Source organism: Glandiceps talaboti, chromosome 14 (genome assembly GCF_964340395.1).
Source record: "Glandiceps talaboti chromosome 14, keGlaTala1.1, whole genome shotgun sequence".
NCBI classification, from domain to species: domain Eukaryota; kingdom Metazoa; phylum Hemichordata; class Enteropneusta; family Spengelidae; genus Glandiceps; species Glandiceps talaboti.
The window spans coordinates 5001-127500 of NC_135562.1; the positions used below are offsets into that span (position 1 = coordinate 5001).

General features: G+C 35.8%; 5 protein-coding genes across 12 annotated transcripts; 2 read left to right on the forward strand and 3 right to left on the reverse strand.

Moving 5' to 3' along the window:
- Positions 1-2740: 2740 nt before the first annotated feature.
- LOC144445765 (arylsulfatase B-like) lies at positions 2741-12147 on the reverse strand (the record flags this gene model as incomplete). Its single annotated transcript, XM_078135405.1, has 7 exons — positions 11896-12147; positions 11238-11421; positions 9760-9926; positions 8545-8755; positions 8002-8251; positions 4815-4978; positions 2741-3009 (listed from the first exon to the last, which is right to left on the reverse strand). Coding segments are annotated over exons 1-7 (1497 nt in total), but the record flags the coding sequence as incomplete, so codon positions are not given.
- Positions 12148-19276: 7129 nt separating this feature from the next.
- LOC144445978 (protein CMSS1-like) lies at positions 19277-27989 on the reverse strand. Its single transcript, XM_078135634.1, has 5 exons — positions 27907-27989; positions 22625-22752; positions 21851-21977; positions 20310-20539; positions 19277-19856 (listed from the first exon to the last, which is right to left on the reverse strand). Exons 1-5 carry the CDS (start codon positions 27980-27982, stop codon positions 19596-19598), a joined length of 822 nt encoding a protein of 273 aa, XP_077991760.1. The 5' UTR covers positions 27983-27989; the 3' UTR covers positions 19277-19595.
- A 435-nt stretch (positions 27990-28424) lies between these two features.
- LOC144445985 (C2 domain-containing protein 5-like) lies at positions 28425-71288 on the forward strand. Of its 6 annotated transcripts, none has more exons than XM_078135643.1 (32): positions 28425-28514; positions 29113-29199; positions 29890-29976; positions 31549-31729; positions 33400-33485; positions 36225-36294; positions 37179-37239; positions 41389-41526; positions 43329-43352; positions 45225-45373; positions 46204-46301; positions 46568-46676; positions 48261-48278; positions 49705-49819; positions 50100-50179; positions 50824-50920; positions 51439-51549; positions 51997-52144; positions 52458-52511; positions 54345-54419; positions 55693-55755; positions 56054-56152; positions 57513-57696; positions 58763-58824; positions 59515-59604; positions 63191-63280; positions 64066-64132; positions 65649-65735; positions 66873-66913; positions 67868-67996; positions 69444-69590; positions 70648-71288. In XM_078135643.1, the coding sequence occupies exons 1-32, from the start codon at positions 28425-28427 to the stop codon at positions 70783-70785; spliced, it is 3075 nt and encodes a 1024-aa protein (XP_077991769.1). In that variant the 3' UTR covers positions 70786-71288. The 6 variants fall into 6 exon arrangements, with proteins under 6 accessions (XP_077991769.1, XP_077991772.1, XP_077991771.1 ...); XM_078135646.1 differs by having other exon boundaries at positions 65649-65723; XM_078135645.1 differs by having other exon boundaries at positions 64066-64126.
- A 4181-nt stretch (positions 71289-75469) lies between these two features.
- On the reverse strand, positions 75470-96569 carry LOC144445564 (nucleolar protein 10-like). The gene is made up of 18 exons (XM_078135169.1): positions 96429-96569; positions 95147-95192; positions 93732-93830; positions 92744-92821; positions 91181-91218; positions 90499-90635; positions 88409-88474; positions 87922-88068; positions 85660-85738; positions 84793-84942; positions 83972-84091; positions 83036-83162; positions 81857-82035; positions 80502-80585; positions 79459-79641; positions 76557-76795; positions 76257-76356; positions 75470-75601 (listed from the first exon to the last, which is right to left on the reverse strand). Exons 1-18 carry the CDS (start codon positions 96492-96494, stop codon positions 75470-75472), a joined length of 2070 nt encoding a protein of 689 aa, XP_077991295.1. The 5' UTR covers positions 96495-96569.
- Positions 96570-96640: 71 nt separating this feature from the next.
- Positions 96641-105805, forward strand: LOC144445931 (serotonin N-acetyltransferase-like). 3 transcript variants are annotated; one of them, XM_078135574.1, is made up of 6 exons: positions 96769-96801; positions 98040-98189; positions 100614-100717; positions 103038-103160; positions 104474-104627; positions 105336-105805. In XM_078135574.1, the coding sequence occupies exons 2-6, from the start codon at positions 98084-98086 to the stop codon at positions 105383-105385; spliced, it is 537 nt and encodes a 178-aa protein (XP_077991700.1). In that variant the 5' UTR covers positions 96769-96801; positions 98040-98083; the 3' UTR covers positions 105386-105805. The 3 variants fall into 3 exon arrangements, with proteins under 3 accessions (XP_077991701.1, XP_077991702.1, XP_077991700.1); XM_078135575.1 differs by lacking the exon at positions 98040-98189 and having other exon boundaries at positions 96641-96801; XM_078135576.1 differs by lacking the exon at positions 98040-98189 and having other exon boundaries at positions 96651-96885.
- The last annotated feature ends 16695 nt before the right edge of the window (positions 105806-122500 follow it).

Here is a 122500-nt window from a genome sequence, read left to right on the forward strand (position 1 = left end):
TAGCACATGACATACACTCTTTCCAATGGAGGCCATTTAATAAACAAACAAAAACAATTTTGGAGTGGTCAAAATGAGTGCATGTATTAAGTCCTTGCTCCTTCAACCATACATACATACATACATACATACATACATACATACATACATACATACATACATACATACATACATACACAGACAGACAGACAGACGCAGGAAGGAAGGCAGGCAGACAGGCAGACAGACAGACGGACGGACGGAAGGACAGACGGACGGACGGATGGACAGACTGACACCACACCATGCCTATAGTATTACTGAACTTCATTAGTCAGTTGTGCTAAAAAGATGTTCCATTGTCACCACAAAGGAAATATCTATGACCAAGTTATTAAAGTTAAAACAAATCAAACAATTTAGATGGTGAAGGTTTATTCTACTAGTATCATGTATGGTCAAATTTTCCTTACTTTCACATTTTATGCTAGTTTCTTTCAGACAATCAATACAGGAAAAGAGCACTATATGTACATACACATGCGAGTGTCTGGAATTTATTAGGAGAACTGGTGCATTATAAATACACATTGTTATTGTTATTATACTCGCCTGTTCTAGTACAATAGCATTTAATAAGTATGCCTTCTACAATACAGTAAGCCACATGATAAGGGTATAGTCGTCTACGTCCTATTTCTAGGAGGAGTCACTCATTATGAGATTTGATTGACTTCTCAATAATTTATGATTTCACAAACGAAATATGATCTCTATCTCATAACCGCAAATTATGGACCTTATGTTTCATAAAACAAAATCTAATACCTAGCTTGATTACATATAATAACACTTTACATATTGAGTGTAGTTTTCACCCTAACCCTAACCCGAACCCGAACCCTAACCCCATGGCCAACCATAACCCTTACACTAATATAAGTATAACCGAACCCGAACCCTCCCACTAACCCTTACAAGCCTTCCCCACCCCTTCAAATGGCAACTTTAATTCAAATTATCAGGAGAATTCCACCCTTTTTCTCCTATTTCTTCCACACTCCATAACCCACATTCATTTTGTCACTTCCCGATCTTTCAGATCGTAATGTTCCCCATGCATTTACACACCTCAGTTTGAAGCCCGCCAACTACCCATATTTCATGAGTCCACATAGATGTGTGCCCATATCGTACACTACTTCTGATAATAGCCTGGAAATCCCAACAATCCATTTGCTACACATTCGATTGTGTAAACCTTGTATAAACTGTGACTTTAGCATATCCATTCTCGCCATGCATTTACCTTCGACCATGTCATTCTGTGTCAGTCTCTCCATGTATGAGTCAGTTCATCCCCTTTACCTACCTATACCCTGACAATACACAATTAGCATTGTTACTTTTACATCTACCACCTTAGTACTCTACTACAGATGTAAGGTTTTATACCATCACCCACCACATACAAGCATTTACTGTAAGGACATCGGACCCCGATACTCTTCACGGATACGAAACCCTCAAGCTGTTGCTGTATTTGAACACCAGTCACCTTTCTGATATACCTTCAAGATGACGTATAGCTACATGATGAACCTGTTCCTTGAGATGTTTGTATACCCATCACTATGGAGCTGGAACTCTCAACAGCCCAACGTCCTTTATGGACATCAAATCCAGGCACTCTACACTGATGCAAACCCTCGCAGAAGATCACTAAACGTGAATAAACACCCAAATTTTACTACATAATCTGTCGCTCTACAAATGTGTCCACCCTTTATAACCCGCCCTTACCAATAGCTTGTCAAATTCTTTGCCACCTTGTTTTTCCCGCCAATTCTGCATTTTTTAACTTTAACCAAGTCCTAGCTAACCCCCACCCTTATCACTATTAACCCTTACAGACCTTCCCCCACCCCTTCAACTTGAACTGGAAACTTTATAAATTCAAATTATCAAGAGAATTTCACCTTTTTACGTCTATCCCCCCCCCCCACTCCATAACCCACATTCATTTTGTCACTTCCCAATTTTTCAGATCGTAATGTTCCTCGTACATTTTCACACAGCAGTTTGAAGCCCGCCAACTACCCATATTTCACAAGTCCACATAACTGTGTGCACATATCGCACACTACGTCCGGTAATTAGCCAGAAAACCCCGACAATCAATCAATTTGATACACATTCGATTGTGTAAACCATGTATAAACTCCTACCTACACAGAACACACTCTTTTGAACATACATCATATTACTTTCCCATGTGCAACAGTTCATGGTACCATTGACACGTTTCTTGTTTACCTAACCCTAACCCTATCCTAACCATAACCCCTACCAAGTTCTACTGTTTGTATACTTTACCCATGAAATCTGTTTCATGTGTTTAATTACGTATTCTTCTGCGATATAAAGTACCACGCACCCTTTGCATGCATTGAGAGTATTCAATACATGACTTCGTAAGACTAGTAAAACAGCAAATTATGAAGTTAACAGGAACAAGTTCAAAGCTTGAGCAGTAAGTTAAATATAACTTACAATTAAATAAATTATTAATTTATACCAAACACATGCAATGACGTGTAACATACTCTAATAATTAAAAATGAAATGATTCAGATCAAGGCAAAGTATAACTTAGAAATATACTAATAAAATTTACATTACATAATAGGTTTATGGTACTACAGTTGTTTGTTTCGTTTTATTTTCGTTATTACCGAGATACATATATCATTTACTTTACCCAAGGGCCAAGTAGATTACCCATTTTATCATAATTGATCTTTGGTTTAATTGTTACATTTGGCGCAATAGCTCCTTTGAGGTATTTGCCAAGTAGTTGTAGTATCTTCTTCACTACATCTGTCTTACGTGATGCAAGGTTGATCCTCTCCTCTGGGTCATTCTCGATATCGTAAAGATACACTGAACTGTAGGGAACAGGGCCATTGTCTGGTACATTTTTTTTATTCATTTCCATAGGCGGACTCCAAATATGTTCACCAGGCCCACCTTGACATACAAGAAATAAATCAAAATGTTTAAAACACATCGGAAATACAGAGAGTTCTGTGGTATTATTCTGTAGTATTGATCTCGAATAGCTAACGATAAATCATGATATAAACCAAGCAAAAAGGTAGCAGAATAACAAACACTTAGAGCTGATATAAGCCAGAAATTGACAAAAAATCTTTAATATATTTCATGACCCAATACCATTATTGTCTAATGAGCAAATATTTTATAAATATAAAACACAACTCCAAGGGTTTTCAAACATTCTGGTCAGCTTTCCCATGGATGCATACACATAAAATCATTACTTTCCTTAGTTTTTATATCTGTTAAAGGGATATGGGAACTAGTCAAGTAGCCACAATTCTATTGAGTATCATTCTCTGCATAAATGCTGTTTTGTCGTAAATGTTAAAACTAGTTATACCGGATGGATCATAGTTCAAGCATCTAGATCAGATATAACAATCTCTGAATGAATGACATAACCTATTCCCGAGGATAGAAATTCGTGATGGTTTCTAAATACACAAGGCTAGCACAAATGATTGTCTCATACAGTGTATATCATGTAAATATCAATGTCAATGAATATATCGATGCTATTTGTGAAAACCATTGATGTGGTTACTTCTTTTGTAAAATGTGATCATATGTGCTTCAAACTTCAAATCTCCCTAAGAGTTTAAATGAGGTGTGATGTGTGAAGTGGACTGGATATTTCAACAACCAACATGAATTTCATTTTTACCTCGTTAAAAATAATTGTAAGTGAATGGTATTTATATTTCCGGGGAAAATCTAGTTTGGTCTGTGGCATAAAATGTGATTGACACTCCCTCAATTTCCATTCTCTAATATATGAGTCTCCCCATGTTCATGTTCAAATATTTCAAGGAAATTCTTTTAATATCGTCTTTCTGTGGAGTAGTTGTTAGAGCTCAGTAGTAGTCAGGAGGTCCTGGGTTAGAATTCCATCAGAGACAAACATTTTTTCTGTAGTAAGATCCACCACATTTATAGTTTTAAAGGCACTTGTTGTTTCCTACTATTACTATGTGAATGTACGCCTATCTTTGGATCTAATTAGCTGAGCTGGAGTCCAGAACTCCTAAAGACCAGATGAGTGCACAACTGGAAACCTCAAGACTGAGGTCATTATCTCCACCTCAATCATTATCCCCAAAATCTTGCCATGCTGTTTCCCCTTTATTAATGTGAGACCCACTCCTCTCCTCACACCACAACTAGCTGTTAACTCACTGCATTTAACTGATATGTTATTATATTACTTTACAATGGTGGCAGTGGTGGGATGTGGTAGCAGTGACATTCGAAACCGTAGGCAGCAGTTGGATCTTGCCAAAACCACAAGTTAATGCGAAGTTTGATTTTTTAAAAAGGAGAAAAGTAAATGGCCTTCCCCTAATTTCCATTTCCTAAAATATGACCCTCCACGAGGGCCGATTTGTAAAAAGTGACCCACCCCATAATTCCCCTGGCCCTCGACCCCTCTCTCCTGTAAATAATGAGGGTGCCATAATTGTATTTTATATTGGATGAAAATATATCACGAAAGTGAAAACCCAACCAAGGTTGTCACAAAGAGAATATACAAAACAGATCTTACTTTCATATATGTGACCAAGTATACTTGTAATATACCAAACGTGGGTTTTTTCGATACTACAAATAACGTTTGTTTGTTTGTTTGTTTGTTTTGTTTGTTTGTTTGTTTGTTTGTTTGTTTGTTTGTTTGTTTTAAATATTTGTATACATCTTAAATAAGACCTACATACCTGTCAACAGTTTCCATTTACCAGCTCTTATTGCAGCATGCATTCCAATATCAAAAGATGTGTTTTTGGAGTCAAATTCTTCAGTTTTATGAGTTGGATACATGCGAAGTTGGTTCATTGCAATCAATGCGTCCTTTCTGATCGTTCTTTTACTCTTATATTCACTGTAATGCAATATATATGATATTTCGTTAGACAGTTTGCAACATCTTATTGCGCACGATGAACCATGTACTGTTCGTTATTGCACTTTCACTGTAATGCAATATAATATGATATTTCGTTAGACGGTTTACAACACCTTATTGCGCACAATGAACCATGTACTGTTCGTCCTTGCACTTTCACTGTAATGCAATATAATGTACATGTGATATTTCATTAGACGATTTGCAACACCTTATTGCACATAATGAACCATATCCTTTTATTTGATTCTTTCATGTACTATAATTATGCTACAAGCAAACACCTTTCATTAGGGTCACACGATATATCTTGGGAGATTAGTTAGGCTCAACTAGTTGATTACTGAATGTCTGTTAAATCTTTATAGATCAAAGGCGATGGTTGGTAATAGTGTAGCAAAACACACTGAACAGGGAAATAATTGCAACAGAAATAATGTTTGATACTCTTGCACAGAATGTTATGCTGGACAACGTAAGCCTTAGAAAAAATCTACAGGGGGGATCTAAATGGTGGAACATGGCAGAACATGAGGTTTCATTTATTCGCATAAATAAAGAGAAAATATGATATTCATGAAATACAGTTTGTTCAAAACTCCATGGAAGTAACAGGTCTTATGATAGGTCTGAAGTTCGAAAATGATTTTTTTTTAGAACCACCCTTTGATCATAAAACTTATTCAATATAAACAGAATTGATGTGTGTATGTTCAAATACAAACTGAATAATATACACTGACTATAGGTATACATTTTAAAAAAACACTACCACGTGTACATCTAGTATATCTATCATTAGGAACTGAAGTGGATTATAGTACTTGACTACCTTCCTTTATTGTTCCATGAACATACATAGTAAGCAAGTGTTAATTGATTAGTATAATTAACATGGGAAAAACCTTTATATACAGCATGCATGATAATAGAGATATTGAAGACCATATCCAAGTATTCTATGCCTATAAATCATGTGTATGGTTTGATCATTTATGCCTTCTAAATGGCCTCCGACTTCGTGTTATTGAATACAGTGTGGGAGGGAAACATTCCCTCTCATCTACTCCTTACCACAGTCCTAAGTATATCTTAGTGGTCAATTGAGATTTCTCCTTGCGAATCCCACTTTTAAATTGTTAAGAACTCTATAGGGGATTCAGGAAGTGATTGTCCCTGCTACTTTAATGTAGGATATGTTTGTAGAATATATGTATCGTACAAATGAACATATAAAAATAAAAATCCCTGGATATTGTTTGGCGGGGAGGGGGGGTGTTTTGAAGAGCACAATGGAATGGGGTGTGGTGCGGTGCGGTGTGGAAACAATTTTGATCAAAATATTTTCTCGATACTGATACTGCTCGTTCGCGTTCCCTTAAACCTTAACATTTACACTACAGGTAAACCACAATGCATACAATGAGGTTTTGTCAGTAAATCTATCTTCAGAAAATATACCCGGGGAGAAGCTGAACTAGTATAGACCAATTATCAGAATATGATATTCGGTTTAGACTTGCTCCCCGTTTCTGCCGCTCGACAACAAAGCCCTAACATTTATGCATGCAGTTTGTAAAATTGAGATCATATGTTTATGATTGTCTGTGTACATGACCAGGTGCAGCACGATGACACTTCTTTCACATATCATGTATCTACATCTTTGCCTAGACATAGGTATAGTCTATGTCATGTTGTAGAGGCAACATGACATGTTTACCTCCCGTAAGGATACGGAAGGTATTAAAAGGGGTATATCTGTCTGTGTGAACTGTCATATGTCCGTCTGTGTGTGTGTGTGTGTGTGTGTGTGTGTGTCTGTCTGTCTGTCTGTCTGTCTGTCTGTCTGTCTGTCTGTCTGTCTGTCTGTGTCATCATTTTCTTAAGAACGACTGGCTCAATTATACTGAAATTAGGTACACACAATGTTTGGGGCAATGGCTAGACATGATTAGGTTTTGAGCGATATCAGTTCATGTTAATTAGATAAATTTGCATATCAATGAAATCAACTAATTATGCAATATCTCAAGACTGCATACTTCAATTTCAATATAATTTAGTATATTCGTTAAACATAAGAAAGTGCATTTGTCCTATTAATGATGTACCTTTGATGTACCTAACAGTGTTAATGAATAATTTGTATAATTAATGATTTTCGGTAATTAGGCTATATCTTACGAATGTACACTTCAATTTCAATACAATTTACTCCATATATTAAGCATAACAAAGTCCACACACCTTATAAAGTTTGTTGATGTACCTTACAGTGTTAATGACTAATTTGCATAATTAATTATTTTCAGTAATTAGGATGTATCTTAAGAATACATACTTGAATTTCAATATCATTTAGTACATAATGTTAACCATAACAAAGTGGGTACATCCTGTAAAATTTGTTGATATAGCTTACAGTTTTAATCAAACATTTGCATAATTAACGATTTTAGGTAACTAGGCTGTATCTTAAAATTTCAAGCTTCAAATTTCATATAATATTATAATATGGTACATATATCAACCATAATAATACGCACCTGTCCTATGAACTTTGTTGATACAACTTTTACCTTTAATGAGTAATTTTCATAATTAGTGATTCCTTTACGAGAGGCATTCAGTTTAAATCTGGTTTCATTTGACATAGTACACTATGAACAGTATCTTATCACTTGTGCATGGAGCACAAAGTACGTTATATTCCGTAATTCATGATAGGCCTATTTTAATATCCAATATTCATGAATAACTACTTTATTCCCCGTGATTTGTGACCCAGACCCCCCTCTTTCACCCTCTCTTTAATCTGTGCCTGGACTCTGCTGCTCAGGAGAGCTTCGATTTTAAAGCCAAAATCTACAGTTAAAAATAACTACCAAATTCAAAACTGCACTCTAGCAATGGCTGTACGCGTCCTGTAATATAGCTAGTGTAACCTTTGTGTATGATGCGTTTTATAACCAGTAAGAAAGATGAAAATTCTACACCTTATTGTTTCCCATTGATTAAAGCCATCTAACGGCTTTGTTCCATCTAGGTTACCCCCTGCAAGGTGAACAAGTGTTGGAAACCAATCAGTAACATGGAAAAGCTTATTGCATACTGTCCCTCGCACTTCTTGTTTTAGCAAAGGGCTGGTCACAAAAGCAGGCACACGAACCCCGCCTTCCCACAAGGTTGCTTTAGAACCTTTCAGTGGCCAGTTGTTGCCACCATACATAATATCACCTCCATTGTCTGCAAAAGAAATCCAAACATTTTTACTGGGTTACTCAATAGTGGTAACGATTTCACTGACATTTAATCTAGATTCGTATTCGTGAGTAGGCACAAGCTAGAATATACAATATGTACATTACATTAGGTGAAGTATTCTTTGGGTCTGTCCATCTTAACTACAATTACACGTGCAGCTTAAAACACATAAAGTCAAAATCATTAGAACTTTAACGAAAGCAAAGTTGCCCATAGATGAGACAAAAGCCAACTATCTATACTGACATACAACAATACAATTCAGATTAACTCACCGGATATGAACACTATTACACTGTTATCATAGAGACCCTTTGATTTCAATGTACCGATCACACTTCCAATACCATCATCCAGACAATACGACATGGCTGCCAATGTCAATCTTTTCTTGTCCTTTATCTTAGATCTAAATGGATTTTTGTAATGGGGAGGAACTTCCAGTGGTTCATGGTTGGACGTGTATGCTAAATAAAGAAACAGTGGCTGTGTGAAAGTAAGTATAAATACAGTTGATTAAAATTCAAAATAATACCAAGCTGTGCTAAGTACGGCGATTAGTAGCTAAGCATAAAAGAGCCAGGTACACGATGAAATATTTCTAGCAGCAGTTTTAACAATCATAAAAAGAAAGAGCATTTGTAATGCACTGTTGTCGAGAGATGTCCAGGCGCTAACAAAAAAGGGAGACATGGAATGACATTTGGAATAATGGCAACAGCACAGAAAGACAGATTGAGAAGAATGAAGCTATAATTACATGGGATGAGTTTTAAAAGCACAACAGCTAGGAAGATGGCTTAGCGTGCAGATGACGAAGATGGAGAAGTTTGCCCTGATTGAAGGAGCAGTGACCTGTGTAAGAGAAGGGTCGTTTAGTAAACCTTTTAGTGAGATATTTTATTTTCAGAAGACGCATATCTGAAGAGAGTCGAAGTTGTCAAGGGTAAGCATACAGCTGAAGAAGACGAAAAAGATAATGAGGAGTGGTCGCATCCAACAAGTTATACCAGACAATATATATTTGATTATGTACGAGAGCTAATTGGCAACTTATTTAATGAGTTTAGAAATGGCTGAACGTGGCTTGACTAGTTGCCTCTTCATACAAGGTATGTGGCTACATTCTGAAAGTGCTGTTACAGTAGCTTTTTAGCTCCGCTGTCAGCGACAGCTGAGTGGAGCTTAAGGGTTAGGTTGATTCTCCGTCGTCATCCGTTTGTTTACCTAACCCTGGTCATAAAGGTTAACGCTGTAAAAGAAATTAAAACTATCACAAAGTACGTTTTGCAGTTACAGATTGGTAGATGTTAAATATGATCATAACACTCGCAATTGCGTGTTAAAGTATATTTATAGTTTCAATACTGATGATTTCTACTACTTTGTTTACAAGTTTGATCAAGTGATATATAAGAGAATGTACACAAAAATGGTGGTAATGTTGAACTTGATAGATAGAATATATGTGTTGTAAATGGGATGTCTACCTTATCAGAGTCATGTTGTTTTATCAATCGTTCAGCCTCCCTGGTGAATAAATGTGTTGAATAACTTCCGTTATATCGTGGTCCTTCATTGGCTGTAATATTTCTTAAGTCCCATATGCGATCATTGTACTTGTGTGTAAAGTGGTCCACTGCCGCTGATACATAACCTAGAAAAAATAGTTTTAATGACATGTATTACCTGAATCTCTTTTGATAATATTCAAAGGCATCTTATGATATTCTGGACAAAATAAATGAACTATAAACGGATATGTTAAACAAAAGCTGTAACTAAGTACACTGCCTGTTGCATTATTTATTCATCATGTTGCCTTGACAAAAAGCACGATGTGGCACTTAAAGTGGTCACCATTTGTAATTTAATGAAACTCAACCCAGACAAAACAGAGGTCATTTTCTTTGAATCACCTAAGACTTTCTACTTTGGAGCTACATTGGACTGAAAATGAGCATCTGCAAACTACCACATTAGAAATATTGGAATGAAGTATTTGACACAGGAAGCGACTACACATCTTATTCATGCATTTGTAATATCAACATTTGATTTTGGAAATGATTTCCTGTTTGGCATAAACATAGCAATGAACGGGAAATATCATAACAATGATTAGTTTGAAATTTCCCGATATGATATTCGGTAAGATAAAAGCAATAAATAATTCAATCTTAATCAGTTCGATAACTGATAATCTGTACACTTGAAAGTCCTTAATACAGTTCAATAACTGATACTCTGTACGCTTGAAAGTCCTTAATACAGTTCGATAACTGATAATCTGTACACTTGAAAGTCCTTAATACAGTTCGATAACTGATAATCGTTACGCTTGAAAGTCCTTAATACAGTTCGATAACTGATAATCTTTACGCTTGAAAGTCCTTAACACAGTTCGATAACTGATAATCTTTACGCTTGAAAGTCCTTAATACAGTTCGATAACTGATAATCTTTATGGTTGAAAGTCCTTAATGCAGTTCAATAACTGATAATCTTTACGCTTGAAAGTCCTTAATGCAGTTCGATAACTGATAATCTGTACGCATGAAAGTCCTTAATACAGTTCGATAACTGATAATCTGTACGCTTGAAAGTCCTTAATACAGTTTGATAACTGATAATCTGTACGCTTGAAAGTCCTTAATACAGTTCGATAACTGATAATCTTTACGCTTGGAAGTCCTTAATACAGTTCGATAACTAATAATCTGTACGCTTGAAAGTCCTTAATACAGTTTGATAAATCACATTTCCACCTGCAAAGAAGTTTCCAATATTAAATATTGGACGTTCAAGTTTGCTTTGGCTGTAGCTATTGCTCCACTAGCTCGTAACGAATTTATCCTGGCCTTCCGCACGGACTTCCTTTAACCTTTAAAATTAACTCTCTTGCTCTAGTATAGCTAACGGGTTTACACGCTTTAATCAAATAGCATTTGGTTTTCTGAAAACTTACCAAAGAATGTATCGAATCCTCTATTATAAGGTAGACATTCGTCTTTGTAGAATCCACAGTGCCACTTCCCTACAAGATGGGTTGAATATCCACTTTCTTTGAGTTTCTCTGCTATAGTTACTTCTTCCAAAGGTAAAGACCGAGGATGTACAGCTATTTCATTATTCTGTAACCCTAAACGAATCTGAAAACAATTAAGATAAAATTTATAAAGAAAATCCTATATATTTGTAGGGTTTTAACTAAATAAATGCATACAAGACAGTTATATCAATTAGTTACCTGTGTATGTCAATTAGTACTCTGCTTATTGATCTGTCTGTGAAGACAACCTAAGAATCAGTAACTCAGTTATTACCAAACCAGAAAGACTATAGAGTTTCAATTAGGCGGCAGGATGATTTTTACATCTCACCCAACGTTTTGTTTTGTTACGAATTTCACAAACAATATACACATGATATAGACACTGAAAGCGCGCGTGCGCATGATATGTTTGCTTCTATCTCACTATGAACACACATAAACAGTTTTGTTTGTATCTTCCTTGTTTCATCAGACAGTAAACGTTCGAATGACATTCAGTTTGATGGAATAGATATACTTATTTGATTCTAAATTCAACAGGTCTAAAAGGAAGGATAAATATGCTACTCACAGCATATCTCCCGGACATCAACATATTCCTGGATGGTACGCATACTTCACCTGTGTAGTAGTTGTTGAGTTTAACACCACTCTTGGCTAATGAATCGATATGTGGTGTTTTGAATACTGGATTGTGATACCCAACATCATTCCAGCCAATGTCGTCACCAACAATAAAAATGATGTGCGGTGGTTTCTTATTTTTACATAAAACAATCGAAATAAATGCAAAAACGATGCCAGCTCGAAGTCTACAAACCATGACTGAGCCCGATCTGATGAAAATCCGATGTATTGTACACTTCGCGATTTCTTTTTGACTAGCTGTTACGTTTACTGTCACTTGTTCTTTTGTGAGCGCTTTTAATCAGATTGGACTGAGCCTTGCCTATTGATATTCTTAAAAATTTATTTTTTTATTGAGAAATGAATCGCAATACAAAAGATATTTAAAAAATTGATTGACGTGGATTAGAACTGCGACATACGGCAGTTCTTTTTCAAATTCTGAACAAACCAAGCTATAGTCAATCTACGGAAGTAACAAACACAAAGGAGTGACTGGGAATTCTCAGTACCTGCAATAGCATTTCATCTCATGTTAGAGGGTCAAAAAAGAATGTCGACTTATATTAGGCCTAGTAAAAAATATTGTGTGCTTCCGATTATGCTCAATTTTAGAATAGTTGGGGTAGGTAGATTTTTATTTTATTTTATTTTATTTTTTTCATATGATATGATATGTGAGTGCCTGTTTAATTTGTCAGTTTCCGCATCCACTATTTCAGGCGAGGCTTCACAATTTTCGCGGTTTTATTATTTTTTCTCCTATTTGTAAAAAAAAAGTTTAGGGTCAGCAGTGAAAAACTAGGTGGGGGTCGGGTAACCGGAACCAAACAAATCTTTTAGTCCTTGTTTTCCACTATAAGTGGTTGTAACCCATATTGAGTTTATACACATTGTGCTTAATCCTCAAATCGAGTTTCACATGCGTTGAGTTTAAATGTAGACAAATCCTGTAGTCTACACCTTTATTATCGACATTTTGACTACACATGGCACGTCTGCTCGTCTTCGTCAGGAATAAATCAAGTGATTGACATTGCAATAATTTTTTTATTGAAGTTATTCTAAAACAAGATGGTGACACAACAAAAGCTGACAGCAGTCTGAGTATATAGTTATGCCAAACTATAAGAAATATGATTTCGTGTGTATACTTAAGATATTGGCTAACTACCGGAAATTATTAATTATGCAAATGAATAATCTAGCTTTATAATAGGACACATGACATTTGTTATGATCAAAGTGTGCACCAAATTATTTGGCATTTGAAGCTTGTATTCCGAAATAATTATTAATTATATACAAATGAATGATTACAATTAAAAACTACATCAGTAAATTATATCAATGCATGTACCAAATTGTAGATATTTTGAAGTCTGCATTCTTTAAAATATAGCCTAATTACTTGCCATAATTAATTATGCATGTGAAATATTACAACTAACAGTTACATAAACAAACCATTTCGAACACGTGCGCATTGTTATGGTTGGTGTATTTTACAAATCATATTGAATTTGAAGCTTGCATACCTAAGATATCTTAATTCCTCAAAATAATTAATTATGCATATGACCATTACAACTAAATGCTACATCAACAACCTTTTATGAACTCGTTCACTTTGTTACAACTAAAACAATTTACTTTATCGAACCTTTTATGGGACACACACACTCATCAATATATGCAGGGACCAAATTATGTTGAATTTAAAGCGTATTTTCTTAAGAATGCATCGTCTAATCACCGCAAATCATTGGTATGTTTATAAATACCTAATCAGTTCTAGCTATAACCCCAAAACTTGTGTGCACCAAAGTTCGTTTGCATTGAGCTAGCCGTTTTTGAGATGACAGACAGATAGTAACACACACACACACATACACACACACACACACACACACACACAGACACACACACACGCACGCGCACACACATACATCAAATCCCTAAATAGTACCTACCCTAACGGAAGATAAAAGTGGTGTTGTGACCAATTGAAGGAGAATGCCCACGTGGGGTCGAAACGTCAGTAAGAAAGCTTCAACGTAGACTTAGACTAAAGGACTTTTCAACTTTTTTTTATCAAACCTAATTTTACCAATGTGCATGTCATTCTCATTGAATTGACTGCAGTTCTCACGATAAGCTCATGAATATAACTAAGTTTAATATGGCCCATACCCGTCGAATGAGAATCAAAATTGGCCTTAAAATCTAAAGATTTGGTTTTTCTATAAGTCACAACATAATCAGGTAATTCATTCCTGGTGGTTTACAACAGGTCGGCTGAAAAAGTTCAGTCTCGTCAGTTTCAATCTTGACCTAGTTTTATAAAGCCTCAAAACATTTATTTCCCCTAAGTGCTATATAGTTTGCTAATTAAGTAAAAACCCGTGCATAGTCAACATTCTCTTTGCCAGTGAGTAACTCATACGGCATTTAACTTTAAACGACGCTGCTTCAGTGACAACAAATTCAAGTCACAGTCTGTCTTGAATAAGACAAAAATATAATGCCGAATACCATTGCAGTAGCTTCTTTGTACTTTTTCTACGTGAACAATATTATTGATCAGTCACGTATTCTAGACTTGAATACAATTTTTCAGATTTGGCCTATAAAATGTCTTGTACATGATCCCAATATTTTCGATGTCCAGGTAACTGAATCTTCCTGTGATACACCGGCGTAGTCCGCCTACAGCCTTTATTGCTGTACGGCAACTGAGAAGGCTCATGATATCACAAATCAATTTAGATTTTTTTAAAGAAAAGAAAAAGGTTTATTTCATATCAACTGTAGTTTTAAAATAGAGAAAAAAAGTTTGTTTTATATCAGTTTGCATTTGCAAATCAATTTCCAAGTTAAATTGATTTCATTTTCATTTTCACTTGCATTTTCAAATTTCTCCGATGTAAAGTCATTTTAATTTTCACTTGCAAAGGAAAGCGTGACCATGACAACATTGGGGTATACACTTTAATGGTCTTTATGTGTTAACGTTTTAGTTATGTAGTAAATAATGATCGTTCACTACAAATATGGTCGCCATTCAATAACAAGTTACATGAGCACTAAAAGTATGCTTATATAAGTTGTTCTGTTTTACCTTTAGACATGATTTAAACGAAATGGGCGAGTCATATGCTACAAAATATATGCGATAAGCTAGAAATAGCTTAATTTAGATGGTCTACCCTAACTATAAAGGTCAGGGTCAAAGGTCACTGTCTTACAAGAAAGCTTGCGTGTGTGATTAAGCACTTGAATAAAGTTCTGTATATCAAAGTTTGCAGTATAGCAATATATTGATTTCTGCTACAAATATGGCCACCAGTTACTATAATAGGCTCCAGGGGACTGGTGTCAGTCACCAATTGCACCTGAAATGTGGCCACTAAACAGCGAACAAAGAGATAATGATAGACATGTGCACAGATAATTACTTTAGCCAATCAGACGTGAAGGTACTAAGACATACCGTGGCGACATGCATGCGTCAGACTCGTGGAATTCAACAGTACTGTTTCATGAGAGGCAATTAAGATAATGACTACAAAGAACAAAAATATGGAATTTTGAATGCCAAAATGATAAAAGTAAGTCCTCCTACTCTTTTCTTCGTGTGGGCGGAGTCTAGTATGGCGTATTAAACTCTCGTATGTTCGTTGGTAATGTGTTGATGATCAATGTGAATTTGTCCATTTCTTTGATAATTAAACCATATATCATATATGAAGGTTGTAGACCATACAACAGATGACTTATAAAGAAAGCTTTCTATTAAGCTATATAAATCACCACACATTCCGAAAATTATGTATGTTCTGAAACCTATTGTTTGTGATAGTATGGATAATTGTTCTTTTGACTTCCTGGTCCCTGAAATAGTTACACTAATGGCATATGTTCGTTTGTTATTTCTCTTCAAAACAGTTATTTGTATCCTAACAATAATTCTACCGTCATTTGTAAGTTCATCGTCTGCTCTCATGATTAAATTTCGCGAAGTATCCTTTCTCCACTACAATTTGTAGGGAGCTTGTAAAGATATAAGGTCCTTGATGATGAATGGTCTTCTCTCGTTATCTCTGAGAAGTGCAATTCTCACGAGAAAGTCACGGCAAATCAGAGTCTTGTGGTCCTGTCATGGAAAAACCAGAGATCCGGTGATATCCTGAATTTATCGTATTGTGGATAGTATAACTTGCGGTGTGTGATGAAAGCAAATATTCTCTATGTGATGGCACAACAGAAGCAGCTTGCACTTCACAAAAATAATATTTACAGATATGTAAAACATTGCCTTCACCTAGAAATAGTAAATCACTTCAGTACAAGCTGTTGATAAATCATTTAAAAAGAATATGATGCAGGCTATCCTTTTAAATAGCAGTTCAGATAAAATAAGGACAATTCAACCAGATGTTACCTGCCAAGCCGTTTATCTCCATAGAAATCTATCAATACATATTTTGTGATGGAAAGAATAATCATATTTTGGTAGGATTAGCATGAGGAAATTACAAAAAGGTACATTGAAGAGATTAATGATTCTCTGAGGTCCCGCAATCCAATATGGTGAAGACCTCGACGATTCAATATTGTGGCAACCATGGCTCACATGAGTGACATAGATAGTTATATACATTTGCATATTCTTTCTCTAGTCAGTAAAGTATAAGACTTTATTTATATTACAAAGACTGTTGGGTCAAAGGCTCTTCGTGCTCACTGTCAAGATACAAATATATACATTAACCAGATGTAAATCAAACTAATGGCTTTCATAAAAGACTTTAGATTTTTGCTCCTACATCCAATAATTGTTAGCCTCGGAATGCGAAAATCTGAGCAGCTATCATACATGATACCCCTTAATTGACAAATTAATAACGCCAAACTATATGAAATTTGAGGTTTGGATATTGCCTTATTACCGAAAATCATTATGTAAATCACACATTACAACTAACACTTGCATCAACAAGCTATTTAGTACCCCCCTTGCTTCATCAACAAGCCCTTCATGTATGTGCTTTGTTATGGCTCATGTATGTGTCAAATTGTTAATATTTGTTAATATGGAATTTGAATTATACATTCTTAAGTATAGCTTAATTACTGAAAATCATTAAAGATACAAATTACTCATTAGAATTAAAAGCTACATCAACAAGCTTTACAAAACACATGTGCCCTATTAACATCAACCTGCCTTAACCTTTCTGTATGTATCAAATTTCGTTTGAACTGAGGACAGGTCACAGACAGACAGACATCATTAAAACATAACCTTCCCTTACTGAATGTAAAAATATCAAAATGAGCATCGGTAGTTCAGTTCTGAAATTCTTGCCAGCCACATGGGAGGCCAAGGTTCAATTCCTCGTCGATAGAGACAAATTTTGCTTTCAGTAACAAGAAACCAGTGGAAAAAGGCCATATGAGAGAAAAGTTTTTCTAAAAAAAATTCTTAAAAGTTGATAGAATAGTGTATGCAGAAATTGGACAAATGTACCTTTGCTGAAAAATATTTTGTGAGTAGGGGTGTATGTCTATACAAAATCAGCTCGAATTATTAGTTGGCTTTGTTTTTCTATGTTTGATTCTTCTTTCCTGGTTGGTTGGTTGTATTGGATATTCCTCCTTCAATGTAGGAAAGCCCTCTCCAAGAGGAAATAGTCACAGAGTTAAAAGTTGAAACAGAATAAACACAATTTAGAAATCCAGCGAGAATGCATACATTAAAACTCCTGAACTTAAATTAGGAGGAATTAACAATAGCACACTGGAGGTATGAAAAAGGGACGAGAACAACGCTTACATAACATTACATGTACATAACTCTAATATGTTCAGTGTAAATTTGATGATTTTTCACAATTTCTTTTTTTGAAGGGCTGACTTTATTTAACGAGCTATTGCATGGATCATGTTCAAAATCTAATCAGTTCTTCCTCTTATCGTAAGGAAGATGTGCACAAAATTTCATTTGAATTGATCCAAATGGTGACACAGACAGATAGACAGACAGACAACCAGACATCCCTTCCCTGAAATGTAACCTTCCCTTATGGAAGGTAAAATAAATAGAAGTAAATGTACAAACATACAAAGCTATGGATTGTTTTTAAATGAATGTAAAAAAAAGAAGAGGATAAAATTTCAACCAGGAAACTGTTTTCTAAAAATTTGCACCAGTGGCATTGTAGCACAACTGTACAGTTTGTAAAAATGTTTATCCACATGCAGATCCATGCTAGGAATACATGTAGGTGTTAATTTGCTGAATGAGTATCCAGTTTCCTATCCAGCCCTATTGTTATCTTTGCAATATACAGGATCATTTGGCTGTTGCTATGGGCTTGGTCATGTTGTTAGACATATTTTCATACATTTTTTGAATGTTCGTTCACTTGCCTATGAATCCCTGATGTTGTCTTGTAATATACATGATCATTTGGCTGTTGTTATGGGCGTGGTCATGTTGCTAGGCATGCTTGAATACTGTTTGAATGTTTGTCTAAGAATCCCTGTTATCTATGTGAAATACACTGTTTGCTTGTTGCTATGGATGTGGTCATGGTTGCTAGGGATATTCGCATACATTTTTGAATGTTTACTCACTTTCCTACCAGATGATGTTATTATTTTAGTTTATACTGGTATTTGGTGGTTGCTACAGGCATGGGCATGATTGCTAGGGCCAATTGTGTCAAAATGTTTTGAACAAAATCTGCAGAATAACACTTCCAGAAACATCTCACCAAATTTCAGTCCCATTGACCAAGTACTTTGAGATATGTTTTTGACATTTTTACACCTAATTTGCACATTGTTGATATCATTATATGCTTAATATTTCTTCATCTCAGTATACTAGTACATGTATATAAGATCAAAACATGTGGCATCCAGTGAACTGTATACACACGTTCTGTGGGCGAAGTATCTCATGGAACAATTCTTTGACTGTCTGGGTTAGTGAGAATTTTGATTCACCAGCATGGCAAAAGACTTCGGAAATAGTTTTGCCATTTCACATTTAGGAGTGTTTTGAATCATATATGAATGGGTGGCTAGAGTACATAAATGTAAATCGATCGTGCTCATTTTCCAGGGTTTTCCAAGGAGGGTTTGGAATTCCAGGACCGTGTGAACCTTGACATAACACTAGAATATCTACATGCGGAATGAATATATCACATTTAAAATCCTTTATTTGTTTTTCTTATTTTCTGTAAGAAGGGAGTTATTTGTGGAAAAAGTGAAATTCCAGTGTGAAGTGTGACTGTTGGCTGAAGCTCCTGAGCACGCATGCAAAAATAATGCTGATTGACCAAAGCATAGTTGTAGTGAGTTTATTTGTGTAGTGTAGTTGCAGTACTTATACACTGTATAGTGGCCACTTGTTGTGGATTATGAAATTATGGTTCAGGTTACAGAGTTTGAACCTATCCTATGTGTTACCTGCGGTTCCAAACTGACTCCTTACCTTGAATACAAATGTGTGCATATCGTGTAGCCAGTCCACTGTTCTAATTCTAGTCTTGTAGTTCAAAAGTAATCCCATTATAAAACTAAAACTAAACAATAGACTTCTTTACTTTGAAAACCTTGCCATCTATTTCAAAATAAACCAAACTTTGCTTTACTTGTCTGCACATGAGGGATCAAAGATTTCAATAAAAGTTCTAAAAACACTTTTTTAATATCAGGAATGTCTATTAGTCTCTTGCTTTTTATGTCTCTCCAATTCCAGTCCAGTATAATATACTTTAAATATCTAAGATGTAGCGATTTACTTTCCAGAAGTGTTGTGATTCTGTGTGGTGTCCCAACACCAAAATGTACTTTGTGTTCGTTTAAGTATTTCTCTTGTTCTTCAACCTGAAATAAAAGCACAAATGTGGAATTATACTTAGAGAAAGATATGCTATTAATTACACTGATTATGTTGATTTGAGTTTTGACAGGTAAAAGTGTGGGAATAGTAGACACTAGCTGATCAGTAATGATAGAAAGTGTCATTCAAATTGTTTAGATTCTAATTGTGAGGTTACCATTCAATTCAAATTTAAATAACAATCAGTTGGGTGTAGTCTGCTGGTGACATTGTTTACAATTGATTACATATAGAGCAACTATGCACTGGGTTCATGATAATTAAACAGTTATTTTACACCTATGAACATTCTAAATGAATGAGGTATATAGCTGAAACGCTTTAGTTATCTGTTACACATTGTAAACATGCACACACATAACATCCTGTTTAGCAAATAAATTGACAATTGTGTTATATTGAGAATATCATTTTAGTAAATATATAAACACACATACCTTCATATGTTTAGCAAATAACTTGACAGTTTTACATTTGCCTTTGAATTCAACTGCTTCTCTATTCAGCTCCACTGCTCTCTTGGCAGAGCTGGTGATAACTAGTATAATAGGTGAATTTGTCCTTTTGTATTTTTCAGATGACACTAACTTGGTCCAATTTGGAATAACTTCTTTGAGATAGCTTGAAAGATTATCAACGTTCTTATTACTCAGAAGGAATTGTTCATCTGTAAAAGATATAAATTTTTATGGAAACTATCTGAAAGAATAATCAAATGTACCAGAAGTGTGTACATTTACAGACTTCATTTGGCTCTATTGACTCAAACACTAGATGTATCACGAACAATGTACATGTACTATCATGAAATAATGCCAGCAGTGAGGCTCGAACCAAGAATGTCAGATTCTAAACTGGCCACCCAAGCCATTCCATCACTATCATGACTGTCAAAATAAAAAGCTTAAATGATCAGTTTTACAAATCAAAGATCAAATGCATATTACAAATGTAGCTTAGAATGGTTAAATCCTGCCAAGGTGTGAATTTTATGTGGAACCTACATGTATATCCAGATTTGGACAATATCACATTTTTGAATATATTATACAGCTTGAAAAACTGACACAAACTTTTATATTGTGTCGTCTACGCATAATTATGGACTTGGGACCCCGATATAAATTACCACTGTGTCCTCTGGGATGCATGAATTTCGTCGTAGTTAATACCCCCTCCGTTTTACCGTGCTCACATCTGATTTCTAACTGCATCGGAAGCCCCTGATTTAAAATGGAACACTCCGGAATCTCATCATTTATTCATAAGGACATCACTGTTTACACCAATAAGAAGATATATACTGCGTAGCCACTTTGTTAACATACTTTTGCAAACTGTTAACTTGTTTGTAATTGGGTTAAATTTTTACCATTATTCTCAACTTTAAATATGGCCACTGCTCCAAAATGAAAGGCCGATCTCCGCCATTCCCAATATGTCGAGAAGCTCAGTTGAGGTGTAGCAAACAAGCAAATGGGGAGGGGGGGGGGGGTAGACTGACTCATCTAAGACTTAACAGCAGGTTAATTTATTATACTGGTTGACCCTGTCATAGATGAGTTGTATTTCCTGGATCACAGCCAAGACGTTTGTGCCAGGAACTGCAGGTAGAATGTAAACTACAAACTACATGAACATGTTGAACATAAGAGAATTGTTGTTTCTAATCATGACAAAGACTGGACTTCAAGTAATATTTATTTGTTTGTTTTTTTCATTGCCAAATCAATTCAATTAATTTTAAATTCAATTCAATTTTGTTCTTGCTTATTTTGATATGTCCATTGTCATATTACCTCATTTATCAGACATCAATTTCTTGATTTTGTGAATGACTCCCAGATTTGCAGTTGGGACCCCAAAATTTTCAGACCTTGGGTCCCAAGGACCCCATAATCCAAAAGTGATGTACATGTAAAACCCTGAATACTGGTATAGTCTTGCTAAAACTTAGCAAATATCTGTAACCCTGTACCTTTCATATTCAAATCTTGTCTTTCTACAACAGATAACTTCTTTTCACATTCTGTATTTATGAAAGCATTGAAGCTGTGGTAAGTTGCTGCCACTGTTGTCTTGTTTGATAATTCTTCTGTAATTTTCTGAAGGACGGAAAGATAGAAAAGTACACATTTGAATGTCATCTCTAGGAATAAACCTTCCAAACTTTTTGAAGAATTTGCTACTTGACCTTGAACATGAAGGTCAAGATCAAAGCTTAGTGCCCTGCTTGAAAGTTTACCTTGTATAAATAATAAATAATTTAATTGGTTGCAATGGACATCATATGTCTAAATGATCTGATTGGTTGAAATTGACTAAATGATCTGATTGGTTAAATTGACATCATATGACTTTATGATCTGATTGGTTAAAATTGACATCATATGACTTTATGATCTGATTGGTTAAAATTGACATCATATGACTTTATGATCTGATTGGTTAAAATTGACATCATATGACTTTATGATCTGATTGGTTAAAATTGACATCATATGACTTTATCATATAATCTGATTGGTTAAAATTGACATCATATGACTTTATCATATAATCTGATTGGTTAAAGTTGACACATAGTACCCAAGATGGTAATAAATTACTTGGGTTTGTAATCTCAAAATTGCTCCAGCCATACACTATAATGATATGAAAATTATGTCTAAAATGTCACAGGTTTAAAAGGAGATTTCTAATTGGTCAATACATTTGCAGCATTACAATCAAGTACACATCAACAACTTACTCGTCTTTTTCTTTGTTTCCCATCACTGCTTTTTTTATTGCCGTTTTCCTTGTATTCTTCTTTGACCTTTCTCTTTAACTTTGTTTTCTTTGTTTTTATTTTTTGGGGATCTTCAGTTTCATCTTTCTCTGTTGATGTAAATAAACATGTGTCCCATCATTTAACCAGCTTCATATATCTTTAATTGTCAAAACTTATCATAATAAATTTATCATATTGATTTCAAATTCTCTTCACAAGGAGCGTTGCAGTAACACGTCAGTGAATGGTTAACCCTATGTGGTCGATGAGGGCACACAGTACAAAGATATGTTATGCCTATGGTACATGTATTCGAGCCTGTTGTACATGTATAGCTTTCTGGACGTTCCGGCCCCAAGACGTTCCGGCACTACCGGGAAGACGTTCCGACACTACCGAGAAGACGTTCCGGCCCCGATTCGGACGTTCCGGCCCCACCACGTAAAAGTTTCTGACTGAATTGGACGTAGTAAAGACTGGACGTTCCGGCCCCACAAATAAAATAACCGTCGTAGAACATGCATTCCAAAGGGGCAGTCCACCGGCACAACACACGACAACATACACATACTATGCAACATGTACTCATTCATACTGTACACAAATAAAGGTAAACAAACCACGTTTCCAAATAAAAAAAACGACAACTAGTTTTATTTATATTACAACTTAAAAGAATATTAATTTTGTTATAAATGTTCATGTTGAAATCAAATTGACAAATTGTTGTTTTTTTTAAAATCAAATCAAATCAAATGAAATGGCCAAATCATTAAATTAATATTAAAAGAATATTTTTATTGTTATAAATGTTCGTGTTGAAATCAAATTGACAAATTTTTTTTTTTCCAGATCAAATAAAATCAAATCAAATCAAATCAAACTGGACTGGACTGGACTGGAGAGAATGACAATGGAGGCGACATATACGCAGTACGGACTGACAGTGGGGACGACATACGAACATTAACGTCAGTACGGACTGACAAGGGGATGACATACGAACACTAGTACGGACTGACAAGGGGACGACATACGGACGTTATATGGCCACACATTTGCTTGTCAATTTAAGCAGCTAGCTTGGATGTTGATATCTCCTGTCTGCTATACTTGTCCCATAAATCAAAAAGTCTAGCTTGCAGACACCGATATACCTTGCGTTGGTATCTTTGTAATTTTCCGTCTTTTACAAGTCGGACTTGTAAATGCGTTAGCAAGGCTTCCTTGTGAAGGAGAGGTACCAATAAGTACAGCTGTAAATTACAGCGACCGGCTTTCCCATTAATATTTTTGACTTCAACTACTGTCTTAATTCTCCGGGCATTGCCAGGCTGGGCTGGATGAGTGTGGTCATGTTTGCCCTTTAGAAATATGTTCCCTTTTTGTAACACTGTTGAAGTGCATGTCAAACGTTTACTTCGAACACTACATCGCCATGTAGTTTTATTAGAATCTCGTTGCCCGGTACTCTTCGCAGTGTACGAGTAACCGTGGCTGTCTACTAGCATTGGTCAGCCCATTTTAGTTCCACCTAAGACTACTTCATACGTAATTGTGTCTTGTCCTGCCGCACGCAAACGGTCAGGTAATGCATCATCAGGCAACGTATCTTCCATAGGATTTTGTGTTACGTGCCCAGTACCGTTCATTATAGTAAATGAATCCGCTGATTCATTTTGTTCAACCTCATTGGATTCTCTAGTACCATTGACAGAATCCGCTGATTCGTCGTTGACACTACTCTTGGACCGGGTCGAGCATACAGTACTACAATGCCAAACAGGTAAATCGTATTCACCTCTACTAATGGTGCGATACGTTTTCCTGTCGATGCCAGTATTGCATGTACGATGCTGCCATCGTGTACAGTTGTCACACTGAAAGGCCTCCTGCCTCTGCCTGACATCAGCTAAGCATACGACACAGGGGTGCTCTGGAATAGTGGACAACTGTGACATGATGAAGTTAATGTGGGACGTAATATGTTATCAGTAGGGACTGATATTGCAGACGATAGGCACAATGTGGGACGTAATATATTATCAGTACGGACTGACGACAGGCAACAGATTATCAGTAGGGACTGATATTCAAGACGATAGGCACAATATGGGACGTAATATCTTATCAGTATGGACTGACGACAGGCAACAGATTATCAGTAGGGACTGATATTCAAGACGACAGGCAACAGTATATCAGCAGGGTATGGTATTGAAATAATCGTATGTAATAATCGCAAATATATTGCTTCGTGTGGGAATGGTGATTCTAAGCAGTATGCTATATGATTGCTGAATCAGAATGACGGCTGTGCAATAGAGCGACGGCTTTTTAAGCACATGGAATATGTCGCCCTCTGTAGTTAGCCATTAACATATTTTCACCCGGTGAAACTCACAGAGAGAACACCTTCCCTGCCCATTTAACACCCTGATGTTTTCATAAAAAGTGTTAATATGCATTCAATGCTCGGCGATTACAATAGAGATCAAACATTTCATTGTCTATTGATACCATGTATTATCACACGGCTACACTCCATCCACCAATCAGGGTACAGGATTGCCGTAGATTATAAGCCATAACCCACTCTTCACTAGTGCATTATGACCATAATCCACGGCACAAGTCTTGCCTCTGATTGGTTGACAGGATATAGCCACCTGATATATGGTATGCAACAATATATTCATCAACATGAACATCAACATCAACAAATACACTTCTAGTCATGACAAACAATCAGTTTTATTCAGGAGGATGCGTGACTGCAATTTGAAAACGCATTCATTGCTAGAAAGCATTAGAAGTCAAACGTAATTGTCATTTTTTTCCCGGATCGTTCCAAACAAACTGAGTCAACTCCGTCAGGAACAACGATGTGTAACACGTTACTCTGAGTACTAGACGTACGTTCTGCTGTCTTTGGACAACATTCAGCGGTCGGTTCTCTCGTTGGAGAGATCTTTAACTCCTTAGGTTTAGGAGGCTGGAGGGTGTTTGAAATATTTTGCAATAAATCCTCCGATGGGCGTTTGTAGCTTCTCACGGCTGTCGAACGATGACCACTTCTTCCGGTTATTGACTGTTCATCGAACCCTTTTTCGTACAGTCTTGTGCAACAGGTAACTTTACCACTGTGGTTTGTAATGTTCCGATTTTGAGATTCGTAGTCGATTCCGGCTTCTTTGTACATGGCCTTCAGATATTTTCTGAGCGTATTAATGCCTATAGCTTGCTGTGAAAAGACTATTTGACATGAACTGTCTGTTTGTCTATTTGGCATAGGTCGCCGATAAAAGCGTCCCGCTGAACCTATCAGTCGTAGATATTGCTCAAAAATGGGAACAACGCATCGTTGATTAGATGGGTCAGAATACTGTCTAATTACCTTAGGGCTTGATTTGCAATCAATGTTACCAGTGCAAGTCTTTGATAAACGACCTTCGTACTGCAAAAACTTTCGTCCCTTGTCATCGAATCCGACATGAAACTGACTGGCATCCAGATTTACATGCTCATCCATGGCTCTGAACCCAAACATTTTACAGTTATAAAAGTAGACGATATATGACAGCCCTCGCGCTGTCTTTGTATCGAAAACGCCACTTTCCCATAGAACCTTCTCGTCATTTTCCGTCACAGGATCGGCTTTTCTCACAACAACCCCTACACCTTCAGACATTAACTCTTTCTTGCGCTTTTCCAATGCATTCCGAAATGTTTTGAATGTCCCATCGGTCTTTTTAAACAAATGGACATCCCTACGATCACAGACGTCGACTAAGTGACGTTGCAATCCGGCAGCTACATTCGTCAATGTATTAGGGGGATACGGCTTACCATCTTTTCGCTTTATTTCGTATATAAACCTTGCTAACCAGTAATCAAGGGATTCTAGTGAACCGGATTCCAAAGTGGGTATCGGCCAATGATGGTCTACAACGCTGTAAATCTGAACTTTTCTCCAAGTTGCCCATTCATTGTAGAGACACAAAGCCAAACTGTTGGCATGCCTAGTTCGCACTGGTATTCTTTCACTCAAACTTTGTTGAAATTGAGACTCCGTTAAGGGTTTGGCAAATCGGTTTTCATTAATCGGTCCACTCACAGGACAGAGCTCTTGTGTTGGAATTGAATCGAGTTGAGTTAAAGTCACTTCGTCCCACTGAACCCTGAGATTGAAGGACGTTTCGAGATCCATACTTTGGCCCTTAATCACTGCATTTGCTCAACTGAACAAAGTGCGGGAAGAGTCAGTAGCAAAAACAAAAACAATGTAAAACTAGTTCTAGCTTGCCACCTGACAGACTTGGAATACATGCAAATTCTATTGTTATCGCCGTGGTGATAAGTAAGATAATGAACTCGTTTGGTTGATTATGCGTCAAACACTCGGGGCTACGCCCCCTCGTGTTATAACGCATAATCAACCAAACTCGTTCATTATCTATCACTTGTGTGCATGTGCATGTGTATGTGTGTGTGTGGTTAGTGTTCTATTGATAGAGGTCATTGCTGCGACAGTTCTTTGAAGTGACGTGTTAAAAGTTTCCCTTCTTTCAGTGGGGCCGGTTCATCCATTGTAGAATTATTCAACTTTTCATAAAGTACAGTATGTGCAAATACTCATAACGAATATGAGGCGATTTATAAGATAGATGATAGATGTGTGTATGTGTAAGGTTAGCGACATGATTTTATTTTACTATAATAATCGATCGTTTGTATGAATGACGATTTCATAGTTCGACACCTAGACCTATTTTGCTCCGTATGTTTTGCACGTACATTTTGTGGGGCCGGAACGTCCAATCTAGTAAAATTACGTATATAAATCACAGATGTATGTACACAAACACTGCTACGGTAATTTATTAGAGTCTACGTGGTACATGTATGTCCCGCGGTAAGGGCCGGAACGTCCGAATCGGGGCCGGAACGTCTTGGGTCGGAACGTCCTGTATGCTGTTGTATATATCGGTACATACAAAACAACCCTTTTAGCAATGCGAAGCTTCGAGGACTGTAAGAGAGTCTACACCGGTGTCTGCCCATCATATCATGACCAACCTTGAATAGAATGGTAGTTCACAAGTGACTGTCCGTGAGTGACATGACGCGTGGTGTGCATGTGACTGGTGGTGCGGTGCGTGCACTGCGGTCACCATTATGAGTATAAACGCGTAAGAGTGATTTAATTTTCACCCTTTTCTGCTGATCATATCATGTATATCAACTGCATCTTCACTAACCTTCATTCTCATGTTGTTCTTCCTCTGTAACAGTACTGTCCTCTTGCCACCACTCATCATCAAGATTGTCGGCCATGGCGATTCCAGCAATGTATTATTTACAAACTGTTTGTTCTACTCGTTCGTGAAATCTTTTTAAACCGTCTACTTGCAGGAGAAAAAAAGGATTAACACAATAGTTTACACCATTACAAAGCTAGAACGTATTTAGTTTTTAAAAAAACAATATTCATTAAAAAAATAGATTTTAAGACCAATTTATGAATCTAAGTACTGAAAATAACAACCGGAAGTGAGAGCTATTTCGCTACATCGGGTCGTCGATTTATTGTGCCTTGAAAATTGTGAAAATATTCTCATATTTCTGAAAAACCACAGCAGCTTTTATTTTCTGAAAATCGTTGATAAAGTTGCCAAATAGAAATGTGATTTGTGGACATGTGACATACGGAACGCTGAACGTAGTAAGCTGTTGAACTTTGCCTTGGACAATCAAATAAATAATTAAAATAACAATCATGCCGGGGAAACTGAAAGTCCGTGTGATCGCGGGTAGGGATTTGCCCGTAATGGACAGGGCAAGTGAACGAGCTGATGCTTTCGTCGAGGTAAGATTTATCACATGTAGATCTCCGTATTATGTATTTAAATTACTGTTATTTTTTCGCGAAGGGGTTCTTTGTGTGTGTGGGTAGACTAGTGACTAAATGTACACTTCTCTTCCAATTTATATAATGTATCATTTCCAATTCTTATATATTATACGTGAGTTGATAACGTTACCATTTACCTGTGTCCATGCTTATACAAATTAATTCGAAAAGTTGATAGATCAATCATGGGTAGTTCTTGAAAACATAGTCCAATATTGTACGATCCTCAGTGACATCTGTAAAAATGAATATAGATAATATGGATATTTTAACTTCGATAACGCCAACACATTTCTGTTTTTTCACTATGGTCCTCCAATGAGGAAAATGTGAGACTGTGCACAGATTTCATGCATGGAAATTTAGGGTATAAAAACCACTCACACCCTTGCTAAGGACGATAAAAAAAATACAGAAAAAAACTTTCAAATCACAGTTTATGGCACAGTTTGAGCTGGTATATTACTTTGTATTAATGTTATAAATAATATATCATATAAAGTGTTTAATGATTTAATTTTGTTACTTTTGTATCTTCTCAACCTTCTTTCAGCTCAAATTTGTGAACTCAACATACAAAACTGATGTGTACCGTAAATCACTGAACCCACAGTGGAATTCTGAGTGGTTTAAGTTTGAGGTAAAGTGTGTAAGCTTAATCTCCATACACTCTTACAGATATTTTTTACGCCACTGTAATTCGAGATGGTTTGGGAACCTTAGTGACAAATACATTGTAGGTGTGTGTGTGTGTGTGTGTGTGTGTGTGTGTGTGTGTGTGTGTGTGTGTGTGATGGTGGTGGTGGTGGTGGTGGGGGGGTTAGAGAGTAATGATGAAACATCCACATGTATTATTTCAAGTATCAAGTATCAAATCTTTCTTTATTCCAGTAACAGAACATACATGTCCCTCCGTTATATACCTGGAGGAGGGTTACAGAAATACATACAAGTAGAATAAATAAAGGAAATTATGTGACCCAAAGCACAGAACAGTTTACATCACTATAAAGAGAAAAAAATAAAAAAAACAAGAAGAAAGTCAAGTATTGTCCACAATCTGTTCTGAATTTTACAGTTATCACTACAATCTACACCTGACATAATTACAATGAACCTTTTGTCTCACCATCTATATCCATAAAGTCAGGATAAATAGTTTGGAAGAAACTCTTGCTTTTGTTGGTTGTACCTAGAGCACTTACATGTAAGCCGAAAAAGATCTTCTGACTCCACTTCATTAGAATCACACACAACATACATGTACATGTATTCTGTTTTCTACATATGTATAGTTATTTTTATTTCTTGTATGGACCACCTGTTTCAGGTTGATGATGAAGAGTTACAAGATGAACCATTACAGATACGGATTATGGACTATGATACGTATAGTGCTCATGATGCTATTGGCAAGGTGAGTTTTGAATTATGGGCTATACAATACATATAGCACTCATGATGCTATTGGCAAGGTGAGTTTTGAATTATGGGCTATACAATACATATAGCGCTCATGATGCTATTTGAAAGGTAAGTTTTGAATTATGGCCTATACAATACATATAGCACTCATGATGCTATTTGAAAGGTAAGTTTTGAATTATGGGCTATACAATACATATAGCACTCATGATGCTATTTGAAAGGTAAGTTTTGAATTATGGGCTATACAATACATATAGCACTCATGCTATTTGAAAGGTAAGTTTTGAATTATGGCCTATACAATACATATAGCACTCATGATGCTATTTGAAAGGTAAGTTTTGAATTATGGGCTATACAATACATATAGCACTCATGATGCTATTTGAAAGGTAAGTTTTGAATTATGGGCTATACAATACATATAGCACTCATGCTATTTGAAAGGTAAGTTTTGAATTATGGCCTATACAATACATATAGCACTCATGATGCTATTTGAAAGGTAAGTTTTGAATTATGGGCTATACAATACATATAGCACTCATGATGCTATTTGAAAGGTAAGTTTTGAATTATGGGCTATACAATACATACAGCACTCATGATGCTATTTGAAAAGTAAGTTCTGAATTATGATACTATGATTCGTATAGTGCTCATGATGCTACATGTATTTGAAAGGTAAGTTCTGAATTATATGGCCCATGATTCGTATAGAAATGTAGTGCTCATGATGCCATTAGAAAGATAAGTTGTGAATTATGGACCATGATTCATATAGCACTCATGATGCTGTTTGAAAAGTAAGTTCTGAATTATAGACTATAATACATATAGCCCTTATGATGCTATTTGAAAGGTAAGTTCTGAAGATCTAGAATCAGTTGCTAACTTGCTATAGAGTACATGTACATATAATTATTGAGGTATTCTATGCTATAGCTGTACATAGATTTGAATCAGTTGCTTTGGAGTATGTTGTAATTAATGTGTTATTCTATGCTATAGCTATACATAGATTTGAATCCTTTGCTTTGGAGTATGTTGTAATTAATGTGTTATTCTATGCTATAGCTATACATAGATTTGAATCAGTTGCTTTGGAGTACGTTGTTACTTGTAATTAATATGTTATTCTATGCTATAGCTATACGTAGATTTGAATCCTTTGCTTTGGAGTATGTTGTAATTAATGTGTTATTCTATGCTATACACATGTAGCTATACATAGATTTGAATCAGTTGCTTTGGAGTACGTTGTAATTAATATGTTATTCTATGCTATAGCTATACGTAGATTTGAATCCTTTGCTTTGGAGTATGTTGTAATTAATGTGTTATTCTATGCTATAGCTATACATAGATTTGAATCAGTTGATTTGGAGTACGTTGTAACTTGTAATTAATATGTTATTCTATGCTATAGCTATACATAGATTTGAATTCTTTGCTTTGGAGTACGTTGTAATTAATGTGTTATTCTATGCTATAGCTATACATAGATTTGAATCAGTTGCTTTGAAGTATGTTGTAATTAATGTGTTATTCTATGCTATAGCTATACATAGATTTGAATCCTTTGCTTTGGAAAGATGGAGTAGTGGGTATCTCTGGATGGTTTCCTATCTATGATACAATGCATGGAATACGAGGTGAAATCAACGTAGCAATCAGAGTGGAACTGTTTACTGATGCTAACAGGTTTAGAGAATCATCATGTGGAGTCAAATTTTTCTGTAGTAAGTTCCATTTTTATAATATTGATTTAGCATAAACTTCATGTACTTCATTTTCTTCCATCAGGCAGACATATTTATACATCTTTGCAGGACTGGGGACAGAATGGATTTATTCCATCTGCTATGTGGCTTTTAAGTTAATGCAATAGATTTTTATCACAACTGATTCAGAAGTAGGTCAGTAGGGCTACAGCCATCAGAAAACAGCCATCAGAAAACATATATATATATGTGTGTGTGTGTGTGTGTGTGTGTGTGTGTGTGTGTGTGTGTGACTTAAAGTCAAAAACCTCCAGCTCGATTGCCTTGGTATTTGGTGGGGACATTACCTTTGGTGTCTAGTTGGAAAATTGTTCAAAGTAACATGATTGCATCACAGGTGTGTGATGGGTCAAAAAATGCCATTTTTGGTTTAAAAAAAACAAAAAAAAACTTAAAACTACTGGGCAGATTGGTTTGAAATTTGGTGGGGATTCGTAGGTGTGTTTAGATTAAGAATTGTTTATGACATGATTCCAACACTATTGCACAGATTGGGCTGATGGGGATACATTTGGCTGTGTGTAGATGAATAAATGATGATCTCATCATTAGCTATATGCAAATTAGGTGTAAAAATGTGAATTTAGGTGTAAAGCTTATATCTCAAAAAGTACTCTGTTGATAGGGCTGATATTTGGTAAGATATTTCTAGAACTTAGTGTTATTCTGCACATCAATGTTCAAAACATTTTGACACAATTTTCCCTAGCAACTATTGCCATGCCCTTAGCAACAACCAAATGCCCAACTGTATTTTGCTAAAATAACATCATCATCAGGTACAGGTAGGCATGTGAGTAAATGTTCAGAGAATGTATGTATATATGCAAGTATCCCTAACACTTAGTAACAGTAAGACCACGTCCATAGCAATCCCTTCAAGGACAATTATCAAAGTCGGGCCATTTCTTACCCATCACTGACACTTTGTAGTATTTATTTGTTGCTAAATTAAATCATATTTACAGATGATATAGAAGAAAAGAAGTATACACTTATCACTCATGTAACTTTTTTCTGAATGGCATTCAAGTGTCTAACCCCATACATGTATAATCACATACAAGCTTTCTTGTCAGACAGTGGCCTTGACCTTGACATTTATGGGCAATAATCAAAATCAAGCTATTTCCTGCATGATGCAGACAGTCTAGCATATTTGTGTGGTAAATTTCTTTCTAAATGGTGTCTAAAGGTAATGCAGAACAAGAGAAATACATGTATACACATCTTCGTTTTGTTGTTCATGACTTTTTACTGAATGGTGTCTATATTTGTAGTGAACAATCATGCTTTATTGCACAGCTCAAAAACTTTAATAATTGAGAGTCCATTCGAGTATCTATCACCATTTTATTAGGTGTAAACTTTCTTTTTAGACCTTTACCTATGATCTTGACTCTCATGGTCAATCATCGAAATCCAGCCATTTCATGCACATCACAGACATTTTTGTTGCAACTAATTTCTTATAAATCATATCACCATTGAGTCGCATAGAAGTAATTTAAGTATTTAAAAGGGGAGTTTTAATGTGTTTTTAGTAAACATATGGAATTAATAAAGTATCCCTTCCCTTTAAGCTGTATTTATTTATTATAATAATTTTTATCTGTGTGTTTCTGTAGGTAGTTGTGTACCTTTCAACTACACTGCTGTGGCTATCTATGGATTTGTAGAAGAACTTGTTGTTAATGACGATCCTGAATATCAGGTATGGTGTCAAACATGCACTATCGTTTGAACAGAGCCAAATCACATAGAACCAGGTATAACATGGTGTTGGGGAGGGGGAGGGGGGACAACAGCATTCAAAATTTGAAGGATGTTCTTGTTCTTGTTGTTGAGTTTGATGTTAACAGTCACAACAGTTATCAATTTTATTGGTTTATTTTCAGTATATATTATTGTAATTGGTACATTTACAAATATATGCCACCACAACAAACTAAGCTATCAACAGACATGCTAGACTACATTTATAGGTTTACCAATTACATTGAGATTAGTTTAACCCATCAGAAATTACCGTATCACCTAACTGGAAAGTGGGAGGTGCATTTATTGGTTTACCAGTTACATTGAGATTAGTGTAAATGTGCCTAACAACAAGACCACACCCATAGCAACAGCCAAATGATCACTTATATTTAAAAGATAACAACAGATATTAATAGACAAATAAATAAACATTCAAAAAATGTATGCAATTATTCAATCAATTATACAATTGTGCTACAATGCCATTGGTGCTAAATTTCATACAATCTAATACATCACATTATCATGACTGGTGGCAATTATCTGTAAACATCCATTGCTGGAGCTGAGTCATCTCTGATGACTGCTTGTTTGAATCACATACATGTACCATAGTGGGTTAACAAGATCAGTACATTTGTTTTCTACAGTCTTATTTAAATCACATAGTGGATTGACAAGATCAGTACATTTATTTTCTGTCATACTTAAATGACATAGTGGATTGACAAGATCAATTAGTAAATATTTCATTTTCTGTCATATTTAAATCACATAGTGGATTGACAAGATCAATTAGTAAATATTTCATTTTCTGTCTTATTTAAATCACATAGTGGATTGACAAGATGAATTAGTAAATATTTCATTTTCTGTCTTATTTAAATCACATAGTGGATTGACAAGATCAATTAGTAGATATTTCATTTTCTGTCTTATTTAAATCACATAGTGGATTGACAAGATGAATTAGTAAATATTTCATTTTCTGTCTTATTTAAATGACATAGTGGATTGACAAGATGAATTAGTAAATATTTCATTTTCTGTCTTATTTAAATCACATAGTGGATTAACAAGATGAATTAGTAAATATTTCATTTTCTGTCATATTTAAATCACATAGTGGATTGACAAGATCAATTAGTAAATATTTCATTTTCTGTCTTATTTAAATCACATAGTGGATTGACAAGATGAATTAGTAAATATTTCATTTTCTGTCTTATTTAAATCACATAGTGGATTGACAAGATCAATTAGTAGATATTTCATTTTCTGTCATATTTAAATCACATAGTGGATTGACAAGATCAATTAGTAGATATTTCATTTTCTGTCTTATTTAAATCACATAGTGGATTGACAAGATGAATTAGTAGATATTTCATTTTCTGTCTTATTTAAATCACATAGTGGATTGACAAGATGAATTAGTAGATATTTCATTTTCTGTCTTATTTAAATCACATAGTGGATTGACAAGATCAATTAGTAGATATTTCATTTTCTGTCATATTTAAATCACATAGTGGATTGACAAGATCAATTAGTAGATATTTCATTTTCTGTCTTATTTAAATCACATAGTGGATTGACAAGATCAATTAGTAAATATTTCATTTTCTGTCTTATTTAAATCACATAGTGGATTGACAAGATCAATTAGTAGATATTTCATTTTCTGTCATATTTAAATCACATAGTGGATTGACAAGATCAATTAGTAAATATTTCATTTTCTGTCTTATTTAAATCACATAGTGGATTAACAAGATGAATTAGTAAATATTTCATTTTCTGTCTTATTTAAATCACATAGTGGATTGACAAGATCAATTAGTAAATATTTCATTTTCTGTCATATTTAAATCACATAGTGGATTGACAAGATCAATTAGTAAATATTTCATTTTCTGTCTTATTTAAATCACATAGTGGATTAACAAGATGAATTAGTAAATATTTCATTTTCTGTCTTATTTAAATCACATAGTGGATTGACAAGATCAATTAGTAAATATTTCATTTTCTGTCTTATTTAAATCACATAGTGGATTGACAAGATCAATTAGTAAATATTTCATTTTCTGTGATATTTAAATCACATAGTGGATTGACAAGATGAATTAGTAAATATTTCATTTTCTGTCATATTTAAATCACATAGTGGATTGACAAGATCAATTAGTAAATATTTCATTTTCTGTCTTATTTAAATCACATAGTGGATTGACAAGATGAATTAGTAAATATTTCATTTTCTGTCTTATCTAAATCACATAGTGGATTGACAAGATGAATTAGTAAATATTTCATTTTCTGTCTTATTTAAATCACATAGTGGATTGACAAGATCAATTAGTAAATATTTCATTTTCTGTCTTATTTAAATCACATAGTGGATTAACAAGATGAATTAGTAAATATTTCATTTTCTGTCTTATTTAAATCACATAGTGGATTGACAAGATCAATTAGTAAATATTTCATTTTCTGTCTTATCTAAATCACATAGTGGATTGACAAGATGAATTAGTAAATATTTCATTTTCTGTCTTATTTAAATCACATAGTGGATTGACAAGATCAATTAGTAAATATTTCATTTTCTGTCTTATTTAAATCACATAGTGGATTGACAAGATGAATTAGTAAATATTTCATTTTCTGTCTTATTTAAATCACATAGTGGATTGACAAGATAAGGACACCAAGGTCATCCAATGAAGCAAGGCAAAGGTTGTTTTCACAGCTCTCAGGTATGATCTATCATTAACACACAGTCTAATGAATTTGGAAATTATATTTTAAAGTGAAATATACCATATTCTGATTACTCAGTTTACAGACATTTTTTGGAAGAAGTATCGTGTGCTACACCTAATTTGGGAAAATAATGACAATAAGTGTGCTAGTGTAGATGCTTATCACATGGCAGTACATGAAGAAGTCTACAAAATGCATTTAAAACGACTTTAGTGTACATGTATGAGTACCTTAAAGTTACTTCATCCTACATATCACACACACACACACAAATACAAAAATGTAGGACCATACAATGTAGTCAGTTGCTGCCAATAGAATTACCTTTGATGTGGAACACTTTGAAATGATAATCTTCCCAGATTGCCTATTTAAGTATCATGGTCTTCACTTCCTACACAAACCCTTCTTCCAAACAGCACTCCTAGTGGCCAAACTTGTACAATCTTTTTTTCTATATGTACCCTGTATTGATGCTTACATCTCTTTGCCCCATTAGCTACTCCTTTTTATAAATGAATTTACAGAAAGAATGAAAATGCCAAGGACATGCCACATTATACTTTATATATTATAGTCCTATATCAGACATATCACAAAGCAAATCACAAGTTGTCTACCTATGGTGTAATATTTCAGACATATCACAAAACAAATCACAAGTTGTCTACCCACTGTGTAAGAAGAACCTCAGATGCATCAACAATTTATAAAGTTTAAATAAAGTAATTCAATATACAATAATTTTTTTACATATTGGTAATCTTGATGTATGTATGCAAAGCCTACAGAAATAGCCTTAAGTTAAAAGTGTTTATCAATGTGGGTGTATTGATGATGACATACGGCTTTTTTGTTTTTATTGTATTGCTTACAGGTGAATTACAAAGAAAAATAGGATTAAAAGTTTTGGAGATGGGAGGTAACGCAGTGATAGGGTAAGTGATACAATTTGTATACCTAAGATGGGAGGTAACGCAGTGATAGGGTAAGTGATACAATTTGTATATCTGAGATGGGAGGTAACACAGTGATAGGGTAAGTGATACAATTTGTATATCTGAGATGGGAGGTAATGCAGTGATAGGGTAAGTGATACAATTTGTATATCTGAGATGGGAGGTAACGCAGTGATAGGGTAAGTGATACAATTTGTATATCTGAGATGGGAGGTAATGCAGTGATAGGGTAAGTGATACAATTTGTATATCTGAGATGGGAGGTAATGCAGTAATAGGGTAAGTGATACAATTTGTATATCTGAGATGGGAGGTAACACAGTGATAGGGTAAGTGATACAATTTGTATATCTAAGATGGGAGGTAACACAGTGATAGGGTAAGTGATACAATTTGTACATCTGAGATGGGAGGTAATGCAGTGATAGGGTAAGTGATACAATTTGTATATCTAAGATGGGAGGTAACACAGTGATAGGGTAAGTGATACAATCTGTATATCTGAGATGGGAGGTAATGCAGTAATAGGGTAAGTGATACAATTTGTATATCTGAGATGGGAGGTAACGCAGTGATAGGGTAAGTGATACAATTTGTATATCTGAGATGGGAGGTAACACAGTGATAGGGTAAGTGATACAACTTGTATATCTAAGATGGGAGGTAATGCAGTAATAGGGTAAGTGATACAATTTGTATATCTGAGATGGGAGGTAATGCAGTGATAGGGTAAGTGATACAATTTGTACATCTGAGATGGGAGGTAACGCAGTGATAGGGTAAGTGATACAATTTGTATATCTGAGATGGGAGGTCATTTGGTAAGTGATACAATTTGCAGTGATAGGGTAAGTGATACAATTTGTATATCTGAGATGGGAGGTAACGCAGTGATAGGGTAAGTGATACAATTTGTATATCTGAGATGGGAGGTAATGCAGTGATAGGGTAAGTGATACAATTTGTATATCTGAGATGGGAGGTAATGCAGTAATAGGGTAAGTGATACAATTTGTATATCTGAGATGGGAGGTAACACAGTGATAGGGTAAGTGATACAATTTGTATATCTAAGATGGGAGGTAACACAGTGATAGGGTAAGTGATACAATTTGTACATCTGAGATGGGAGGTAATGCAGTGATAGGGTAAGTGATACAATTTGTATATCTAAGATGGGAGGTAACACAGTGATAGGGTAAGTGATACAATCTGTATATCTGAGATGGGAGGTAATGCAGTAATAGGGTAAGTGATACAATTTGTATATCTGAGATGGGAGGTAACGCAGTGATAGGGTAAGTGATACAATTTGTATATCTGAGATGGGAGGTAACACAGTGATAGGGTAAGTGATACAACTTGTATATCTAAGATGGGAGGTAATGCAGTAATAGGGTAAGTGATACAATTTGTATATCTGAGATGGGAGGTAATGCAGTGATAGGGTAAGTGATACAATCTGTACATCTGAGATGGGAGGTAACGCAGTGATAGGGTAAGTGATACAATTTGTATATCTGAGATGGGAGGTCATTTGGTAAGTGATACAATTTGTACATCTGAGATGGGAGGTAATGCAGTAATAGGGTAAGTGATACAATTTGTATATCTAAGATGGGAGGTAACACAGTGATAGGGTAAGTGATACAATTTGTATATCTGAGATGGGAGGTAATGCAGTAATAGGGTAAGTGATACAGTAACTATGAGTATACAATTTTTAAGTTGAAATCACAGTGAAGGTAAGACTACTAAACTTGTCATTGATTCATACTAAATACATAAAGTACTGCAAGAACCTGTCATTGATTCACGAGTCTTTACTAAATACATAGAGTACTGCAAGAACCTGTCATTGATTCACGAGTCTTTACTAAATACATAAAGTACTGCAAGAACCTGTCATTGATTCACGAGTCTTTACTAAATACATAAAGTACTGCAAGAACCTGTCATTGATTCATGAGGCTTGACTACATACATAAAGTACTGCAAGAACCTGTCATTGATTCATGAATCTTTACTAAATACATAAAGTACTGCAAGAACCTGTCATTGATTCATGAATCTTTACTACATGTATAAAGTACTGCAAGAACCTGTCATTGATTCATGAATCTTTACTACATACACAGGGTTCGCACGGTCCTGGAAAACCCTGGAAAACCCTGGAATTTCAAACCCTCCCTGGAAAGCCCTGGAAAACCCTGGAAAAATGCGCCCTACCCCTGGAAAACCCTGGAAAATGATCATGTATAATCGATCAATTAAAATTGACGATCGTCATGTCTGTGCTCGAGCCACCCATTCATATGATTCTGAATCTCGTAAATGTGAAATTGCGAAAATATTTTCAAAGTCTTTCGCCACGCCGATTGAACCCAGACAGTCAAGCGATCGTTCCACGAGACACTTCGCCCCACAGACCGTGCCTATTAGTTGAATGGGCGCCGCAGTGTTTCTTTTGATCTTGCATATATTGCTACTCCATACATCTCCCCGTCGTCATTTCAGGGACATGATATTGTAACAGTCCCGGCCGCGCCGGGGTAACATGTACAGTAGGTCTGTTAACAAGATTATCGTAACACTGTAGCGAGTATCAACGCATCATCAACCTCGATTAGAAATTGTTACAAGTTCGGCGCACGAGTCGACTGATACTACAAGATAGGGCTAGGGCCTAGAGAAGTGCAGTTGAATTTCCGGGTTGTGGAAGTACAGTTGTGACTTTTATTTCGTCGATAAATGGGTATTTGTGTTACATGTTCTAAAAGAATAAACTACTGTTTTATGTTGTCGGTACAGTAACATTCGTCAATGGTCAAGTTGAGTTGAAATCGCGATGTTCCGCAACTCATGGCATCCGTACATAAACATCGAGACGCAAGCGATGAATGTATTCAGTTATTCATAGCTCGACATTTCGTTACGTAAATGACGTTTTTATTCAAAATTTTGAAGAAAAAAATTATTTTAGGTGGCTTATAAATCTAGTAACATCAAACCATACAATAACGAGGACAAACTTTAGTTTTTGATTTATTTTTCTGGATATGTCTGAATTAGACTGACGAATGCTGCGACTCAATCTTACACGATCAATGCACCAGCTTGACGAAACGGCTGCTTAGGGGGTAGGACAGAGGTTTCTCCGTTAATCTTAGCGTGTAAACGTGGTTTTGAAACCAATATCTTGCATAGTGTCGATTGTCTTTAAAATGTTTTGTGACATATGGAAACTGTTGTTGATTTTTCTTGTCCACATCAGACAATTAGATGTCATTCAAAAAATATACTTTAGTGTCAACACCCCTGGAAAATGTCCAAAATCAATATGAATACCCCTGGAAAACTGACGAAAAAACCCTGGAAAGTCCTGGAATTTTGTTTTGCTTTAAGTGTACGAACCCTGATACATAAAGTACTGCAAGAACCTGTCATTGATTCATGAGGCTTTACTACATGCATAAAGTACTGCAAGAACCTGTCATTGATTCATGAATCTTTACTACATCATACATGTATAAAGTACTGCAAGAACCTGTCATTGATTCATGAATCTTTACTACATAGATTAAGTACTGCAAGAACCTGTCATTGATTCATGAATCTTTACTACATACATAAAGTACTGCAAGAACCTGTCATTGATTCATGAGGCTTTACTACATGCATAAAGTACTGCAAGAACCTGTCATTGATTCATGAGTCTTTACTAAATACATAAAGTACTGCAAGAACCTGTCATTGATTCATGAGTCTTTACTAAATACATAAAGTACTGCAAGAACCTGTCATTGATTCATGAATCTTTACTACATACATAAAGTACTGCAAGAACCTGTCATTGATTCATGAGGCTTTACTAAATACATAAAGTACTGCAAGAACCTGTCATTGATTCATGAATCTTTACTAAATACATAAAGTACTGCAAGAACCTGTCATTGATTCATGAGGCTTTACTAAATACATAAAGTACTGCAAGAACCTGTCATTGATTCATGAATCTTTACTAAATACATAAAGTACTGCAAGAACCTGTCATTGATTCATGAGGCTTTATATATGGAAGCATAACTAATTTAAAAGGAATTTTTCTATTTTCTTGATTGGTTGTAGATACAACCAGTGCTTTGATTTGGAAGGAGAGTCTGGTATTGTCGTACGTGGTATTGGTACAGCTGTTTATCTTGTTAGAACAAGTCTCATTGTAGCTTCACCATCATCCACCAGTCCCTCTAGAGATCCCCTTAGAGAGTAAGTCCTGATTTACCTTGTATTTGTTACAGCTTTTTTGAAAATATACTCAGTTTTGTTTCTTTTGTACCAACAACTTCATTTTATTTTAATCGTTCGAGATATATTTTGCCCACGTGTTACATGTAACAGTGTTTTGTGAAGGTTTGGGAACCTTGATACAGGGTGGTGAAGTTTAGAAAAAAAATTGTAGATTTCCATACCTTGTACCATAAATGTAGTCAGAATCCTTAGAGGGGAAATCTGTTAAAATTTGCATAGATTTTCATACCTTGTACCATAAATGTAGTTGGAATCCTTAGAGGGGAAATCTGTTAAAACTTACAAAGATTTCTATACCTTGTACCATAAATGTAGTTGGAATCATTAGAGGGGGAAATCTGTTAAAACTTACATAGATTTCTATACCTTGTACCATAAATATGGTTGGAATCCTTAAAGGGGAATCTCCCTGAGAAGATATAATTATGTTATTCCCAATATTGTTCTTTATTCAGCAGGAAAATACTCATGACCTAGTACCCAGGGTTTGTCACTATATGAGTCACAAAATTTGTCATGACTAGGTTAATTTTTATTTCCTTAGCCGAAGGAAGAAAATATTTGGGATTATATTATACCTGTCCAGTATATTGATGGTGCAAATCGAGAGATCTGATTGTTCAAGACATCAAACTAACACATCTAAAATAGTTATGCACAGTTAGTGCAACTCTAAGTGGCCCTAAATGAGAATAGTATACTCATTTTTTGATCACTGTCGTCTGCATCCATCATGGCTGCCACATCCATACTGTCAATCGCCTGCACAACACTTATATTAGTCATCCATGCCGAATGATAATATTTTCCCTAACTTGGGGAAATGAATAAGATGTCTAAAAGCCCTAGAACTGTCCTATATTTAGTCAAAACAAACTAAGTTAGAGTGGCTCAGCTTAAGCCTACAGCATTGTTCTTGGCCCCATAAAATGCCGACATTGTGAGGCAGATAATGTATGTAAATCCGTCACAAAACAAATCTAACTTCAGACCATTCACAAATGAACTAGCCACTGTACAAACTAAGCAAAACTACTTATATATATGCTGCACAGTATTAAACTTTTCATAATTTGAATATGAATTTAATGTTGTCCCTGACTTCATATCGTGAGATCATACCCATAATGGAAGGAATCACAATCAACAGATATTCAGGTTTTTGGGCCAATGTATACCTACACTTCATTTCTATTCCAAAGCATAGTTTGTTTTACCGCTTTTTAAAGTTTTGTTTTTGCAAATTTCAATACTGGTATAATAGAATGGCAATAAACCTTCCCCCTGGGGGTGGTATACCCCTTGATTTTTACCAATTGACTCCACATGCACATTCGCTGATGCTCCTGCGTATATGTTGTCAACTGGTCGAAACCTTGGAGTATGCCATCCCCAGGGGTGGTTTATTGCTTAAATAATAACTAATGATATATACATACATGATATAAAAATGGTTTAACATCTTTTAGTACCATAACCTTTGAGAAAAACATAAGTCGTAACTTACTAAATCTGTTAATAGATATTTCACCATCTCTATCAAAACCAGTGTGTCAACTCAGATTTGTTGTTGTTAGTTTCATGTACATGTACATGTACATGTGTCTGATTGGTACACTGACTTTAGCCAGTAAATTGGGGTCTTATTTAGACATAGATGTTCATATACTACCACTTTTAAGTATAAATCAACTTGACAAGTATTCTCATCAGTAACTGATACTTTTAGATGTTTTTGTCCATTTTCTTGCTACTCAAAGATTGTGGGAATTCAACCGAAGAAAGTGAGTATCTTCACTTCCACCCCTAATTTATTTGTGAATTGGTCTGTCAGAGATTCTGTTGTTTTTGGTAGCCAATCAGAATTGGTCTGTCAGGGATTCAGTTGTTCTGGTAGCCAATCAGAATTGGTGTGTTAGAGATTCTATTGCTTTTGGAAGCCAATCAGTCCAATCTGTTATAATTTGTAGGGTTATCACTTTATATGAATTCACTATTCATATTTCATCTTCACCTTTTTATGTGCTTTTTGCCACAGTAGAAAGGTATACTGCTAATAAATACCTTTTTTTTTGCAATTTTGTATCTTACTTTGATTTTTTTTTTTAGCTATTTAGTATTAATAGTATCTGTGACTTCAAGTATATACATGTAGTTGCATATTACAATGAATTTGTGCAACTGTAATGCTAAAACCTTCATTTTGTATACTGCTAATGAAATAGTACTAAGTGTGCATGATGCATTTGTGTTTTATTCTTGTTTCTAAAATCTGATTTTAGTTAAATTCGCAAATGTTACTTTTAAAGTTTAAAACTGTTATTCATATTAGACTGAGCTTATTAAAACCAACCTCCTACATACAAAAAATACATATAGAATAGAGTAGAATAGAATATAACTTTATTGTCCTTTTTATGAAAATTTTCCTTTTGCTTCGCCAAAATATAAAAGGCACATTAAAATACATATACACACAAACATAATTAGAGTAACACAAACACAGTTACAATCTTACAATAATATACATATACACACTAAAATAATTACAGTAACAAACACAGTGCATATAAACAAACAAACAGACAGACAGGCAGACATGCATGGCTAAATACATACATGTACATATATATGTACGTACACACATGTACGTATGTACGTGTGAGCTAGTATGTGTGTATGCGTGCATGCATACATACATACATACATACATACATACATACATACATACACACACATACACACGTACGTATGTACATACGTACGTACGTACGTACGTACGTACATGCATACATACATACATACATACATATATACATACATATATTCATACATATACATGCACACACACAAACAAATGTTCTTAGACTAGTAACTATAATATTACAAACATTTGTTTATATTTACAGTTACTAGCTACCACAAATCTAATTTTTCTATTTCTTAATGTGCTTACACACAAAGTTGGAGCATACATGTAGGATATTACAACATTATACCATGCACAAGCCAAGTTGAACAAAATATGGGATATATACATTGGTCATTCTACGTCATGACAACACATGTCTACGTCACTGGTTCTGCTGTGTTTGAAAATCTAGTCAGAAAACAGTTTTCTTCTGTCAGCCAGAAAATATTGGTGACCGAAGGGTTGTCACTACTCGTCTGGTGACTCATAGTGATAAAGGCCCCTTAGGTCACTCATTTTTCTTGGCTGAAAATTTTGGGAATAACATTGAATTACTTGGCTAAGTTTCTTAAAAGTATTCTAATATGGAAATATTTCTCAAGAGTCCAATGTCCTTTCCATGAGAAAATCAGTATCATAAATGACTGCATATGGATACTACATGCATGTTTTGTTCTTTGATAGAATTTTATTTAAGAATTCAGAAAAATGTTACTCAAGTTTGTGTTGTCAGATTGTCAATCTTTCCTCCAGATTGTTGGTTTGTGAGATTGTCAATCTTTCCTCCAAACTGTCGGCTTTTAAAGAGTGGCATTATGTCCTAGGTAATGTTTGTTTGTTACTCTCCCTTCCAAAACATTAGTTTTCAAGAATTGTAATTTTCTCCTCAAAATTGTTAGTTTGCCAATCTCCCTTCCAAGCTGTTCTAAAAGTACATTTCTTATTTTTTGCGTGTTACTGTCAGGTTTCCATTAGCAGAGGACACAGAAACTGGCTCACCAAGTTCTCCTACAACTCTAACACCAGCTCGGTTATCACATTCACCTACTAAAGCTGTACCCTGTGTTACAAGAAGGTCCTCAGACTCAGACATTGGTGGAACACCAACTAAAGGTCTGGCTTTACTTCTAACTTTCAAATTGGTCTTTTTTTTCAAATTATCTTTTTCATCTAATCAAGTGTGAAAACTATGTGATGCCACCAATGTGAATGACATGCTTGTCAATGACATATTGTTCTGAAAAATCCACCAACATGGTAAGAGTGACAAGCTCAAAAAGCCAATGTAGCTTACACTATAACAGGATATCTCTGTGTGCATGTTTTCCCAAACTGAAGGTGTGACTTCTTTTAAGGCATCTACACTCAGTGTTTTAAAGAGATGTTTTATATCAGATGAACAGAGAGGAGAAAATGTTGACAATTTAGACACATAACTGTAAATTACATGTAAGGATAATTACAGAAGGGAATAACTTGAGTCATTTCTGGTGACAACTCTCCAAGTTACATGTAAGGATAATTACAGAATGGAGTAACTTGGGTCATTTCTGGTGACAACTCTCCAAGTTACATGTAAGGATAATTACAGAAGGGAATAACTTGAGTCATTTCTGGTGACAACTCTCCAAGTTACGTGTCAGGATAATTACAGAAGGGAATAACTTGAGTCATTTCTGGTGACAACTCTCCAAGTTGCTCTTTAATACTGACAAAAGACAATATTCAAACAAAGCTACAGTACTCTACCAGTACTACAATGTATACTAATTGTGTCATTCACTTTTTACAAGAAAGCTCCTTGTAAATAGGGCTCCTCATAGCCTAACTAATACAATTTTCTATAAACCAAAACACCCAGAAATATGGCACATTTGGCATTAACGGTAAATGTAGCAGATATGCATTTAAAAAAAATATATCTTTTCTCTCCACATGTATAGTTGGTAGTCAACCTAGCAGTGGTAGTGGTAGTGGTGGTGTTACAAAGTCTTTAGTTCCTATAAAACCTGTTATTCAACAGAGCAGTATAGATATGCTGGTAGGTTTTGTATCAGAGAATTTTTATGAATGATTGGGAAAAGTATGCATATGTGATCATACATTCTTTTGTATTATATTTATATTTATATTTATATTTGTAATTTTTTGGCTCTTTGTTTTACCATGTCATAATCTCTATGCTTCAAGAAAGATGGTCCAAATTATTCCCACTTTAATGAGACCTTATGAATATTGAACAAGCAAACAAAAAAGTCTGTAGTCTTGTCATATATAAATATCATGATTGATTTCATTTTTTTCCAGGAATATCCCTTCTTCAGTATAAATCACTTTCCACCTACTTTCCTGGTCCATCTTGGTGGTATGGTAACTGCAAGGTCTGTCAAGTTACTGGATAGAATACATAACCCAGGTATAGCTGATATGTCATTGGTTACTTATATGTCATTGGTTAGCTGATATGTCATTGGTTTCTTTACTGTACTACCTATCTCTAGATGCTAAATAAGGGATAACGTTGTCTTATAATTTAGTACACAATTCTGCTGCTGTCACAGTAGACTGTCGACAGTCGCTCGAGCCTTTTTTTCCTACGTCTTATCTAAACTCCGATCCGGTGCAACACTACTATAATCGCATACGGATATCGAGGGCCAAAGGCCCAAGTGATCGAGGGCCAAGGGCCTTCGGCCTTCGATATCAGTATGCGATTATGGTAGTATTGCGCCGGATCGGAGTGTGGCAACGACTTAAGTTTAGATAAAACATAGTGAAAAAAGTCACAAGCGACTGTCGACAGTCTACTGTCACAGTACTAGATAAGAGATGACATTGTCTAATGATATAGTACACAGATAAGGGATGGAATTGGAATATATGCAAATTTGACCAAATGTCTAGTATTTGAGGATAGCTGTGTGTTGTATGAAAACTTGTTGGAAGTTGAAATGGTCTTCCTTTTATGTGTTTCAATGCTGTACTAAATGTATTTATTAACTCATAATTTAAAAGCTCCTTTATATACTACGGTAGTATCTTGTAAGTTTTCTTGTACTGATTTTTCTTTCTTATCTTAATTCATAAAGTTCCTTTATATACTAGTATCTTGTAAGTTTTCTCATACTAATTTTTCTTTCTTCATAAAGGTCTTTTTTTCTCTGTATGTTGTTGACTGTTTCTTGTAGTGTAATTGTTTGACTTCCATGGTGAAGATTTTAATTCATGTGTTCCCTTATCAACATAACTTTATTTTGGTGGGGTGGGGGTGGGGGTGAGGGTAGGTTCCAAAGTGGATATTGCATATTGAGCTTGCTTTCAAGTGTATGGTAGTTTTTACCCATAAAGCAATGCTGTCTTAATAGTAAACAATCTCATAGTCATACTGCTACATATTATTGACAACTGTAATGAACAATGTCTAAACATGCATGTAATAAAACAATGACCAAACAAACATCACAAACAAAGATATGAGTCACCCATGTGTTTATCGTTTACATTATACTCTATTATTAATTATATTTTATTGCCAGATGTAACAAACAAAACCTATTTTATATGTTTAAATATACCAACCATGCACTGTTCATGTAAACCAACCCTAAAAACTTGTCAGTTTTAGATTAACTGAACCATGGTTTGATATATAGGCAAGTGACACAAGCCAAAACCCTGAATAACACAAAACCTTGCATACCCCCCACACACGCACACACATCACACTCACTCCTACACATACCCCTCCCTCACCACACACACACACACACACACACACACACACACACACACATCACTCACACAATACTGCCTTGTGTACATCATAAGTGATGGTGATACATGATTGTGTAATCATCTTGGTTATTTTGTTGACCCTGTTTTAACCAAAAGGTATAAATCTACAATGAAACGCTTTCTAAAATATTTGCATGCTAAAAACAACAATTTGGTTTTAAGGTGTATGTGTAGTCTGCTGTTTAACATCCTTAATTTTTTACAGGCAGATTATTTATCAGTGGTAAGTTGAAAACACTTACAGAATGATAGCATGATAGCACAACACGTTGCATGACATTGCTCATGGCATTGTTACATTTTGTGATCAAAGTATAATTCAATGTTATTACATCTGGTCTTCATTTCTTTTGTATGTTTGTGGTCTCTCATAATTATCACTCATCCTAATTTTTGGCAATGTACATGTTACAAGAGGTAGCCAGAAATTTAGATATCTACATCCAGAAGACATGAAAATTCCTATTTCATAGATTTAAAACTTTTTCATTCTAATGCCCAAGTGCTTACAACTTGAAGGATATTTTTCTTTGAATTTTCCAAGTTGGAGAATGCACCAAGCCATACATGTACATAGGAACAGTTCTGTTCTTCTAAACTATCTGACTATTATTAAGAGTTGTTGGTAGAATGTACCCTAAAATGAATTTGGTTCTTTTGGACTAAATTATCTGAGTGTGTTTTAAGAGTTGATGGTAGTACATGTATGTACCCTAAAATGAATTATGTTCTTATGGACTAAATTACCTGAGTGTGTATTAAGAGTTGATGGTAGTGCATGTATGTACCCTAAAATGAATTATGTTTTTATGGGCTAAATTACCTGAGTGTGTATTAAGAGTTGATGGTAGTGCATGTATGTACCCTAAAATGAATTATGTTCTTATGGACTAAATTACCTGTGACAGTATGTACCCTAAAATGAATTATGTTCTTATGGGCTAAATTAACTGTGACAGTATGTACCCTAAAATGAATTTAGTTCTCATCATATGTGTGTCAACAAGTACAACACCATTAACAAGTTGAAATAATTATTTCTAGCAAACAGTATGAAAAATGTTATTATCCTGGACCAGTTACTATTACTTGGATTTCAAAATAGGGATATTGCACAATGTAATCCATATTATGAAAGTCTTTCATTGTAATATATGGGTCAGAAGAAGACAAAAGAAAACAAAACTTTGAAATTTAATTAAAACAATTGAGTGGATTTTATTTGCTGCTTTTTCATTGCCTCAATAATCTTAGTCTTCAGGCTGATCTTGTTTTGTACAAGAAATGTATTATACACATAATAGTTTTCATTATCTGATTATTACATACATGATTTTATTCTGCAAACTTAACATGCTTGAACAGTTTCATTCTGACTTTTGATTTTTCACTCTATGGTAATGTTTAGAAATTTACTTCCTTAATTTTAAATTTTATGACAATTCATTGGCATGTTGAAAAGCATACAGTTATAGATAATTATAATAATTTTATTGTGATATCATTTTTGACCAGATTTAGATAATCAAAACAATCAAACACAAAAAACTTCATAGAAGCAAAGGATAACTAATGGGTTTGATTGGTAGAAAAAAAGGTGTTAATAATTAATTTTGTTTAATACTTTCTTTTTCTCTGTGGATATATAGATGAACCAGAGACACGTGATGCATGGTGGACAGAGATACGTACTGAGATCCGATCACATGCTTATGCCATGGGTTGCCATGCAGTGATAGGATACAGAGAGACAACTTCTATTTGGTAGGTGCAGTGATATATATTTGGTAGGTTAGGGGATATATATTTGGTAGGTGCAGTGCTATCTATTGGGTAGGTGCAGTGATATCTATTTGGTAGGTGCGGGGATATCTATTTGGTAGGTTAGGGGATATCTATTTGGTAGGTGCAATGATATCTATTTGGTAGGTGCAGTGATATCTATTTGGTAGGTGCAGTGATATCTATTTGGTAGGTGCGGGGATATCTATTTGGTAGGTGCAGTAATGAAATCTGTATTTTGATATTAATATGTTTATTGCAGTGATGAGATCTGTGTTTTATCAGCTAGTGGTACAGCAGCCATCATCAATCTCCAAAGTGATATCGTGCAGCAAGCTGCCAGTAAGTCATTAACACATTCACATTCTTGTGAAAGTTTCAAACATTAAATAGTCTTTGGGACTTTTTTATTCATGAGATATCAGAGTTGTGTTAACAATTACTTGTTTGTTTTACATTCAAACAAACAAATAACTATGTAAACACTTTTAAGTGTTACATTCAAACTAGAAACCATGAACACATACAGTTGTTTTACATTTCGATTTTCAAAAAAAAAATCAGAAGTAAAGACTACTTATGTTCCTTTAATCTGCTTGCTATATGTTGCAGAGTAATGACAGTGTACATTATCATGATGAAATACAAATGTAAGGTTATGTAAGGTTTTCAGTGACTAAACACAACACTGGCATGTGTCAATTTTAATTTCGCAATATCCTGGCTCTCACCTGTAATTGAAAATTTGCTGCAGGACAGTGCCCCTATAGTGGACAAAATACATGTGTGCGATCATTATCTCTCTGATAAAGCAGAATAGAAGATATAGCTCATAATCCTTATAATGTAGGAATAAATTTGACTAAATCTCAATGAATCAAAATGGATGGTTGATGAAAATGAATTTGTTAGTTTTAACTTATCATTTATAATAAGTTATTGTTCAAAGGAAAGCAAAATATGTCTTTATTTTTAACTTCTTTTAGCAGATCAAAAGAGTTTATTAACAATGTCATTAGACAGGAAAGAATTCGAGAAGGAGAGAACACAGTTGAAGGACTCACAGTCTACACAACAAGATGGGTATGTATTATATGACTGTAAAGATTTAAGTCCAGCTTTTAACAGTTACAGTTTAATAATACTCAACAAACTGTGTGCACTGTTTACTATTGCAAAGGTAGTTAAAAAAATGACTTTTAATGTTTCATTTTAGCTACTGTTAACAAAATGACTTTTAATGTTTCATTTTAGCTACTGTTAACAAAATGACTTTTAATGTTTCATTTTAGCTACTGTTAAATAAATGACTTCTAATGTTTCATTTTAGCTACTGTTAAAAAAATGACTTCTAATGATTAGTTTAACTACTGTCATTCAAAAAAGATGATTTCTAATGTTTAATTTTAGCTACTGTTAAAAAATGACTTCTAATGTTTCATTTTAGCTACTGTTGTTCAATAAAGATGATTTCTAATGGATGATTTTATCTACATGTACTGTTATTCAAAAAAGATGGTTTCTAATGGTTTAATTTTTAAGAGCAACTGTCATTAAAAAGAGACATAAAACTTATCTTACAATCTTCTTCCATTTTGCAGTGTTGAAGATATTGAGCGTGTTTTTAAGTTCAAGTGTAGTCTATGTCACATTCCATATAAAGAGAATTCATTACCATTCCCTGTTAATATGGTCAAATGTTTGCAGTGCAGGTAAGCTGAAATATGGTTTCTAGTATGTGAAATTGGTAATTTGGTAAGGTTTATGCAGTTTAGTTGCTGTAGTTTTTGTAAATATTTTCAAACGTATTATATGCAATTTAACTATTATAGATCATATATCTTTAATTTGGAAACAAGCCAAACTGATAAAAACAGACAATCCCAAAAATACAGACAATACATGCACATCCAACTATCTCAACCTTGATAAGATAAAAAGGTTTCAATCCAAAATAATATTATGCACAATGATAGGTTAATAAGAGTAGTTGGTTGAAACTTTACTTTTGCTAGTAATGACAACCAGAGATAGCTTTAATCTGAGTATTATGACTAGTATTTATCCTCAAGTAAAAATGAGACCATTTTATTATTAGGTCTATGACAGTTCAGTTATTGTCATATCTCATGTCATGTATATTGTTTTGATTCTTGCAGACAACATGCTGTTCCTGATATTCTGTTCACCACTATTCAACCACCACAAGATTTAGAGATTACAGGCAGGGGATGTCTCCTTCAAGCCAGGATTTGTAGAACTAAGAAGAAAGCACAGGGTGAAGCTAATGCTTCTCTTGTCAGTGATGTAAGCAATTATTAATGCAAATGAAACTTGTCATAGAATTAATTTAAAACCATTTTGTACTTGATTACTACAAAATTGACAAGATTCAAAGCTGTCATGAGACTTTGACATTTGGTTTGTTGGTACATGTTGGTAAAAATTGAACTTTTGGGCCAGAAAGTTTATTGGTTGATATATTTAACGTACTGGCTAGTACTGCCTAACTAGTATATTTTAAGTTCCTGTATACAAAATGATTTAATTCCTAATGTACATAAACAGGTGACTTTTTAGACCACAGAAAATGATGATAAAGTCTTTGGTAATTTTGCAGGCTCTACCATTTATGGAGTATGAACTTCACAGGCAACTGATGAGTAAGCTCAAAGTAAGTGAGGCACAATGTTACTGTACTATGTAGAAAATATATTATTTTGTTATAACCAGAATATTGATTTAATTTCCATTGATCAATTTGACCCTGAAATGAGGCATTAAAGGGGTACAGTATGTAATTTACTACTGTAACATCATTTTTTATCTTTAGCACAACTGAACTAGTTTCAGTAGTGCTATACACATGGAAAAGTGTGGATGTGTGTGTGTCTGTGGGTGTGTCTAAACAACTTAAAGTCAAAAACAGCTGGACTGATTGTCATGATATTTGGTGGATGTATTACCTTTGGTGCCTAGTTGGGAAATTTGTCCAATCAAAATGATCTTACCAGCAGTGTGTGAATATCGGTCAAGAAATATGATTTTTGGTCAAAGAGCTTAACCTCAAATTTCAAAATCTAATGTGCAGATTAGTGGGAATATTCTCAGGGCTCTTTAGATTATGAATTGTTGACATTATGATCCCATTAGTAATATGCAAATTAGGTCTAAAAATGTGTCTTTTTGGTCAAAAATCCTTAATCTCAAAACTACTAAGCAGATTGGGCTGAAATTTAATGGGGATGCAGCTGGGGATGTATAGATGAAGAAATATTAATCATATAATGATATCTTCAGTGATATGCATTTTAGGTGTAAAAGTGTGAATTTTGATCAAAAACTTAAATCTCAAGAAGTACTTGGTCAATGAGACTGAACTTAGGTAGGGTGTTTCCAGAAATGATATTCTGCAGATTTTGTTCGAGACATTTTGACACAATTGGCCCTAGCAAACATGAACACGCCCTTAGCAACAACCAAATGTCAGTATATTTTGCTAGAATAACAACATCATCTGGTAGGCAAGTGAGTAAACATGCAAAGTGTGTATGCAAATATCCCAAGCAACCATGACCACGCCCATAGTATTAGCCAAATGATGGTGTTTTTTACAAAGATAACGAATTAATAGACAAGTGAACAATCATTCAAAAAGTGTATGCAAATATACCTAGCAACAAGACCATGCCCATAGCAACAACCATATGATGATGTATATTGCAAAGATAACATCAGGGATTCATAGCCCAGTGAACAAACATTCAAAAAATTAATGCAAATTCATATGTCTAGCAGCATGCCCATGCCCATAGCAACAGCCAAATGATTGTGTACATTATACATGTATATTGCAAAGATAACAGTAGGGCTGGATTGCCAACTGGATAATCATTCAACAAATGAACACATATACCTAGCATCAATCAGCATGTGGATAAAAAAATTTTTAAACTGTACAGTTGTGATACCACCCCATTGGTGCTATTTTTTGGAATATTGGTGGGGCCCACTTTTTTGAAATATACTCCATGTGTAAGACATAATATACCAGCTTGTACTTGCCCATATATGAGTTCAGTAATATGTTATTTACTAAGTAGTTCATGTGTGCTAAACTGATGTAAGATATGGTATACCAGCTCAGATTTGCCCATATATAAGTTAAGTTATGTAATTAGCGGCTAAACTGACTTAAGATATGGTATACCAGCTCAGATTTGCCCATATATAAGTTAAGTTATGTAATTAGTTCATGTGTGTTAAACTGACTTAAGATATGGTATACCAGCTCAGATTTGCCCATATATAAGTTAAGTTATGTAATTAGTTCATGTGTGCTAAACTGACTTAAGATATGGTATACCAGCTCAGATTTGCCCATTTATAAAATGTTATGCAGTAACAGACTGTGTAATTAGAAGTGTAAATAGTCCAATTGAAAATAAAGTATAGTGATTCGATGGAATTTAAATTTTACATATTGTTGATTTTGTATCTGTTGTAGTTGAAAGGCATGAATGCAATATTTGACCTAAGAGTTCAAGTTAATGTTGGTGAAACATTACTGGTTGGTGTTGCTGTAAGTATAGTATCAAACTTCCACTTCAATGCTTATATTCAATAAAGATTCTTGATTATCTCCAGATGTTTCTGTTCTACCCAATGTTGTCATTTGTCATTGATTAGCAGAAAATTGCTAATTTGTTGACAGTCAATAATTTGTTGCATGTAAACCTTTCTTCCAATTGGTTTAAAAGTCATTGGTTTGTTGCATGTTGTAAACCTTTCTTCCAATTGGTTTAAAAGTCATTGGTTTGTTGCATGTAAACCTTTCTTCCAATTGGTTTAAAAGTCATTGGTTTGTTGCATGTAAACCTTTCTTCCAATTGGTTTAAAAGTCATTGGTTTGTTGCATGTAAACCTTTCTTCCAATTGGTTTAAAAGTCATTGGTTTGTTGCATGTAAACCTTTCTTCCAATTGGTTTAAAAGTCATTGGTTTGTTGCATGTAAACCTTTCTTCCAATTGGTTTAAAAGTCATTGGTTTGTTGCATGTAAACCTTTCTTCCAATTGGTTTAAAAGTCATTGGTTTGTTGCGTGTAAACCTTTCTTCCAATTGGTTTAAAAGTCATTGGTTTGTTGCATGTAAACCTTTCTTCCAATTGGTTTAAAAGTCATTAATTTGTTGCATGTAAACCTTTCTTCCAATTGGTTTAAACGTCATTGGTTTGTTGCGTGTAAACCTTTCTTCCAATTGGTTTAAAAGTCATTGGTTTGTTGCATGTAAACCTTTCTTCTAATTGGTTTAAAAGTCATTGGTTTGTTGCATGTTGTAAACCTTTCTTCCAATTGGTTTAAAAGTCATTGGTTTGTTGCATGTAAACCTTTCTTCCAATTGGTTTAAAAGTCATTGGTTTGTTGCATGTAAACCTTTCTTCCAATTGGTTTAAAAGTCATTGGTTTGTTGCATGTAAACCTTTCTTCCAATTGGTTTAAAAGTCATTGGTTTGTTGCGTGTAAACCTTTCTTCCAATTGGTTTAAAAGTCATTGGTTTGTTGCATGTAAACCTTTCTTCCAATTGGTTTAAAAGTCATTGGTTTGTTGCATGTAAACCTTTCTTCCAATTGGTTTAAAAGTCATTGGTTTGTTGCATGTAAACCTTTCTTCCGATTGGTTTATAAGTCATTGGTTTGTTGCATGTAAACCTTTCTTCTAATTGGTTTAAAAGTCATTGGTTTGTTGCATGTAAACCTTTCTTCTAATTGGTTTAAAAGTCATTGGTTTGTTGCATGTTGTAAACCTTTCTTCTAATTGGTATTGAAGTCATTGGTTTGATGTGAATCTTTTTCAGACTGGTACAGCAGTTTATTTAGCAGCACTGCCAGCACCCTCTGTTCTAAGAGTGACAAGTAAGGTAAGCAAATGTCGTGATAACCAAACCCTAAATGGATTTGCACAAGGCATTTGAATGACAGTAACTTGAAAGTATAATGTATGTAATACAAAGTGTGTGTGTAAGAAAAGTAAATTAATTATCATTGACTTTGATTACCCAAGCCCTATATGAAAGTGATGAGATGTGCCCTAAAGATTGGCCAGAGAGAAAATGTTGTCAAACATGAATCTTTCAAGTTGATGAGTTCTTGTATAAGTCATTTTAACTGCTGATCAAGCTATGTTGCAGCAGTAGAACTTTTTGACTTCAATTTCAGAGTGTTTTAGAAAATACTAACAAGCAACTACCTGAAGTTCGAAAGAAGATATTAGATGCAACTGCCAAGAACAAAGAAAACTATGGTGTGCAAGTAACTGTAAGTACTTCCACACTTTTATTTCAAGCAACAGAACAAAATATTTATTCAAGAGTTAAATGCATTGTTGTGCACATTGTATCTTTTATAAGTTGTAGAGAGAATTATTTTATATTACACCTCCTTGTGGTATGTATATATTCTTGATATGACTCTAATTATGGTTCACTTAGATAATATATCGGTTACAGAAAATTTGCATAGATTTCCATATGCCAGTCCTTTCAATATAACTTTGCTAGAGAACCTTAGTATTAAAAGAATATGTTGAACTCATGCAGTTAGATTTTACCTACCCTAAGAAAAATGTTGGTTCATTAGTCCCCCATAGGGTGACTATTACAATGGGCTATGTCCATCAGTTTGTACGTCCACTAGACTGTCGACAGTCGCTCGCGCCTTTTTTTCCTACGTTTTATCTAAACTTCGATCCGGCGCAACACTAGTATAATTGATATCGAGGGCTGAAGGGCCGAGTGGTCGAGGGCCGAAGGCCCGAGCTCGGGCCTTCGGGCCTCGATATCAGTTTGCGATTAGACTAGTGTTGCGCCGGATCGGAGTTTAGATAAAACGTAGGAAAAAAAGGCGCGAGCGACTGTCAACAGTCTATACGTCCACCTGCAGTACATCATTTCTCTGGGATGCAATGTCCGATTTCTTTCAAACCAAGGACAACCTAGGTGACATGTCATACAGGACATATGCACATCACTTTGTTTCAATATATTACTGCATAACTCAGAAACTTTAATACATACTAGAAACTCCATTCAAATGTTTAACCCCATGTAAGCGTTCTTGTAAGACTGAACTTTGACCTTGAACTTCAGGGTAGACTATCAATATTAAGGTATTTCTTTGCAAATTGCAGATACATTGTTACAATAGCATTTATATGTGGCCAATTTCTTTTCAATCATATTTAAAGGTAATAAAGGACAAAGAAATACATAGCACATGAATTACTTTTGGTGCTTATGTCACTTTTTACTGAGTGGCTGCCATAGTTGTAGTGAACAATCATTATTTTTCATGTTACTAAAAACGTTAATACATACTGAGACTTCATTCAAGTGTTTACCCCATTTTTGGAGAGATTTACCTTTGATCTTCAGGGTCAGTTATCAAAATCCAGGCATTTCCTGCATTGTCACAAACACTTTGTGCATTGTAGTGTTTATTTGTTGCCACCAATTTCTTTTAATTCATGTCTCCATTCAGTCAGACACATAGAAATAAAGTTGTTGAATAAAGTAGTTTATAAAAAAAATTATGAGCAAAACATTGTAGTAAAACATTGTACATGTGATAACTATATAATACATTTGAATAATGAAAATTGCCATTCTTATATTGACAGCAACAGGCTTTTGGAGATAGTCCAGAAAGTCCTAAACTCCCACTAAATGGAGATGCAGAAACTATTGATGATGTCAGTGAAATTAACTTATCGTCAGGAACCAAAGAAACGTTTGTTTTAGAAATCGATGATGCTGAAGATGAAGATATTGTGTCTGTAATTTTAGATCCAGAAATTCCCAAAGGTTAGTGTGATAAACTTTTCTGTTCCACAGCCCTGTAGCCCTTCTTGACAAATATTGTCCTCTAGACCCAGAAACTCTCAAGGTTGGTGTAACAGCTTTATGTTACATTGCACTCTAGACCCAGAAATAACAAGTGTGTCACAGTGTAATACCTGTAGACCTTCTTGACAAATATTGCTCTCTAGACCCAGAAAACTCCCAAAGTTAGAATGTAGTGTAGTACATGTAATAGAGCTTTCTGACATATACTGCCCTCGAGACCCAGAAAAAATGCCAAGGTTACAATTATCACAGTAATAGGTCTTTCTGACATATACTGCCCTCTAGACCCAGAAAAAATGCCAAGGTTACAATTATTACAGTAATAGGTCTTTCTGACATATACTGCCCTCTAGACCCAGAAAAAATGCCAAGGTTACAATTATTACAATAATAGGTCTTTCTGACATATACTGCCCTCTAGACCCAGAAAAAAATGCCAAGGTTACAATTATCACAGTAATAGGTCTTTCTGACATATACTGCCCTCTAGACCCAGAAAAAATGCCAAGGTTACAATTATTACAATAATAGGTCTTTCTGACATATACTGCCCTAGAGACCCAGAAAAAATGCCAAGGTTACAATTATTACAATAATAGGTCTTTCTGACATATACTGCCCTAGAGACCCAGAAAAAATGCCAAGGTTACAATTATTACAGTAATAGGTCTTTCTGACATATACTGCCCTCTAAACCCAGAAAAAAATGACAAGGTTACAATTATCACAATAATAGGTCTTTCTGACATATACTGCCCTAGAGACCCAGAAAACCCCTAAGGTTAGTGTGATAGAGCTTTCTGGTGAATATCCTACTATAGTTAAAAAAAAATAACAAGTACCTGGCAGTGATTATTAAACTAGCCCTTCCTGTTTAATTATTTGCTTTCTAGATCAAGACATACCCAATAGTTATTATGGTAGACTACTTCCTTCTAGGCTGAAAAATAACAAGTTGTGAGTGTAACAGAACTTTGTTAATATTGCCCTTTGCTCAACCCCATACTGTTTCGATATATTTCAGGGTTTGATTTATGCAGTACTGAAGTATTTCCTGGCAATAAGGCTCTGACTAAACAGTTACAGGTATGTAATATATATATACGACCCTGACCAAACAGTTACAGGTAGGTAATATGTATATAATTATAAGGCCCTGACCAAACAGTTACAGGTATGTAATACTGTATGTATATAATTATAAGGCACTGACCATTGAACAGTTACAGGTATGTATATAAGGCCCTGACCAAACAGTTACAGGTGTGTAATACAGTTACAGGTATGTTATACGTATATAAGGCTCTGACCAAACAGTTAGATGTATGTGATACATATATAAGGCTCTGACAAAATGGATACAGGCATGTGATACATACATGTATATAAGGCTCTGACTAAACAGTTACAGGTATATGATACATACATAAGGCTCTGACTAACAGCCTGATATCTGTGTAACTGAGTGAGGGGTTATAATACATACTGGTGTAATAGCCTGATATCTGTGTAACTGAGTGAGGGGTTATTATACATACCGGTATAACAGCCTGATATCTGTGTAACTTAGTGAGGGGTTATAATACTGGTATAACAGCCTGAAATCTGTGGATTAAACTTAGTGAGGGGTTATAATACATACTGGTATAACAGCCTGATATCTGTGTAACTTAGTGAGGGGTTATAATATCTTGAAACAGCTCACAGAAAACTGTTTCATTCAATGCTTATATTATCTTTCCAAGAAATGCCATGATTTCTTTTCTTTTATGACAGATGTTTAGTGTTGTATATCGACAAACATTCAATTTGATGGAAACTCCAACCAACAAAAAGTTAGCAGAAGTCTTTGATAAACTTATCAAGGTAAGTAATGCTACTAATAGAAAGAAAGTGTTACTTAGTAGAATTGAATCTGATATGTTTTACCTTCTGTAAAAGAAGGTTATATTTTAGGGATGGCTGTCTGTCTGTGTCACTGTTTACTTTACAGCTGTTTTCTGTAGAGCGAGTCAGTTGTATTGAATAAATCAAGATACTAAGTGAGCCTAATCACAAGGTTTCATGTTGAGATAGACACCATAAAAGATAACACACACACATCACTTACAAGGTGTGGGCTCTTTATTTAGTTAGTGATATAAACACTAACGGCATGCACACTACTACACAAGGTATAATCAGTTGAAGTTCAAACAAAATCCATTGTCATTGCAAGCCGGACTACCCTGACACCAACTTTAGTCTGTTGTAGATGAACATAAACTTCAGTAGTTCAGGAAGATTCTCTCCCAAAAAGTACTCTTACAGATAAAATACAACTGTACATAATGTCAGGACAACGGTAGTGTCATATAGAAGTAAACGTCTGTTAATATTAAATAGTCCAAAAACAGTCCACACTATGAGAGTTTATTTTAGAATATGACAGATATAATATACAAAGTCATAAAAGTGTCCCATCACCCTACATCAGAGGCACCCGCTGTTGTTTTGTGTCAGCTATCTTGTTGTCTTTATCTAAATTGTCTCTGTTTGAAAAACAACATGTGTCTGTGCATTTAGCATGCTGTGCCAAATGCTACTAAACCAATTTATTTGTGTACTTTTCCTGTCTGTAACGGGTAAGGTTTGTACACCCTTTGCTGACGGAGGTTGTATTATCTCAATGCCATCCATGATACACATGCACCAACAATAAGAATAAAGTCCCAACAGATAGGAAAACCACCTCCTTGTACAAAGCAATACAGAATGAACTCAGATCTGCCAAACAAAAACAACATTGAGCTGAAAGACAGAAGAAAACAGGACTTGAAATTCACAAACAGATGTACAATCAGACTAAGAATTTTGTTATTAAACTTGTCCATAATGCAAAAAATCAATCATTTCAATCAAAGAATCCTGGAAAGCCAAACCTGCAAGCAATTGTTCAGTGTGTCGTGCCAGTTATTACATGTACAAATGTAGGTAATAAACCCTCTGTGTTACTGACATTATTTTCCTCTCCTGAACTACCACTGTGACAGCACTTCCCTCTGTGTTACTGACATTATTTTCCTCTCCTGAACTACCACTGTGACAGCACTTCCCTCTGTGTTACTGACATTATTTTCCTCTCCTGAACTACCACTGTGACAGCACTTCCCTCTGTGTTACTGACATTATTTTCCTCTCCTGAACTACCACTGTGACAGCACTTCCCTCTGTGTTACTGACATTATTTTCCTCTCCTGAACTACCACTGTGACAGCACTTCCCTCTGTGTTACTGACATTATTTTCCTCTCCTGAAGTACCACTGTGACAGCACTTCCCTCTGTGTTACTGACATTATTTTCCTCTCCTGAAGTACCACTGTGACTGCACTTCCCTCTGTGTTACTGACATTATTTTCCTCTTCTGAAGTACCACTGTGACAGCACTTCCCTCTGTGTTACTGACATTATTTTCCTCTCCTGAAGTACCACTGTGACAGCACTTCCCTCTGTGTTACTGACATTATTTTCCTCTCCTGAAGTACCACTGTGACAGCACTTCCCTCTGTGTTACTGACATTATTTTCCTCTCCTGAACTACCACTGTGACAGCACTTCCCTCAATTTCTTTAACAAGAAAGTCCATTGTATCAGCAACAGTCTTGATTCACAATTGTCTCCCACTCCCTCTTACACTGAGCCGTGCTTGCAGGGTCGTTTTTTTTAGCACAGCTGAACTGATAAGGTTCAGTTCTGCTATAGGCATGGCAAAGTGTCTGTCTGTCTGTCTGTCCATCTGTGTGTGTGTGTGTGTGTGTACAATTTAAAGTAAAAAAAAAACGCTGGACCAGTTGCCATGATATTTGGTGGGTGTATTACTTTGGGTGTCTAGTTGGGAAATTGTTCAAATCAAAATGATCTTACCACCAGTGTGTGATTTGGGTGTAAAAATGTTATTTTTGGTCAAAAAACTCAAAAACTAATTGGCACATCCATCTGAAATCTGGTGGGAATATTCTTAGGGAAAGGGAGGGGTTTAGATTAAGAATTGTTCATGACATGATGATCCTTTCAGTTATATGCAAATTAGGTATAAAAATGTGTCTTTGGTCAAAAACATTAATTCAAAAACTACTGAACAGATTAGGCTGAAATTTGGTTGGAACAGTCTTCGGGGTTTTTATTTTAAGAATATGTTTGTACTATGCAAGTAAACCATTGTAAATGATTGTACTATGCAAGTAAACCTTTGTAAATGATTGCATTATGTAAGTAAACCTTTGTAAATGATTGTACTATGCAAGTAAACCATTGTAAATGATTGTACTATGCAAGTAAACCTTTGTAAATGATTGTACTATGCAAGTAGACCTTTGTAAATGATTGCACTATGTAAGTAAACCTTTGTAAATGATTGCACTATGCAAGTAGACCTTTGTAAATAATTGTACTATGCAAGTAAACCTGTGTAAATGATTGCACTATGCAAGTAAACCTTTGTAAATGATTGCACTATGTAAGTAAACCTTTGTAAATGATTGCACTATGCAAGTAGACCTTTGTAAATAATTGTACTATGCAAGTAAACCTTTGTCAATGATTGCACTATGCAAGTAGACCTTTGTAAATAATTGCACTATGTAAGTAAACCTTTGTAAATGATTACACTATGCAAGTAAACCTTTGTAAATAATTGTACCACGTAAGTAAACCTTTGTAAATGATTGCACTATGCAAGTAGACCTTTGTAAATGATTGCACTATGCAAGTAAACCTTTGTAAATGATTGCACTATGCAAGTAGACCTTTGTAAATAATTGTACTATGCAAGTAAACCTTTGTAAATGATTGCACTATGCAAGTAGACCTTTGTAAATAATTGTACCACGTAAGTAAACCTTTGTAAATGATTGCACTATGCAAGTAGACCTTAAGTAAATAATTGTACTATGCAAGTAAACCTTTGTAAATGATTACACTATGCAAGTAGACCTTTGTAAATAATTGTACTATGCAAGTAAACCTTTGTAAATGATTGCACTATGCAAGTAGACCTTTGTAAATAATTGTACCACGTAAGTAAACCTTTGTAAATGATTGCACTATGCAAGTAGACCTTTGTAAATAATTGTACTATGCAAGTAAACCTTTGTAAATGATTGCACTATGCAAGTAGACCTTTGTAAATAATTGTACCACGTAAGTAAACCTTTGTAAATGATTGCACTATGCAAGTAGACCTTAAGTAAATAATTGTACTATGCAAGTAAACCTTTGTCAAAGGTTGTCGTGCTGTGTGGAGTATCTGTAATATGTTAAACTTAGCATGGTGTTCAATGCTGGTTGGACTTTTTCCTGATTATTTTATATTATTGTAGATGAAGAAAATTTCCTAGATACAGTCACTGACTCTTCTTAAAATTATCTATTCTACAAATCATAGGTTTTCACGATTTTTTTTTGATTGCATAGATGGCTTGTTTTAAACTACGTACAATGGTTCCATGTTGTGTCTGTGATCTCCATTTTGATGTCAGGATCCCAGAAGATGACCAGTTACAAGTATGTTACCTCTTAGTGACAATAGAATAGAAATAAGTATTATCATATACAGTGACAATTAGAATGATAAATAGCACATTTAGTGACAATGAGGTAGACATTAAAGATAGCCACTTATTATAGTGATAAGTATGTGGACATTTAGTCTATCTGCTAGACCTTGGATGTTCTTCCGATAGAATACGACACACGACCGAGCATCGCTATCGAGGATGGAACATCCAAGGTCTAGCAAATGTCATCAGGATATAAATAACTGCCAATCAGAGAACTGTATTAGCGACAAGCACAAACAGAGGACAATAGCTCATTTTTCATGCATATTCATCTTAAGGAGGGGCTTGTAAAAATAACCACAAATGCGTTAACTAAATGTGTGAATGACAACGTCTACACACTCATCAAACACAATTACCATAAACTGATAAGACATAGTAATGATGTAAATGTGTTTGTCAACACCTGCATGCAAGTATATATATGTATACATGGCCCAACCCACTAATCTCAATGGAATGTCCGGTCTGAAAATGACATTTGCTAGACTGTTCGGGCGAGCCCTCACTGCGAACTTCGTTCGCTTATAGTATCGAAAGAAAGCCAGAACGTCTAGCAGCAAGACTAGTGGACATTAGGATAGCAATATATAGTGACAGTAACTGCATACAGTGACAGTTAAATAGACATAAAGAGATCAATTTAAATGTATACTGAATGTTAGATAGGCACAAGTATATTTTATAAAATATATGTAATAACTAGTCAGTATGCATTTGTTTTTGTAGGTTTGGTTAACTGCTGCAGCTGCATTAGTGGAGGAAAGAGGTTATGGACAGCCATCCATTGGTAAAGGTAAAACTTGTGCTTATTTGGTTTGCATAGATTTCCATACTAGGATCACAAAGTCAACCATTATCTCTGGTTTGACACAGAGTGAGCTTTAATATATGATACCTGCATAGAAACGTATTGTGTATTATATTATACCACTATATTGATGGCGCAAATCGAGAGATCAGATTGGTCTGGACATCGAACTAGCGAATCTAAAATGAGCGATAATGCACAGTTTGCATATTTTCAATATACTGGTATACTATAATAGTGATAAACTACCCCTGGGAATGGTATACCACTCGGTTTTGACCAGTGAACTCCCTATTTCATTCACTGGTCAAAACCGAGTGGTATACCATTCCCAGGGGTGGTTTATTGCTTAAGTATACTCAACTTAGGGGACATGGAAAATGAATACCTCCACTTCTTTTAATCTGTCCAGTATATGATCAACTTAGAAACTTATACATTATAGAGAACCAACCACCAATTACAATAAGTTTAAAATGTTAATGAGTACTACTAACACGGATGTCTTGCTTAATTTGTGTAAATATGTATATAAAGCTATGGAACTCAGAACTTCCAATGTAAATACAATGTACATGTAATGTATTTTTCTCTCTGTATGAAAGAAATGTACTTTTCGCAATTTGTAAACTTTTGTATATGGCCTAGGAACACAATAAACATATTATTATTAGTCCCCAGTAGGTGAAGCTCAAGGGGGACTACTGCATTGGTGTATGTCTGTCCATCCCTCCATCTGTGCATCTGTGTGTCTGTGCCTACCTGTATCTCTGAAATTTATGAGTCAATTTCAACCAAACCTGGCACAAATGTCAGATGCTGTATTAGGCATACACACATTACTTTGTTTCATGACCTTTGCGATCATGGCATATGTACACATCTCACATGCAAAGGTCAATTTCAAGCAAACCTGGCACAAATGTGTCAGATACAGTAAGCCACATATGGACATTACTTTGTTTCAGATCATTTACGGCAATGATAGAATGGTAACCATATTTGTTGTAAAAATTCACATTTTGCCCACAAATTTTAAAAGCTAAGGGCCTCATTGAGTGTCAATACCCATTTTATCTATGAGCTTTCTAACGAGACATTGACTATAGTGTACATGTGTGTGTCATTCGATTTTGTGACCTTAACCTTTATCGTGACTAAATGACAGCCATATTTGTCCTAAAAATACACAACGCTCAATGTATACCCCATATTATCAATAGTAAGCTTTCTAATAAGACATTGAACTTTGACCTCAATCAACATTTCCAAGGTCAAATGCCCAAAATTTCTCTTTCTACCACAACTTGAGAAGTCGAATGCACAAAGACACCATTCAAGTTTCTACCCGGTACATCCACATGTTTTGAACTTGCCAATGAATTGAATAGCCATATTTCACACATCACATTGTGTTGGGGTGGGTGGATGGGAACTGTGTCTTCACATAGAAGACTTGTTTAAGTTAATAATTGAATGTTTTCACCTGTTTTCTCTGTAGGCACTAGTGACTCTGATTTACAATTCACAATGGAAGAATTGTCTGAACAACAATGTAGTCAGTTACCCATGACAGGTAAATCTAAAGGTCTGTATAGTTGTTACTAACAATTATCATTTTATTTTGTTGTATTTCCCCAAAATAACAATGACCCTGGTTTTCATTATTGTTTTTACTAATCTCTTAGGCTTAATTGTGTAATCAATGTTACTACAGTATCATAAATGTGTGTATTTTGCAATACATTTGTACATTTTAGCCCCCAACAGGCACTGCCTGGAAGGGGCTATTAGATTGAGTTTCATCCATCCATCTGTCCATGCATTCCTGCTCATATCTCTGGCATGCAACAACCGAATGATATTGTATTATTTGTAGGTTATTACAGAAGGAAGGGTCACCCTAGTCTTGCTGCTAGACGTTCAGGCTTTCTTTCGATGCTATAACTATAAGCGAACCAAGTTCGCATGTGAGGGCCTGCCCGAACAGTCTAGCGAATGTCATTTTCAGACCGGACATTCCATTGAGATTACATTGAGCAGTGGGTTGGGCCATCTATGCATATATATACTTTAATATATTCAATAACCTATGACCTTGGGGAATCTCTGCATGCAAGTGTTGACAAACACATTTATGTCATTACTATGGCGTATTGGTTTATGGTAATTGTGAGTTTGATGAGTGTGCAGACGTTGTCATTCACACATTTCAGTTAACGCATTGGTGGTTATTTATACAAGCCCCTCCTTAAGATGAATATGCATGAAAATTTAGCTATTGTCCTCTGTTTGTGCTTGTCGCTAATACGGTTCTCTGATTGACAGTTATTTATATCCTGATGACATTCGCTAGACCTCGGATGTTCCATCCTCGATAGCGTTGTTCGGCTGTGTGTCGTATTTTATCAGAAGAACATCCGAGGGCTAGCTGATAGACTAGGGTCACCCATATGTATATTTTACCATTCCAAGTCTGAAGTATTATGTTTGTGAAGTGTATTTTACCAGTGTTTGATGATGCTTGTATACAATGTATTTTTTGTTGAGATGGTGAAGTACATGTCTTCTATTAACTTACTATGCTGTGATGGAGTCATGGTATTGTTAGAAAAGATGTTGTATTTAAATTTAAGATAATTTAAACTTAAAAGTCTTGATAGTAATCATAATTTTGATGAACATCTTCAATTTATTAATTATTACTATAATTATCATATTTCAGTTCACAAACTGCCAAGGCTAGAGAAGAGGATGCAATTTATTGTAAGTGTATTATACAATTAAAGACTAGGTCAATTGTGTAATAGCATGGTTTTCACTACAAATGGACTAGGTTAATTGTGTAATAGCATGGTTTTCACTACAAATGGACTAGGTTAATTGTGTAATAGCATGGTTTTCACTACAAATGGACTAGGTTAATTGTGTAATTAATAGCATGGTTTTCACTACAAATGCACTAGGTCAATTGTGTAATAGCATGGTTTTCACTACAAATGGACTAGGTTAATTGTGTAATTAATAGCATGGTTTTCACTACAAATGGACTAGGTTAATTGTGTAATAGCATGGTTTTCACTACAAATGCACTAGGTTAATTGTGTAATAGCATGGTTTTCACTACAAATGGACTAGGTTAATTGTGTAATTAATAGCATGGTTTTCACTACAAATGCACTAGGTTAATTGTGTAATAGCATGGTTTTCACTACAAATGGACTAGGTTAATTGTGTAATAGCATGGTTTTCAACTACAAATGGACTAGGTTAATTGTGTAATAGCATGGTTTTCACTACAAATGGACTAGGTTAATTGTGTAATAGCATGGTTTTCACTACAAATGGACTAGGTTAATTGTGTAATTAATAGCATGGTTTTCACTACAAATGGACTAGGTTAATTGTGTAATAGCATGGTTTTCACTACAAATGGACTAGGTTAATTGTGTAATAGCATGGTTTTCACTACAAATGGACTAGGTTAATTGTGTAATAGCATGGTTTTCACGACAAAAGGTGATTAGATAAAGTAACAATGAAGGACTTGAGGGTTGTGAATATATATATACACCGAAAGTACTGTGCAGACCAATATTATAAATCCTGATAACTACATCTCATTACTTTAACACCTGATTCCATCATTTTTGACAGTAAAGTTACAGGTACTTTGGCCTTCCAGTTGTTTATTTCAAATTTTTTACTGTCAACTTACAGAAAGACTGTAGTGTGTATCGTCCAGCAGTAGAAATCACACCACTATGTTATGTTCCTGGTGCCAGTGTCGATAGATATCTAGGCAATATTAATCTTTACTTTATCAGAGAGAGTACATCAGTCAGAGAGGTGAGTGGGAATGTACAATAATTATTGCTACTAAGTATTAGTACATCAGTCAGTGAGGTGAGTGGGAATGTACAATAATAACTGTTACTAAGTAAGTACATCAGTCAGTGAGGTGAGTGGGAATGTACAATTAATAATAACTTACTAAGTAAGTACATCAGTCAGTGAGGTGAGTGGGAATGTACAATAATAACTTACTAAGTAAGTACATCAGTCAGTGAGGTGAGTGGGAATGTACAGTTGTACAACAATAACTTACTAAGTAAGTACATCAGTCAGTGAGGTGAGTGGGAAGGTACAATAATAACTTACTAAGTAAGTACATCAGTCAGTGAGGTGAGTGGGAATGTACAATAATAACTGTTACTAAGTAAGTACATCAGTCAGTGAGGTGAGTGGGAATGTACAATAATAACTTACTAAGTAAGTACATCAGTCAGTGAGGTGAGTGGGAATGTACAATAATAACTTACTAAGTAAGTACATCAGTCAGTGAGGTGAGTGGGAATGTACAACAAGGCACTGCATGGCTTAGCACCGCCATATCTATCAAATCTACTCAATCGGTATGAGCCTGTACGCGAACTTCGGTCAAAGGACAAATTTCTACTCACAATTAACCCAGCTCAACATACTTATGGAAAACGTGCGTTTGTTACTGCTGCACCAGAACTATGGAATAAATTACCACAGGAAATCAAACAATGTCAAACAGTGTCATCTTTTAAAGGGAGTATCAAGACTTACCTTTTTAGAGAAGCGTATTTCTAAGCGTATTATCTGAACTTAAACTTATTTTTGATATTTTTAGACATAAGGAACATTTGTGGAACATTTTCTTTTCCATTGCATTATTTAGACTTTGTGTATTTTATGGAAAGTTTCTTTTTTTTAAATTATATTTTGTGAAGCGCCTCTGAACAATTTTTATTTTTGGATTTTGGCGCTATACAAATGTTTACTTTATCTTTTTTATCTTTGTTACTAAGTAAGTACATCAGTCAGTGAGGTGAGTGGGAATGTACAATAATAACTTACTAAGTAAGTACATCAGTCAGTGAGGTGAGTGGGAATGTACAACAATAACTTACTAAGTAAGTACATCAGTCAGTGAGGTGAGTGGGAATGTACAATAATAACTTACTAAGTAAGTACATCAGTCAGTGAGGTGAGTGGGAATAATACATGAAGCATGAGTGTCAGAGATGGTATCAGTGATTAGTGTCAGTGTATGTGTATGTTGTACTTTCTACACTTAATGGAAGTATGACCACAGAGAAAACTACAAGCACTCAAGATATAGAAATATCCAGAGTACAGTGTACCTCACACTTACACTCCTGTGTCATGAGGTTTATACTTAGTCTATCGTTTGATAATCTGGCTAAAGTCATGTCCCTACTATTCTAGATCATGGCTAACTTTAATGTTTTGCTTTTACTTCTAGACGGGTGGAGTGAGTGGTTTTCTACATAGCTTTGTGTCTGAAGTCCAGGCCATGGTCAGATCTCATGTACTAGCACTAGGTGGCAATGCTATAGTAGCATATGATATGATAGAGTGTGTACTCAGTGAAAACCCACATAAAAACCAGGTATGTACTCATACATAATGATAGGACTGGACAGGTATACATGTTATTGTAAAAGGTGATACTGCCGGATAAGCCTATAGTATAATTCATTATGTATTGTACACCATGGTGTACACCATGGATACCCATCCAATCACATAGAAATCAGGGTTGTCTTCTTACAATATGTTTGGTCATTGAACAGGTGTAAATCTTATAACTACAGATGGTACTGACATAGTGGCATTATTCTTGAAAATATGATCTATCAAAAAAAAAAGGCAGAGAATGTAGTCCTGTATGATTGGCTGTTGAAAAGATGGTCATAATTGTTTTCTTAGAAGTGATCCTACAGGATCATCCTGCATGACGATTTGCTATTGAAAAGGTGTATATATGATAACATTTGGTTCTACTTTAGTAGCATATGATATGACAGTCTTGGACTGTGTGCAGAGTAATATTCACATATATTGTTACAATGTTCTTGCTGCATCATGTGATATGACAGTCTCACACTGTGTGCAGAGTAATATTCACATATATTGTTACAATGTTCTTGCTACATCATATGATATGACAGTCTCGGACTGTGTGCAGAGTAATATTCACATATTTTGTTACAATGTTCTTGCTACATCATATGATATGACAGTCTCAGACTGTGTGCAGAGTAATATTCACATATATTGTTACAATGTTCTTGCTACATCATGTGATACGACAGTCTCAGACTGTGTGCAGAGTAATATTCACATATTTTGTTACAATGTTCTTGCTACATCATGTGATACGACAGTCTCGGACTGTGTGCAGAGTAATATTCACATATTTTGTTACAATGTTCTTGCTACATCATGTGATATGACAGTCTCAGACTGTGTGCAGAGTTATATTCACATATTTTGTTACTGTAACAATGTTCTTGCTACATCATGTGATACGACAGTCTCAGACTGTGTGCAGAGTAATATTCACATATTTTGTTACAATGTTCTTGCTACATCATGTGATAAGACAGTCTTGGACTGTGTGCAGAGTAATATTCACATATTTTGTTATGATATTCTTCCTACAGTGTCAGTGTTTAATCAATGTTACTGGTGATGCAGTACGTGTAATCTACGACATTGATTTACCAAGTTTTACAGACAGAGATGTTACTGAAACCACCCAACCAGAGACAATCCCAGAAAGTCCACAAGAAAAGGAGTAAAGTATGTGTCTGCCAAACACATACAATATTACAAATTCCAAGTTGTAGAGATGTCACCCAGTATACAAATTTCAGAGTTATGAGGATATTATATATTCCATATGTTTTGCAATTAATTTCAAAGGACATAATCAAATGATAAGTGCAAATACAAGCAGTTTCCAATGATACTGTAGACCAAAATTAATGGAAATCTACTTTCCATGCAATAATAGATCCGTTTAGTGCTGTTTTATATTCATGAAGTTTTAACAGAATTCCATCACTGGAAGTACAATATCAAGTACTGTATCATATCTTTTTAGGGTACTGTGTTGCTCAGTTCTCTGTTTGAATTAAATGTATATAATGTCTCTGGAAAGTCTCATTTGCAGGGTTCAAACAGTTTATGACAGTCCTAGAAAGTCCAAACCATTCTCAAAAATGTACCCTGTTTCTGGGGTACTCGTTGAAGTGAGATAAACACTGGAATTGTAAATTCTGATAGTTGAAAAATAAATATTGATATCACATGAAAGTCTGTCTGTCTGTTGGTGAAATGTACTACTAAGCTCTCCTTGAAAATGACATCAGTTGACTTGATGAACTTCACGAAAATGACTTTAACCCCCTGACATGACATGACATGTTCAAACCCCATGTCTTTGTGCCAAATGACAAAAGTGAGTTATTGATCAGTGCACTTGGAGGGAGAACGGGGACTCTGATGTGTACAGAAACTTGGATATTGTTTTCAGTACCCTGAAGACCATTACAATGACTCCATCTGTCCATGCGTCTGTCATACGTCATTTATCAGACATGCAATAGCCAATTTCTATCAAACTTGGTCCAAAGGTGGACATGTCATATGGGATATGTGCAAGTTTGACTGAATGGCAGCCATATTTATAGTTGAAAGATAATATTTACAGCGCAACACAAAAACTGCACTATATAGAGACTCCAGTCAAGTGGGTGGCCCCATATTTTCAGGTACACTTTCTTTAAAGACATTTGCCATTGACCTAACGTTGCTCTTCAGGGTCAATTATGAAAATCAAGCAATTTTTGACCTATCACAGAGCATTTGTAGTATTTATTTGCAGGCAATATCTTGTTAAGTCATATATATTCACAGGTTATATAGAAGAAATGGTTTGATGTGTGTGTGTGTGTACAGCTTAAACTCAAAAACTGGCAGATCGTTTGTTTTTGTAGGTGGTAGAGACATTACTTCCAAAACCCTTAAATTCAAACACTATTAGGCAAATTGTCTGAAATTTGGTTGGATATTCTTAGGGATGTGTAGAATAAGAATTGTTCATGGCATCATGATCCAAACAGTGATATGCAAATTAGGTCTAAAAATGTGTCTTTGATAGAAAATCTTTGATTCCAAAACTACTAGTGACTGACAATGAGCAGATTGGGGTGATTAATTTAATGAGGATGTGTAGATGAATGTGTATTCATGATATGATGAGCCCATCAATGAAGTGTAAATTAGGCTAAATTTCAATTTTGATCAGAAACATCTCAAAAACAACATGAATTGGGCTGGAATTTAGTGAGGACGTTTCTGGAGGTGTTATTCAGGAGTTATTGTGGAAAACATTTTGAGACAATTGACCCTAACAACCATAATCACACACTTAGCAACAGTGAAATGATAATGTATATTACAAAGATAACTGGGATGGGTAGGCAAGTGAATAAAGATTCCAAAAATGTACTCAAATATGCCTAGCAATAAGACCATCCCCATTGCAAAAGCCAAATGAAGGATATTGTAAAGATAAGAACGTACAATAGGCAAGTGAATAACAATTTTAAAAAAGTATGCAAATATGCCTAGCAACAAGACTGCACCCATAGCAACAGCCAAATAGTGGTGTCCATTGCAAAGATACAGGAATTAATAATAAACATTCAAAAAATGTATGCAGCAACAAGACCATGCCAATATAGCAACTGCCAAATGATGGTGTATATATATTGCAAAGAAAACAGGGATGGTTAGGCAAGTGGATAAACATACAAAAGGTGAATGCAAATATTCCTAGCAACAAGACCATGTCCATAGCAACAGCCAAATGATGGCATATATGGTAACGGTAACAACAGAGCTGGAAAGGCAACCAGATAAACATACATGTACACAAAAAAACACTACAGTTGCTACAATGACATTGGCACTATTTTATATTATATGAACTGTTTAGTGTAAAATCGTTTCAGATCTCAAAATATCACCTTTTCAGATTAACTTTCAAGTCACGTGACTGTCTTTTCATTTTAATGCTATTGTCTTAATTTCCATGCTGACAGTTTCACAATTATAATGTACTATAAACAAAAAAGCAAAATCAAGTTACATTTTTACTTCCCAGGAAGTTTTGAAATGGTGTTGTGTGTCCGTCTATATCATCAATTTCTTTAAAACGGCTTGATCAACAAATAAAATTTGGTAAACACCTTCCTTATGAGATAAGGAAGCACTGATTAGGTTTTGGTAACATCCTATGAATTTTATGATGGGCGATTCATCTGTGCAGATAAATAGTTGGGAGAGAACCATTTGATTTCGGGGGGGGGGGGGGGGGGATACAAATGTAGGTATGGCAACAAAAAATTTTCCCCATCACTGTGACAGCAATTTTTTTTCTGTTGTCAGTCCTGCATCAAATTATTTTTTCCATATGCAGAAGCAATGCAATTTTTTTCTCGGTTACCAATTTTGTAATGTTCAGTTCATAACAACACAGGGAACCTTGCACACCCCTGTAACATTCACATACCTAGGACAGGGTTGTGCACATAGCTGTACTAGCTCAGTAGAGCCATGGGGACTGTACCAGCTATGTGTACAATATCCCTGTAACAGTTCTGGCCAACACACTTGGTGTAACATACCTAGATTTGACAGATGTGGAACTGGTATGCCAACACCAATGTAACATGGATGTGAAAAATAGCAATGCAGCATAGGTTTCCACAACATCCATGTACAAGAGCTTTTTCCCACAGCCGTGTACATGTACCAGATATGTTAGCATAGCAGTAAAAGAGGTATTTCCCACAGCCATGTACCAGCTATATGAGCAATGCTAGTCCGATATGAACAAAAGGGTTGCTACAGGGTATTATTCCACCATAGCTGTTATACAATGTTAATGGGCTTTAGCAGATAATCCATAGAAATTTAATGAAACATAGCAGACAATCCATACAGTGTTAATGAAACATAGCAGATAATCCATACAGTGTTAATGAGACATAGCAGATAATCCATACAGTGTTAATTAGACATAGCAGATAATCCATACAATGTTAATGAGACATAGAAGACAATCCATACAGTGTTAATGGGACATAGCAGACAATCCATACAGTGTTAATGAGACATAGCAGATAATCCATACAGTGTTAATGAGACATAGCAGATAATCCATACAGTGTTAATGGGACATGGCAATCCATACAGTGTTAATGGGACATAGCAGATAATCCATACAATGTTAATGGGACATAGCAGATAATCCATACAGTGTTAATGAGACATAGCAGATAATCCATACAGTGTTAATGGGACATAGCAGATAATCCATATAGTGTTAAAGGGACATAGCAGATAATCCATACAGTGTTAATGAGACATTGCAGATAATCCAAACAGTGTTAATGGGACATAGCAGATAATCCATACAGTGTTAATGGGACATAGCAGACAATCCATACAGTGTTAATGGGACATAGCAGATAATCCATACAGTGTTAATGAGACATAGCAGATAATCCATACAGTGTTAATGAGACATAGCAGATAATCCATACAGTGTTAATGGGACATAGCAGATAATCCATACAGTGTTAATGGGACATAGCAGATAATCCATACAGTGTTAATGGGACATAGCAGACAATCCATACAGTGTTAATGAGACATGGCAGACAATCCATACAGTGTTAATGGGACATAGCAGATAATCCATACAGTGTTAATGGGACATAGCAGATAATCCATACAGTGTTAATGGGACATAGCAGATAATCCATACAGTGTTAATGAGACATGGCAGATAATCCATACAGTGTTAATGGGACATAGCAGATAATCCATACAGTGTTAATGGGACATAGCAGATAATCCATACAGTGTTAATGGGACATAGCAGATAATCCATACAGTGTTAATGGGACATAGCAGATAATCCATACAGTGTTAATGGGACATAGCAGATAATCCATACAGTGTTAATGAGACATAGCAGATAATCCATACAGTGTTAATGAGACATAGCAGACAATCCATACAGTGTTAATGAGACATAGCAGATAATCCATACAGTGTTAATGAGACATAGCAGATAATCCATACAGTGTTAATGAGACATATCAGATAATCCATAGTGTTAATGGGACATAGCAGATAATCCATACAGTGTTAATGAGACATAGCAGATAATCCATACAGTGTTAATGGGACATATCAGATAATCCATACAATGTTAATGAGACATAGCAGATAATCCATACAGTGTTAATGGGACATAGCAGATAATCCATACAATGTTAATGAGACATAGCAGATAATCCATAGTGTTAATGGGACATAACAGACAAGCAACCCATACACCATAATATAAAAAATCATGTGACTCAAATCTTGTCTAAAACTGTTACATTTATTTCATACATTATATCATTTTCTTTTCCGCCAAACATTATCTGGATTCCTCTCTTTTTTCAGTAGTTTCTTTGCAGATCTTCCTACTCTATGTCTTTCATCTCTGTGTTCCTTTGCTGCTGCCTCTCTAGCTCTGTCTCTCTCACTCTGTTACAATGATAGAAATAATGTACACAGATATTATAATTATTCGTCTAAGATTTCATTTCAACTCAACAAGACTGTTGAGACCTCTTCTCATACATGCAGTGGACACAATATGCATTACATATATATTAAAAATACATAGAAATAAATATTATAATTTTATATTAACATACAAAGCAATGAATCAAAACAATGGATATAAAAGAAGTCTGCACCAAAGACATCACAACATTTCAACTTTTTTAGTAATTCATATACTGAATTGTTTATGACAAATATGGCTGCCAATTAGTCATTATTGCAAAGGTCATGAAACAAAGTGATGTGCATATGTGGACTACTGTATCTGACATTTGAACCAGGTTTCGTTGGACATCAGACTTGTGTGTGTTCACAATAATTTTGGGCTATTTGATCTTGACGATAGCCTAGAGGTCAAGGTCAAAAGTTAAGGTGTTATTCGGAATTGAAGCTCATATTAGATAACATGGGTATAGACACTTAAATGAGGCCTCCACCTATTAAGCTTCAAGCAGTAGTTGTTCAAAATGTGAATTTTTGCAATCAACTATTATCGCCAAGGTAAAAAAGTACAGCTATGATCACCTCTTTGAGGCATCTCTATGTAGCAGTAGACATCTTGTGAATGCCTTACCTTTTTCAGTGTAAATGATATTTCTTTGCTGCCCATTGACTTGCTAACTGTTGTAAAATCTACACTGCCTTTTGAGTGTAACCTTTCACCAAGAGTTGTTCTGGAAAATAATAGTGACAGTTAATTATACTGTGAATGTTTACATCACATCTGATTACTGTAACTAATTAAATGGAATTTCTCTCTCCCCAAAGAAAATAATCTGGATGGTGTAATGACTGACAGTCACTAACAATATGATAATTAAGATGAATAAAAATAACAAAGGTGGATGAAAAGTAATCCATAAATACCACTTACTTCATGTGTTTCCTTTTCTTTGTGTGATCTTTGATACTCTTAAACTCCTCCCCTGGTTTTAATTCATAAAATCTTGGTTTTGCTGTATCTCTTTTAGTTGTCTCCTCCATCATTTCAGCTTTTCTCTTCATCTTTTCCTCCTCACGTACAAGTTTGTGTGTTTTCCTCATCTCTTCTCTCCACTCCCTGTCATCTTCATCAGAGCTACTCTCCTCATCACTAGGGCGACCTTCTTCCTCCTTAAAAAACAAATTTCAATTTCATTACTAGCTAAGTTTAATATACAGGGTTTGATGACTTCTATGTTAACTTGAATGCAGTTTGGTTTTAAGTTTTAGTAAATGTTAACCTATTTACAGTTTAACTACCAGTAACATTCTACATGTAAATGTACACTATATCAAATCTAGAGTTTGACTACTACCTCCTGTACTAACATTCTACATGTAAATGTACACTATATCAAATCTAGAGTTTGACTACTACCTCCTGTACTAACATTCTACATGTACACTATATCAAATCTAGAGTTTGACTACTACCTCCTGTACTAACATTCTACATGTAAATGTACACTATATTAAATCTAGAGTTTGACTACTACCTCCTGTACTAACATTCTACATGTAAATGTACACTATATCAAATCTAGAGTTTGACTACTACCTCCTGTACTAACATTCTACATGTAAATGTACACTATATCAAATCTAGAGTTTGACTACTACCTCCTATACTAACATTCTACATGTAAATGTACACTATATCAAATCTAGAGTTTGACTACTACCTCCTATACTAACATTCTACATGTAAATGTACACTATATCAAATCTAGAGTTTGACTACTACCTCCTGTACTAACATTCTACATGTAAATGTACACTATATCAAATCTAGAGTTTGACTACTACCTCCTATACTAACATTCTACATGTACACTATATCAAATCTAGAGTTTGACTACTACCTCCTATACTAACATTCTACATGTAAATGTACACTATATCAAATCTAGAGTTTGACTACTACCTCCTATACTAACATTCTACATGTAAATGTACACTATATCAAATCTAGAGTTTGACTACTACCTCCTATACTAACATTCTACATGTAAATGTACACTATATCAAATCTAGAGTTTGACTACTACCTCCTGTACTAACATTCTACATGTAAATGTACACTATATCAAATCTAGAGTTTGACTACTACCTCCTGTACTAACATTCTACATGTAAATGTACACTATATCAAATCTAGAGTTTGACTACTACCTCCTGTACTAACATTCTACATGTAAATGTACACTATATCAAATCTAGAGTTTGACTACTACCTCCTGTACTAACATTCTACATGTACACTATATCAAATCTAGAGTTTGACTACTACCTCCTGTACTAACATTCTACATGTAAATGTACACTATATCAAATCTAGAGTTTGACTACTACCTCCTGTACTAACATTCTACGTATAAAGTCAAAGTCAATCTTCCCTTCAATGTAGAGGATACAAAAAATGTACACTAGGTTAATAGTCTGGTCAAAGTCAATCTTCCCTTCAATGTAGAGGATACAAAAAATGTACACTAGGTTAATAGTCTGGTCAAAGTCAATCTTCCCTTCAATGTAGTGAATACAAAAAATGTACACTAGGTTAATAGTCTGGTCAAAGTCAATCTTCCCCTCAATGTAGTGAATACAAAAAATGTACACTAGGTTAATAGTGCATAGTAAAAGTCTATCTTCCCCTCAATGTAGAGAATACAAAAAATGTACACTAGGTTAATAGTGCATAGTCAAAGTCTATCTTCCCCTCAATGTAGTGAATACAAAAAATGTACACTAGGTTAATAGTGCATAGTAAAAGTCTATCTTCCCCTCAATGTAGTGAATACAAAAAATGTACACTAGGTTAATAGTGCATAGTCAAAGTCAATCTTCACCTCAATGTAGTGAATACAAAAAATGTACACTAGGTTAATAGTGCATAGTCAAAGTCTATCTTCCCCTCAATGTAGTGAATACAAAAAATGTACACTAGGTTAATAGTGCATAGTCAAAGTCTATCTTCCCCTCAATGTAGTGAATACAAAAAATGTACACTAGGTTAATAGTGCATAGTCAAAGTCTATCTTCCCCTCAATGTAGAGAATACAAAAAATGTACACTAGGTTAATAGTGCATAGTCAAAGTCTATCTTCCCCTCAATGTAGTGAATACAAAAAATGTACACTAGGTTAATAGTCTGGTCAAAGTCAATCTTCCCCTCAATGTAGTGAATACAAAAAATGTACACTAGGTTAATAGTGCATAGTCAAAGTCTATCTTCCCCTCAATGTAGAGAATACAAAAAATGTACACTAGGTTAATAGTGCATAGTCAAAGTCTATCTTCCCCTCAATGTAGAGAATACAAAAAATGTACACTAGGTTAATAGTGCATAGTAAAAGTCTATCTTCCCCTCAATGTAGTGAATACAAAAAATGTACACTAGGTTAATAGTGCATAGTCAAAGTCTATCTTCCCCTCAATGTAGTGAATACAAAAAATGTACACTAGGTTAATAGTGCATAGTCAAAGTCTATCTTCCCCTCAATGTAGTGAATACAAAAAATGTACACTAGGTTAATAGTGCATAGTCAAAGTCTATCTTCCCCTCAATGTAGAGAATACAAAAAATGTACACTAGGTTAATAGTGCATAGTCAAAGTCTATCTTCCCCTCAATGTAGTGAATACAAAAAATGTACACTAGGTTAATAGTGCATAGTCAAAGTCTATCTTCCCCTCAATGTAGTGAATACAAAAAATGTACACTAGGTTAATAGTGCATAGTCAAAGTCTATCTTCACTACAATGTAGTCAATATATTAGGCTAAAATTGATAAATACCTCGACTTCCACTTCTTCAAAATGTTCTGTCAACATTGTTGTCTTCTTCTCTTTTTGCTTCTCAATCTTTGCCACCAATGGGTTAAGTAGTTTGTATTGATCACTCTGTGTGTCTACTTGGAAGTCAGGGTTCTTGAACATGGCAGCAAAACGGTCATCTTGTAGCAAGTTAGGGAGTGCCTTCTGTGATAAAATATGGAAAACATGGAAGTTAAGGGGTTTTTTCTATGAAAGAAAAAGAAGTTAAAAGGTATGAGAAAAAAATGATAATTGTATGTAATAGCACATTGTTAATGACAAGGAAAGCAATGTAGGCTTGCAAGCCACGAGTTGTTTAGAATGTCAACAAGTATTCCTAAACAATCAATAATGTTTATTGGTCATAAAAACACATCATGGTGTATTTATAATGCTGTCAGTTCCTAAACAATCAATAATGTTTATTGGTCATAAAAACACATCATGGTGTATTTATAATGCTGTCAGTTCCTAAACAATCAATAATGTTTATTGGTCATAAAAACACATCATGGTGTATTTATAATGCTGTCAGTTCCTAAACAATCAATAAAGTTTATTGGTCATAAAAACACATCATGGTGTATTTATAATGCTGTCAGTTCCTAAACAATCAATAAAGTTTATTGGTCATAAAAACACATCATGGTGTATTTATAATGCTGTCAGTTCCTAAACAATCAATAAAGTTTATTGGTCATAAAAACACATCATGGTGTATTTATAATGCTGTCAGTTCCTAAACAATCAATAATGTTTATTGGTCATAAAAACACATCATGGTGTATTTATAATGCTGTCAGTTCCTAAAAGATATACCATTTTTAATAGGAGATACCTATTGGTATACAGTAAGTCTTAGATATGTATACATGTATGTTATCATCCACCCAAGATGCGTCTCACCTATCAGTAACCAGTAAGAAAATAAGTCTGTACGTCAATGCAGGTTAATATGGGGTATGATAATGGGACTTTCAGATTTTGATCTCCTGGCAGTGATGTTTCATTAACAGCATTCTTACCTTCTTTTTCTGTTTTCTGTCTTTATTCTGGTCTTCTTTGTCAATCAACTTCTGTGCCAAATCTTTATTAACTTGAGGCAATTTCTAGAAATGAATTCACACATTATATACAAACCATCACTGGGAATCCTTCTCTAGTAAACTATTATAGACCTAAAAAAAAATTGTGTGGTTCCAATTATGCTCAATTTTAGAATAACTGGGGTAGGTAGATTTTTTTTCATGTGTGAGTGTAGTCATTACAGACTAGAAGAACACTTTTACAATGTCTTTTTAAGTTGATGTCAGTTTCTACATCCCTATTTCTCAAGAGACTTCACAATTTTTGCGATTTTATATTTTTTTCTCAAATACGTAAAAAAGTTTAGGGTTGGCAGTAAAAAACTAGGTGGGGTCAGTAACCAGAACCAAACAATTTTTTTTAGGCCTTAACATCAAGAATGATATCTATAACGCCCTCTAGAGTCAGAAGTCAACTGTATTTCCACATTAATTAAAGTGACCTCCATTGTAAATACTATAAACAACAACAGGAATAATAAATTACTTGGCAAATAGCCTATGCCCATAAGATGTAGTATAGCCCTAAAATCATGTAAAATTTCCTCAGTACTTAAGCCATATGCCTTAATAGTTACTCATAATGGGAAAATTACAGATTGAAGATATCTGGTAAAGGGGGATATATGACAGATTGCAGACATTCAGAACATGCTCTGATATGTTCAAATGATAGACAAGAGTGACACCAAGGTTCTTGATGCTAGAGGAAAAGTGGACATCGGCATCACCAAAATGGATGCGAGTGGGGAGAGATTCTTTAGTGGCCAGTCTACATGTAGGTGACATGATAGACCATAGACCCTACACAAAAGGGTCTATGGATAAACATAGCTTCAGTTTTACTGTCAGTTAATTGGAGTTTGTTGTGAGTCATTCATGCTGTAACATCATAAATGCAATTCTGCATGGTGAAATATGAAGCAAATCAAATATTTATAGAATACGTGACACTTAAAAACAATAAATTGAGAGGATTCTAAACTGTAAAAGATGCCTCAATTTCGTGGGGGTCAGACATTTTTGAAGAATGAAATTGTACTCATTAAAAGGAAAGTGCTTGTCTGGAAATGTTGGTAAGGGTACATACAATCAGAATATATATATATTTCAACTAATATAATGTAATATAATCTAATTTTCTTATATAGCGCATTCCATATAACTATCACAACTACCATTACATATATACATATCTATACTACCATGATACTACCATGAACTTTAACCCCATGATACGAACATGAACTTTAACCCCATGATACTAACATGAACTTTAACCCCATGATACTAACATGAACTTTGACTCTGTTTGTCCTGGCCTCTTCAATCTTCTCTCGTATTTTCTTCTTTCTGTAATCTTCATATGCAAATGGATCAGCAATGGCTTTGGCTTTGTGATACAGTCTGATGTCCATAAAGAAACCATGCATGTATGCTCTCAGTAAATTGGAACCAATCAAATGACTTAAACCTTGAGAGAAGACAAGTCTAAGAATTAGTTAATGTATTGTGCAAATGAGGTAATGGCTAGATATAGAGTAGTACAATAACAGGTTGTAGTAAAATAACAGGTTGTAGTACAATAACAGGTTGTAGTACAATAACATGTAGTACAATAACAGGTTGTAGTACAATAACAGGTTGTAGTACAATAACATGTAGTACAATAACAGGTTGTAGTACAATAACAGGTTGTAGTACAATAACAGGTTGTAGTACAATAACAGGTTGTAGTACAATAACATGTAGTACAATAACAGGTTGTAGTACAATAACAGGTTGTAGTACAATAACAGGTTGTAGTACAATAACAGGTTGTAGTACAATAACATGTAGTACAATAACATGTAGTACAATAACATGTAGTACAATAACATGTATTACAATAACAGGTTGTAGTACAATAACAGGTTGTACAATAACAGGTTGTAGTACAATAACATGTAGTACAATAACATGTAGTACAATAACATGTATTACAATAACAGGTTGTAGTACAATAACAGGTTGTATTACAATAACAGGTTGTAGTACAATAACATGTAGTACAATAACATGTAGTACAATAACATGTATTACAATAACAGGTTGTAGTACAATAACAGGTTGTATTACAATAACAGGTTGTAGTACAATAACAGGTTGTAGTACAATAACAGGTTGTAGTACAATAACATGTAGTACAATAACAGGTTGTAGTACAATAACAGGTTGTAGTACAATAACATGTATTACAATAACAGGTTGTAGTATAATAACATGTAGTACAGGTGAGTTGCATGGCTGTCAACAATATAACACCATCATTGCTTACTAAGGTGAGTTGCATGGTCAATGGTAAACCTGAAAGTAAAAGTCACTTGGCTAGATTTATGTATAACACTTGAAAAACACTATCTGCCAAGAATGTATTACAACTCTACAAATTCTGTTGTCCAAATTTCTCCTTTACCTTTCATTTATTACATTACCTAAATTTTCTAAGTCTTTCCTTGTAACAAATTTGTAATCATCATACACAATGGGTGTAGAATCTTCTTCTAATTCTTCTGTCAAATTATCCAGAAATGAACACCATCGTGGTGCTGGACCTAGACTCTGAAAGCAAGAAACAAAAAAATTCAGAAAAAAGGTATAAATGAAATACACAACATGTCTCAGAGAGAGCTACAGTTAGTAGTACTTTTGTATATCTTTAATTTTATTATAAATGAATATCAAGAAGGGCCAGTACTCATAAAACTATGACTCTTTTCCTTCAAAAATGTTCTCATGGCTTGTAATTGTCTTTACTATTTTTGACTACTCAACATTAAAAGCTACAAATAAAAAAACATGACCACTTTGAACTTGCCAAAAGACTATATTAAAATCTACAAAATATAAGAGAGTATGACCACTTTGAACTTGCCACAAGACTATATTAACAAGTCACTGAGAATGACATAGTCCCCTTTATGATTGGGTTTTAAGGAACTGGCAGTTTATGTTGTCATTTTCAAGCCTGGTTAATGTTGTTTGGCCTCATATGGTTTTTTTTGACATCATTACTCTGATCACGCAACAACACTTGTGAACCTAAATCAAACAGATTCTCTGATTTGTATAAATTTTGAATTCGGAGTGTAAATAATTTGGGCTAAATCACTCAGCCTTCATCTGCTGTCATTGTGTACAATTTAATGGTGCATGTACATGTACATGTAGACTTGTCATATGACTGTAGCAGAGTATTGCATAGTACCAGTTATTTGGGAAGCTATAAACTAAGGAATGTCCAAGCATACACATCAGAAAAAGATGTGGATAAAATGTTGTCAAGTGAGTTGATGAGTTTAATGTGTGAGTGTGACATATAATATTTCTGTACACTTGGAAATGAGTTGATACAATGCAAGAAACCTTACCGGTATAAAGTAAGTTTGCATTTTGGGGGCTTCCATTGCTAAAAATATCAAGCCAGTCTTGGGTGCAATGCAAAGATCATTTATTGTGACATCTGGTTCTATAGAAGTGTATGGTTTGCCCTGCAATAATAATCACACATGCATACATATCTTAGTCTTCAAATAAATATAAAAATTAGTCAACTTCAGCTCCATTTATAGTATAAAACACATAGTGTACATAACCTACAAGCTTGTTGATGTACATGTATCTTGTAGTTTTGATAATCATTTGCATATTAATTAACAATTTACAGTAAGGCAATACCTTAAGAATGTAAGCTTCAAGTTTTATAAACTTTGACACATACATTCAAGACGACAAAATACAAGTGTATCAAAAGCTTTTTGATTTAGTTTTTTATTTTAATGAGTCATTGCACTACTAATGATTTTAAGTAATAAACCAATATCTTATGCATGAGAGCTTCTAATTATTAATTTCATATAACTTGGTACATACACTGACAATGGCAAATGCACTTTTTCTACAGAGCTTCTTGATGTAGTTTTTTATTATAATGAGTCAGTGGCATAACATTTATTTTGATAATTAGACAATATGTTATGATTACAAGCTTAAAGTTTCATACAAGTTGGTACATGCATCAATGACAACAAAACACACAAGTCATGTCCAATACTGGTTGATGATGCAATGTTGTATTTCATTGAGACATTTGTAAAATTAATTATTTTTGGTAATTATTCAATAGCCTAATGTGGTATAATCATGCATGTCAATGATATCAAAGGCATTCAGTTTACATATGGTAACTTACTGTATCTTGGTTCCAAAGTTTCACAATTTTCTCATCTGCTGATATCACTAAATCTTGTGATTCATGGAAATGTATAGATTTAATTGGTAGGCCATAATTATGGTCTTTGACCAGCAATGGTTTATTAGAACGTATATCATATAATAAAATCTGGAAGAAAAAAAGAGAAAAAGATCCAGATATTTAAAAATAACATCAAGTGCATGCTATGAAGTACTGGATTACTTCAATATAATAGATTGATATTACAGCTTTTCTGGATTTACAATATTATTGTATATGGTTACTGTCCCCATATGCATAATTAGACAGTCACTGTAATGTGCTGTCATTCAGCCCTCACCTAACCCATATTGTCCCCACACCCATAATTAGACAGTTATATTGTCATTCAGCCCTCCCCTGACCTGTTACTGTCCCCACACCCATAATTAGAGTCACTTATATTGTCATTCAGCCCTCACCTAACCCGTTACTGTCCCCCACACCCATAATTAGACAGTTACTGTAATATGCTGTCACTCAGCCCTCACCTAACCTGTTATTGTCCCCACACCCATAATTTGAGTCACTGTAATATGCTGTCATTCAGCTCTCACCTGACCCGTTATTTTCCCCACACCCATAATTTGAGTCACTGTAATATGATGTTATTCGGCCCATACCTAACCCGTTACTGTCCCCTCACCCATAATTTGAGTCACTGTAATATGATGTTATTCAGCACATACCTAACCCGTTATTGTCCCCACACCCATAATCAGACAGTCACTGCAATGTGCTTTCATTCAGCTCTCACCTAACCCGTTATTGTCCCCACACCCATAATCAGACAGTCACTGCAATATGCTGTCATTCAGCTCTCACCTGACCCGTTGCGGTTCCAACACCCATAATTAGACTATCTTTGAATTTTATTGATGATATTGAAGGAACGCCATCAACCCTGCAAATAAATGGTATAATGAAAGTAAAAAGCAAACATTTAAAATTGTAACTACAAATATAATAACCAATCTTTTTGGTAATTGATAACCAATTATAACATCTTTAGTATTTTGTTCCATACATACACAGTAATTTAGTGATAATTGAAGCATTGTACTAGATTAGATTATAGGGGCATGGGCCAAATCTGAAGAGTTTTTCTATGTTTCCAGTGTTTCATATCAAAAATACACTTAATAGATATTATTCCCCAAAATGTTTCTTCACTCAGCCATGGAATATGTGACCTAAGGGGACTTTGTCACTACTCATCTAGTGACTTGGAGTAACAAAACTTTTACATCAAGAGTATTTTCTGGTTGAATGAAGAAAAATATTAAAGAATAAAATAATTATACCAGCTCCAGTAATATCAAAGAAAAATTGGAGAAAGTAATGGCAATTTTGAAAGTTTTACTCATATTGTGAACACAGCAGAACCAGTGATGTAGACACATGTCGTGACACAGACACACATTGTCGTGATGTAGAATGAGCTGGGTATAAATTCTATATTTTTTGTTCAACTTGACTTGTGCATGGTATATTGATATTGTACTGAAACATGTTTACTCATCACCAGTAACTGTAACCATGGTAACCATGGCATCTGTGTCATAGTATTTATGGAAACTGAATAAATGATTTGATGATGTACTGTTTGGATGCATCCAAACCACTGACACCAGCATAGTCAAAAGACCACACATGTATATGTTACTATTGAAGGCACAGTCTAAATCACTGTTACTATGTGGATAGCCTATAACTTACTGTGTATGGTCTGTTACTAACACTATTGAAGGCACAGTCTAAAACACTGTTACTATGTGGATAGCCTATAACTTACTGTGTATGGTCTGTTACTAACATTATTGAAGGCACAGTCTAAAACACTGTTACCACGTGGATAGCCTATAACTTACTGTGTATGGTCTGTTACTTACACTATTGAAGGCACGGTCTAAAACACTGTTACTATGTGGATAGCCTATAACTTACTGTGTATGGTCTGTTACTAACACCATTGAAGACACAGTCTAAAACACTGTTACTATGTGGATAGCCTATAACTTACTGTGTATGGTCTGTTACTAACACCATTGAAGACACAGTCTAAAACACTGTTACTATGTGGATAGCCTATAACTTACTGTGTATGGTCTGTTACTAACACCATTGAAGACACAGTCTAAAACACTGTTACTATGTGGATAGCCTATAACTTACTTTGTATGGTCTGTTACTAACACCATTGAAGGCATAGTCTAAAACACTGTTACTATGTGGATAGCCTATAACTTACTGTGTGTGGTCTGTTACTAACATTATTGAAGGCACAGTCTAAAACACTGTTACCATGTGGATAGCCTATAACTTACTGTGTATGGTCTGTTACTTACACTATTGAAGGCACAGTCTAAATCACTGTTACTATGTGGATAGCCTATAACTTACTGTGTATGGTCTGTTACTAACACTATTGAAGACACAGTCTAAAACACTGTTACTATGTGGATAGCCTATAACTTACTGTGTATGGTCTGTTACTAACACCATTGAAGACACAGTCTAAAACACTGTTACTATGTGGATAGCCTATAACTTACTGTGTATGGTCTGTTACTAACACTATTGAAGGCATAGTCTAAAACACTGTTACTATGTGGATAGCCTATAACTTACTGAGTATGGTCTGTTACTTACACTATTGAAGGCACAGTCTAAATCACTGTTACTATGTGGATAGCCTATAACTTACTGTGTATGGTCTGTTACTAACACTATTGAAGGCACAGTCTAAAACACTGTTACTATGTGGATAGCCTATAACTTACTGTGTATTGTCTGTTACTAACACTATTGAAGGCACAGTCTAAAACACTGTTACTATGTGGATAGCCTATAACTTACTGTGTATGGTCTGTTACTAACACTATTGAAGGCATAGTCTAAAACACTGTTACTATGTGGATAGCCTATAACTTACTGTGTATGGTCTGTTACTAACATTATTGAAGGCACAGTCTAAAACACTGTTACCACGTGGATAGCCTATAACTTACTGTGTATGGTCTGTTACTAACACCATTGAAGGCACGGTCTAAAACACTGTTACTATGTGGATAGCCTATAACTTACTGTGTATGGTCTGTTACACTATTGAAGGCACAGTCTAAAATCCCAACTCGTTTCCTTGTCCGTGGATCCCAGCTTTCAACTCTGCCTTCTGTTGATCCGGCAACAAACAGCTGATGAACTGGGTTCATTGTACATACATTGAGGGCACTGCAGGAAAAGTACATGAAAAGTGATTGTTCAATAGTACATGTAGTTTGTCAATACACATCTAAATATTGTGGGCAACTTGTACAATGAGGTGTATTTGGCAACTTGTCAGGCAAGGTGAAAGTGTTTATGTATATCTAACTTTGTGGGCAACTTGGCAGGCAAGGTGAAAGTGGTTATCTAACTTTGAGATCAACTTGTGAGGTGAAAGTGACTATTTATATCTACAAGTCAAAGTAGTAAATCAATTGATAACAAATTATATGGCATGTATGTGTAGTAAAACTTGTGTTGCAACATATGTGGAATATTCAATGTTCACATAGTACCATGTACTCACACTGCATCAGTTACAATTGAATTCAGAAATCTTCCTTGTTCCAGATTTAGTCTGTACACTTCTGAACTGTGTAGAGTAAACATACCAAACACAACACATCCTGTCATTAAAAGTCAATCTCATTAGGTGAGGAAAGTAATAACAAGTACACAAATTTACAAAGTGACTATAATAACATTTATCTAGATTGAAACTACTTTTAGATTTAGCTTACATGTACATCAGTCTGAGATGAATTGATCACATATAACATGAAGTAATAATAATATCAAACACACTCTACTGGATAAATGGACAAAAATGTGATAAAGACAATTATTGACCAGTACTATATTCCATATTTGGACATGGCTGAAATAGAGCTAATTATTGACCAAATACAAGAAGTACATTGTATATTTTAAATAAGTGGTCAATTTAATTAATTAATAAGTTTTTTTGTGCAATGATTGACACTGTATTTAGAAAGACTACTACTACTCACCACTAGGTGGCAGTCTTCATTAGCTTTATGTTTTATACACTTGATACAAAATACTGGTGAACACTTTAATGGTTTACAATGTTGAAATATTTTATTGAAATATCTTTAGGACTCTAGTAATTTACCAAGCTTATGAACATCTCCAGGTATTGTAAGGGTTGCAAAATTGACAAAATGCTTAGAAATTGCTAAATTTATTGAAATAAAAGTAATCAATTTGGCACACCAATGGCAAAGGGAAGACTTGATCCACCATCCACCATCCACCCATCATCCACCACCCATCATCTACCATCCACCCACATCATCCACCATCCATCCACCCACTTCATCCACATCCACCCATCATCCATCATCTATCATCCACCAATCATCAACCATCCACCCATCATCCACCACCCACCCACCATCCATCATCCACCCATCATCCACCATCCATCATCCACCCACCATCAATCAAACACCATCCACAATCCACCATCCATCATTCATCATCCATCATCCACCATCCACCCATCATCCATCAAACATCATCCACCATCCACCATCATCCACCATCCATCATTCATCCACCATCCACCCAGCATCCACCATCCACTATCCACCCATCATCCACCATCCACCCATCATCCACTATCCACCCATCAGTAACATATTCAACATGGTGGATCACTATGTACACACTATGTACACATACAAATAAAGTCAACTCGAGTGCAATGATTATGACTAATTATTGCATGTTGCATCTAATACTGCCTTCAAGTATTTTTCTGGGATTATTTTACTTTTTGTTGTCAATGAAAAGCCAGTCAGGATGATAAGGGAGATATATTGTCCACACACACATTATAACTTTCAACACAAAATTAACTACAAAACTAGTAACTTGTAAAAAGTTCTGTACACTATTCATACTTAACTGACATGTACGTTCTTCAAAATTATTTGAATTAAAGGTTATTACAATGTCAGTACGTTGCACACCCAAGTTAAAGTGAATGCCAATGATAAGAAGTCAAAGTGAATGTCAGAGAAAACATTTCTTAGTAGTAACACTGGATCAGATAAGAAGTCAAAGGGAATGTCCGAGAAAACATTTCTTAGTAGTGTCACTGGATCAGATTCCCAGAGGATATCATAGAAAATGCTCTGATAGAGTGTCTAGTCTCAGTTCGAAGATATTTTTCATAACAATTCCTTCAAAGTTTCTATTAATCTCCAGAATGTATAATGGTTAAAAACATTGCTCTTAAAGTACATTGCTTACGCCTGAGGAGAGAACTGTGACAAATGTAAGCCTAACATAACTTATAGGTTTCATAACATATCTAGAATATTAAAGGAAAGTATTTCACTGACAAGATTGAAAGTCATGCATGCTATCAACTGATCGTTGGACATAATAATAATATGTTACTCTTTTCCACCCACTTTACCATCATTTCCACAGACCAAGCACTTTAACACTCATCTTGCAGTTTTTGGTCAATTGAGCACTTCATCTATTTCAGGACCCTTACATACCTTTCATCTTTGATTTATACATAGCTTTATTCAATTCTAGGTATTGATGTAAGGCTAATTATAAGGTCTGAAGTCTTACCTTGCTCCTACAAAGTACATATCACATGTGGGATTATAATAAGTTAAGTCTCTACCAAATGTAGGTATTCTTAGTCTGTAGTATCTACCATACTTGGCATGAAATTCAACGTGTCTGTCATTTTGAAGGAACACAATCTGAAAATATGCAAATAAAAGAACAGTTAGTGTGCATGTGAAATTCCTTAAATGTTATTTCCAAGTAAAACACTGAATTCTTGAGACATACTTGGATGAAGAAACTGTGAAAGCATTCCAGGAATATAAAAAAAAACAAGTAGAAAACATGCCTTCTATTGAAGGTATAGTTCCCAATTTATGTGTTATGGCAAAGTTATTGTGCAAATTTAAATGGTATCTCTAGATACAAAACTTCATAATTTAATGACTAATTTGCTACTTGACCATGAACATGGCGATCAGAGGCAAAAATAAAAAAAGAAGGCTGACCTTTGGAGTATAGACATTTCAATGCAGTCTTTGTTATGAGATATGAGGGTGAAGGTATGCATGCAAGGATGCAAGGACGGACGCACAGACGCATCCATCTTTAATATAAGTCTCCTCTGGGTGGTGCCCGCTGGGGACTAATAAACCATCTATAGAACAGAGAATTATTGTTTTCTAACAGTCAAGTACATTTGCATATAACCCATTACAAGAGAAATCAAAAATGTATTTACCTTACTGTAATCTTCTGATAAAACATGAAAATTTACAACTGTAACAAAATAACAGAAACAATTATTGTGTGAAATAATCAAGAATATTGAAAAAAATGACAAAGGCAACATCTCAATTTGTTACTTCAAAAATAGTGCCAATGGCATTGTAGCACAACTGTACATTTTTATTTATATGTTATGCCCATAACAACAGTTAAATTATGAAGTATATTGTAAAGATAACACATTAATAGGCAAGGAATAAACATTCCAGAAATGTATGCAAATGTGCCTAGTAACAAGACCATGCCCATAGCAACAGTTAAATTATGAAGTATATTGTAAAGATAACACAGTAATACAATGTAGGAAAGGAATAAACATTCCAAAAATGTATGCAGATATGCCTAGGAGCAAGTCTTACAAGACCATGCCCATAGCAACAGCTAATTGAAGATGTATATTACCAAGATAACAACAGAGATAGTTAGGCAAGCGGATAAACAACCAATAGTGATTATTTTTATTTGCAAAATGTAAAAATAGTGAAGCAATTAACAAACCCAAATCACTGAGTGAATGGATATCAGTGAGCACACCACTTGCTATATTTGGATAAAATGTGCCAGGGTGTGATATGGAAAATTACTGAGTGAATGGATATCAGTGAGCACACCACTTGCTATATTTGGATAAAATGTGCCAGGGTGTGATATGGAAAATTACTGAGTGAATGGATATCAGTGAGCACACCACTTGCTATATTTGGATAAAATGTGCCAGGGTGTGATATGGAAAATTACTGAGTGAATGGATATCAGTGAGCACACCACTTGCTATATTTGGATAAAATGTGCCAGGGTGTGATATGGAAAATTACTGAGTGAATGGATATCAGTGAGCACACCACTTGCTATATTTGGATAAAATGTGCCAGGGTGTGATATGGAAAATTACTGAGTGAATGGATATCAGTGAGCACACCACTTGCTATATTTGGATAAAATGTGCCAGGGTGTGATATGGAAAATTACTGAGTGAATGGATATCAGTGAGCACACCACTTGCTATATTTGGATAAAATGTGCCAGGGTGTGATATGGAAAATTACTGAGTGAATGGATATCAGTGAGCACACCACTTGCTATATTTGGATAAAATGTGCCAGGGTGTGATATGGAAAATTACTGAGTGAATGGATATCAGTGAGCACACCACTTGCTATATTTGGATAAAATGTGCCAGGGTGTGATATGGAAAATTACTGAGTGAATGGATATCAGTGAGCACACCACTTGCTATATTTGGATAAAATGTGCCAGGGTGTGATATGGAAAATTACTGAGTGAATGGATATCAGTGAGCACACCACTTGCTATATTTGGATAAAATGTGCCAGGGTGTGATATGGAAAATTACTGAGTGAATGGATATCAGTGAGCACACCACTTGCTATATTTGGATAAAATGTGCCAGGGTGTGATATGGAAAATTACTGCCCAGGTTCAATGTGCATGCTCTCCATTGAATTGCATTGGAATCTATACTGGGTATATGATAAGAACATTTACACAAACTTACTTTCTGAATCAAAACAGCGCTCAAATTTCATAGAAAGTTGTGTAGTGTCAAAACAACGGATTCTTGGCTTGTAAACACCTAGAGTTACAGAAAGTAGTGATATCATGTTTTCTCTAAAAATGTAGTTATTCCACAATATGTGATATTATATGATGAAAGTATATGTCTAAAGAATAACATTTTCATATGAGTAAAATCAAGAAAACTGTACTAAATAATTGTAAGTCATCAAAATCAACAACTAGGTCCAAGCTGTTCACAACAGATGAAACTTACCTTGAGTATCAATTACATGTAGCTTGCACTTATCCATCTCTGTTAGCTGTTTCACTTGATTGTACTATTTGTACTTTTAAACAAATTTAATTAAAAATATCCTAACACATTGGGTAATGTCAATTTTGATGCATGCCTGCCATGGTTTATTTGCATAATTCATGATATAGTAGGGGACATTTCTTTGTACACAAAAAAATACAAGTTGGATTAATATGTAGCAAAAATATCATCATCATCATCATCTCCATCGTCGTCCCCCCCCCCCTCCCCCCACTAAAAAGAAACAAAAACACAAATAAACACACAAAACAGGCAAATGAACAAGGTCAGTTTATGCCCTTTCATTAACTAGGTTAGTAAGCAAAGAATCCTTATTTGTAGTATAATTGAGTGTAGTTTAAATGGCTTGAATGCATTCTACCAGTATAGATTTAAATGGCTTGAATGCATTCTACCACTAGATTTAAATGGCTTGAATGCATTCTACCAGTATAGATTTAAATGGCTTGAATGCATTCAACCAGTATAGTTTCAAATGGCTTGAATGCATTCTACCACTATAGATTGAAATGGCTTGCATTCTACCAGTATAGTTTTAAATGGCTTGAATGCATTCTACCAGTATAGTTTAAATGGCTTGAATGCATTCTACCAGCAAGTACAAAGTAACTTATATACATTTCTATGAAAATGAAAAACAAATTCCTACCTGTTGACAATATATATTGTCCATCCTGTGTAATTTGCATACAACTGCTGACAGTCGGCATTTCAAAATCTTGAATTAATTCAATTCTTCGCCTAAGGTCTAGGATATATGAAATACAAGAACTAAGTTTACATGGGTAAAAATATCATTCATAGCTGCAACAAGAGAAACCTGTATGGGTTGGTTAGCAATCTCGGTAGTTCGATATATGTATGGGTTGGCAATTTTGATAGTTCGATATATGTATGGGTTGGCAATCTCAACAGTTTGATATATGTATGGCAATCTCGATAGTTTGATACATGTATGGGTTGGCAATTTTGATAGTTCGATATATGTATGGGTTGGCAATCTTGACAGTTTGATATATGTATGGGTTGGCAATCTCAACAGTTTGATATATGTACATGTATGGCAATCTCGATAGTTTGATACATGTATGGGTTGGCAATCTCGATAGTTTGATACCCATCAGCTGTACAAGTATGGCCATGATCAAAGTGAAACTATAAAAGAGAAACTGAGAAAGCATACAAAATGCTTTGAAAATGATGTTTTAACTAATAAAGAAGGGAAGTGAGCTTCCCGTCATAAAATATCTCAGCATGATTGTAATTTTTCTTGGAAAACAATGCGTCGTCTTATTGTATGTTTTGCTTTCCAGCATGGTACTGAGAGTCGATTGTTTTTATTTTGATTCATAACATGCATGTACCCCTGTCGCAATCAACATAAAAAGACGCAACACTAACTTTTGTTGCAACAGTGTTGTGTCTACTGTGACCTGGAAAATTACCTGCATCATGCCAAACACATGTTTATGTATATAGTGTTGGTCGACAACACGAGACAGTATGTGTTTACATGTCAACGATATTTGATCTGAGTTGGCTTCAAGTTTGCATGAAAGTTCAAGTGCCGATATTGATTTGATGATTCTGTCAGTAGGATAGCAAACTTTCCCATTGAGATATCGCGTAGTATCATGTTTGTTGATTTATGCTAGACTATATTGAATTCGGGCAGATTCACACATTGGAAAGTTATTTCCATGACAATAGAGTAATGTTTACCTGAGGCTATGATCGAACAATGGGAGAAGGTTTGTTACCAATCTGTCTATACTTGTCTGTGGTTACATTTATCATTTTATGAGTTGGTTTATAGTACATGTACAGTACCTGGTTACATTTATGATGACAAGGGATATATCAAAATAGCCTTTCAAGAAACTATGTCTGTTTCATAACCACCCCCTTCTTACTATTGAGTTTTCTTCACCTTACTACCACCAAAAAAATTGGTGGTAGTTTGTTGATTTTTGTCTCAAAATTGCCAATACATATGCAGCACTTACCTTGTAATACATAAATACAGTATAATCAAAGCTCTTCAGGTCTACAGCATTTACTTACCGATATCATTCTTCAGTAACTGTCTTCTCTTTCTATCTGAAAGCCACTGGTTAACGAGGAAATGGAAAAGACCTTTAGATTCTAATTATATGTATGAACAAATGTATCCAGTCTGCTTAACAAGTGACTCATCTAAATTCCATTTTTTCTCTCTCACTACATACATTATTTATTGGTGTGCAGTAACTCAGTGACAGCCACTCAGGTGCATTTAGTTGATATGACTCTGTTCTTAGTTCTTACTAGTCAGAGATCAAAAGCCCCTAAACCTCTTTGAAATATTTGGGTCAGAACTGTATGGTTTATGATATTATTTATACAAAGAACCTCAGTGTAAAGTTATTTATTATATGAAATAAAAATGACAAGTCTTGGCGACGTCAGCCTAACTTCAAATCCCAACATTTATAGCGTGACTTTTTAGTGTTGCTAGCACACCTTCCTCTGGCTTGGATACATTGTGTGCATCTGTGTGTGTGTCTGTGTCTGTGTGTGTGTGGATGTTTTGTGTGCATGCATGTGTGATTCATTGTGTGTTTATTATATTATATATATATATATATATACATGTACATGTATATATATATATATATATATATATATATATATATATATATATATATATATATATATAGTTTTGGTGGTTCTGGAACTCTTTCTTGGTTGTAACTCGGAGTTTCACGCACAGTGCAATCATCAGACAACGAAAGAGTTCCAGAACCACCAAAAGAGTTCCAGAACCACCAAAACTATTGCGTTCTGCCACTGCGGTATAGAGCACTGTCTTAGCAGATTGATACTCACCGAGTGTATATATATATATATATATATATATATATATATATATATATATATATATATATATATATATATATGAAACATGAGCAACGACTTATAACATCCTAATTCTTTGGATTTAGTCTATATACAATATTAATGTACTGTATCGTGTATGAGTGTACGTATATATGTGATATTCATAAAGACTAACATTAAAAATAAATATCTAATGGAAATTAAACCATAGATTTATGTTTTTTAGGGATCTTAGACAAGTCTGCATCTCTGGTGACTATTTCACCTGATCACTAGGCAGCTACGTGCACGTGTGCAATATGTGTCTCTCTCAGACTCTAGGATCATGTAGTTTCGTTTAGACACTGTGCTGTGGTAGAGCCTAGAGGCTGTGTATGTGGACAGTGTGGTTGGTTGTACACATGCACAAGTTCGATGCTCGATGATTACTTTTTGAAATACCTAATTATCATAATAAAGTTCGTACCTCGGGTAATGATTTCCCAACACTCAAGTTGTATATCTTTACGTTATTCGGGTTAGAAACCTGCATCTTCGAACTGTAACTCTGTTGATCACCTACATGTACGTTAGTTTACAAACGTACAGCGAACACATGGACTGTGCGTAAGCCGGAAATGAGAACATATAGAATGGACTTGCGCAATGTAATCTTGAACTTTGACCTGTCGAGATGCAGTTAGGGTAGTAGTACACGGTCAGTAGGCTGTGCCGCACGTTTCCAGTTCGGTGCGTACACAAGACAACATTTAAGTAGCAAATAATGGCTCAGAGTAACGTTGAGGTACGACCTATATCCCCAAGAGATCTGAAAAATGCGCATGAAATAGAGAAGACGGGTTAGTACTACCAGAAAAGTGGTTGGGTTCATGGTGTAGTGTACGGCCAGATGACATACATGTACAACTTTACACACGTACACGGTATGGTATTGCCAGAATGCACAATTATATGAATAGCTTTATAACAGCGTTATATGGCAATTCAAGCTATTTTCATTTCCCACCAGCTATCTATCAATAGCCGCTGCAAGCTATCAGCCTCTGACTATGCCAAGGGCGTGGCTAGTATTCAAGCTATTACTTATTAGTACATGTATTACTATTAGCCATTGTTGTTAGCTGTTACAATAAGCCCCCTCTAGCTAGCTATTATATCGGCTATTCGCCTCTGACTCAGCCAGGACCCTTGCTATGCAGCTATTCAAGCTATCATAGCCGATATTAGTATTATTCCCCTATTTGCTAGCTAGCAGCCTCTCACTCTGCCAGGCTGTGACTAGGCAGCTTTTCAAGCTATTACCCCCACCACATTTAGCAAATTAGCAAGCTGTCAGCCAGTGGTCTGGCTAGGCAGCTATTCAAGCTATTAGACACCCCCGCCCCCTGCTAGCTAGCTATCAGCCAGGGGTCTGGCTAGGCAGCTATTCAAGCTATTAGACACACACACCCCCTGCTAGCTAGCTATCAGCCAGGGGTCTGGCTAGGCAGTTATTCAAGCTACTAGCCATTAATTGCCACTACATGTATTGCCAAGGCCCTGACAAACTATTCCTTCTATTTGTAGGACCTGGAATATTTAATATATGATATATATATATATATATATATATATATATATATATTGTCACACAATTTCACACTTTTGATAAGCGTTGACATGAACTGTGAAACTGTGAAATACTCAGGCTTTATTTGTAGAACGATCAAAGAATATAATCATTTAGAAAAATCCCTGAAAATGTACACCCAGAGAAATGTAATATAGTTTTTGGTGCAGGTTATATTTGAAGAACCTGAAATATAATATATTTATTTACACAATTTCGCAATTGTATATATTTTACCAAAAAGATCCCTTCAGTATTTATAGAATCTGGAATATTATAGTCACATCATCATCATCATCTCTGTCGTCATCGCCGTCTGATGCGGACACATCCGAGATAGAGTCCACAATGTTGCGCCATGAGTCTTTTTTCCTCATTAGAATTGGGAGGTTCACAATCTCTTGCTTGATGTCTCTAGCAATGTATGTATCCATGTAGTTGAGTTGTCTTCTTCCCCTATTTGGACAGGACAATCGCAAGCAGATAACATCTGAAATGATTTGGTCCTTTGCATGGAAGCAGTGGCCTGTGAATCATGCACTTTTCATTGCTATGATTTTGGATCAAAGTGGAATGTTGCCATAGATTTCAGATTTGGACTTGTGTTCCCACCAAGAGGTATAGTCACACAATACATTTGACAGTGTATAGATGACAAACTATTAAGCATGTGATGATTTCATCAGTGACATGCAAATTAGGTGTACAAATGTGATACATTTGGCAATGTATAGATCACAATCTATTAAACGTGATGATTTCATCAGTGACATGCAAATTAGGTGTACAAATGTCATACATTTGACAGTGTATAGATGACAAACTATTAAACATGTGATGATTTCATCAGTGACATGCAAATTAGGTGTACAAATGTGATACATTTGGCAATGTGTAGACGACAAACTTAAACGTGATGATTTCATCAGTGACATGCAAATTAGGTGTACAAATGTGATATATTTGGCAATGTATAGATGACAATCTATTAAGCATGTGATGATTTCATCAGTGACATGCAAATTAGGTGTACAAATGTCATACATTTGGCAATGTATAGATCACAATCTATTAAACGTGATTTCATCAGTGACATGCAAATTATGTGTACAAATGTGATACATTTGGCAATGTGTAGATGACAAACTATTAAACATGTGATGATTTCATCAGTGACATGCAAATTAGGTGTACAAATGTCATACATTTGGCAATGTGTAGACGACAAACTTAAACGTGATGATTTCATCAGTGACATGCAAATTAGATGTACAAATGTGATACATTTGGCAATGTATAGATGACAATCTATTAAGCATGTGATGATTTCATCAGTGACATGCAAATTAGATGTACAAATGTGATACATTTGGCAATGTATAGATGACAATCTATTAAGCATGTGATGATTTCATCAGTGACATGCAAATTAGGTGTACAAATGTGATACATTTGGCAATGTATAGATGACAATCTATTAAGCATGTGATGATTTCATCAGTGACATGCAAATTAGGTGTACAAATGTCATACATTTGGCAATGTGTAGATGACAAACTATCTAGCATGTGATGATTTCATCAGTGACATGCAAATTAGGTGTACAAATGTGATATATTTGGCAATGTGTAGACGACAAACTTAAACGTGATGATTTCATCAGTGACATGCAAATTAGGTGTACAAATGTGATACATTTGGCAATGTATAGATGACAATCTATTAAGCATGTGATGATTTCATCAGTGACATGCAAATTAAATGTACAAATGTCATACATTTGGCAATGTGTAGACGACAAACTTAAACGTGATGATTTCATCAGTGACATGCAAATTAGGTGTACAAATGTGATACATTTGGCAATGTATAGATGACAATCTATTAAGCATGTGATGATTTCATCAGTGACATGCAAATTAGGTGTACAAATGTGATACATTTGGCAATGTATAGATGACAATCTATTAAGCATGTGATGATTTCATTAGTGACATGCAAATTAGGTGTACAAATGTCAAAAACATATATCTCAAAAAAAGTACTTGGTTGATGGGGCTGAAATGTGATGGGATGTTTCTAGACACGTCATTCTGCAGATGTTGTTCAAAACTGCTTGACACACTTGTCCCTGGCAGCTATGACCACGCCCTTAGCAACAACTAAACATCACTTTATTTGGCTAAAATAACATCTGGTAGACCAGTGAATAAACATTCAAGAAATGTATGCAAATATGCCTAGCAATATGACCACGGCCATAGCGACAGCCATATGTTGATGAATATTGCAAAGATAACAGGGATGTTTAAGCAAGTGGATAAACATCCAAAAATGAATTCAAATATACCTAGCAACAAGACCATGCCCATAGCAACATGCAAATGATGATGTGTATAGTAACAGTACCAACAGGGCTGGATAAGCAACAAGTGAATAAACAAATATTCAGCAAATGAACACCAATACCTAGCATGGCTCATCATGTGGATAAAAACTTTTTTTTAACTACATTGTATACAATGCCATTGGCACTATTTTTTTTTCCATGAAGAGTCAATGTGTGTCCTATAATTTCAAAGTTGAGGTGGGTTGAGAAATGTTACCTTCCCTAAGTATGTGAAAAGTTACCTTGTATACTGATCGTAAGCATCACATGCCATTATATTTATTACAGACAATCAAGTTAACAAAGAAAAATATATCAATGAACTGTATCAAGTAGATTAAAAATAAATTTACATTTCTATGTAACAATAATTATTCACTCTTCCAATGTTTAAATAGTAAATACCCATGTATACATGTACTATGATTAAAAAGTTTTAATGCCAGTATTAATCTGTAATTAGTGATAATGATAATTGATAACTTTTAATGCCAGTATTAATCTGTAATTAGTGATAATGATATTGGTAACTTTGATGCTCATGTCTGTTGTGATTGTGAGTGTTGATAGAATTTTCTTTGTTGTTTACTTGTTTAAGTCTGGCTCCCTTGTTTTGTACTAATAAACTGTTATACAAATGTATATAATTTCAGGCTATCCACCAGATGAGCGTGCTTTACTAGATTCATTTACTCGAAGACAATCCCATACTCCAGACTTATTTCTTGCCCGGTATCATGATGGTAAATTAGTAGGGGTAAGATTTTTGTACACAGTTTTAATATTGTGATGGTAAATTATAAATACGTCTGGAGTACAAAATATATAACTAGCCATTCTCAATTACATTAATAACTAGCCATTCTCAATCACATTGATAACTAGCCATTCTCAATCACATTGATAACTAGCCATTCTCAATTACATTGATAACTAGCCATTCTCAATCACATAGATATCTAGCCATTCTCAATCACATAGATATCTAGCCATTCTCAATCACATTGATAACTAGCCACTCTCAATCACATAGATAACTAGCCATTCTCAATTACATTGATAACTAGCCATCCTGAATTACATTGATAACTAGCCATTCTCAATCACATTGATAACTAGCCATTCTCAATCACATAAATAACTAGCCACTCTCAATCACATAGATAACTAGCCATTCTCAATTACATTGATAACTAGCCATTCTCAATTACATAGATATCTAGCCATTCTCAATCACATTGATAACTAGCCATTCTCAATCACATAGATAACTAGCCATTCTCAATCACATAGATAACTAGCCATTCTCAATCACATAGATATCTAGCCATTCTCAATCACATAGATAACTAGCCATTCCCAATTACATTAATAACTAGCCATTCTCAATTACATAATTTGATAACTAGCCATTCTTAATTACATAGATAACTAGCCATTCTCAATCACATAGATAACTAGCCATTCTCATTCACATTGATAACTAGCCATTCTCAATTATATTGATAACTAGCCATTCTCAATCACATAGATAACTAGCCATTCTCAATCACATTGATAACTAGACATTCTCAATTACATTGATAACTAGCCATTCTTAATCACATAGATAACTAGCCATTCTCAATCACATAGATAACTAGCCATTCTCAATCACATAGATAACTAGCCATTCTCAATTACATTAATAACTAGCCATTCTCAATTACATTGATAACCAGCCATTCTTAATTACATTGATAACTAGCCATTCTCAATCACATAGATATCTAGCCATTCTCAATCATATTGATAACTAGCCATTCTCAATCACATAGATAACTAGCCATTCTCAATCACATAAATAACTAGCCATTCTCAATTACATTGATAACTAGCCATTCTTAATCACATAGATAACTAGCCATTCTCAATCACATTGATAACTAGCCATTCTCAATTATATTGATAACTAGCCATTCTCAATCACATAGATAACTAGCCATTCTCAATTACATTGATAACTAGCCATTCTCAATTATATTGATAACTAGCCATTCTCAATCACATAGATAACTAGCCATTCTCAATTACATTGATAACTAGCCATTCTCAATTATATTGATAACTACAATGTAGACATTCTCAATTACATAGATAACTAGCCATTTTCAATTACATTGATAACTAGCCATTCTCAATCACATTGATAACTAGCCATTCTCAATTACATTGATAACTAGCCATTCTCAATCACATAGATATCTAGCCATTCTCAATTACATTAATAACTAGCCATTCTCAATCACATTGATAACTAGCCATTCTCAATTACATTGATAACTAGCCATCCTGAATTACATTGATAACTAGCCATTCTCAATCACATTGATAACTAGCCATTCTCAATCACATAAATAACTAGCCACTCTCAATCACATAGATAACTAGCCATTCTCAATTACATTGATAACTAGCCATTCTCAATTACATTAATAACTAGCCATTCTTAATTACATTGATAACTAGCCATTCTTAGTCACATAGATAACTAGCCATTCTCAATCACATTGATAACTAGCCATTCTCAATCACATAAATAACTAGCCACTCTCAATCACATAGATAACTAGCCATTCTCAATTACATTGATAACTAGCCATTCTCAATTACATTAATAACTAGCCATTCTTAATTACATTGATAACTAGCCATTCTTAGTCACATAGATAACTAGCCATTCTCAATTACATTGATAACTAGCCATTCTCAATTCTCAACTAACCATTTTCATTCACATATAATGTAGATAACTAGCCATTCCCAATCACATTGATAACTAGCCATTCTCAATTATTTTGATAACTAGCCATTCTCAATTATTTTGATAACTAACCATTTTCATTCACATAGACAACTAGCCATTCTCAATCACTTAGAATAATTTGTGATAAGAATACTATAAATACACCATTATTTGATATGTTACAAAAATCAAAACCAAAATATATTCAGCTTATATCCCTTTAATGTGGCACTGAATGAGATCATTTTGTCTAAATGTAATTTCAAATAACAAACAAATGACTTGTTTTCAGTATGCTTGTAGTAGTCGTTACCATGGTGACACTTACACTCAAGAATGTTTAAAGGAATATGTGGATGGAGGGGACGCAGCCTGTCTCCATTCATTATGTATTGCAGCAGAAGAAAGACGTAAGGTAATATTAAATCATCATTTTTACGGTGTCACAACAGCAATGGTCACACTGTTACATGCATTTAATTGCCTGTATTTAGTCTTGGTTACCCATACTCTCACCACTGGGGGCTCTATTACATGACCACTAGTCTTGGTTACCCATACTCTCACCACTGGGGGCTCTATTACATGACCACTAGTCTTGGTTACCCATACTCTCACCACTGGGGGCTCTATTACATGACCACTAGTCTTGGTTACCCATACTCTCACCACTGGGGGCTCTATTACATGACCACTAGTCTTGGTTACCCATACTCTCACCACTGGGGCTCTATTACATGACCACTAGTCTTGGTTACCCATACTCTCACCACTGGGGGCTCTACTATGAGACAATGCAGCCAGACAAGAGTCTGGTGAAACACAATCCAAAATCACCTGCACTGGAAATCACACAATTCATTTCTTCCAAGTCATGAAAAATGGGTTTACGAGGCCTGTTCACTGTAATTAAGATGTATACATGTCAGTCGCTTGAGACATGATAACCGGTCACGAAGGTACCTGGATCATTCAACCTGCAATGTTGGACATGAAGTATTCCCCAGCATGCACTGCTCTGGGAAAGAGATCTGGTGTGGTTAATTGTGATTACATTTCCCCACACTCTCATCTAGGTGGTCTCGTAGTAGAGCTCCAACAGTGAGAGTCTGGGTAATCCAGCAGTGTTTGAGACAACCAGTACACAGACAGACAGACAGGGCCACACTAACATTGAAACATCAGCTTCACAAAAGGGAGCTGAAATTTGAAATGAGTTGAGGAACTTATCAATTACCAAAGCTGTTATATTTCAACATTGCTTGGCCTGCAGTAAGATACATTTACATCTATACATGTAACAAAAAGGTGCCTAACTTTGTAATGTTAATGAATTTTGTACAAAGTATCCAATGGATTGTCAGCTTTTCGATGTCATTAGCAAATGAAAGATTGATTGACACTGTACTAGAAGTGAGGAAGGGGAGAGGGTCCTCCTAATTCATAAGCCAAACGTATAACTGAACTGATAACGTTTAATTTTGTTTTAACCACAGTGATTGTAATGTATTCTAAAGTGAGAAAGTTTATGCCCTGTAATAAGCAAATATTTATTAAAACTGTTTGATAAGTAGAAAGCCATGACTGTCAACATTTATTTTGCCCCATCACCCTGTAAATAGACAGGTCTCCTTTCATGTTACATTAACTGAAAATTTCTTACCATAGCTACCATGATTAAAATTATTCCATTGTAAGATAATTTAAGTTTTGGTTTTTAATTCACAGGGATATGGTAAAGATTTGTTAAAGAGATACGTGAACCATATACAAAAGACTTTACCAGAAATACAGAGGATTTTACTTCTGTGCAAGGAACACTTACAGTCATTTTACAAGTCTGTTGGTTTTACAGTTAAAGGACCCTCAAGTGTACAAATTGGTAAGTCAGGCCTGGTTAATCCTCTTTGTCCCATCGGGTATATGTTTGTACACAACTAAGTACAAGTTGTGAGGATGAGGATTAACTTCTCTCTCTCCCTCCCTCCCCCCCCCCCCCCCTCTCCCCTGCTACTATGAAGTACCAGGCATTTGCCCAGGAAATGTGATGCACTGCCTTTCCTTATACTTTAATATGCTATTTTACTCGCGACTGTTTTCCAAAAAGCATTTATACAAATTAATGATGTAACTGATACTAATACTGTTGTTAATGTTACTGAATGCCCTTGACAGCATCACAGATCATCTTCTGGTGTTGTTAGCATAGTTTGCGACAGGTTGGTGGTATACATATAATTGGATTGTCATAACTTTATAATGTAATGCCAGTAGAAGAAGATATGTCATATCTTATTATTTATGCATACAATATAGTTCTGGTAGTACAAAAATGGCCAACTATGCTTCAGTCAACACCCATTTATATACAGCATACATAACCCAGGAAAATGTATGAACTCTGCATTAAAGTTGAAATTGATAACATATCTCATCCCACCTATATGAAATCATAAGCCATGATAAAGAAGATATAAATTATTAGTGGGTAGTTAGTCAATCAAGCTAATTATCTCTCAATCAACATTCTTTATTATTGTTAAGGTGTTGCTGAAGGCTTTACTTTGACATGTTCCAATTCTGTTTTCAGGTGACAGTCTTTGGTATGAATGCTGCTACGAAATTCATAAAAACATTTGATGTATGACATAATACTACACAATTTGAGTGATGTTGACTTGTCGGAAAAGATTGAATTAATTTGATTACAAGCAACAATTGGATAATTATGAATTCATTGTCTTTAAATGTAAATTTCATCAAAAATAATTTAACAGAATTCCTTTTTGTTACTTTATTTTCCTTGAAATAAGGCTTTCTTTCTTTTGTATAATTAATTTGTTCTGTCGTGATGATTCCATTGTACTCCTATGGTAATTGAAAATAAAGACTTTTACTATAAAATTAAAAGAAATCAGTATTATGCAAATTACTTATTTAAAACTACATCAAGCTATAGGGCTCATGTGTGCTGTGTTATCGCTACTGAATATAACAACTTCATTTTTATTACGTATATACAATTTGATGGTTAGTTTCTTAAGATTTTGCCTAGTTAGTGATACATGTGTAATTTTATTTGTGAATGTTTGGAAAACCTTTTTTTCTGTTCTTGCCATACCCATTAAGATGTTTCGTTCAAATTAATGCCATGATTTTTAGCACAAAAACCATCGGATCAACTGTTTTGGTATTCGGTGGGGACATTAGTTTTGGTGTCTAGCTAAGAAAGTGACAGCAAAATGGTCGCCAAAAAATGTCACTTTTGGTCACTTAAACTCAAATCCTACTTGGAAGATTAATCTGAAATATGGTGGGAATGTTCCAAGTGATGTGTACGTAAACGATTGTACCTTAATTTAATGAGTCAGTTGCATAATTAAGAAAATGTATCAAGCCATGCAGCCTAGGAGCATGTATGGTAGCTCAGAAAAAATATTACGGTTTGAATTCTTAAAGTAATAAAATATGGATAAAAATAACAAATTAAAGTGCTTTCATAAATGTGTAAGCTTTTGTTTCTAATGCTGATCGGCGAAACTTAATTTACATTAACAATGTTACAGGTTAATATATGTGGCTACGTTGTATTATGTAACCATATGTATCAGCCGAAAGGAACATTTTCCCAAATGTTCATACCTTTAATTCAAAATTGATAATTTCGAAATCTGACGATGATACCAAATTTAATGTATGTAACGTCGTCGCCGTCATCATCGACGTCATCATCAATATCACCATCGTCTCCATCATATCATTATTATAGCCATTTGACAACAGACAGACAAATACTAGAGCGATACAGGACTACGGTACCTAATTGAAACTGCCAATCATTTAGGCCGAGTAATATAGCGTATTAAATATGATTGTTTACAAAGGCGTTGATCTTATCAATGTTAAATAAATATTATTGACTCGCAACAAGCAAACAAAAACGTCTTTTCTATTATAATCGATGGTAATGATAACGTGCGTCACATGTTTCAACAATAGCCTGCTCCGTGAAAGAAGAGAAACATTCAGAGATTTTGTCTGATTTCCTATGATCACGTGACTTTAACTCGCGTTCACTTCCGCATCTTGCCATCTTTTCCGTTTTGGTCTTCTCCGTGCCCTTCTTCTTACCCAGTCACTTAAAATGTTACGTCGGTGTCCATCAGCACAGATTCCGTAAGTAATGATTACTTGTCATCTGGCTGTACGAATAATTCCGAATCGGCAAGTGCAGACATTTTCTAAGAGATGTGATATATGACATATGCCAGATGGTAAGCGATGGCTGAGTTATATCTGCTAATCACGTAAACATGAACTTTCTCTCCGAAATCGACACCTTTGCCATCACATCAAGAATTCCATTTGCTTGTATAATATTTTGATTACCTTGGCAAACTATTTTACACTACATATTACCCTAGACTACCAACCTATATCCCAGACCAGTGAGCACTAAAAGTGGTCTGAGCCTATATTAACACTAAGGCTTCAGTGCACACGAACCTTATCTCGATCAAACACCTTCCTGCGCTTTAGAAACCTTCGAAATGTCAGTACATGTTATCAGTAATATCTCAGATATTTCTATTGTGTGCCCAGTCACGATGTGTATCGTCCAAATCTGAATCAATGCTTTTGTTAAATACCAGCTAGGTCAACTTACCATATTTTCCTCCGATTATTTGTAGCTAATATAACACGCAAAAACCATTTTGCTATTTGATTTTTAACACAACTGAACTGATAACATTGTGACGGTACGAGCCGCCACCTCATAAGATTTATTTAGTAGTTACCATATTACTGTTTGTTAGACCCAAAGCGTGTTATTGGGACAGCTAGTACTTTAATTTGTGGAGCTGGGTCATTTTCACTATTTCTGGACCAATCCGGAAGAACTACGTCACCTCCGGACAGTTAGTAACATTGTAGCCAGTTTGGGCGGGAAATACCCAGGTTTACATGTGGTTTGTAGTTTTACGGAGAGTCGAGCGTGAACCGTCGAGTAGTGCGGACCGGTGTGTTGTAAGGTCCGGTTAGTTGTAGTATGCAGACCGTAGTATGTAAGGTCTGGTATTGCAAACCCATGAACTGTAGTACGTTGATGGTGGAGAATAAAGTACGGCTGATGTGTTGAACTGTAGGCGATTGGTTATCGTTTTATTCGCATCCTGTGGGACGTTAACCCCACGGCGAGGACGCGCTCCAATATAACTCAGCAGCGGGAACCCAAGGTAAATTTACACAGCTCTGTCTATGGCCGATGGTTTGATCGGCTGGGGAATAGACGGGCGATTGTGACATTGGTGGCAGTGGTTTGGATATCTGTCGAGTTTGGAGAAAACTGATATTTTCGCTTGCAGTCTAATATTTAAGTCTACATGTGCAGCTGTGAACTTTTTCGTCGACGAACTTTGAAGCAGTGTGTTTCTGTATTTATCATTGTGAACATTGTAATGGCTACAGCTAGAGTAACGGACGGTATGAACGGTAACGATGATGTGATTTCTTTTCCTTCAAAAAGAAGATTTCAAAGTGACTCTAGATCTGTTGAGTTTGGTGAACGAAGTCAAGCGACACCGGCTAGACAGAGTACAACTTCGTTGAGAGAGAGTGGTTACCGGTCTGATGACTATTCCAGTCCTGTATATCAACCACTTGGAACAATGAAACGATCTCGAGTTTTGGATGCAGTCAGTGGAAGTGTGCGACACGATTTGCCAGAATACAAACCTGACATCGAAAACCAACTTGATGGTTTCAACGGAGAGAGTGAACGACATGAACAGAGAACAATAACAAACTCTATATATTTTGACCAAGATAATTATTCTCCGATCACGAACAGAAATACTAGCGGAGAAATAAATACAATGTCATGTAAAAGTGACGAATTGAATGAATCATTCGTCATTATGGACACACCCAATTATAAACCAGAGACTGACAATGTACCACAGCATAGAACGAGCGAGTTAATGACACCGCCAAATAAATATCCCCTTGATCGCCAGTATCAACTTGCTGGACGCTATACAACACAACGTGTTCCAAGTCAAGGTAGAGTACAAGATGCTAGGTACATACCCTCATCGAATAGTGACACATTTGTACAACAAGGAGCTAGACCCAAGCACAGGTCTAGCGACAATAACACTCATTTATTGTCAAACAATTCATTAGACTTCTGTACCTTTAAGAATGAACTGAGTAGATCGGAAAGTACACCAATATTGGGAGGAAATCGACCTACATTCGACACAGTTCAACCTGAACGACGCCCTCAACAGGCCAACTTGGACAAACATATCCCACAGTGTCGATGTGTTTACCATAATCAACGATCAAATGAGTGCGGTAATAACGTATGTGTAGACGAGTCCCATACTGGAGTAAGCAGTCCATCCAACCAATCAATGTTGGGAGTACACAACACAGACCATTCTCCTAGCAGGGGGCTGCATACTCAACCACATGTGATGAGTGCTGGAAATTATTCATCACCAGTTACAACATATGAGGAAAAACAAAAGTATCACACAGGTCAAACATCGAACGCTTGGGGACGCTATGATAATGGCCATGGTTATACACATGACCTTCCCCATGGTCAGCAATGTAATAGACCTGAAAACAGTAACTACCAGGCCAACACGCCACAAAGTGTATTGCCCTCTATGTCAACAGTTGGTAATAGTAACAGCCAACACTCTAGGCACTGCAACTGTCTATCACCTGGATGTAGTTGTACAACTGTGATGCATGGCAGTGGTAACCATGACTACCAGTATAATGTAAGGGATAATAATCAGAGTAGTCAGGACTACCAGTATAACAGCAGTGATGTGATACCAACATATAATAATGGTGACCAAGCACAAGTTTGTGACACTGGTTCATCACCATGGTTACCACAAAATCCTGACTATTCAAATGAATATGATGTGCCCCGCCCACCATTGAGGAGACAAGCACGCCTTGTTGGTAAGCAACAATTTGAGGACTATGGAATTCATTTTCCAATAAAACCAACTGTAACACCTGATAGATTTGATGGAGACAAACCATGGAGAGACCATATCAACCACTTTGAATTCTGTGCTAAAATAAATAAGTGGAATGACAATCAGAAGGCACAGTTTCTTGCTGCGTCACTTCGTGGACCAGCCCAGAAAATCTTAAAAAGAATACCTGACATTCACAGTGTTAGATATTACGACCTTGTGGAATTGTTGGAGCAACGCTACGGAACCACGGGACAGGCCGACAAATATTTGTGGCAACTACGTAGCCGAAAGAGACGAAGTGATGAATCACTAGCTGAATTAGGACAAGCTATTCAAGAACTAACTGAATTAGCATATCCTGGACTACCAAGTGAAGCTATTGATCGTATAGCAAAACAACAATTTGCTGAAGCTATTCCAGAAAAAGAAATCCGGATGGATCTTCATAGGGAGCACCCTCGCACACTAGAGGAAGCTATTAGGGCTGCAGTCTCTATTGAGGCTTACATTCAGGCTGAAATGGAACAAACTGCACCCACAAGGAGGCGTTACACTATGAGAGTCCGGCAAAATAGTGATTATTGTGATGAAGAGACATTATTGGATTCAGGCCAAACTCATGGACTGAATTCTCTTGATGACATTATGACTGCTGTACAAAGATTACAGGTTCAGCAACGTAATTACCAACCTCATAGAGATGAGAGAAGACCACAAGGACCCTGTTATGCTTGCGGGCAGTTGGGACATATACGTCGTGATTGCCCAACCAACCAAGTGCAGGAAAACGCCAATGGGCTGGGACTAAGGGCCCAACCCCAGCCCATAGACAGTCAGAGGCCCAGCCAAAAGGTAGTCAACATACAAGAGAGTGCACACAGCATGGGACAACAAACCTGCAAGTGCCAGTGCAGCCAGTAACTAAGTGCCCATTGCATAAAGGACATGTTGATGTTGATGTAGCTAAGCAAAACAAGACAGTAGGATCAACACAGCCAATCAATAGAGATCATGCAACAATAGAGCATGTTGACAATCAACAACCAGTCCATCGTTGTCAGCAGGAAGCTACTTTATCAGCCAAACAACCAATTGAGCAAGACACAGAGAAACCTTGTACTGTAGTTCATATGAATAAAACTGTGTCAACCAAAGACGGAACAGAACGATCCATCCGTCCTGCATTCTATGTGGCATCAAGCATACATGGAAGGGAAGTGATTTCATTTATTGACTGTGGGTCCGAGATCACGATTATATCCAGTCGCATATACAAAGCAATGAAGAGTGCAAAGCAACCACCTCTCTTGCCAGCAACTATTACCGCTCTTCAAGCTGATGGTGTTACGAAACTACCAGTAATGGGAGAGGCTGATTTTGTGATTAAAGTTGGTCCAAATACCACCCATATAAGGGCTGTGGTTGCTGACATAGGAGAAGATGTGCTTCTAGGGAATGACTACATCCTGGCTGCACCTGCTGAGATTCGCACCCATTCATTGACCCTAGGATTCCATGAAGGAAGTGTACCACTTTTAGATCAGAAAGGTGGACATTTAAGTGCAAGAGTTATGACAATGAAAGACATTACTGTGCCAGCTGGTCATGAGATGGTGATACCATGTGTCCTGTCACGGTCAATCCAAACCAGTAAGTGTGGATTAATTGAACCTACAAAGAGTAAACACCTACAGATGGAAGGAATAATGGTCGGGAGAGCACTTGTGGATACTACAGGTAGGAGTGTTCCAGTACGCATAATGAACATAAGTACTACTACCCAGGTTATTCCACAGAGGACAACTATAGCCATGGCAACATGTGTTGACACTAGACATGACCCGGAACCAGTCACCTGTCCACAGTCAGTTGGTTGCGAGACAGGAACAGAACCCTTTAGTGCTGTGCCTCCACATGTACAGTCATTACTTGAGGAGAGTGTGGCAGCAACTGGTGAAGCATATCGACAGAAGATTACAGGATTTCTGAACAATTGGTCGGATATCTTCTCTAAAGACAAGAGTGATGTTGGTCGTACTAATATCACGAAGCATCACATTGATACAGGGGATCACCCTCCGATTAAACAGCAACCCAGACGTCAATCACCCTATGCTCGTGAGGAAACCTCAAAGCTAGTTGACCAGATGCTTGAGAAAGGAGTGATTGAACCATCTGTCAGCCCCTGGGCAGCACCTGTTGTGCTTGTGAAAAAGAAAGACAATAGCACAAGATTTTGTATAGATTATAGAAAACTTAATGACATTACCAGAAAGGATGCTTATGCCATTCCTAGGATTGAAGATAGCATCAACGCCCTTGCCGGAAGTAAGTGGTATAGTACCCTAGATCTAACATCTGGCTATTGGCAGGTTGAACTTGACTCTGAGGCCAATGAGAAATCTGCATTCACCTGTTGGCGAGGTTTATACCAATGGCGGGTGATGCCCTTTGGCCTATGCAACGCCCCTGCCACGTTCCAGCGGCTAATGGAGTGTGTTTTATCAGGATTGCAGTGGGACATCCTCCTCCTCTATTTGGATGATGTTATTGTGTACTCTGAGTCTATTGACCACATGCTTAAGCATCTGGATCTTGTATTTCAGCGCTTGCGCAAAGCTGGACTAAAACTAAAGCCTAGCAAGTGCCATCTTTTCCAGAAGCAAGTAGACTATCTTGGACATCGTGTTTCCGAACACGGCATTGAGACAAACCCTGAGAAGGTTGACACTGTCAAAAACTGGCCTACTCCAACTAACGTGCATGAAGTAAGAGGATTCCTTGGACTAGCATCTTACTATCGTAGATTTGTTCCAGGATTCTCCACAATAGCAAAGCCTCTCACCCAACTGACGGAGAAAGGCAGACCTTTTGAGTGGGACAGTGAGTGTGACATGGCATTTGAAACATTAAGAGACAAACTAATTAATGCCCCTGTACTTGCATACCCAATACCAGGAGCACCTTTCATAGTCGATACCGACGCCAGCTACTATGGAATAGGTGCAGTTATATCCCAAATGCAGGATGGTGTTGAGCGCCCTATCAGCTATGCCAGCAGGAGCCTTTCAAAGCCTGAGCGCAATTATTGTGTGACACGGAAAGAACTACTGGCTGTTGTTCATTTCGTCAAGCACTTTAGACCGTATCTCTATGGTCAGCACTTTACTCTACGCACTGACCACAGCTCTCTAAGATGGCTTTTGAACTTTAAGGAGCCGGAAGGCCAGTTAGCGAGATGGATGGAGGTACTTGGTGAGTATCATTTCACAATTGTCCATCGTCCAGGGAAGCGACACATTAATGCCGACAGTCTGTCAAGACGTCCCTGTCGACAGTGTGGACAAGACCATGGTAAGACATTACCTACAGACTCTGTGTTAATTAACAGCCCAGATGACAACACAACCAAAATACTGAGTGGGTCATCTGATGAGTTGCATGTCAAAGATGCTAGTACACAAACATCTAGCCTGATTCAATCGACTATATCAATGCTGAGCACTAAACAAGATGTTAAGTGTCGGGCCAAGCCTGGATCGCATCAGTCAGATGGTGAACAAGACTGTGTAAGGGATGACATACAGGATAATCCCTTGAGTGCTAAGACAATAGCAATTCAGCATGTTTGGGACTCTAGTAAACTACGGAGACTACAGTTGGAAGATCCAAGCATCCAACCAGTTTTAGCTGCTATGGAACAATGTTCAGATCCACCACAATGGAAGGCAGTATCACACCTGAGCAAAGCTACTAAAGCCTACTGGAATGCCTGGAGCCAGCTGAAGGTGATTGATGGTGTTTTACATCGCATATGGGAGTCCACAGATGGCGAGCAGAAGCGTACACTACTGATAGTTCCTGCATCATTGAGGAAAGAGGTGTTCTATGAACTGCACTCCTCGAAAACAGCAGCCCATCTTGGAGTCTACAAAACTAAGCAGAAACTCTGTCAACGTTATTATTGGCATGGATTAACAGCTGATGTGAGATCCATGGTTCGACGATGTGACACTTGTGCAGCAAGGAAGACTACAGGTCGTAAACGACAAGGCCCCTTACAACAATACCTTGTTGGCGCCCCATTGGAGAGGATAGCCTTCGACATTCTTGGGCCCTTACCAATTACAGAACGAGGAAATAGGTGGATACTGGTCATAGGTGACTATTTCACTAAGTGGATAGAATCCTACCCTATCCCTAACCAGGAAGCCACCACAGTCGCCCGAAAGTTAGTTGATGAATTCATTGCTAGATTCGGCGTCCCTCGCACGCTACATTCAGATCAGGGACGCAACTTTGAGTCTGCAGTGATGGCAGAGACTTGTAAACTTCTTGGCATCAGTAAAACCAGAACTACGGCGTACAATCCGAAATCGGACGGATTTATAGAACGTTTCAACAAAACTCTCGTACAGACTGTCTCTGTACTTGTAGATCCAAGTCAAGAAGACTGGGACCTTGTCATACCATATGCTATGATGGCATATAGAAGTGCTGTCCAAGAAAGCACGGGTGAGACACCTAATATGCTCATGTTAGGGAGAGAGGTAGAATTACCAGTGGATATTCTCTCCCAACCCCTTCCAGAGCAGAATGACATATCAACAGATTATGCCCAACGGCTTCGTGATAATCTGCAGCAAGCCCATGAGCGAGCAAGAACTGGATTGCAGAAGAGTGCCATTGCCCAGAAAAGACACTATGAAGTTGGTGTGCATGGCAATTCCTTAGAACCTGGACAATTTGTTTGGTTGCGTATTGCTGCATTCAAGCGAGGTAAATCCAAGAAACTCACAGCCCGTCATTGGGATGGACCATACTTGGTCATTGACAAGCTGAGTGCAGTCACATTTCGTGTGCAACGCAGTCGACATTCTAAGCCTAAAGTCATACACTATGATCGACTTAAACCCTATGAAGGTACACAGGCAGAAGACTGGAGGAAAGAAAGTGACATGAAGACTTCTGTCAAACAAGAACCTCTGATACCTGATGTGCATTCTACGGATATAAAGCCAGAACCATTACATGATAATCATGTGAAGGAAGAGACTAACCAAGACCCTAATAATGACAATATCATAGAACCAGACAATTCTTTGATTATAAAAACCCACAATAATGACAGTGATTATGTTGAAGAGTCAACTCCAGTCAAGCATGAAACATCCTCAAGTCGCAGATATCCCTGCAGAAGACGGAGGACACCAAAATACTTTGGCTGGTAATGTGTTTCAGAATTCATAAAAACGCAAATATTTAGTTTTTGAATAGATAATCAATATTTTATTTATACAGTAACCCAAGGCAGAACCCTTAGTAATCAACGTGTGTGCTGTTGCTATAGGATATTACCCTCTGCTTGGAATATGTAATTTGCAGCATACCCGTATAGTGGAGAGGTTCATACCTGGACCATATGCATGCTCAGTGCACACCTGATAACTTGGAGTACAGCATAGCTAATTGTGGAGCACCATGTATGACATCAGTGTTAGTTATATATAACTAGATGGTCATCATGGTTGGCAAAGTGCAGCCCTGTATTCAAGTGCCTTGTGTTTACAGAAGTACTCTAGAAAGTGTGTAGTCAACTGTCTGCAGGATATGGAAGCAGATTGTGGCTGTTGATACCTGGAGGGATTGTGGTTATTCCCATAGGAGGTCGTTAGCATTTTGACCCTGGATTTGCTGCCATTGTTTCAGATGAGTGAAGTCAATAGGATTTTCAACAAGGTTGCGGATAACTCGAATTACTGAGTGCACCTGTAGCATGGAAATTCGGAGATATGACTCGGGAACTTAATTATCTGTATGCAGGCTGTGAGTTAATCCTTGACAAATTGTGCCTCATTGAATGGAATTCAACGGACTCTACCCTTGGGATGTTATCGTGTGCCAATGGACGTTAATAAGAAGAGGAAATCTTATTGTGACAGTCGGACAGTTGATGATAACTTTCGCCGAGAACTTTGTGAAATTTTTCATTTATTTTAACTATCGCATTTTTGTTTGGACCCTTGCAAATTAAGACTCTTATATTGAACCCTAAAGTAACATTTTCACGGACAACATTTGCATGCTTGTAGTTTAGTAGTGCTTTTCTTATTTCAATTCATTTTTTAGGTAAGTTACTGACTTTGGTTGGGACTTCAAAGTCTCAGCAGGGGGCTATGTGACGGTACGAGCCGCCACCTCATAAGATTTATTTAGTAGTTACCATATTACTGTTTGTTAGACCCAAAGCGTGTTATTGGGACAGCTAGTACTTTAATTTGTGGAGCTGGGTCATTTTCACTATTTCTGGACCAATCCGGAAGAACTACGTCACCTCCGGACAGTTAGTAACATTGTAGCCAGTTTGGGCGGGAAATACCCAGGTTTACATGTGGTTTGTAGTTTTACGGAGAGTCGAGCGTGAACCGTCGAGTAGTGCGGACCGGTGTGTTGTAAGGTCCGGTTAGTTGTAGTATGCAGACCGTAGTATGTAAGGTCTGGTATTGCAAACCCATGAACTGTAGTACGTTGATGGTGGAGAATAAAGTACGGCTGATGTGTTGAACTGTAGGCGATTGGTTATCGTTTTATTCGCATCCTGTGGGACGTTAACCCCACGGCGAGGACGCGCTCCAATATAACTCAGCAGCGGGAACCCAAGGTAAATTTACACAGCTCTGTCTATGGCCGATGGTTTGATCGGCTGGGGAATAGACGGGCGATTGTGACAACATGATAAGGTTCAGTAGTGCTATAGGCATGGCAAAGTGTTTGCCTGTCTGTCTCTCTGTCTGTCTGTCTGTCTGTCTGTCTGCCTGTACTGTGTAAACAACTTGAAGTCAAAAACCGCTGGACCGATTGCCACGTTATTTGGTGGGTGTATTACCTTTGGTGTCTAGTTGGGAAATTGTTCAAATCAAGATGATCTTACCACCGGTGTGCGTTTTGGGTTAAAAAATATGATTTTTGGTTTTAAAAAAACTACTAGGCAGATCGGTCTGAAATTTGGTGGGAACATTATTAAGGGTGTTAAGATTAAGAAGTATCAGCGACATGATGATCCTATCAGTGATATGCAAATTAGGGCTAAAAATGTGTCTTTTTGGTCAAAAATCTTTGATTCCAAAACTACTCAGCAGATTGGACTGAAATTTAATGGGAATGCACCTGGGGGTGTATAGATGAAGAAATGTCAAGCATATAATGATTTCATCAGTGACATGCAAATTAGGTGTAAAAATATGAATTTTGGCCAAAAACTTCAATCTCAAAAAATACTCAGTCAATGAGACTGAAACTTGGTAAGATGTTTTTAGAATTGTTATTCTGCAGATTTTCTTCAAAATATTTTGACACAATTAGCCCTAGCAACCATAACCGCGCTTTTAGCAACAACCAAATGGCAGTATATTTTGTTTAAATAACATCATCTGGTAGGCAAGTGAGTAAACATTCAAAAAATGTATGCAAATATCCCTAGCAACCATGACCGCGCCCATAGCAACAGCTAAACAGTGGTGTCTTTCACAAATATAACAGGGATTCTTAGACAAGTGAACAAACATTCAAAAAGTGTATGCAAATATGCCTAGTAACAAGACCTTGCCCACGGCAACAGCCAAATGGCCACATATATTGCAAAGATAACAACAAAGATTAATAGACAAGTGAATAAGCATTCAAAAAATGTATGTAAATGTGCCTAGCAACAAGACCACGCCAATAGCCACAGCCAAATGATCACGTATATTTTCAAAGATAACAGGGATTAATAGGCAAATGAATAAAACATTCAAAAAAATGTACGCAAATATACCTAGCAGCAAGAACACGCCCATAGCAACAGCCAAATGATCATGTATATTACAAAGATAACATCAGGGATTCATAGACAGGGAACGAACATTCAAAAAATGTATATAAATATGTCTAGCAACATGACCACGCCCATAGCAACAGCCAAATGATCGCAAATATTGCAAAGATAACAACAGGGTTGGATAGGCAACTGGATAATCATTGAGCAAATGAACACCTACACCTAGCATAGATCAGCATGTGCGTAAACATTTTTTTTTTAAACTGTTCAGTTGTGCTACAACGCCATTGGCGCTATTTTTGCTATGGTAAATAAGTTCATGAAGTTACTAGATTAGTGTGGCTGCTTTAGTTTATGCAATGCATGTTTTGCTATTTTATGTTCAAGATTGTTGTCATTCTGATAAGGATCATCGACATAGACAGATTGTAGCTCAATGCTTTTTACGAATTTAAACTGTATTTTACAATCTTTGTAATTCGGCAAACACACACACATACACGCACACACACACACACACATACACACACACACACACTCACACACACACACACACACTATCACCACGACTGCCATTTTAAAATATATGTCGTTGTAGTTTATTCTCTCCTCATCACTCCTGCAAATTAATTCACTACATGGTTGTCAGCAGTGATTTGATTCGCATTGTCTCATATTACTTTACCTAAATCTAACCTTAATCCAAACCCTGAACCTAAACCTAACCTTAATCCAAACCCTGAACCTAAACCTAACCTTAATCCAAACCCTGAACCTAAATCTAACCTTAATCCAAACCCTGAACCTAAATCTAACCTTAATCCAAACCCTGAACCTAAATCTAACCTTAATCCAAACCCTGAACCTAAATCTAACCTTAATCCAAACCCTGAACCTAAATCTAACCTTAATCCAAACCCTGAACCTAAACCTAACCTTAATCCAAACCCTGAACCTAAACCTAACCTTAATCCAAACCCTGAACCTAAATCTAACCTTAATCCAAACCCTGAACCTAAACCTAACCCCAATCCTACCCTAACTGGTGTGGCAGCAGTGGGATGCTAAATTCCCCAAAAATGCAAAATTAGCAGTCAAAGTAAAATGCGACCCTTCCCTTATCCCTATTTTCTAAAATATGGTCATCCCCCGTGAACCGATTTGTAAAAGGTTACCAGCAGTAATTCATGATGGAGAAAATAAGACGGGTATGATACGAGTGTAAAATAAATATAAACAGGGTAACATCTTTCTTATGAACTCTTGTAATAAATATTCTAATTGTTGGTTTATGTTACATGTATTATAAAATAAGCGAAGTAATTTACAAAAAAATGACAAATTTATCGCTTTATCACTGAAACTATAGACGTTAGACAATTAACATCCAAGCTGAAACTGGATTGCTAGAAATACTATATGGAATATTAAATGCAAATGCTCCGTGCACTCTATTACAAAATCGTGCGCTTTTGTAATTGTCAATGAAGAATTAAAATCCTTTGATAAAATGTATCAATGGCCTAGTGCTGAGTGATGATACAATCCATTCTATACCCTGGTGCTGAGTAATGTTGCAATCCATTCAATGGCTCGGTGTTGAATGATACTATAATCCATTCAATAGCCTGGTGGTACATGGTGAGTGACGATACGACCCTTTCACTGGCCTTGTGCTGAGTGATGCTACAATCCATTCACTGGCCTTGTGCTGAGTGATGCTACAATCCATTCAATGGCCTTGTGATGAGTGATGCTACAATCCATTCAATACCCTGGTGCTAAGTCATGCTACAATCCATTCAATGCTCTAGTGCTAAGTCATGCTACAATCCATTCAATACCCTGGTGCTAAGTCATGCTACAATCCATTCAATACCCTGGTGCTAAGTCATGCTACAATCCATTCAATACCCTGGTGCTAAGTCATGTTACAATCCATTCAATACCCTGGTGCTAAGTCATGCTACAATCCATTCAATACCCTGGTGCTAAGTCATGTTACAATCCATTCAATACCCTGGTGCTAAGTCATGTTACAATCCATTCAATACCCTGGTGCTAAGTCATGCTACAATCCATTCAATACCCTGGTGCTAAGTCATGCTACAATCCATTCAATGCTCTGGTGCTGAGTGATGCTACAATCCATTCAATACCCCGGTGCTGAGTAATGTTCTAATCTATTCAATGGCCTGGTGTTGTAATCCATTCAATGCCCTGGTGCTGAGTGATGCTACAATCCATTTAGATGCCCGGTGCTGAGTGATACTACAATCCATTCAGTGGCCTGGTGCTGAGTCATGCCACAATCCATTCAATGGCCCGGTGCTGTGTCACAATATAATCCATTCAGTGGCCTGGTGCTCAGTGATGCTGCAATCCATTCAATGGCCTGGTGCTGAGTGACAACCTAATCCATGTAATGCCCTGGTGCTGAGTGACACTACTATCCATTCAATAGCCTGATGCTGAGTGACACTACAATCCATCCAATGACGTGCTGAGTGACACTACAATCCATCCAATGACCTAGTGCTGAGTGACACTACAATCCATTTAATGACCTGGTGCTGAGTGACACTACAATCCAACCAATGACCTAGTGCTGAGTGACACTACAATCCATCCAATGACCTAGTGCTGAGTGACACTACAATCCATCCAATGACCTGGTGCTGAGTGACACTACAATCCATCCAATGACCTAGTGCTGAGTGACACTACAATCCATCCAATGACCTGGTGCTGAGTGACACTACAATCCATTTAATGGCCTGGTGCTGAGTGATACTACGACCCTTTCACCGGCCTTGTGCTGAGTGATTCTATAATCCTTGTAAGGAGTGATTCTACAAAGCATTCAATATGTTGTTCGTGATAGGTGTTGGTGACGATCGACTGTCGTGTACGCTTCATGAACTCTTCTCTCTCTCTCTCTCTCTCTCTCTCTCTCTCTCTCTCTCTCTCTCTCTCTCTCTCTCTCTCTCTCTCTCTCTCTCTCTCTCTCTCTCTCTCTCTCTCTCTCTCTCTCTCTCTCTTAAATTAATTGTTTGTCTTCTTTTGTTTCCCCGTAGGTGGACATAGTCATGCTTAGCAGAAGATGCAGCAAAACCATGTCCTTTTAAATTAAAGTCCTTGATCGACCTCTTGACCTCAGCAATCTCAAGACGTTTTGACTTTTCATAGTCTAAACTCGTGGTTTCATATATTCTGATTTCGCAATAACTTGATTACAGTTCTATTACATCAAGAAGACGGTCATTTACACCGTCTTTTAATGAACCGAGTCAATGTTTCCAAACCAAAATACGGACGGTAAAGACTACTCGAAGTCTTCGATAGTCAATCAGCCACACTCCCCACCGCTCTTGGATGTCAACCCGTACGTGCAAACATCGGAGCAATTTCAAACATCCGATAACAAAGCCGGCACGGGTGGCGGCCACACGAGGAACATTACGAGGAGTTTGTATAGTTTATGCGAAGGGTTGTTTGTCAACTTTGGCGCAGTGTCCGGACGTAGCAGCAGAGTTCATCCAACCGAAGAACCTTCTGAGGCTAGGAAAGAGGTAGTGTGTATGCAAATCTCGTATTTGATTTTTGAAGCACAAACAAATATATGTTTATATGCTGACTGTTATAATAACTCTGCTTATGTTTCCTTTAGAACATATTCTTGCAACCGACAGCCCGAATATAAAATTATAATGTACACAGACCTATCTCCTTGGTGTATATATGTACATGAACATATTTTATTTTCTTACGTGATTAACATGTAGCGCTTCACCAACGCACTTCCCCCTACCACTGCTTTTAATATTAGACAACTTGATAAGATCTAGAGTTGGTGGCTATGACAAATGTTACCGTCATGAAAGGTATCCCGTACTTCAAGTGTGGTATCACAGAATGAGATATTGCACCATATATTACTGTAACAACAATATCAACATGATACAAAGTGTACTTAGCGAGGTTAAATATCAAACGTGGTTTGCATATGTATCCATGGGTGGTCTCATAACGTAAAACGAGTTGTCGCTGAACGGTATGCCATTTTAGGAGTACAGTCTGAGAACGATATATGTTACTGAAGAATATGTCATATTAAAGGAGTACAGTCTGTAACTATGTCTTAGAACGATCTGTAAGCTTAAATTGTCTCGGAACGATATGACATGTCATTACAGGTGTAATTTTCTGGGGGGGGGGGGGTTCCAAAGTTTTTATTTGAATATGTATTTTCTCAAATGGACCCCCTTCCCACTGATGATCAAAGCCAAAGTGACCCCGGTAATTTTCCAAAATGTTCCTCTACCCTATACATATGTTTGACATGTTATTTATATGTGTAAAGTATACATGGTCTCGTGGTCTTACTATAACGTTGTTCCTAGATCATTTAACATTGCTACTTGAGAACATTAATAACTTTTGGTAAAAAAAATCTTTTTTATGTACATGTTAATCTGGAATCTATATGGAACATGTATATCATTTCCCAGTGTATCTTGGGCTGTACTTCATGGAAGACTCATGCAGTTGTTGTAACTTTCTATCAAAATTGTACCTCGTTGTTTTGAATTCCGAATCACCAATAAGAAAGGTTTGTCTTTTCAGTATATGTTCAGATACATATTATTGTGTATAAGAATAATTGTAGGATATGTAGCAGTACTAGGCCGGACAACGTATTGACACGGAAATTGCTAATGTCTTTGATTGACACGACTTACTTTTGAACATGCTTTACCTTCTTTTTATATCGATCATTTACTCCCGGCATTTATTATCTCGCAATCTGAATCTAACCTAATGCGCCAGAAGAAATGGACATTGTGAACAAGTCAGCGAGACAGGAATGAAATACATAATGAAATGTGATTAAAAAGGTTTAGAGTTCACATCAGAAAACAGGCC

Coding starts and splice junctions, on each gene's coding strand:
- LOC144445978 (XM_078135634.1), bottom strand. CDS start 27,982: ATGGCCGACAATCTTGATGATGAGTGGTGGCAAGAGGACAGTACTGTT. Junction 20,540..21,850: donor ACAAGATTTGAATATGAAAG/GTACAGGGTTAC, acceptor TATCTTTTACAG/ATGAACAATTCCTTCTGAGT. Junction 19,857..20,309: donor TATTTGCTAAACATATGAAG/GTATGTGTGTTT, acceptor CTTTTATTTCAG/GTTGAAGAACAAGAGAAATA.
- LOC144445985 (XM_078135643.1), top strand. CDS start 28,425: ATGCCGGGGAAACTGAAAGTCCGTGTGATCGCGGGTAGGGATTTGCCC. Junction 28,515..29,112: donor GAGCTGATGCTTTCGTCGAG/GTAAGATTTATC, acceptor ACCTTCTTTCAG/CTCAAATTTGTGAACTCAAC. Junction 49,820..50,099: donor AGAGAGACAACTTCTATTTG/GTAGGTGCAGTG, acceptor TGTTTATTGCAG/TGATGAGATCTGTGTTTTAT.
- LOC144445564 (XM_078135169.1), bottom strand. CDS start 96,494: ATGCAGGTTTCTAACCCGAATAACGTAAAGATATACAACTTGAGTGTT. Junction 85,739..87,921: donor AGTGTAACAGACCATACACA/GTAAGTTATAGG, acceptor ATTTATTTGCAG/GGTTGATGGCGTTCCTTCAA. Junction 75,602..76,256: donor TATCATTTACACTGAAAAAG/GTAAGGCATTCA, acceptor TCATTGTAACAG/AGTGAGAGAGACAGAGCTAG.
- LOC144445931 (XM_078135574.1), top strand. CDS start 98,084: ATGGAAGCAGTGGCCTGTGAATCATGCACTTTTCATTGCTATGATTTT. Junction 100,718..103,037: donor ATGATGGTAAATTAGTAGGG/GTAAGATTTTTG, acceptor ACTTGTTTTCAG/TATGCTTGTAGTAGTCGTTA. Junction 103,161..104,473: donor CAGCAGAAGAAAGACGTAAG/GTAATATTAAAT, acceptor TTTAATTCACAG/GGATATGGTAAAGATTTGTT.